This window comes from Cydia strobilella, chromosome 5, assembly GCF_947568885.1.
Source record: "Cydia strobilella chromosome 5, ilCydStro3.1, whole genome shotgun sequence".
Classification (NCBI taxonomy): domain Eukaryota; kingdom Metazoa; phylum Arthropoda; class Insecta; order Lepidoptera; family Tortricidae; genus Cydia; species Cydia strobilella.
The window spans coordinates 15,557,995-15,669,412 of NC_086045.1; the positions used below are offsets into that span (position 1 = coordinate 15,557,995).

The window sequence follows — 111,418 nt, forward strand, 5'->3', positions numbered from 1 at the left end:
TGTTTTTTTGGAAGTGATACATATTTTCCTCTGGTCTAAATTCCCATTAAAATTTTCTTTCTTCATTATATGCACAAGGTGTATGCCATAAAACGAGCGTTTAAGAATGACCCAAGCACCAATGACTGCGGCTTTGAGAGCCTCGTGAGCATTGGCGGATTTCGTTAACACTTGGACAGCATGTTATCGGGTGTATCGTCGATAAGGCGACGGAGCGCGCGCACGCGACCAGTGCCGAGGTACCCTCCGGCGCAAGAGCCGCGCTTCGCCAGCCCGTCTACTTTGCCTCGATAAATATTATACAACTGATACCATTACCGGCGATTGTTTTGTAAACTGAACTGTTGTGACAAGGATTGCTTTTACTTTGACTTGTGCGGTTGAACAGAAGCAAAGTAGGTGCTGTTTATGTAAGTAAATTATGATTAGGTATGTATATCAAATTTACAGATACATTTGTCAAAAAATTTAATCTTATTTTTTTATACAAGTAGGTAATTTATTTGTATGTTTAAAAAATTCTCTACCCAAATGTAATTATGTTATACAAATTATTAAAAAACAGAATATTAAGTAGGTAATAGGTAACTAGATTTCATATGCCAACCGCTATTGTATTAAATAAAAACAAAATTAGCTTTATCTAGTAGGGTCACAAATAGTCTCATTAACGTCTTAATGTAAGTACTTTTTTTGTTTGACAACATGAAATCGCAGCGTGACCTATTCCATGCGGCGCGCACCGACGCCTACTGCGTGCACCCGACCGAAGCAATCTCTTCGTATATTTTCTCCTGACCTTTCTAATTTCTCTTAGCCAATATATCATTATCTGCTATGAAAAAACCGGCCAAGTGCGAGTCGGACTCGCCCACCGAGGGTTCCGAACTTTTTAGTAATATTTGTTGTTATAGCGGCAACAGAAATACATCATTTGTGAAAATTTCAACTGTCTAGCTATCACAGTTCATGAGGTACAGCCTGGTGACAGACAGATAGATGGACAGCGGAGTCTTAGTAATAGGGTCCCGTTTTTATTCTTTGGGTACGGAACCCTAAAAACAACTATAAAAGAACACAAAGTTGTTTACCTATAACGCCATTGTAAAGTTGTTTATATTCCCGAGCGAACTACAGTTGATCAATTCTTATTAACAAAACAGCTGTTCAGAGTTCAGACTTCGTAAAATAAGTACTGTGCTGTGACGGTCGGTCGATTTGCAGTTCATGTTAATGCTGACATTTGACTAGAACGGCCATTAGAATCCTTTCGTCTTTAAAATTAATAGAACTGATTGGTTTTAATAAACCCCTTGATTCTTAGAATTAGATACAAAGCATATAATGCTAGCAGAGAAACGCATTGGTTTTTAAAGGGAATTACTGTTTCAAATGTTGCATTTACTTAAGTTAAGCAATATTCCCGTGTGTAGTGTTGGTATTTTTTAGAGATGTTGAGGTCTCCGGAGAGTCCAAAGTAATATTATATAATGGGTAATATTTAAGATTAAATCAGTAATCAGTAATTTATTGCTTTCATAGGTACAATAAGGTCATACATTAAAATGGTGTTCAAGCTATGAACCCTGTAAGGGCACTGCAAATTAAGCACGTAACTTACAATACTATAATATTACATAACATAAACTTAATCTCAATATAAATATGGAAATTTAACAGTATGAGAGGGGGAGGCCTTTGCCCAGCATTGGGACACAATAGGCTCACACATGAACACAACATACACGGATCTTTACATTTCTATTATATGTTATATCATATACCTAACACAAATTTAACTTTCAAAAAACTCTTGCATATTATAAAAACTATTTCTAATAAATATTTCGTAAGTTTTTTGTTAAATATGTTGTAATTTTTTTCGTTTTTTATATCTATTGGAAGTTTGTTATAAATCTTAATGCACATTATATATGGACTACAGCTATGGATACTTAAATTTGAAAATGCAACCGGAATTGTATTTCTAGGGCGTAAATTTGAGGTAGTCGGATCTTTTGGTACTGGAAAGAAGTAATTATGTTTTCTTTTGAATTTAGTTATCTCGAGTATGTATAAAGAAGTCAATGTTAATATGTTGAGTTTACGGAAATGGGGTCGACAGCTATCTGTTTGGTTTATGTTGGTTAGGATTCTTATGCATTTCTTTTGTAAGATAAACAGGTCGTGTATGTTGGTACTATTGCCCCACATAACTATACCATATCGGAGCCAGGAGTGAGCAAAAGCATAGTAAGTACTAAGTACATAAGGCGGTTTGTACATCTGTATGTTTCTTTACTTCTCTTAGAGCGTATATAAATGAAGATATTTCTGATATGATTTTTTGGATATAGAGTTTCCAGTTTATGTTTGTATCTATTTCAATGCCTAGCAAATTGGAGAAATTTACGCAATCTATGGTTTGATTAATGTATTTAAAATTGATGGATAAGCTACTTTTTTGGTGCGGTTTAAACTGCATGATTTTAGTTTTTTATATATTTAATTCAAGGTTGTGGAGATTTAACTAATCAACTACTTTAGTGAGGGTGGCGTTTAAAAGGGAATTTAGGTTATTTTCATGTGTAGAGTACGGAAAAACTATGGAGATGTCGTCTGCAAATAGGATACTAGTTTGGTCAAGTATTTTAGGGAGGTCATTGATATATATTAGGAATAGGAGGCACCCGAGTACACTGCCTTGTGGAATAGATCCTGACATAATGACGGTGTTGGATTTTACTTGCTCTATTGACTGTGTTTTATGATTGTGGTATTCTATTTGCACATATTGTTCACGTTTTGCCAAATATGATTGGAACCATGAATGCGCAATGCCCCTCACTCCTATATTGTAAAGTTTGTTTAATAAAATTTTATAATTTACTTTGTCATATGCCTTACTCAAGTCTAATAGGACTCCGATCAATCAATCAATCAATCTTTAATGTCAAAAACACATGTCAAAAATTATAATACAAATGAAATTAAAAATACACAACACCCAAAAAAAAATAACAAAATCACACATTAAAAAATATAATTTTTAAGAAAAAAAAACCGACTTCAATGGGGGATGCCGTTGAAAGGTTACTTATTGTTGATGGTGCACTCCAAACAATGAAATGAAAAAGACAGCATCTTTTGCCTAACTAAAATGAGGTAAAACCACCCACGTTTCTAGTAGCATTTCGTTTCTGTAAGGGTCATAGTTCTAACCTAACCTAACCCAATGTTCTGATAGGTAGCATTTCCTTTCTGTAAGGGTCACAGTTCTAACCTAACCTAACCCACTTTTCTGATAGCAGTTCGATTCTGTGAGGATCGCAGTTCAAAAAAAAGTCCAGGTCCAAGTTTGGGTCTGGGTCCATAAGGAAGAGAATAAATCGCCAAACGTGAACTATGTGTCGTTGAAGAGTTCCATTCTGATCATCATCAGCAGTTCCACTTCATCAAATGTCACTTTTTTATGTAAAAGCTGGATTTGTTGATGAAAATACAAAAATCACTATATGTATACCTTTCTCATTTGAGGAGTTCCCTCGATTCCTCACGGATCCCATCATCAGAACTCGAGCTTGACAAAAATGTATCTTGAAAACCTAACTTGCTTACCAATCATAACGAAGAGGACAAATCGCCAAACGTGAACTATGCGTCGTTAAAGAGTTCCATTCTGATATTTCTGATCATCATCAGCAGCTGCAATTCATCAAATGTCACTTTTTTAAATGGAAATGCTGGATTTGTTGATGAAAATACAAAAATCACTATATGTATGCCCTTCACATTTGAGGAGTTCCCTCGATTTCTCATGGATCCCATCATCAGAACTCGAGCTTGACAAAAATGTGTCTTGAAAACCTAACTTGCTTACCAATCATAACGAAGAGGACAAATCGCCAAACGTGAACCATGCGTCATTGAAGAGTTCCGTTCTGATCCTCATCAGCAGTTCCACTTCATCAAATGTCACTTTTTTAAATGTAAATGCTTGATTTGTTGATGTAAATACTAAAATCACTATATATATGCCTTTAACATTTAAGGAGTTCCCTCGATTCCTCATGGATCCCATCATCAGAACTGCGTTTTGACCAAAACGAGACCAATCTGTATGTATATACTTACAATCAAAAAAAGAATTTTCAAAATCGGTCCAGAAATGACGGAGTTATGGAGTAACAAACATTAAAAAAAAACAACCGAATTGATAACCTCCTCCTTTTGAAATCTTGAAGTCGGTTAATAATTTTTAAGAAAAAAAAACCGACTTCAATGGGGGATGCCGCTGAAAGTTTACTTATTGTTGATAGTGCACTCTTAGATTCCAGACAATGAAATGAAAAAGACAGCATCTTTTGCCTAATTATCCTAATCCATCTTTTGCCTAATTTTGCCTAATTGCCTAATTATTATAATATTGCCTAATAATGTAGAAAAGGAGGTTTAACCACCCACTTTTCTAGTAGCATTTCGTTTTTGTAAGGGTCGCAGTTCTAACCTAACCTAACCTACTTTTCTGTTAGCATTTCGTTTCTGTAAGGGTCACAGTTCTAACCTTTTTTTTTTTTTTGACCCAGGGGAAATCCGTTATGGATCCCATCCGGTCCGGGAGAAGCCCACTTTTCTAGTAGCATTTCCGGGTCCGTGTCCGGCTGTCCGGGTCCAAGTTTGGGTCAGAGTTCGGTCCGGGTCCGGATCCGAGTTGGGGTCCATGTCCAGATCCGGGTCCGGGTCCAAGTTTGGTTCTGGGTCCATAAGGAAGAGAACAAATCGCCAAACGTGAACTATGTGTCATTGAAGAGTTTCATTCTGATCATCATCAGCAGTTCCACTTCATCAAATGTCACTTTTTTAAATGTAAATGTTGGATTTGTTGATGAAAATACAAAAATCACAATATGTATGCCTTTCACATTTGAGGAGTTCCCTCGGTTCCTCATGGGTCTCATCACCAGAACTCGAGCTTGACAAAAATATGTCTTAAAAACTTAAGTTGCTTGACAAACATAAAGAAGAGGACAAATCGCCAAACGTAAACTATGTGTCATTAAAGAGTTCCATTCTGATCATCATCAGCAGTTCCACTTTATCAATTGTCACTTTTAAAAATGGAAATGCTGGATTTGTTGATAAAAATACAAAAATCACTATATGTATGCCTTTCACATTTGAGGAGTTCCCTCGATTCCTCATGGATCCCATCATCAGAACTCGAGCTTGACAAAAATGTTTCTTGAAAACCTAACTTGCTTAACAAACATAACGAAGAGGACAAATCGCCAAACGTGAACTATGCGTCATTGAAGAGTTCCGTTCTGATCATCATCAGCAGTTCCACTTCATCAAATGTCACTTTTTTAAATGTAAGTGCTTGATTTGTTGATGAAATTACTAAAATCACTATATGTATGCCTTTAACATTTGAGGAGTTCCCTCGATTCCTCATGGATCCCATCATCAGAACTGCGTTTTGACAAAAACGGGACCAATCTGTATGTATATACTTACAATAAAAATTTTTTTTTTTAAATCGGTCCAGAAATGAAGGAGTTATGGAGTAACAAACATTAAAAAAATAAATAAAACATACAATCGAATTGATAACCTCCTCCTTTTGAAATCTTGAAGTCGGTTAAAAATATAGTAAAATATACAAATGTCAAAAATAAAAAACTATTAAAAATCCAAAATACAAATGTCAATAAAATCATTTCATTCTTTTATTTCACGGCTCAGGCTGTTGTAAATTTTTATGCCAACAACCCCTAACGAGTTGGACAATTTTGCGAGCCTGACCAAGACGGATTTAATATCACGATCAGTTTGCTTCTGATCAGGTCGACGCATCACAAATTTACTCTTATGCTTATACATATATTTTGCCACCTCAAGTATATATAAACAGGGCACTGTTAGAATTTTTAATTCGCGGAAGTACTCTTTAGTCGGAGTGAATGGCGCCACCCCAGCCAACATTCTAACAGCCCTCTTCTGCAGGCGATTGCGTAGTTCTTACTATCAATGACATTATATAGGTATAGAGCTAAAGTTGTAGAACTGTTCTTGCGGAATCCGTTTTGGTTTTCATTTAAAATTTTAAATTTCTTACAGAATGAGTAGTGTTATCGTGGTTTCTAACACTTTGGCAAAAGTTGCTATTGATCGGTAGGTATTGCGCTGGATTGCTTGAATCTCCTTTTTTATAAATTGGTTTTATTACAGATATTTTTAGAAGGTCTGGCACAATACCTGTACTTATTGATTGGTTTATTTATAATGTAAGTTAGGGGGACAGTCAATTCTTGTGAATAATGTTTGATAAGGCTCAGTGGCAGTTCATCGTAATTAACCAGGGCTATTTTGCATAGTATTTTATGTTTCACTTTCGCTTACGGGGCTTAAGTAAAATGAGTTTGAAAGTAAATCTAGCAATAGGTATAATCTACGCTTTTCTTAAGTACTTTAAGGGAATAAGTTCGCCTTTGTACTTGCCTCTTCCTATTGTAAATTGTATTTATTTAAATATTTACTAGTATTTTGTACAATAAAAAGTTTAATAACATACCTTCTACCAGGGGTAAATGAAATGCACCAAAATTGCACCAAAATTGGTCTCGCAATAAAATATGGCGATCAAAATAAGTAAACACTGCATCAAAAAATTACAAAAATGCTGACCATACATAAGTAAATTCAATATGTCCAATCGGCAACGTTTAGTATACCTAAAACAGGGGTTTTGTTATAGGTACAGTGAGCTTTCTGTACGTAGTACCTACCTGTTATTTATTTTGTTCACAGCTAGGTGAGCTAGGTACTTAGATAGCGTAGCTGGGTGGATTTCAACATCCGGCGAAAAGTTATAAAAAAAACCGGCCAAGTGCGAGTCGGACTCACACACGAAGGGTTCCGTACCATTAACTATAAAAACGGTCACCCATTCAAGTACTGACCCCGCCCGACGTTGCTTAACTTCGGTCAAAAATCACGTTTGTTGTATGGGAGCCCCACTTAAATCTCTATTTTATTCTGTTTTTAGTATTTGTTGTTATAGCGGCAACCGAAATACATCATCTGTGAAAATTTCAGCTGTCTAGCTATCACAGGTCACGAGATACAGCCTCGTGACAGACAGACAGACGGACAGACGGACAGACGGTCGGACAGACGGACAGCGGAGTCTTAGTAATAGGGTCCCGTTTTTACCCTTTGTGTACGGAACCCTAAAAAAGTAGTAGGTTGTGCGTGTTGCAACTTTTTTATTTGTTTTTAAAAACTATCTTAATGTTCCATCAATAAGCATCTCCAATAACAACATTTTTTTATTATATAAAATGTTAAGTTACCTAATCATCACAGTTTACCGGAAAAATCCTTTAGTTTGCAGTGAAAATTATCGCATACATTATACGATTGCGTTTTTTCTTTCAGTTATAAGTATCTTTTCCATGTTGTTGTTTAATGTGTTAAACTTTAATACATGAAAAAATATGCAATAAATAATTCATTCACCGAGAAAGTACCTACCGTTGCGAAGCGGTTTGCAAATAGGGCCATAGTCAACCATAGGGCCGAACAGAAAAATGTAAAAAAAAGTCTTGTTTTGTCAAGTAACTACTGGTAACTAGTAACTACTAACAAAACTTCGGTTAAATACTGTTTATATTTATATGACTTTTGGCATATAGCTAATGATTGTCACAGATATGAATAATATGCTGGTGCATTACATATTTACCTACTTTGACTAATTGTTTAAATCCCATAAATAAGATTTTATTTTACATACTTTTTTTTACGTACTTATATTATACTTTGACGACTGGTCTGGCCTAGTGGGTAGTGACCCTGCCTGTGAAGCCGATGGTCCTAGGTTCGAATCCCGGTAAGGGCATTTATTTGTGTGATGAGCACAGATATTTGTTCCTGAGTCATGGGTGTTTTCTATGTATTTAAGTATAATATTATATATATATATCGTTGTCTGAGTACCCATAACACAAGCCTCCTTGGGCTTACAGTGGGACTTAGTCAATCTGTGTAAGAATGTCCTATAATATTTATTTAAGTATTTATTTATTTATACTTACCTAGTAGGAGGAACATGGCGAGAAATCGTACGGCAAGCAACATCTGTGCCTGATGTCAGCAGTTGACCAGAAGAAGAAGATGAAGTCGGAGGAGGTCAAAGTGGTCAAACGCACCAAGCTATAATGAACAAATAAGTAGGATAAACTGTAATAGATATCATACACTAAAGGAAATGTGACCAAGTCCACCGGTGGCCGAGGCGGAAGGGTGGACTTGGTCACATTTCCTTTAGTGTATGATATCTATTACAGTTTATGATTTAAACCTTTAGGTGGGCCAGGACAGATTCGTATTAAGGCAGTTGGGTTTTAGGCCAGAATCTAAGTAAGTACGACTCTGTTGAGGTCTGATTTGCTATAGGTATGTTTCTGAATAAAGCAGTTTCGACATACGATTTATGATATGGAAGTCACTTTCTCTTTAAACCAATTTCTGAGTAGGACAGATTCGAATAAAGGGGTCCCGTGACATGACAGTTAAAAACATTGAAATGCCGGGACCTGCCCCTAGCCAGCCGTGTGTTCCAAGTTGAATGTAAGAACTTACTTCGCTTCGCTCGCTCGTTCGATAAATATAACAATACATACCAAAAGTAAAATTAATGAATATTAGATACATATCTAAATATACATACAAATGGTCTATTTATTAACAAAGCATTATAATAATGTAACATCACATTAACAGTAAATTATAAATAAGCGGCACATTAAGGAAGAGACATGTAATGATTTTTCAGTAGGGTTTTAAAGCTTTGAAGTGTCGCCATCGTGGAGTTGCGTTTCAACCATCGCATGGCCATCGTCGTGTAGACGAGCCATTATATGTGCTATTCCCATCGCTGCCCGAGCGTAACCAGTCCAACGTTCAAGCGAACCAATTGTTTATTTCTATCTCCCATAATTGTGACGGATCTACAATTCTACAGTAACACTGAGCGTTTGTCTCGACTCCGCTGAACAGGCAATGGGAACACACGGTCAGAGGTCGAGCTCAATTACCGGAGGCAGCCCATTATTTAGTTTCAAGTACCAAGTTCCTTGGATCTTAAATAAAAATATGCGACATTTAGGTATTGGCGACATCAATTTTATCAACAGATATCGAGATTAGTAAGATAAGCTCGTTAGACTATATATATACCTATCAAGTACCTTAGGTACATACAAACTGAATGTCCCGTCTCCCGTCTAGTATCCTTGAGCCATATAAAGCATTACTCACGAGTCACGTTAGAACGTTCCGGGTCCGTTCGTTCCTAACTTACAACTTTAAATAGAAATATCCTCATACCGATACTCATACTATGTATACACATACCTATCACAAATATACACCATCCTCATGGTTACAATCACATTGTACATCCTCCCTGTGAGTACCTGGTTTTTAATTTACTGCACTATAAATAGTTATTTGTTATACAAGGGTGCAAAGTTGTATTTTACCCGCGAGTGTGGAATTGCAACGACGAGCAAGCGAAGGGATTCTATAGTTGAACCACGAGCGAAGCGAGTGGTCTAAAATAGAATCCTGAGCGTAGCGAGTGTTTCAACACACGAGAAGTAAAATACATTTGCACCCGTGTGTAACAGAAAACTTTTCCCCTCACTATAGCGAGGAAAGTGCAAGATCCACAGGCGTTAGATCATCTTCATCACTGGAATCACTCATTATTTTACGATAATACGATATTATAACAGAAAACTCTGGAAGTTGTGTATTTTTACGTGTCGGAGTCGGTGAGAAATTTTTTGTTGACAATGTTGACATTTCTGACGATGCGTTTTGAAATTGCATCGACTCAACTTGTGCGTTCAGAATTACATTCAACATCATTTAAAAAAACAAATGTTTCTTATGGAATTTAAGGTTTATGACTTAAAATCATTAAATAAAGCTAAATTTGGTATTCTTTATTAAATTCTCAAGCCATTTATTTAATGATAATTAATATCGAACGAACCATTATTATGAGCGTTTTACGTTTTGTTATCTGTCAAAAGCTACTTAAACACGCTCCATCCAAGGTCAAATTACTTTCCCCACTAGCGGATAAAATGCGTTTTTCCCCGCTTGTTTTAAAGGATAAAAGACGGCTTTCCGAGCTAGTGAGGGGAAAAATAACTTTGTAATGCATACAATTTGTATTGTAGACAAACTTAATTTAGCGTGCGAGTAAGTGCCATACGTTACTTTCTAGATCTTCTGGCAAGGTTAAAGACCCGACCAAATGTTCTGGCTTATTTTTTGTATGACTATTTGATACTTAACTTTAACCTATAAAAATTACAGACAGCCTCAAGAACCTTTTTTGTTTTTTTTTTAATATTTTGGACGCTTCTGGCTATGACTATTTATTTATTGCCTCAAGAAAAGGTTCTTGAGGCAATCTGTAGTGTTTACTTACACTTATTACAAAAGGAGTTCTGCTAGTAATATTAGTTGTAGTTTATTATGCAACACGGCCCTGGTGTCTGAATTAAATATTTTCATTTCATTTCATTTTCAGCGCTCCATTGTAGTTATAGCCCAGGCTAACACCAACATTGTAGGTATTGGTTTAACTGGGGGTCCCATTCAGATATATTATTATTCTTTGGTCACATCTTAAGTCGTTGGTCGATTAAAACCTTGATGTTAAGGCAAATTTATATGAAATAAAAATAACATTACAAAAATAAGCCCATAACTTGTGTAAATTTAAATAACAAGTTTTAGGATTATTTTTGGAATAGGCATCCATGGTTTAATGTATTCATAAAAACAAAGTCATTTATTAAATATGGTCTATAAAATGACGCTCATTATTGCTCCAAATCTATTTTGGTTAGCTGTCGTTTTGTTTACCAAATGTAATCCGGTACATGCAGCGACGGAATATTATTATAGTTATAGTTATTCTAGTTCGTTCGGTACATGCTTATAATGGCTCGTTACTTTTTGGTAACAATTTCTTAAAGGAAGCAGAGGCATCCAATCTATTTTAATTGTTCTGACCAGCACGACAAAACAGGGAGCGTATGACTTTGCCCAGTGGAATATTAGGTACACATACAGTACATAATTGCGTGGGGCGTAGGTATTGAATGGTAGTATAGTTATAATGGGGCAAAGTTGTTGTTCAACCGCTCGTGCTAATATTGATACCCGAGTAAGCGAAAGATTCCAAAATTGAACCACGTGCGTAGCGAACCACAACCGGTTAGAAAAGTGGAATCCTGATCATTGCGAGGGTTTCAAGGCACGTGGGTTAAACAAATTTTGCCACCGAGTGAAACACAACATTTTTTACCACACCAACCCAAGGAAAATACTAACTGCAAAACTTCTTCTTTCAAACCAAATCAAATTCAAATGAAAACTATTAAATATTTATCATTCAAAATCACCATTTAAGTCAATTCTACCAGCCAACGTAAGGAAACATCTCAAAATTTGCATCAATTTGCTTTGCCACTCTTTTGGATAAAATCTCATCAGTTTTTGAACAATCAAGAGAGCCTTTACGAGCTATGGTGGTGAAATGAAAAATATAATTATTTGTAACGCATACTAGAAATTACGCTTCATACAACGAATTATAACGTGCCCACGAGGAACCCGAAAGATTAAAACAGTGTGTCCCTGACTAATTCCTGATTCGGACTGGATTCGGCCTAGTTTCAGATTGAGCTACAGCTTATCAATATAATATAATATATTATATTAACTGGTGACCGAAGAGCTGGCGGCTTTCTCGCACAACGTATCAGCATTGCGATACAGCGGGGAAATGCCGCCAGCATCCTTGGTACAATGCCTCAAGGGCCTATTTTAGATTTAAGCTAGTTATTAATTTCGTTTACGTAGTACCACTGTACATATCTTGTATGTAAATAAATGAAATATATTATGTATCTACTTAGCCAGTCGAGATTCGCGGTAGTCGCGGTCCCACGCTGCGCCGGCGCCGCTCCCGCTTTTTATGGCAAATAACCGTTAATAGCCGTGTGCCATAACCAGACCAACTTTCGATGATAACTGGAACGTCGTGAACTATCGACAAATTTGACTTATAAGCACGCAGTAGCTTTTATAACCGGTTTGATGACGAATTGACGACGACTTTACACTGGGTTAATCGAAGATTAAACGTTAATTCAAGTACTACTTAAGTGTTTACATTACCTATGCATGCGGCATTTGCGTACATTTATTTGCACTTTCCCATGCTCTCGTATGTACTTTTCTAGCGCCACCTTACCTACAATCTACAATGTAAATGAAAACATGTTATTGTTACCTATAATAAAGACGTGAATAAATAAATTAAGTACTGAAACTACCGAAACTATTTTAACGGTGTTTGTGATTAAGTTATACAAAAGTTAAAAAGTATATTAGGACAAACATCCTAACAAACATTAGAAGAATCATCATGTATCTGTTTCATTACCTTTGTCATTTATTTTGACGTGCTACCTATAACTATTAAGAGCGTTTTCACATTGTCCGATCCGATATCGGATGTCGGAAGGAAGTAAAATGTAAGATATATGTGTTTCTCTGTATTTATTTCTGCATTTAATAAATCATTATTACTAAAAAACTATAAATAACGCAAAAAAGGCGGACTTAATGCCAACGGCACTCTCCTGCAGCTGTTTTTGTCGTAGGCGCCTTCCGACATCCGATATCGAAAAAGCGCTTCCGATAAATTCAGCCATGTCGGAGCCCCCCTTCAGCTGTTGGACCGATAATAATTGTTTGTGTGCGTATGTGTACGCATAACGCTTGTTGTAGTGTGCGTGACCGCTAAAGACGGCGCCCAGGCGCGCCTCCGCGTCCTGACACTCCTGACTACGCGGATGTCGGATCCTACATCCGATATCGGATCGGACAATGTGAAAACGCTCTAACAGTGTACCTACCAAAGCGAAGGTATGTTCATGTCAATCAAATCTGCCTGTCTGTCTGCTTGTTTATCTGTCTGTCTGTCACTTCTTCACACTTACGAGTAAACCGCTGAACCGATTAAGATGAAATTTGGTAAGAAGATAGTTTGAGATTCATTATCACCATTTCATGACGATGAAAGTTGCGAGCAGAAGCTAGTATTTGCTAGTACCTATACAATAATATCCAGGGAGGAAAATGGGGGCTGGGACTACCTTTGTATGGTGAAGCGATCGCCCACTATCCTCTTAAGCAAATAAGCAGGTCACAAAACGTTTTAGGTCATCCTCAGATGTTCCTTAGCCCCCGACGTCACTAAGGATCATCTCGGAATTCATTTCAAAGTTACATTATTGTTCTTCTTTACAGAAGAAGATTACAACTTCGCGCCTGTAAGCTGACGATGGCGATGAAAGAATGGCTACAAAGGCTGCCCCCGCCGCGCTCGCTGCTCGCGCTGCTGCTGGCCACGGCCGGCTTCAGCGGGCGGCTGTTCGCCTCGCATGTGACCAATTCGCCCACGCTCGTCGTCGACACCTGCCACGCGCTGTGCCGCCTGGTGGGGCTCATCACCACGCTCATCGCCTATAAGGTACGTTGTCTGCTGGAGTTCGGCCGGCGGCAGTTAGCCTCGCACGTCACCAATTTGCCCACGCTCGTCTTTGACACCTGCCACGCGCTGTGCCGCCTAAATCTTGGAAGCTACATTTGAACCACTTCCCGATTTCCGATTGAGCTGAAAATTTGCATACATATTTAAGTCGGGTGACAATGCAATATTATGGTACCATCGAGCTGATCTGATGATGGAGACAGGAAGTGGCCATAGGAACTCTGTGATGAAACAACGCAACCCAATTGTGTTTGGGGTTTTTAGCATTGTCTCGTAGAGTATTAGTTGCCTGTGGTAAGAAAAGTACAGTCAGCGAGAAAAGCTTGTACGCAAAATTAAATTTTTGTCAAAAACTTATTTATCAACAGAACGTAATTACAAAAAAAAATGCGCACCCTACGTAGCTGTGTTTCCCGTATAATTATTAGTAGTAGTAATTATTAATTACTTAACCCCAATGTTTACATTTGAACACTAATATTTGTTCGTGCTAGCAAGTTTTAGGAAAATTTCCATAAAACTGGAAAAAATCTCGGAAATTTTAGTGAAATTTCACAGGAAACAAATGAAACTTTAATTTTTAAAGTGGAAAACTACGATTCCTTTACAAAAATATGAGTAGTCTTCGAAATGTTTCCAAGTTGGCACTTGAAAATATTCGAGGCATTCGAGCTAAGAAGACGCAGATAATAAATATCCAATTTCCGATATTTGCGTAGCGACTAGATTTGACTTAGATTAAAACAAACTAAATGCATGCATGCCTTTTATATGCCTATCGCCATAAATAATTGTACCTAATATATTTTTCTCTTTTGACATTGACGCTTCTATTATACTCGTACGTGCAAATCTATATAGTATATAAACGTAAAAGTCATGACTAACTGACTCACTTAAATCAACGCCCAGCCCAAACCGTTGGACCTAGAGAGCTGAATTTTTCACAGTGAGTAGATTTTATAACGTTAGTATCCACTAAGAAGGAGTTTTTCAAAATTCATCCCCCAAGGGGGTGAAATGGGGGTCCAAAGTTTGTATGGGGTTCAAGTTTTATTTTAAGCTATGAATTCGAAACTTGGGTAAAAGATATATTATTAAAAAACAAGAAAACTACTTTCAGCGTTTTTGAAAATTCATCCCCTAAGGTGGTGACAAAGGGGTTGAAAGTTTGTATGGAGATCAAAATTTTTATCAAATACGGGACTTAAAACTTTGTATGTAGGCATGTTATTGGAATACAGGAAAAGTAATTTCAGCGTTTTTAAAAACTCATCCCCTAAACGGGTTAAAAAGGGGTTGAAAGTTTGTATGGAGATCAAACATTTTATTTTAAGCTAGAAATTAGAAACTTCGTAAAAAGTAGAAAAGTGATTTTAGCGTTTTTGAAAATTCATACTCCAAGGTGGTGAAAAGGGGGTTGAAAGTTTGTATGGAGATCAAACATTTCTTTGAGTACGGGACTTGAATCTTTGCTTAAAGGCATATTATTAGAATACAAGAAAAGTAATTTCAGCGTTTTTATAAATTCATCCCGTAAAGTGGTTAAAAAGGGGTTGAAAATTTGTAGGGGTCCTAATTTTATTTTAAGCTAGGTATTTGAAACTATGTAGAAAGATATTTAATTAAAAGGGAAGAAAACTTATTTCAGCATTTTTAAAAATTCATCCCCCAAGGTGGTAAAAAAGAGGTTGAAAGTTTGTATGGAGATCAAACCTTTTTTTGCGTACAGGACTTCAGTCTTTGTATAAAGGCATATTTTTAGAATACAAGAAAAGTAACTTAAGCGTTTTTAAATATTCATCCCCTAAAAGGGTTAAAAAGGGGTTTAAAGTTTGAATCCATTACAAATGCTTTGAAACTTCTTAGAAAGGCATTGTATAATATTACAAAAAAAGTTATTTCAACGTTCTTAATAATTCAACCCCTAAGGGGGTTCAAAAGAGGATGTAGTTTATATGTAGTACAAGTTTTCGTTTAAGCTAGGAACATGAAACTTGGTAAAAGGGCATTATATTATAATAGACAAAAACTGATTGCACCGTGTTTGTAGAGTTTGTATTAATAAAGTTTGCATCGGGAGCGAACATTTTATTTTAATAGTGGACTTGAAAATCTAAGTGTTGAGAAGGATTATATCGAGAACAATTTTTTTCAGTTAGGGACTTGAAACTTCGTACAGTCGCCATCAGATATATCGGAGCGGCCAAGGTGCTCACAAATATCTGAACACGCCCCTATTGTCAAGGCGCTAGGTGCGTGTTCAGATATTTTTGAGCACCTCTGCCGCTCCGGTATATCTGATGGCGACTGTACTTTGTGAAAGACAAATTTCATGCGTTGTATAATTATTAACAAATGATTAACCGTCCCTACTGATATCTTTTGCTGCATAATGTTACAAATCCACGCGCACGAAGTCGCAGGCAACAGCTAGTTTTATTATACTTGCGCTCATAATTACTCAGGTAGGTAATTTAGATAGGTACCTACTACTTAGGTACCTACTTGTTTATCATCAACGAGTTAAAAACGCACTAATTTAGCTCCTGATGTGTAATTATTTTACGATTAGTACGAGCACCAATTTAATTTTATTATGATGATGTGTCGCCGCAACGATCAAATTATGGCATAAGGGGTGTGACATAATTGCTCGCATTTAGTAACAAAGCATAAAGTATTGAATGAGCCATTGTTTCAATCCAAGCGACCGATTGGCTCTGCTCAGCGAAGTACCCACATTCACGACCGTGGCACCTATTTTACAAAATATTTTACAGAAATGCATTATTAGGCATATGCAATAGATTGATGACACAAATGATAAAACTATACTTCTCTCAGGAAAAAGACAAAATATTTACATTAAAATTAGAAATATGAAGGAAGTGTACCTATTTTTAACCGACTTCAAAAAAGGAGGTTATCAATTCGACAGTAATTTTTATTTTGTGTATGTTACCTTAGTATTCCGTCATTTCTGAACCGATTTGGTTTTTTTGACGTGATAACGTCTAATAAATCGATGAACACCGGTAGCATGCACGAAAAAGTGTCACGTTGTGGACAGATCTCCATGGTAACGTGATAAAATTTTATCTATATATAAAATAAATGTAAAAAGTAAGTAAGATTGAGTGATAATAATCCCAATAAAAACATAAATGTGAAATGGGGGCCAAGTTGTGTCGTTGTTGACTCCGGCGATAAAAGAATTGAGATCTATATGGGTGCCAAGTTCTGTGCTGTGTAGAAAATCCTGAAATTATAAAGGATTTGACTTGGCTAGTTTTTACCAACAAACCAAATTTTGGAAATGTAACAAACAAATATATAGCCTATTTATACGTAAAAACTAGCCAAGACAAATCCATTATAATTTCAGAATTTTCTACACAGCACAGTACTTGGCACCCATATAGATCTCAATTCTTTTATAGCCGGAGTCAACAACGTAACAACTTGGCTCCCATTTCACATTTATGTTTTTGTTGGGATATCATTACTTTTTGTACAGAAATTATTAGCATTTATCATGGATACATTGTAATTTGTAAAATCATCCTACCTGCTTACGCTTACTTGGGGCCGAAGGCCCGAAGCGTCCTGGATTTTAGTGCTCTAACACAGAATAATCAGTACAAGTGTCTAAACGCGAAGGCCGAGCTCCGCGTAGGGCCGAAAGTCCGAAGCGTCCAGGAGATTAGTGCTTAAATACAGAACAATAACGCAAGTGTCTAAATTAGTACAGCGGCCAGATGGCCTAAAACTCTATTCGATGTGACTGTACAGTATACTACCGACAAGTGGTATCGTTGTGTTCGGTAGACTCTACTGAGTACGAAATAAGAACTTGTCACTTTCTGAGAGTGTGGGGGGATAACTGTGACGTCACAAAATCGGCAGTACAAAGTTTTTAACTTTTTTCTTTTAAACATACCATGTAGGGTACCAAATGAAAGGGCATTGTGAGTAGATTACAAATATATAACATAGTCTAACATTTTCACTAGTTGGTCTAACAAATTATTAGAAAATGATCAAGAAGTTCACAATTCAGAGACTTTGAACTGCTCTAAACTGAATATGGCTGAATGGATTAGTCCAATTATTATACAATATGACTGTTAATTTCCTTTATATCATGTCTAAAAATAATTAACCAGATATATCCAAAAATAAGAAAAGTACATCAAGTTGAATAACACTATAATTTTCTGTTATACTATACCAAAATAAATACATTAGACCAGAAAATTATACTGCCAAAACCAAACCACCACCAAACGGACCAAACCATCGGACCACGGGACTAAAGGCCCGAAGCGTCCAGGAGATTAATGCTTAAATACAGAACAATAACACAAGTGTCTATAACCCAAGAAAATTAAACAAATCTGCGGAAATAATTCGTGTAGTTTTGAAAAGTGGTATAGTTATACCTTGTGGTGTTGAACATACTAAAAGTCCTTGGGGGTGGGGGTTGTGCTGAGGGTGTAGGAGGGGGTTGAAGGTACCTTTTTTCATATTTTTGCTCATATCTCGAATATCTGTACGAATACCATTATAATTACTTGTAACAAAAGTTTCTACATAAAATTTTCTACAAATTAGTTTATATTTATTTTTACTCTACGATCAATATTTTAGGACCTACAGGCTGTTTAAGTTAACAAAGAGATAAAAAATAGACGATATAAGAAAACGTCGTTTTTTCGTAGTTGTTCATCATAACTGAAATGTTTAGTATAGAATAAGCAAGTTGAGTCACCTGCTGACCAAAAATAAAAATAAACCGGCCAAGAGCCTGTCGGGCCATGCTCAGTGTATGGTTTCGTACTTCCGTATAGTCCGCCCGGCAAAATATACTTTTAGCAAAAACTCAAAAATGGCTTAACCGATCAGGTTTGCTATAGTTTTCCTTGAAAGTCTTTAATAAGCTTTACTGTCACAATTTTTTTCATATTTTTTGGACACATGGTTCAAAAGTTAGACCATGGTCGAGAAATGGGGATTAATTATTTTTTTTCGCTTCAACCCTATAGTGTGGGGTGTCATGAGATAGGTCTTTTAAAATCAATATCTTTTAATTTTGAAAAAAATACACAAAATAGTTCTTTACCTATAGATCACAGGAAAACCTATTAGAAATTTGTAGTCAGGCGTGAGTCGGACTTAATTACTTTTATTAATACATTTCACATAAAAATACATTGTTTAAATTATGTAATGTACGGAACCCTTGGAACGCGAGTCCGACTCGCACTTGGTCGGTTTTTTTAAGATTAGTTTTTATTCCCACGTTGTTTAAAAACAGTAAGTCTGTGCAAATATGTCCTATAATATTTATTTATTATTTTAGTAGGAAAATAATGTTTGAGTTGACATTGTCAGTTCTCGCGCGCCGACGAGAACGCCGGGCGCGAGGGCAAGCTCCGCAACACGTTCGGCTGGGCGCGCATCGAGGTGGTGGGCCGGCTGTCCGTGCACGTGCTGTTCGCATCCTTCGCCTTCGCACTCGTCGTCAACGCGCTGCAGCTCGGCGTGCACTCCTCGCACGTGCAGCCGCCGAGGTACGAACCATCCGTCTTTAGATATAATGGGTCGTACACACAAAGATCTTGTTCCCGAAAGATAAGGATAATGGAGCCTCATTTCTAATTGTTACTTTACATATGTATATGTATACACTGAGAGATAATGCACAGTCTAAACCCAAACCATTAAAAGACCTTTAAACTTGAAGCGTAAGAAAGGATTTTTGGATATTCAACCCGTATTTGGGGTGGAAATATGGTTGACATTTTTTACTTCTACAAAGTCGAAGTCACTAGCGAAGGCCAGTCTGGCTATAAACCAGAGGTAGAAAACCGAAAGGGGTGGCACCGCAACCAAATTAAAATGGGAACTAGTGAACGATAGTCATTGACATATATCTAAAGACGGGCCTTACGGCAATAAGAATGGGGCCAGTACTGTGGTGTCACGCGCACGAATTCGAGCCAATCGTGCAGTCTAACGCCACAACGCGATTGGTTGCTGAGTTCGCATCACGGGCGCGATTGGTCGCAACTAGTTGCGTTAGATTGCACGATTGGCTCGAATTCGTGAGTGACACCGCTAGACTAACACCATTCTTCTAAGGCCCGTCTTTAGATATATGTCAATGACGATAGTTCTGTCATATGCACTTTCTATTGAGCAAGAGGGCTACAAACACACACACACACACACACACACACTTGTATGTTTTAATTACAAAAATAAAATGTGTTTTATTACATAGGTTTCCGCGCGTCATTGTCGCCACAGCTGTTATAGGACTGCTGCTGCATGCGTTGAACTACATGCTACTTGCCGGTGAGTTTTTTAAGCTCTACTTTTCACTGAGCACCTTTACTTTACAGCTGCAAACTTAAAGCGTTGGTGACAGCGGTAGGACGTCCAACTTTATTTCATGACTTTCTCGGAGCTTGAACGATATCACCAGGCACTTTTTGGTGAAGAAAATTCAATATTTAATCCGCGAAAAAATACAAAGATGTGTGTGAAGTCCCCAACCGGCTTTTAGGTCAGCGGAGAAAAGGGGGGCGTAGCCCTATCTCTCTGGAGAGCTAAAAGCTAAATTAAGTTATATTGACTAATAATAATATTGACGGTTATCGGTGTTATACCAACACCGGCGGATTATTGACTTACGCTTGAGATAAGTCCAATGCTGATATCTTTCCAATTGCCAACAATCATAAGCGTTCTCTCGAGAACAGCTTAAATGTTTGTTCTTTATAGCTGAGAGCCAAAGGGATACGAGGGGTAGCTGGAAAGTAATCTACCTAAGTATGAAGTAAAAAACTGTCGTGGCTAGTTTTTTTATATTTTTCTATATAGTTTCCTGTACGAGAAATGCACTTATTGCATTTGTCATAAAGTGACATTAGACCGTTAAAATAATATTCTTTTGTTTTGCTGTCAAAATGCTCGTTTACTGCAGACTTCATGTCTTCATCGGTCAAAAATCGCCGCCCTCTTAGGTCTTTTTTTAAAAGCCTGAACAAAAAGTAGTCGCAGGGGGCTAAATCTGGGCTATAAGGTGGGTGATCCAGCTGGTCGTAGCCGTTTGCTTTCATAGCTGCCTTCACAACTTGAGCGGTGTGCACGGGGGCGTTGTCGTGCAATATAAGAATTCCTTTGGCAAGTTTGCCTCGTCGTGTCTGTTTTATTTTTTCTTGGAGCTGATATAATAAGTTTGCATAATATGTACCATTTATCGTAGTATTTTTTGGTAAATAATCTATTAATAAAATCCCCTCGGCATCCCAAAAAATTGTCGCCATCAGTTTGCCTGCTGACGGACGGACCTTAAACTTGCGAGGAGGCTTCTCACCCTTAAATATCCATTGCATGGACTCCTGTTTATTTTCAGGATCCCATTGGCGAATCCAGGTTTCGTCACAAGTCACTATTTTAGAAACAATTTCTTCCTCCATACCTTTGCTCATTTCTAAAAACGCGTTGCAGCACTCGACACGTCGCTCTTTATCAAACGGAGTCAGCATTCTGGGAACCCATCGAGCACTGACCTTGGACATTCCCAAATGTTCGTGAATAAATTGGTGCACCCGTTCTTTACTAATGCCAATATCTCGTGCAATCTCCCACTGCTTAATACGGCGGTCTTCCATAATGAGTTTTTTGACACCGGCCACATTTTCACCAGTAACCGCTGAAACAGGCCTTCCGCAGCGATGATCGTCTTCAAGGCTCTCGCGGCCATTTTTAAATTGTTTCGACCAAAACTTTACGACAAATTCGGAAGGACATGAGTCACCGAACACCGCCAACATGCGTTCTCGGATGTGCGATGGAGTATTACCCTCCCGAGTGAGGAACTTAATAACCGCACGTTGCTCAATTTTTACCATTTTACTTTTTTCTTCCGACATATTCACCAGTTAATGCTGCCAATTCAAAGCAAAACGTAATAAACAAATGAATTGCGGCAAATTTAAAAAAGGAATAAACAGACATTTGGAAAACATAGTGGCCAGTGTGACTTTCTAATTGTAATAGACAAGGGAGATTACTTTCCAGCCACCCCTCGTAGCTAGTGCTCTGGCCATAGTTTATCCGTCAAGGTATACAGAATGTTTTTTTTAATAACCTGCAATATTACTATGTAAAATATAAGTCATGCTGAGTAACTTTTATTATGGGACCAACCCAGAAATCGTGAAACAAAATTGACTCTCCCATAGAAAATCTCAATATCAAACCAATCAAAATGTATGAAACAACCAAAATAACATGTCTGCAACGACTGTAACTCCGGAGTTACACACATGTTACTATATTACACACAATGTTTTTCATCACACTTGCAAAGAAAAAAACTAAATTTTAAGCGTGCATTTCAGACATTAGGTTAGGCAATTTAGGCATAGACTTACTTATACTCTTTGGCACCGACCCGGCATTTTAAACGGCTATTAAATTAATCAAATTAAATATTTTTAAACATAAACAAAACCACAGAATAACTACCGACATACTACATACATACTACATACATACTACCGACAAAACAATTAAATTACAAACGTAAAACATGAATTTATTTTGAAAGTAAAAATCATTTTTAACATGTTTTTTTTTACATAGAAGTTATAGTTTTTTGGTTCGTATGAGTTAGTGACATAATAAAAAAAAATATAACTTCCGTGGAAGTAAAATGGACTTTACCTCCCGCTGCACTTGCGTGAAATAACACGCTTACTGCGCAAGTGTCATGAAAAAAATCTCTTACCTATCGATAAAACTTCGAACGTCTTATTCATTGGCGGATATCAAAACCAACATATATGTATTTATACTCTTTGATCAAAACACTTCAATTTTAGACTGTGAGAGTGTTATTACGGTTGTAGACAAACATATTTGTAGATTAATTAAACTGGTTTGTTTATACTTAGGTATGTTGTGACACTTGTGACCAACTTGTGACATACCTAAAAACTGACGCGAGTAATCTTCCATGGAAATAATAACAAATAGTTCGTATTTCCATAAATTATTTAAAATATTTAAATAGTTAGCTACATGACGATCGTAGTAGATATTAGGTACTCGTACTTAATTATTCTCATATTTTGTTTATACATGAATTGATCAAAATTGTTGACATAAGATTGATTATTTTTAAAATATTTTTAATTTGTGTCGATAAATTTATTAAATGATATTATGTAAATATTATTGACGATCATAATATAAATTCATGTACAGTCTAGCATAATTTATAATGTAATTTCATATTATGAAAATAAATATCTAAATCTAAATCTATAAATATATGTATTATTAGGCTTAGAACGCACTGCGGTTTTTTTTTCTTGCGGTTTCAATCTAATTTCTTGCGGTTTCAGTCTTTTAAGTGCGTGCGCTTATAAAGCATGCCGTACGTTACATTTTTTGCGGTTGCGGAACCGCTTTTGAAAAAACCGCAGTGCGTTCTAAGCCTTACTTATGGTATTACCAAAACCCACTCCTACTCAAAACAGTAGGTACGAAATTTTATTTAAAATACAATCTTGTTCTACAATCTAAGCGCGAGGAATCTGATAGTCTTTGCGACAAAGCATAATGATGACAAAATAAACCAAACAAGTGCAAGTCGGACTCGCCCACCGAGGGTTCCGTACTTTTTAGTATTAGTTGTTATAGCGACAACAGAAATACATCATCTGTAAAAATTTCAACTGTCTAGTTATCACGATTCATGAGATACAGCCTGGTGACAGACAGCCGGACAGAGGAGTCTTAGGGTCCCGTTTTTACCCTTTGGGTACGGAACCCTAAAAAAGGCCAATTCGAACATAAATTCCTATACCAACATGATGTAATTTTGTTATAATTCGCCCGTGCGTCTCTCTCGCACAAGTACAAGTACGAGTACGAGCGAAATACACGCGCGAATGATAACAAAATGATGTCATTTTTAATATCAGGCTGTAAGTTTAAATTGGCCTAGTTATAGAATATTATAAGATAGAATAAAGAGATTTAGGTGCTGCTTTTTTGCATTGGGAGCGATTCATGTCTTACGAATAATTCAGAAGCATGAATTAAATAGGTAAGGTCCATTGTAGCCTAGCTTTCCAGCTTTCGGAATCAGCGTCTTCTTTTTACCTGACAGAGACAAACCCAAAAGGAGGGTAATGTCGTGTGTGCCCTATATGTAATGTAATTCAATGAATTCGACGAAGAACCAAGTTTTCTGTATGGTTTGTCTAATATTTATGTATCAATTTATTCAGCTAAATAATTCAATGGAAACATAACAGACATAGAGAATATAGAGCGACACATATGGAAACAGCCATAGAGAATGTAGAGATACACATCACTGGTAGTGTTATGTCACACACTACCAGTGATGTGTAACACTTTATGTCTTCTGGGAAACGGTCGAAGAGATAGTTCAGAGCCGGAAACCGCTACCAACTTCTGGCTTCTATTACTTCTGTATGTAGTTGGGCATGGCATGGTATTGATGGTATTGGATTTCCAAAGCGGCAGGGAAGGGAAACAGCGAGCGGTGCGACGCCAACCATCTACTTCAGCGGAATGACGTCACATAAATGACTCCCACCTCGATTTTAATACTGCATATTTCACCCAAACTATGTATCATAAGATCAGGCATATCGTGAAACGTGAAAATCTTTGACTAGTACCCCGCACTGTACATGCACTGCTATGAACGCGTATGTGCGTTTATTTTCATACTTGTCCAGCCCAGTGCTGCATTAACATAATTGCGATTGGCACAGGTCGCGAGTTGAGCTACAGCCGGCGCCTGAGCGTGACGGAGAGCGGCGGCGTGGTGCTGAAGCAGGGCGTCGGCGAGCCGGTCCTCGCGCATGCGCCCACTGACATCGCCAGTAAATGCCCCCAGATACTTTAGATAACAATAAAAACCACCAACCAAAATCGAGCTAATGGATTCGATTCGACTATATCCAGTCCCGTTAACACGAAGGATGAGTTATGATGTGCTGTCCCCCTAAAACCTAATAATGTATGTCGTTTCGCAGGCAGTTTGTTCGTGATGGGCGCCGGTCTCACGTTGGAGTGGGAGGGACATGCGGCCGGCATCGTTGATCCCGCACTCTCTGCTATCGCCGCCATTGTGCTTGTTTGCTTCAACTATCCTTTCAGTAAGACTCATTGGTCGTACAAATCTTATAGTCTATCAAAGTCATCTATGTAATTTATATTTTGCAGTAAACACTCAAGTAAGTAATTAGTGTTTTACGCACAATCCATAGGCTTTTTATCTCGTTGTTTAAAACAACTTCGACTGGTCGACTGCCAAATCTGTACCGTGCCCAGCATTCGTTTTTTGCGGAAACAACTGCCAGCTAGAAGTTTAGGTAACTTAGCGAGGAAGCTTGTATCTACTTATATTTTTCGTCAGTTTTGCAAGTGTAGATATATTTTTTTTCTAAATTATTTTTTTATTAAGCAGAAACGCCTGCGAACGATGCTATTATTAAGCTAAGAATAAATTTAAGAATGGAAAATTTTCCTATAATATAAAATGTTCCTGGTTGTTTTAGTGCGTTCAGCGGGCATGATCCTATTACAAACCGTGCCAGAGGGGCTGGGCACGTGCGAGCTGAAAGCGGCGGCGCTGCGCGTACCTGGTGTGCTGGCCATCCACGAGCTGCACGTGTGGCAGCTGCACCGCGACCACGTCGTGGCCACCGCGCACGTCGCCTACTCCTCGACACAGGTGAGTCCCGTCCCGTCCCGGCGCAGCACCTCCTCTTTTGGTCCTTAGTCGAACTCCTTTCGCACGCAACTTCGTAAGAACTATAAATACTATAATAACAATCTGTGACGCGACGCCTGCTCCTTGTCAAAGGCTACTAAACCAGGCGCGCTTTCGTTGTATTCAGATACAGATTTGAGTTTTCCTCATGTCTTCTCGACAACAAAGTCCAATATCATAATTTGTATTTGTATATGTGGAAATTATTTGAGCCCCCTCAACCTTCAACGCTTCAATAGCGTACAAATTGTAATGCAAAACAAAAATTCCTTTATGTTTAAATTAAGCATGTCAGATCTCATTATTTCACTTGTATTCTGGAAAATTGAACAGAACTGTGAATTGACGCGCTTGAAACCAAAACGAATGCGTTTTGCATGCCTTGTGAATACCACAAACCAATCCAACCAATGTGTGAGATTATCGTAATCGTTACCATACAGACTGTAGGTCTATTATTGCTTGAATTTATTCAGATTAGGCACACTAGACGTAATCTAAATTAAATTGCGCCTAATAAGTTAAAGCCTGACAAAACTCTATTTAGCCCTGAAGATAGTGTCGCTACAAACAGATTAAAAATACAAGCTTCAAATAAAATGTGGCGTTCCAGGCCTGAAGGGTTCTTATGCTCCATGTGCATAAGGACCCTTCTCTGATGGAAAGCCACAAATGTCAGTACCGGTCATGTACGCAATCCTTCGTGCATACTTTGTCTTATTTTGATGTAAATACGTCATTGTATTCAAAATCATTTGTCTTGCATCTTTAGGATAATTTTTTTGTCATTTTTGTGCTGGTAAAATCTTCTATAATTGCGAAATCCTTCTTGTTTACATCGTAGACATTCGATGACAGCCAGTAAAATAAATGAATACCACTGAAAATCCGCAACAAGGCGAAGGCCAAATAATATAATCTTGTCAGGCTTTACCTGATTTAATACCTAATCTAGGCTAGACACGATATCAGTTTTACCTGACCACGGGGGGGGGGGGTTATAAATTTATCAGTCTCTGTGTCTAAGTATGTTTTTATCGGGACCACACCTTCCACAGTCACTTTATCATAAATGCTTATAGTAAATATTCTAGGCAGTACTTAAATTTCTTTTAATTTGTTTATTTTGTTTTGAGGAGTATTTGAAGACGTCAGCGCTCGTGTGCGATGTGTTCAAGCGCCACGGCATCGGTCTAGTCACGCTACAGCCAGAGTTCATGCTGACCCAACTCGTCGGTGAGTCAACAGATATTATGTTGACCAAGTAACGTCACCTCTTCTCCATACAAACGTATATGTCCCTGACTTACATATTGGTTTAAGGCCGTTCCATCGGTTTGCCGCTGTCACTGTCACATTTCGCAAAGAACGGGAAAGATCATGGGGCCAAGTGTCAATTTTGATCGAATTTTGACGATTTTTATTTATTTTAAAAACGTTACAATATCGAAATTCGAAAGCTATGAAATTACTATTTAAGTTACGACTGTTTTTTCTTCTTTTTTTGTTTATAGTATCACATAATAAATAATCGAGTAAAGTAGGATTAAAAGTCCGAGTTAGAGGTTGATGTAGTGTAGGGACGCCCAGCCGGAAGCAGGCGGGCTGTCGATCACGTGTCGTGTTCATTCAGCCCAAATCCGAGTTAGAGGTTACTTTGGGAATTAATTGTATCGAGCGAAGTGTCATAATTCGTGTATCGGAAGCTATGTTGTTAAAGATAATATAGTCAAGAACTACATATATTTTTTTCACGTCTACGAATATCAACGCCTCTTAGAAAAACATGATCATATAAGGAGATTTTTCGCCTTCTGGCTCAGGACATAACGATTTTAGTATAATTTTAATTCTAAACTTATTTTGTTACTACTTCCAATGGTTTTATGATATAAATGTATTTTCTGATGTTGACATGTAATATTTTAAGAATATTATCAATAAATAAGTATGAGTATAGTCCCCATTTTCCTCCATGGAAATTGACATTATGGAAATTAATTTTACACAATTTATTGTATTTTAACCATGTTACGCCCCTGCGGCTTGGATTATTATAGGTAAGTCACAGCAAAAACTAATTTCATAAAAAAAATTAAAAGCTCGTCTACTATCGTTTTATCGTTTTTTTACTTTTATAGGTGGGTGATGTACCGGTGTACATCACCCGTACCAAAGAGGATAAAATAGGATAGAGCAGTACTGTAACTTTGTAACCACAGTAAATTCAGTGCATCGACACACTTTAAGCTAAAAATAAAGATTTATAAAAATACGATAAAATGTATTTAAATATGAATAAATGATTTTTGACCCATGTTCTTTCACTGATATGCGTTAAAATTGTTAAATAACAAACGAAACCGTCAACGCCCTCTATACGAGAGTAGGCCAAAGGTAGTGGCGCCTACTGATCGAGAATCAAATTTTCGTGATTTTCGTGACACGTTTTTTCCTTAGACTGTATCCATCTATTACGGAGTTATATCTATCTTTGTCCGTTGCCCGTACCTAAAGGATAGGCCTGAAAGGTTATTTGCAAGGAATGGGAAAACGCTAATAGACCGCGAGCCAGGCGAAAATTTCGTCAATCATCGCCTTCCTCGCGAAAACTCGTATAGTGGTTAACGGCTATTTAAGATGCACCCTAGTGGAAGTCAGCTGCCGCTCCGTTGGTGGGTTGAGGAATGGCAGCCACCGAAACACGTAAAAAAAAAAAATGTTTTTAGTCATCGCCTTCCTCTTGATACTTTGTCAGATGGTAGTTTAGGTGCTATTGATAGTAAAACCAATCGTCAGCCGGTTGTATCGCGGTGGAAACATCGTCAGCTGGTCACATAAACTTGTAAAAAAAAAAAATGTTTTTAGTCATCGCCTTCCTCTTGATACTTTGTCAGATGGTAGTTTAGGTGCTATTGATAGTAAAACCAATCGTCAGCCGGTTGTATCGCGGTGGAAACACCGTCAGCTGGTCACATGAACTTGTAAAAAAAAAAAAAGTTTTCAGTCATCGCCTTCCTCTTGATACTTTGTCAGATGGTAGTTTAGGTGCTATTGATAGTAAAACCAATCGTCAGCCGGTTGTATCGCGGTGGAAACACCGTCAGCTGGTCACATGAACTTGTAAAAAAAAAAAATGTTTTCAGTCATCGCCTTCCTCTTGATACTTTGTCAGATGGTAGTTTTGGTGCTATTGTTAGTAAAAACAATCGTCAGCCGGTTGTATCGCGGTGGAAACATCGTCAGCTGGTCACATGAACTTGTAAAAAAAAAAACTGTTTTCAGTCATCGCCTTCCTCTTGATACTTTGTCAGATGGTAGTTTTGGTGCTATTGTTAGTAAAAACAATCGTCAGCCGGTTGTATCGCGGTGGAAACACCGTCAGCTGGTCACATGAACTTGTAAAAAGTGATAGCATATCAGTAGTGTGTTTGTGCCGGTTCTAGACCAAAACTTTTCTGCTAGGGGACAACACTAATCTAATGAAAAATACTGCAAAAATGGAAAGTATATCCACCTGGTGCATTAAAACATTCAATGTATTAGAGGAAAATATTTACAGATAGAACTTTATTGAATGATTTTGATATTGATATTTTATGTATTACTGAACTAATAATGAATTAATGCCTCAACTTAATAACCACCAGGTGGGAAGTTCGTTCACCAGACCTAGTTAATTCGGTCGTTAATTATATTAAATAATAAATCATTTTTATTTCGAGTAACTTTACAGACTCATATAGCTTGTGTTAGTAAGTACTTATAGCTATGTTAATGCTTACATCTATCACTATATATACAGAATAATTATTATCACAAAAATTAACATTACAATAAATAATAAAAAATAAACAATATTGAAATGAACTGACTTATGTTTCTAGAAGTACATACCCAAGTAGCTTATACATAATAAGTACTTCTAGAAACATGCATGTCCTCACAGTGCCTCATATATGGGCAGTCAAACCTCTCGGCTATCAACCGCAGGATGGGGTTGGGGCTGGCCCGCACCCGGCGCACCAGAGATGTGCATCGTTTGCGCATAGTCGTATAAAAGCAATCTATGCGTGCTTCAGCAAACATCCCTGACGCGCTGCAGAAGCGAGGCAGCCCCACCAGGACCCGGAACGCGTTGTTATATTGGACCCGGAGAGCCCCATAGGCCCGCTGCGTGTAGTATGTCCATAAGCTGCACGTATAGAGGGAAGTGCAATATGCTCTAAAGAGAGTTAATTTCACCTCCCTAGTACATCGCGCAAACTTACGCGCAATCATGTTTGCCCTCACCGACAGGGCCCTCCGTTCACGCTCGATATCCATGTTGTCTTTTAGGTCTGAGGTGACAACATGGCCTAAATATTTAAAAGCCCTCACCCTTTCCAGTGGAGTACCACTCAGGTTGATGGGAGGTACCTTGGGTATCCGATACCCAGTAGGTTCAAACACCATGTATTGCGTTTTACCCACATTATATTTTAGCCCATGATGGATGGCGTAGGTCTCGCAAATACATAAAAGTTTTCGCAAACCACAAGCCGACGCGCTCAACAAAACCATATCGTCTGCATAACTCAAATTATTCAGACAAACTGTGTCGATATGGCAGCCGACATGAGTTTTGCCGAGCGCCTCGAGAAGCTCATTTACGTAAAGGTTAAAAAGTGTGGGCGAGGTCAAACCCCCCCTGTCTCACCCCACACTCCAACCGATACGGGTCCGATAAGGTACTTGACCATCTAACGCTATTGACCTGATTTCCATACCAGTACCTCAGGATTTGTATGGTCTCATTAGGTAATTTAATGGCTTCTAGTTTTTTCCATAGGATATTGTAGGAAACCAGGTCAAAAGCCTTAGACAGGTCTAAGAAGCACGCATAAACTGGCGTCTTTCTGTTTAAATAGTAATTGACAGTGTGCTTAAGGCACAGTATTGCACTTTCCGTTGATAACCCTGGTCGAAAACCAAACTGGTTGGGGTTAAGGCTCACGTACTTATTTAATTGTACATTAAGCACACTATCAAATACCTTAGCAATAATAGTCGCAAGGGATATAGGCCTGTAGTTATTGGTGTCGGACAAATCTCCAGTTTTATTTTTGGGTACAGGAATAACTACAGTTTTCATCATATCCTCGGGCAGATAACAGTGCCTTACACACAGCGTATAAAACAAAGCTAACACTCTCGAGATATGGGGACCCGCATTTTGAAGGTGTTCGATGCTGAGGCCATCGTGTCCTGGGGATTTGCCTCGGGTGATAGATTTAATAGCCTCTGCTACATCCTTAGCAGAGTATCCCGGTCCAGGTTTCACGTTGACCTCAGCACCGTTCATCTCATCCTGCGACCGCACAAGAGGTGATTTGACAACGAAATGATCTTTAAAAGTGTTAGCTATGTCTTTGGTGTCAGTTTTGCCATTAACACTCACAAGGCACGAAGGTCGAAACTTCATGTTGTTTGTGGCGTTCCAAAATGACCGGAAGTCCTTTTTGGAGTGCTGTGAAGCTAGAATATTCATTTTTATTTGGGTTTGATGGTCCTAGCACCATTTTAAGCGAGATTTGAATATTCTTCGCGTTTCACACATCTCATTAAATAACCTGCCCACTTCCGGTCTACCACAGAGTGTCCACTCGTGAAATTTCTCTCTTGCGGCCCTGTGCGCATCGCTGACATTAAACTGATATTAAATAGTCATTTAAAATTTAAGGAACGTAAGGACATTGTATCCATGCCTGTTGAACGATGCAGTAGAATTGGAGCAATTTTGAAATATTTGAAAGCATAATGGAATCTGTCCTACTTAAAATATCACCTTCTAGTAAGAAATTACTTATATAAATGCTATTATAAAATTAATGAATATTTCACATCTGTAATTGAATAAATAATTTTATGTAATAGTAATATTGTAAAACCGTAGGTAGAAATGAAATCATGTATGATCTGTATCCCGATGATGTTATTATTGTATAACTTATTAGTTATAGTACGTAGCTAGTAAGAAAAATTTGCATGCTTCTTTAAGTGAAATGTACGCATCCAAAATTACCGTCCACCTATGTTCATCACTACATTTGTACAAATAAACACATCTTTATCTTTAACTGTAAACCTAGTTGAAACGTCGAAATAAAAGGGAAAATAATGAAATTTAATCGCGTTAGACCCGGTAATGACATTAATTATGTGTACAAAACGTGAGAGTTTAAAGTGTTACATCTTTACAGATATACAGATCTTTATTGGTAAAATAAAGTACATTCTACAAGTCACAAATTCTTAAGAATAAAATAAAGATAAAATTATTATACACAATAATAGGTTAATATAAATGTTTAGAGGAAGTTACGATATGGAATCAATGATCATTTCGCATAGACATCATGAATTCGTCGATCGAGTAGTAAGCCTTTTCTACAAGTAACGATTTTAGCTTTTTGTTAAATATTGTGTCACTTTTCGATTCTTTTATATCGGTCGGTACTGAGTTATAAAGCTTTGGTCCCATAATATTTAGTGACTTTCGTGACTTCGCGAGCCTGCATTTAGGGGCGAGAAGAATAGGCAACCTGCGGGCTGGGCCACTGCGGGTAGATCCACTGGATTTATACAAGTGCATATTTGTTCTGACATACGTACATGCGGTCAGTATATATATACACGGTAGCGTTAATATCTTGTGTTTTTTAAACAGAGATTGTGCAGGATAGTCAACGGGTTTGCCATCAATAATACGAAGGGCGCGTTTCTGCATTCTAAGCAGTCTATCTCGATCAGCAGCTGTACCCCAAAGATCGACACCTTGAGAAAGTATTGCGCGGAAATATCCATAGTAGGCGGTCTTTAAGTTCTCAATAGATAAACTGGGTGCTATTCGGGACAGCGCAAAACAGGCTGAGGCAAGTCTGTCGCAGGTGGATTGTATGTGCGGGGCCCACGTTAGTCCTGAGTCGATTTGGTATCCTAGATATTTCACAGTGTCTACTTGTGGGATTTAGGTGTCATTTACTACAATATTCAGTTTATTTGTATTTGTATTTTATAGTCGAAAATGAACAATATTTGTCTTGTCAAGATTAATTAACATGCCATTTGCAGAGAACCATTTTTCGATTAAACTTGTCACGTGACAGAGTTTGTACTTTAAATTGTTGAAATTATCCGCTTGTACAATAATACAGGTATCATCCGCTTTATCTTAAAATTGCTCCCATTCTACTGCACTTAGTTCTATAGTCCGTTCAACAGACATGGATACAATGTCCTTACGTTCCTTAAATTTAAACTGACTATTTAATATAATTAACGACCGAATTAACTAAGTCTGGTGAACGAACCCCACCTGGTGGTTATTAACTATTAAGTTGAGGCATTAATTCATTATAGACCGCGAGCCACGAACAGTTTCCGTGATCAATCACCTTCCTCGCGAAAACTCGTATAGTGGTTAACGCCTATTTAAGATGCACCCTACTGATGATAGTTTAGCTTCTGTTGTGATTAAAAATAATCGTCAGCCGGTTGTATCGCGGTGGAAACACCGTCAGCTGGTCTCATGAACTTGTAAAAAAAAAATTGTTTTTAGTCATCGCCTCCCGTTCGATACTTTGTCAGATGATAGTTTAGGTGCTGTTGTGAATAAAAACAATCGTCAGCCGGTTGTATCGCGGTGGAAACACCGTCAGCTGGTCACATGAACTTGTCAAAAAAAAAAAATTTCAGTCATCGCCTCCCGTTTGATACTTTGTCAGATTATAGCTTAGGTGCTGTTGTGAATCAAAATTGGCTCGGTCAGCCACCTATTTTCTACCAAGCCACTGTTCCCTCTTTGGGTCCAGATATTTGATCCAAGTGAGTGTTCAGAAACTTTTTATGGAAAATTGTATATAAATTTGCTATATGATGTTACGAGTTATTTACGAAAAACTAAAATACCTACCTTTAGGAACAACCGTGATCTGATTCAGTTGAAATTTAAATTACTTCTTTATGTCCGATGACAGTGTAATAATATGCTAATGCAAAAATAGACGTGATCAGCCGGGCTAGCACATGATTGGCGCGAGAGTATCTCGCCGCGACATAGACTACTCGTCCCTCTTTAATTCATACAGTTAGTAAAAGACGGGTAGTCTATTTCGCGGCGAGATACTGTCGCGTCAATCATGTGCTCGGCCTACTGATTAGATATGAGCGCCGCCGGTCAAAATTAGTCGGCGGCGGCGACGAATCGGCGGGATGGCCTTAAAAGGCTTGATGTAGGTAGGTATGCAAAATTTTGCCTTGAAAACGTTATAAAATCAGCACATTATTCATTTCAAGGACAATTTATCGAATAATGGTTATTGGGACCGTGCACGAAGACAGCGCCACACAGCGGTTGCAACTATAGGCTTGTATTTTATCAAAGTATTAAGCGAGCAGTAAGTATATCGTAATAATTTCAGTGAAAACTACTGAACGGATTTTTATGCGGTTTTCACCTATGAATAGAGTGATTCTTGAGGAAGGTTAAGTCGTATAATTTTTTGTTAAGGTTTTGTGTAAATTGGTTGTAATATGACGATATTTGGTAATCAAGTCAGAAAAAAATCACGCTGGCTAACACATTTAATCGAAAACGCTGCCCAACCCGTTTGAGATATAACAAAACAATGTATGGTGGAAAGATCTCTCTTTCATTGCTCTACAAAAAAGTCCGCGATGGTGTATGTCTATCTTTTAAGGATAACTTACTATACCCATTCTTATCTTTACTACAAAAAGATTTCATAGTATGTGGTATTTGCAAAGCTATTTACACGGATACAGTATTAATAATAATTACCAAATTAAATACGTCAGTTATATTAAGCATTTCATACAGATTACAAAGGTCCCTTACACCATACAATTTAAATTAATATCTCAGGAGTAATCGTAAATTAAACTTCCATTTCGACCCATATAACTTGTATGAAATGTTAAAGACGCTAATCCGTTAGTTCAGTTAGTTGTCAATCTTTACCACCTTATGCGCTGACAAAATATCTATTTTCTGATTCGGAAAGTAGTAGTATCTACAAGGTCACGAGGGAGTCCAAGGGACGCATTTATGCGTTAGAGCGAGAGTGAGCAAGTGATATTGATATCTCATTCCACCGCATAGCTGCGTCCCTTGGACTGGCCTACGCTGGGCCATCGTATAAGAATGTACAAATATATTGAAAAATTTATAAGAGCCATTTATAACGGTATTACGTTCTTTAAAATCGACAATCAGGATACCATGGCCATCCCAAAAGATTGTGCACATCAGCTTTTTGGTGGACTGGTGCACCTTCGCTTTAATAGGGGGCTTTTCGTTTTTAAAACGCCACTCAATCGACTCGCGTTTGCTCTCGGGATCATAATAAAGCACCATTGTTTCGTCTCCAGTTACCAGCCGTTTAATTATGCTTTTAGGGTTTTCGCCACAGAGCTCCAAAAATTTAGAGGCACATTTCACGCGTTCTTCTTTCTGAACAGCTGATAGAAGTTTAGGTACCCACCTTGCACTGACCTTACTCATGTGAAGATGATCGTGAATTATGCGGTGGACGGTGCTCTTAGAAAGCCCTAGTCTTGCTGCTATTTCTCTGATCTTTAGGCGGCGATCACTTAAAACTTCCTCTTGGACGCTGTTGATATTTTCAGAAGTGAGGACCTCCACTGGTTTTCCATCATGTCCCAGATCTTCGACAGCTTCCCGACCAAATCGAAACTCGTTTACCCAGTTTTTTACGGTGCTATAAGAAGGAGAAGACTCGCCGAATACGCCATCTAAACGATCTTTGATTTGAGCGGGAGATAATCCTTCTTTAAACAGGAATTTTATGACACTTCGGTACTCAATTTTGGACATTGCTATCCAATAGTGCATAACATGTCATGACATGTCGCGCAGAAATGGGTCAGTCCAGGTCATTATGGGACAACCTGGTACACCTGCTCTTATTAGGTACTATCTTTGTATACCAAATTAAAAAGCAATAAAAATACTTCCTTTACTATTATGGTTTTGTTATATTCATTCAACTCTTTTAAATCTTTTTTACATAATATTAGGACTACTTGGGCGGTTTACAAGTAATTTTTTTTGTTTGATATCTTGCAATCAATAAAAGTTTTTTGTTACAAACAAAAAATGGTACTTGTAAACTGGCCAAGTAGACCTAATATTATGTGGGACGAAAGTACACGTATGTATGCATATGTAGTTGTGCACGCACACATATATACTTAGTTTCAGAATAAAATCAAAGATGGCGCTTTCAAATCAGTTTCCATAAAATGCTTCAAGTGCTCTCTTTACCTATTATACTTACTTTACTCGTTGGTATAAATTATCTATTGGCATTTTTATCTGTCACCTCTCCAGTTATATAATTCTTAAACCTCCTTTATAGTTATGTTAGCCTGGTACATGTATGTATCAAACAAGTATACACAGAGAGAGAGGGAGATAAGACACCGTGCTGGTCGAGCGAAAGTTAACTTTAGTGAGTTAATAATAGAGTATAAAATTAAATTATCTATGGTAGCGATTTATTCTTGATTTATTAAGAAGAGCATCAATTACCCTACTTTCGGGAAATTACCCTATTCAACTTACTGGTCACACTCTTGTATTTGTATGTTCATAGTTATGTTCGCCTGGTATATGTATGTATATTATGTATGGTATAAATTAAATTATTATGTATGGTAGCGTTAAACGTTTAACGCTGTCAGTTGGAAGTGCCATAAGAAGTTTCACTTCAAAAAATATTTGAGATTCTCACAATGAGTTCTTTCATTTGATATATAACACGATATAGTTTGAAAAACTTTATTTTTTAATTTTCTCATTTACCAAGTGCTTAAGATCCATTCCTTCGACAAGGATTCCCATTTCCAGCAACAAGGATCTATGGAATCGATGCCACCAAGTCCCGGTCAAACAAGAAATCGCGAAACGGAAGTGGAAGTGGATAGGGCACACCCTCCGAAGACCAGATGACAACACGGCCAGGATTGCTTACAAGTGGAAGCCGCACGGGAGCAAGCGACAGGGCCGGCCGGCGCACACGTGGCCAGGGCTCGGAACCGGTATTTTTTTTAAACCCCGAAATAGCCCAATATTTTGAATTGTTTTATGCTCATTACGTAGGACTGAATCATGTATTTAGGAAATAATTTTGCATTATTAAAATGTCCCATTAAAAATGAAATTATAAACAAAAGAACGAAAAAGAACGTAATAATACCGGTATTTTTGTATGGAGCAAATACCGGTTTCCGACCCCTGCACGTGGCAGCGCACAATCGACGCTGAGCTGCGGGCAGCAGGACTGAGTTGGAGGGACGCGAAGCGCGAGGCGCAGGACAGGAGCGGATGGCGACGTCTCACGAAGGCCCTTTGTACCGATGGGGTACCATAGGACAACAACAACAAACAACAACAACAACAACATTTACCCATGAATTAAAACAACTTCATTTTTGAATTAATAGATAGACGATTTATTTTTAAAATGTGCTTCATAAATGGTCTCCAATACGAGTACCTATAATAATTCAGTTGCCAAATAAATACTTGTTACCTTTCTGAAAACAAACAAAAGCTGTAACAGCATTAAAACACTACTCATATTTATATGTATAACTTAGCTCCGTTTTAGTTGCTAATCTATTTATTTTAGTACTCATTTAAATTTATTTAAACAACCAGAATTAGATTAATTAGTTGACCGGTAAAATACGTACCCACCGTGGTCCTTTGATTCATTTCTTTCTCCGAAAATATTGGAAGGAATGGATAGAAATGAATTGGAGGGGAATGAAGTTTCAACGTTTTTTACTTTTAATTTCTTTATCGTCTTTGTGGCTAGAGGGTATCAAGCAAAAGGAATGAAAATATGTATACCCAAATGCTTATAAATAGTTAACGATCTTTTTCATGAGATTAATAAATTACTATGTATAAGGATAACAATGAGTAAATTAGCATTTTACAAATTCATGTGACCAGCTGACGGTGTTTCCACCGCGATACAGCCAGCTAACGATTATTTTTATTCACAACAGCACCTAAACTATCATCTGACAAAGTATCAAACGGGAGGCAATGACTGAAAACAATTTTTTTTTAAAGAAAGAAAGAAAGAAACAAAGAAAATACATTTATTTTAACATCAACCAACAAGTTCACAAGTTTACAAGTTCACTGACCACCTAAACACCTAAACTACCACCTGACAAAGTATCAACCGGGAGTCCTCAACCCACCAACGGAGCGGCAGCTGACTTCCACTAGGGTGCATCTTAAATACTTTGAATGTTTTGATGCACCAGGTGGATATATTTTCCATTTTTGCAGTATTTTTTATTAGATTTAGTGTCGTCCCCTAGCGGAAAAGTTTTGGTCTAGAACCGGCACTAACACACTACTGATATGCTATCACTAAATATATGAAAGTAAATTAACTAAAATTTTATTGAAACTCATGCCTGCTCTGCACCTAAAACAGTTTTTTGTGCAGCAGCAACACAGCAGCATCTGACAAAGTATCAAACAACGGGACGGGAGGCCATGACTGAAAACAATTTTTTTTATATGTTCATGTGACCAGCTGACGGTGTTTCCACCGCGATACAACCGGCTGACGATTGTTTTTACTAACAATAGCACCTAAACTACCATCTGACAAAGTATCAAGAGGAAGGCGATGACTGAAAACAGTTTTTTTTTTACAAGTTCATGTGACCAGCTGACGATGTTTCCACCGCGATACAACCGGCTGACGATTGTTTTTACTAACAATAGCACCAAAACTACCATCTGACAAAGTATCAAGAGGAAGGCGATGACTGAAAACAGTTTTTTTTTTACAAGTTCATGTGACCAGCTGACGATGTTTCCACCGCGATACAACCGGCTGACGATTGTTTTTACTAACAATAGCACCAAAACTACCATCTGACAAAGTATCAAGAGGAAGGCGATGACTGAAAACATTTTTTTTTTTTACAAGTTCATGTGACCAGCTGACGGTGTTTCCACCGCGATACAACCGGCTGACGATTGGTTTTACTATCAATAGCACCTAAACTACCATCTGACAAAGTATCAAGAGGAAGGCGATGACTAAAAACATTTTTTTTTTTTACAAGTTCATGTGACCAGCTGACGGTGTTTCCACCGCGATACAGCCGGCTGACGATTATTTTTATTCACAACAGATCCTAAACTATCATCTGACAAAGTATCAAACGGGAGGCGATGACTGAAACTTTTTTTTTAAATTTTCATGTGACCAGCTGACGGTGTTTCCACCGCGATACAACCGGCTGACGATTGTTTTTACTAACAATAGCACCAAAACTACCATCTGACAAAGTATCAAGAGGAAGGCGATGACTGAAAACATTTTTTTTTTTTACAAGTTCATGTGACCAGCTGACGGTGTTTCCACCGCGATACAACCGGCTGACGATTGGTTTTACTATCAATAGCACCTAAACTACCATCTGACAAAGTATCAAGAGGAAGGCGATGACTGAAAACATATTTTTTTTTTACAAGTTCATGTGACCAGCTGACGGTGTTTCCACCGCGATACAACCGGCTGACGATTGGTTTTACTATCAATAGCACCTAAACTACCATCTGACAAAGTATCAAGAGGAAGGCGATGACTAAAAACATTTTTTTTTTTTACAAGTTCATGTGACCAGCTGACGATGTTTCCACCGCGATACAACCGGCTGACGATTGGTTTTACTATCAATAGCACCTAAACTACCATCTGACAAAGTATCAAGAGGAAGGCGATGACTAAAAACATTTTTTTTTTTTACGTGTTTCGGTGGCTGCCATTCCTCAACCCACCAACGGAGCGGCAGCTGACTTCCACTAGGGTGCATCTTAAATAGCCGTTAACCACTATACGAGTTTTCGCGAGGAAGGCGATGATTGACGAAATTTTCGCCTGGCTCGCGGACCATAAGAGACAACTTCGCTCAATAAGATTATTAACATGTAGGTAGTTTCCTATAATGTAGTCCTCCCTTAAAATAAGCGAATTTCTATTTTTTTTTTTGTTTAATTTTCAGGCACAGAGGAGGAGCAGAAAGCACTAATACAATTGGCAAATGAAGCGTGCGCCAACCCCTGCGCGAAGGAATGCATCGGCCCGCGCTGTTGCGAACCGCCTCCCAAACCTAAAGTGGCGCGGGTGTGAGCAGCCCATTGCAGCTGAATGTTTCTTGCCATAAGGTTCACACCAAAGATCAAGCATCAGTGTCAGACGTAACATTAGCTTATCGACGAACGAAAACATCGCATGATGAAAACAAGCCGTATCCGAACAAGGCCTATAATTTCCCTTTTGAGTTGAAAGGTCGGAACGCAACAGTCGTTTTCGTAAGTACCTGCGGCAATTCTTGTGTTTGAAAAGCGAGAGCGAAAAAAGACGAGACGGCAGTTAAAGACTTTATTGTCAATATTTCATTTCTCTTAGCATCTCCTACTGTTTCGGAGTCCCGGGTCTGCTTTTCCCCAAATGAATGCGACGACAAGTCAATTAGCTTGACCATTATAAATTGCGGAATTCACTGGTACTTTGATTCATGGTAATGAATTTTGTTATACATGTACATATAGTAATTAAATTAAGTATGTTACATATTAAGTATATATATAATATAGATAAGTGAATTACTGTAAATTCAGTCAAGTGTTTATAATCCATAAAAAGATTTAAACACGACATAGGCACAACCAAAGAAAGTCCATTGAACTGCCGTTGAAAACGAAGTTTCTTTTCTACACGGGGCTTAGGTAAGGCCTGCGTTCTGCCAGTAGTACCTGCCAGTGCGGGTGAAAGTGAGTGATGAATGGAAACATAGTTCGCGCTGCGGCATTACAACTTAACGGTTTACTGCGTACACGTTACAAATTACAGTCGGGTAGGTAATTAGGTTTATTATGGCGTCATCACGATCGTTTTACCATTATTTTAAAGTTAGCAAGTTGCTAGTCATTTAACTAGCCACAAATGACTTTTTTTTTCGGCGTTTAAAGCGGATGATTATTTTTCTGTGCATATTTTTTCATTTGTCACAGAAAAGGAAACTCTTATACCTGCTCATTCTGAGAAAATTCGCGTTCGTACGGGACAACGGTAGACAATTTCGTGGAATGCTCAACACGTATGCGTGTAATGAATTTGCGTGGCTGCCGCGTTCACATTTGTCTGATGCCTAATGCATCCGAGAAATGTGAACGCAACCATATTAAATGTATGAAACCGATACCCGTCACAACACAACAGACAGACAAATGTGAATGCGGCTTTGTCATTTGTCAGTATTTTCTGATTTGTGGTTGAGGTAGGAGAAAGGTCGGTCAAGATGGAAGAGCCTCTAAGTCCTCTAACCCATTATTGAAAGTTGTTGCAGTTAGGGTAGCAGGTAGGGTTGTGCGTCTATAAGGGACAGTCGGGGACTGACCTTAATACTGATAAAACATTAATATGATGCTCAAATGAAAGTAACAACTTCCACATTTAATAACGTTCAAAGCAAGCAATTCATAGGTACTATGTAAAAATATTCAACAATAACAATGAAATGTTTGTTCGTTTCATTACTCATTCAGACAACTGTATGTTATGAATATTATGACAGACACCTGTGGGGACGTTGTTACTATGAAGTACAGTCAAGGTACTATATATATACTTATATGTATATGTACACAATACCTTAATTAATGGATGGGAATATAAAGGTCGTGTAGGTATACATAGGTAGGCACCTTGTCCGTGTCCATATTGAATACCTTGCCTATATACAGTGCAGAGAACGTATCCCAGATAGAGTACCTAGTAATACATACGAGCATGTAATGTGACTAAATAGTTATTACCAATAGGTACTATAACTATAAGGTTTATTCGCAACATTTCTTTATCTTTTCCAATTATAAATAGCCCACTTAATTAATGTTGTCCATTAGATACATTAACTAATAATATCAAGCATTGTGGAATAAAGCGAACCATTTCTGACGAGATGTTTCGCCAGGTTAAGTATTTATTCTAAGGAAACTCAAAAATGAGGTACCTAAAAGAATCGTGGTTTATGGAATCGGAAGTTAAAACATGTAAAAATCAGAATGGAAATGATAAGAGTACGACACATTCTTTTTGTAAAGAATTATTACTAAACGTAAAATATATATAGGTATATATGCATAATTTGACGACCGGTCTGGCTTAGTGGGTAGTGGCCCTGCCTATGAAGCGGAAGGTCCTGGGATCGAATCCCGGTAAGGGCATTTATTTGTGCGATGAGCACAAATATTTGATCCTGAGTCATGGGTGTTTTCTATATATTTAAGTATTAGTAAGTTGTCTGACTACCCACAACACAAGCCTTTTTGAGCTTGCTGCGGGACTTAGTCAATCTGGGTTAAATGTCTTATAATATTTATTTATTTTATTTATTAGGGTTCCGTACCTCAAAAGGAAAAACCGGAACCCTTATAGGATCACTCGTGAGTCTGTCTGTCTCTCTGTCCGTCTGTCACAGCCTATTTTCTCCGAAACTACTGGACCAATAAGTTGAAATTTGGTATACATATGTAAGTTTATAACCCAGCCGGGTTTTTTTTGTATTAATTAAAAATTAAGTTTTTCAAACTATATCGTGTTACATATCAAATGAAAGGGCTCATTGTGAGTCTCAAATAAAATAAAAAATAATTTTAGGATAAACAGTTTAGAAGTTATTCAAGAAAATAGGCAAAAAATTACCATTCCCCTCCCCCCCCCCCCTCCTTAATTTCCGAAACTACTGGGTCTAAAATTTTGAAAAAAAATGCACAAAATAGATCTTTACCTAAGATCACAGGAAAACCTATTCGAAATGTGCAGTCAAGAGTGAGTGGGACTTAATTATTTAGTTTTTGATCCGACCCCTACGGGTTTTTTTTAAAGATATTTCACTCACGTTTCACATAAAAAATACATTGTTTAAATTTATAATATTTATTTATTTTATTTATAATGTGAAAATGAAACTTAATTCCTAAGGCCAAAACGTCTCTCTCACTTTCAACCCGCTTTATAGATAATCAATAATCAATTTTCAGAGCAAAAATTACCTGAATAAATACAAATGAGCCATGGGAGGTTTACAAAATAAGCTGTGATGTTACTCGACAGTATTAGGATAACTATAGGTATAATTAGTAAAGAAGGTAAGTAACTTACCCGGCTACTAGGCTAGGATAATTAGAGTAATTACCTAACGGTAAACGGTAGAGCGTTTTCACATTGTCCGATCCAATATCGGATGTCGGAAGGAAGTAAAATGTAAGATATATTGTGTTTCTCTGTATTTTTTATGCATTTAATAAATCATTATTACTAAAAAACGATAAATAACCCAAAAAAGGCGGACTAATGCCAATGGGACTCTCCTGTAGCTGTTTTTTGTCATAGGCGCCTTCCGATAAATTTTTTATTTTTATAATTAAATTTTATTTTATTTTTATTAATAGGTATATGCACGTTGACTTGTTAAATTGTAGATGCATAGTTTAAACTTATATTTAATTTAAGGCTGTATATATTGTAAATTTTATATTGTAAGGATTTCAAACACAATGCTTGTATTGTTTCTGAATAAACTAAATCTAAATCTAAATCTAATCTAAGCCATGTCGAAACCCCCGTAGCTGTCGGACCGATAATATTTGTTTGTGTGCATATGTGTAGGCGTAATGCTTGTTGTAGTGTGGGTGACCGCTAAAGACGGCGCCCGGGCCGGATGTAGGATCCTACGTCCGATATCGGATCGGACAATGTGAAAACGCTCGTAAGTTAAATTGTAAGAATTTTGTGTACAAAATTTGTTGACAACTTGTTATAAATAAATTTAAGTGAGTTTTAATGATGTTTTATTTCAAAATATTTATGTTTTATGTATGCTCCTACTCTACTCGTAAGGCAAAAAATATCAGTAAGGAGAAAAATGTAGGTAAATACGGAAGTTTTACATGTGAAATGAAAACTAGGTATGTACATGAGCATTTTGAATTTAAGGTGTTTGTAGAGGTAAATAATAGATTAGGTAAGTACGTCTAAACACGAATAAATAAAATTATTTTTTGCGAACCATTGACAAAGAGAAACTTAGTACCCACGATCCAGTAGATGGTTTAATGCATAGTTTTAATGGCATGACATTTATTGTACAATATTGACTTATTACAAAAGGTATACTTAAGGTCCACCGATGGACAGTTAACATTGTTGCTGTTTGTACTTATTGATTGATATACATGATATTACCTATATATGAATGAAAGTTTATTCACAAGAACATATGGTTCAGTATAGTAGATGTTATAAAATTTACATTGTTGACCCTTAATATGTTCTGCCATAAGGCATATGAAAATGGTTTTTCCATGACATGACAAAGCCATGTATGTCAATATTAATAGGGGATATTACTGCAATGTTCTGCCACCAGAGTGCAGCACAAGCTTTTTTAGTAAACCATAGAGTAACTTGTACATACACTACACTATACATGCTATTGTTATACTTTAACCGGTTTTTGACAAGTTTTCAGAGATAATAAAATATGACATTGATGCATCAAGGCGGTTTGTTTACAGAAGACCTACCGGTAAACTCGAATCCGAAATTTCGCTATCTGCTTCTTAATCGCTCGAATATGCAAGAGTGACAGAGATGTTAGATAACGAAATTTCGATTTACTTGTTTCCCGATAGACCCTCAGATTGTGGTAGCGGCGCCCCCTACGCAGTTTCGCGTAATATTTCCTATTGCGTGCATGCAATATCTTAAGTACTAAGCATATTATGCTAATATAACCCTTAATACCTAATAGTAAATGTTGCAAGCTATGCATATTATTATTATTATACTTTAAATTTAAAATTATTATTGGTTCTATACCTATATACCTAGGTATAAACTTATATGGGTCATTACTAAAACTTATATACCTATACCTAACTATGATCGACATGTTTTACATGAGCATGCTTAATGACACAAAGTTTAACATTATACTTATCTTATCTAGGCGCCTACATATTTATTTATTCATTTTTGCTTTTCAATTAACTTATGGATTGGAATATAATAGGTATTTAACTAAGTATTACTTTACTTTTAGTACTTAATTGTTTGGCTTTTAACCGTATCAAATAAGTTTGGCTTTTAGCCGTATCAAATAAGTTTGGCTTTTAGCCGTATCAAATAAGTTGATCAGACATAAACTGTAATTTATATATAGTAGTGTGACTACTTATAAACACAAATCAAAATATTTAATAAAATAATTTGATTTGTTCCCAAAGTTGAGTATTGATCAGACATGTTAATGACTCACGTTATTCATTTCAGAATAAGCTTGATGAACATTCGTTTCAGAATAAGCTTAGTGAATCTGCCCCCAGCAAGTTTTGGCTTGTAATTTTTTTTAATGATGTGGCTTACTTCAAAATTTCAGCCCCTCAAACTTTATAGGTAGTTTTTGGTAAAAAAAAAGAAATAGATCATATTTCTAATTCTTCAATATTTTTATTCTAGCCAGTCGATTTTGACGTACGTCACGTATATTGTGCAAATTACTGAAATTCAAATTATATTTTATTAATGGCACATTTATATAATATATTTACCACAAATGTTTCGGAATAAACGGTTGGTTTACAGAGGACCTACCGGGAAACGAGAATCCGAAATTTTTCTATCTAGCTGCCTCTTTATCGCTCGAATATGCAAGAGTGACAGAGATGCTAGATAACGAAATTTAGATTTTCGTGTTTCGCGATAGACCCTCAGATTGTGGTAGTGGTGCCACACGCAGTTTCGCGTAATATGGTTTGAATCGTACCTGAAGGATAGAGTACAACTTACGGAGATAGAACACTATGACATAAATCACAGAAATAAATATGATACGATCACACAGCATAGTAGTCAACTCCTCAATCCCCCAAGGAAGCGTTGCGGGATGCCTTCTATTTCTGTTATACATTAACGATCTTCCAAAGATATTAGAGGAGACAAGCATACTATTTGCTGATGACATTTCATTACTCATTGAATGCGAAAATAACGACCAATTAAATGACAAACTAACGTTGGTATTACAGAATATAACAAATTGGATGTATGACCATAATCTCGAAATAAATTACACGAAAACAAAATTAATGACTTTCCACCCTCATCAAAAAGCTCCATTAAATTTAGTATTTCATTATAATAACACTCAGATAGAAGTAGTAGAAGAATTCTCTTTACTTGGACTTGTTATAGACAAAAATATAAACTGGAAGGGACACATACATCTAGTTTTACATACGCGCTGAGCGAGATAAAGAAAAACCACAAACTTACAGACAGCTCTCGCCGTGTACTACGCGTACGCCAACGCATGGCTAAGATATGGGATCATTTTATGGGGGAACAGTACTGACGTACCATCATTATTTATACAACAAAAAAAGCTGATCCGCATACTGGCCAACGTAAACTACACACACACATGCCAACCACTTTTCCGACTATTCAAAATTCTCACATTACCATCTATATACATCTTCGAAATGTGTAAATTTGCAAAACAAAATAATCATATATTTAAAAAAAGATACGAATTACCCACAACCCACCTACTGAGACATCAAAACAAATTACTACTACCGGCCTCTAAAATTAAAAAGCACTCTAATAGTACCTATGTAATGACAATAAAAATATTTAATAAACTGCCAGAGGCTATAAAAAATGAAGGAAATGATTAAAAAAAATTAAATTAATTAAATCTTTTTTAATCAAAAAATGTTATTACACATTGAACGTATATTTAAATGATAATAATATAAACGAATAACGAAATAATATAGAATGAATAATTAATATCTTAGTAATTATGTCATTTTCTATCAGAATGTACGATGTTTATCAAAATTTAAAAAAAAATTGTTTTTGTTAATTTAGTTTTTAAGACAATTTTGCTGTGCCCTAACAGGGTATCATGTACCTGTACCGACTATATTTTATTTACCACCTGTATGTAATGAACATGATTGCAATAAATAAATGAAATGAAAAAATTAAAAATAATATTTCCCATTGTTATACTAGGTACTTGTTTTTAGTAATAATATAATTCCTATAATTGATATCATATAATTGTCTTTACTATATGAACAATATACGTGACGCACGTCTAAATCGGCTGGCTAGAAAAAAATATTGAAGAAAGATCATATTTCGTTTTTTTTTTTCTTCATAATAAAGTTTGGGGGGCTGAAATTTTGCATACTTGTTAGGTACTAATAAAAAGTCACATCATCAAAAAAAATGCAAGCCAATACTCGCTGGGGGCAGATTCACTTAGCTTATCCTGGCATGACCTTTTGTTACTTTCTAACACAAATGACAAAATTACAGATAAGGGCAAACGATTATCAAGGTCATCAAGGGCTTGTTAGAATAGGGTATTTGACAACATTAAAAATATATAACGAATTGCTGTCATCATGAAAGATAATAAACTAATAAAGTATATTTCACTATATTTGAATGTAAATTATGTTTATTTTTTGGAAAATAAACGAAAGAAAATTTAATATTTTTTGAAATTTCATCAGGGACGTAAACGCTCTGTGATTGGTCAACGCTCGGATGACGTCACACGCGGGTAAAAATTCTTGATTGCCTTGAGTTTTTTAACTGTTTTATTTGTGTTTAGTTAATTTTAGTTATTGTTCCACAGTTTTCTGATATATTCCGATTTATCCGTATATCTAGTAGCACAATATTCATAAGAATCTCAAAATGGAGCCGAAATATGTGAAAGCTGAAGCTGATAGCGCAACCTACCAGACAGACGCCTTAATGGTTACACTTTTCTTTAAAGATAATCCGGATTACTATGCTGCGGAACTTAGAAATGTAAAAACATTTCGATTTCGATGATACGAATACGACGACGATATATATATATAGAATACGATGACGAGAATAATATCTCCATACTGCACTTTAGTTTGAAAGAAAAAGTATGCTAATAACTACCTACTAATGCTGAAAGAGCTATGTTATGAGGTTATGTAGTAATACATTAAATACCTAGATCTTGTTTCGTTAAATAACAAAATCCGCTGCTTTAATTACCATATTTATTTACAGTTAAATAGCTAGTTTTAACCACATTTTTCTTTTTTTGGGATTCGTTGGAACGGAAACAAACAATTTATCTGGATTTTTTATAGTCGTACTTAAACATTGCGGCACTATACACCATTTATATACCATTTTACAGTGAAATAATCCATTCAATGCACATAAACCATAAGATTTACTAAGGTCATTGACTGAGTTTACTCGCGTGTGACGTCACACGTGTCACGTGATTAGCCCCTTTGCAAAAACAGCGTTTAAGGCGCGTTCAAAATAAATAAACTTTAACATTGTTTTTTTATATTTAATATAGGAAATTTCACGGAAATATCAATGTAGTGTAATTATTAAGTCATAAACAATAAATTAAAACCATTTTCAAAAATTAGTCAAATAGCCTATAGACACGTGTTTATGAATAATGCCATTTATCCATTATTTTCACCAGGGTTACTTGATACTTCGACCCTAGGGGAGTCGGTGGCAGACAAGGAAGTAGTTTTGCGGCAGTGGGTCAACTTACAAGGGCGGCTCTTCACCAAGCTGGGGCACGGTTTGCCGGAACCAGAAGCAGCCGTCTGAAATATAGAATAGGAACATTTAGTGAAACAATCTGTGACAATAGTTAGGAGAATTCCTCAATAGATAGATAGATATAGCTCAACCAAAGCTTTTGAGGAATAACCATTCATCCATATGCATTCCTCAAAAGGTTTGGTTGAGCTCGAGCGCGTGCTCACAGTCCCCGGAGCTGCCCCAGCCGAGCCCGGTGCCACCTTGGCCCGTTCTACAACTGGCAGCTATGAGCCCGGTGTGGACTGACCTGCACTAGCTTGTAGTTGAGCTCGAGCGCGTGCTCACAGCCCCCGGAGCTGCCCCAGCCGAGCCAGGCGCCACCTCGCCCCGTAATACAACTGGCAGCTATGAGCCCGGTGTGGACTGACCTGCACTAGCTTGTAGTTGAGCTCGAGCGCGTGCTCACAGCCCCCGGAGCTGCCCCAGCCGAGCCAGGCGCCACCTCGCCCCGTAATACAACTAGCAGCTATGAGCCCGGTGTGGACTGACCTGCACTAGCCTGTAGTTGAGCTCGAGCGCGTGCTCTGAGCCCCCGGAGCTGCCCCAGCCGAGCCAGGCGCAACCTCGCCCCGTAATACAACTGGCAGCTATGAGCCCGGTGTGGACTGACCTGCACTAGCCTGTAGTTGAGCTCGAGCACGTGCTCAGAGCCCCCGGAGCTGCCCCAGCCGAGCCAGGCGCAACCTCGCCCCGTAATACAACTGGCAGCTATGAGCCCGGTGTGGACTGACCTCACTAGCCTGTAGTTGAGCTCGAGCGCGCGCTCAGAGCCCCCGGAGCTGCCCCAGACGAGCCAGGCGCAACCTCGCCCCGTAATACAACTGGCAGCTATGAGCCCGGTGTGGACTGACCTGCACTAGCCTGTAGTTGAGCTTGAGTGCGTGCTCACAGTCCCCGATGCAACTGCCCCAGCCGAGCCAGGCGCCCACTTCACAATTCACGTCCTCTAGCGACAAATATTATAGTATCAGCCAACTTTACCAATTAGATGTCTTAACTAAATTAAATGCCATTTCCTCAATCGCACCTGTCACCCACATGACAATAATTAAATAAATGAAACCCGACTTTTTTAAGTCAAAGTCGGTGTCTGTTGTAATAAACACTCTAATTGAGAACCTTTATTTTCTGTAACTCGGTTTGAAATGTGTAGGTAAATATAATAATTTAATAATGGGTCACCATAACATAGGACCCATAAACCTACTTAAATATGTTTATTCTAAAACCCCAACGAATCTACCTTGAACAGGCGCATCGTTTTGAATCACCTCGTTGTCCGCACTCGACTGAGTCGACTTCAGTCTCTTCGCACTCGTTTCAGTAGTTGCGGCCGCTGTAACTGTAACTGAGCAATTTTGAGTTTTCTGAGTATTTTTGTAACTTACCTAATACATAACACACGTAGTCTAACGGTAAGAGCGTGCGACTTTCAATCCGGAGATCGCGGGTTCAAACCCCAGCTCGTACCATTGAGTTTTTCGGAATTTATGTACGAAATATCATTTGATATTTACCAGTCGCTTTTCGGTGAAGGAAAACATTGTGAGGAAACCGGACTAATTCCAATAAGGCCTAGTTTACCCTCTGGGTTGGAAGGTCAGATGGTAGTCGATTTCGTAAAAACTTAGTGCCTACGCCAATTCTTGGGATTAGTTGCCAAGCGGACCCCAAGCTAACATTTGCCGTGGCAAAATGCCGGGACAACGCGAGGAAGATGATGATGACACGTATAGTTTTCAATTGTGATCTTATGGTATGCCGTAGTAGGTAGTGTCAATTCAACCAATTATCGTTGCTCCTAATTGCAATACTAACTATATCTTCGTTTAGGTTAGGTATCTATATTGTTTGAATTATTTCTAAGGCAAAGTGTTTTTGGAAATAAAAGAAAAAACTCGTCAGAACCAATATTAACATTGGTACCTATTATACATACATAGGTACATATTATAGTTGCACTGCCAGTAACAGTAGTGGGCTGTTTAAACCATTTTGCAAACTTCGCCAGCTTAGCTACTTGTGCTGTTGACTGCACTGCTTAAATATAGAGGTGTGGTTTTACAGTAACAGAAATAACTGACCATTTTGAGCGTGTCCACAGCGTTTGAGGCATTCGGCATGCGTAGGGAAGTTGTTGCCATTGCCGCCACAGCCGGAGTAACCGAACGGCTCGCAGCGCCCGCTCGCCGCGTCGAAGAACCAGCGCTCCTTGTAGCTGCGGCAGTGGCCCACTGACGACGGCAGCATGCACGTTTCTACATCGACAATTTATACGTTTTCGAAAAGCCGCTTGTGCCTGACTAGTTTTGATGATTTTACCTGGTGTTACCCTGATCTATGTCATTGTCTAGTGAGGTCTGAATACATGCAACTCCAGTAGTTACTTATGTACTTACAAGAAGCCCCTTCCCCCTTAAAACCCTCTAAAAACCTTGATCTTCTTCTCTCCCTCTCTCAACCCTCAACCCTCTAAAAACCACAAAAGCTTCTTAAAACTAACTAAACGAGATCAAGTTTTGTTTCCTTTTGATTTATGAGTTTACTCCTCAGATTCATATATTTACCTACAGAAGTTCAGTGCCGATAATAAAGCACATAATTTTCAAACATTGAAGATAATTTTAAAACCTTTCGTAATAGAGTCGAGACAGCTAGTATCCTCGCCATCACACAGCGCCTCCTGCTGCGACATAGTAAATTGACAGCGGTCCATCTGCTCCTGAACCTCCTTCTCCAGCTCAGGGTCATCTAAGGTAGTGTTCTCCATTGGAATATCCTGTTAACCAGAAAAAAATGCAAGTAGATTTATGAGGCTACTACACATATCAAAAACATGTAAAGATTGTAAAAGATAAAATGAAACATATCATTTTTAAAGGAAGATACTCTGTTCCAATTAAGGAATAAAAGGTGAGAAAAATATTTACCCCAAGTAGCAAAGTGACGTCAGCGACGTCACAACGACGTAACAATGACGGCGTTATGACGCCATGAAGACGTCGCTGACGTCATAATGACGTATAAATGCTACCTGGGACTGATTTATCACTGGTAACAGTAGGACATAACCCAAGTAATCTCAAGAATTAGCACAGGACCTGGTATTTTACGATGTGTTTGGCGAGAGCATCGGCTATCTGACCTTCTAACCCAGAGGGGAAATTAGACCTTATTGAGAAGTCCGTATTCCTTACGATGATTTCCTTTGCCATAGAATATTTATTGTATATAGTATATAAGTTAAAACCTACGACCTTTTGTTCGGTTTGGAAGCTACACACACACAGGCAGGCTCTAGTAAAACGCACGGTCCGAGCGTACACGCTCAACGCTGACGCCGACCGACATAGTTCGGTCAAAACAAATGAATGGCGGTCGGCGTCTGCGTCGACCGTGCGTAAAGTAACCCTCGGGTAAGTGTCACCAACCAGGTGCTGCAACTCTGCAAAGCGCTGGTTCCAGGAGGCGAGCAGCCGGCGCGAGAGCTCGCGCTGCACGCGGCTGGCGCGCGCCAGGTACAGCCGCGCGCGCAGCCGCCGCCCGCGCCCGCAGCGCGCCGAGCACGGCGACCAGTCGCCCCACGCCGTCACCGCGCACGCCTCTGTGCCGACGTCCTGCACACGACTACTTTTACTTAGGTAGGTATATTCAGGGATCAGGGATCAAAACTAACTAAAACTTCGGCATACGGACGATGTTTTGTCTTACCCATCACGAAAAACCCGTTCAATGTTACCACAACGCACCCTACGTATAAAAGGAACAAGATGGGCCCCAGAATGCTCCCTTGGGGCACACCAGATTCAATACATGAGATCAGATTTTATATTTAACATAGTACGAGTTTTATGATTCAAAGTTGATACCGAGACACATTGTTCCCTTTGCTTCAAATAGGATTCAAAACAAAGTCTTAGAGTTATACCAAGATAAGTCTGCAACGATTTTGATAGCACACGCAGTGCAAGTGTTATTTTAAACGTCAAACTTCTATGAAATTATGACGTATAACACTTGCACTTGCACTGCGTGTGCTATCAAAATCGTTGCAGACTTATCTTGGTCTTACTCTATTATAAACTACGGAGGCGGAAAGCACTGACAATTGGAATCAAATGGTAACAAATTCTTTTCTATTTTTCCTACGTCATTAAAACACAGACTGGAATACCTAATAGGTGTTATTTTAAGTTAACTTCAGAATAAATTATTTATATAGGTATACATATAGGTACCACGCCATGGGCATGGAGAAAATGAAATTAAAACAAAGACAATAAATAAATAAATGAAATTTATCAAGGTCTCAGTATCTAGATCGTTAAAATAAAAGAAATTCTTACACACCATAAAGAACCAGTCGAAATTCGAAATTGTTGATGAGTTCGAACCGTCTTTTGTAGGAGGTCTGAAAAAAAGAAATTTCAATCACCAATTCATAATTATGAAGGCGCATAAATAATTTACGTATACGTACCTACCAATAGTTAATATTATACCGCTTAACTCAATCTGATAGTGGAACAGTTATCAATGATATTATGATTGACCGGGGAGATATTAGAACTAAATACTTACTTATCAGATTTCGTCTCAAACTAAACTGCCTTCTACTGGAAAACCACATCGCTCATCTATATACCTTAAAACCGTCTTCGTAATAAAGTGGTGCGGCTGTACCTACCTACAGTCAAGGAATTTGATTTTCGTACCACTTTGTAATTGTCAGTGACATTAAATACGAAAACCACCAAGGATAAGGCACCAAGGCATGGAAAGTACTTAGGTACCAAGGTAGGTACAATCGAGTTCATAAATATATATACATTTCTTCACCTTAATTCAATGCAATAAGGTGAAAAAATGTATATATATATTTATGAACTCGACTGTACAAAAAGGGACAGAAATCAAATTACTTGACATTACATGTAGGTACATGGAGTACGAGTACCTAGATAGCACAACCATATTGCTTCCATTCCGTTTGTTCAAACTTGCAAACCTGTGACAAGGGCCAGCATCACAGGGCAGCGCCTGGCTAAGCACGGTGCGCGCCTTGAAACCAATGTGGCAGTGTTTGTGCGCGCGCGGCACGACGTAGTGGCGCGTGCGCGCGCGGACGCCGCAGCCCTCGCACGGGGACCACTCCGACCATTGAGTCACGGCGCACGGCCCGGATGACTCCGCCGGGTCCGGCTCGTAGTCGCTTATTGCTCTGTAATATTTATGTTTGCCATTTTACAGCACGTTTTAAACATTCGTACACAGTACACACCTAGAAATTTAAAAAAGTTTTTAGGGTTCCGTAAGGATAAGGGCATTAGCGATCAAGGACGACTAGGTAGGTAATCAAGATTAAAGAGTTATATACACATATAATTAATTTCATTACCGGGTCTAACGCGATTAAATACACACGCGTGTGCTATATACACATGTCAATGGTACTTTTATACTGATAAGTGCCACTTGCACCTTGCACCATCCCACTAACCCGGGGTTACCTAACCGGTTAAACCTAGTTACCATGGTTACCAGTACAATTTGACACTGGGTTAACGGTTTAACCGGTTAACCTCGGGTTAGTGGGATGGTGCAAGTGGCGCTAAGACTATTTTTGGTAAGTTTAGATGGATGTGGCCGCTAGAGTGGTGGAGCAAGGAACGGAGCATACGTCGGTATTGAAAATAGGAATCTTATTTTTTGAGGGGGATGAAAGGGTACGTTTTGGAAAGTAGGGAATGCGATTTACCTACAATATGTTCCCCAGAAAAAGTCACGGTCACGAGCAATCGCTAATGTCAATAATGTTATGTGCAGCAATTATAGTTCCAAATCTATATATATAAACTTAAAAGTCCTGACTAACTGACTGACTGACTCACTTAAATCAACGCCCAGCCCAAACCGTTGGACCTAGAGAGCTGAATTTTTCACAATAGATAGCTTTTATGACGTAAGAAGGGGTTTTTCAAAATTCATCCCCTAAGGTGGTGAAAAAGGGGTTGAAAGTTTGTATGGAGATCATAATTTTTTTGAGTGCGGGACTTGAAACTTTGTATTAAGGCATATTATTAAAATACTAGAAAAGTAATTTCAGCGTTTTTGAAAATTCATCCCTTAAGGTGGTGAAAAAGTGGTAGAAAGTTTGTATGGAGGTCAAACATTTTTTTAAGTGCGCAACTTGAATCTTTGCATAAAGGCATGTTATTAGAATACAAGAAAAGTGATTTCAGCGTGATTAAAAATTCATCCCCTAAAGTGGTTAAAAAGGGGTTGAAATTTTGTCGTGGTCCTAATTTTATTTTAAGCTAGGTACTTGAAACTTCATAGAAATATATATAATTAAAAGAGAAAAAACTTATTTCAGCATTATTGAATATTCATCCCCCAAGGTTGTAAAAATGGGGTTGAAAGTTTGTATGGAGATCAAATATTTTTTTGAGTGCGGGAATTGAATCTTTGTATAAATACAAGAAAAGTAATTTAAGTGTTTTTAAATATTCATCCCCTAAAAGGGTTAAAAAGGGGTTCAAAGTGAATCTATTACAAATGCTTTGATACTTCTTAGAAAGGCATTGTATAAGATTCCAAAAAAGGTATTTCAAAGTTCTTAAAAATTCAACCCCTAAAGGGGTTAAAAAGGGGATGTAAGTTTATATGTGGTACAAATTTTCTTTTAAGCTAGGAACTTGAAACTTGGTAAAAAGGGCATTATATTAAAATAGACGAAAATTGATTACTTACACCGTTTTTGAAAAGTTTGTATTAATAGTTTCGGGAGCGATTTTTTTTTTAAATAGTGGACTTGTAAATCTTCTAAGAGGGTCGAGAGGGATTATATCGGAAACAATTTTTTTCAGTTAGGGTCTTGAAACTTCGTAGTTTGTGAAATACAAATTTCATGCGTTGTATAATTATTAACAAATGATTAACCGTCCCTATTGATATCTTTTGCTGCATATTGTTCTATATTATGCTCATGTAGAATATATAACCACCAACATACAAATCCACGCGTACGAAGTCGCGGGCAACAGCTAGTATACAATAATTTACATACCAACTCAATAACAAATGAGCGCGACAGCCACCAATTCCCACCCAGACCGACTTACTTGTACCTAGTCGTCCTAGTCCCAGAGTAAGCAAAGCTATGGGTAATAGGTGACGATGTTTATTTAGGTATACTTACTCGCTATACGAGTTTATCTATACATAAAAAATTCACATAGGTAGGTACTGAGGTCTTACATAAAAAACATCCATAACTCAAGAACAATAATCGCGCCCATCACACAAATACTTATACTCTTGCCACTACGAAAAGTTCTACTTGTAACGTACCTGCAGTGCATCCTCGGGCCGCGGCACTTGCGGTGGTCGGTGAGCTGCGCGCGGCACGCCTCCTTGCGCGCCCGCGCTGGCCACATGTAGTAGCGCTGGCGTGACGCGCGGCCCTCCCCGCACGTCACGCTGCACGCCGACCACGCGCCCCACGTGTGCGTCGTGCACGCGCCAGACGCGCTCAGCTCCGATTTGTGCTCCGAACTTGATCCGCCTGATACACCAGTAAATAGTAGAAGTGCGTTCAAGATGACTATATTGTAGTGGCCACGTCGGTACATTGGATAAAACAAATGCATAGCGTCAGCGTCGAGCGTGAACTCTCGAAGTGTGCGTTCCATGGCCCTCGCGTAAGACCTTGGTCTTCGGTTGATGTTCTGTTCGCTGCGCAAAGCGTTACATTACTGTACCCAGCAAGGGGACAAAGGCCTGAAGCAAAATTCTGAAAGGGTGACATCAAGGTCTAGCTGAAAACTGGTGCAATAAACTGGGCCCAATATCGCCATAATCAGTATTGATCTTATTTGAGAGAAAAAAAAAACAAGAAATTGACACCTCGTTTATCAAAATTGGCTCAGTACGACGCTAAGATGGCCTACGTGAAAAAACAATACACACAAACATTCACCCGTAGTACAAAAATTATTTTATGGCTTAATATAGGATAAAAAAAGCCGCACCTCGACAAAGCGCTGTAAATCGGCAACCGTTCAGCACGCCACCGGCTAGACAAAAGCTGCTCGTAACACCAACGTCACTTACCAGTGCTATCGCAGCTCTTCTCATAGAGACGGAGTCGGTTGAGCCGCAGGCGCGCGTAGGGCCGCATCTCGCCCGTGGCGCTGAAGAAGGGCGAGCGCGCATCGCGCGGCCAGTCCGGCCGTAGCGCGCGCACCGGCGCCGCCGGCACCGACGGTTGCCGCCGGGACTGACACAAACACATATTTACCTATACTAAAATATAAACTCCACTATATACTCGTAGTAGTAAACAACCTAAATAATTAAAAAAAATTAGGTAAGAGTCTCATCAGTACTAGATAAAGGGATAGAACAAAAAGACATGAACGCGCTTCCTTTTCATTAAAAAGAATCTCGCTGGTATCTTTTTTCTATCCTTTGGTTTTATCCTCTTCCGCTTGACAACGGCGAACTTGATTGGTCAAATTCATTATAGTTCACTAAAGCGTTTCATAATGAAGTCATTATAGTTGAGTCAGGACCCCAGAGTGAAAAATATGCGATTATAGTTTGGTCTACTTAAGTAGTATTAATTCAACCATAAAATCAACGAGTAGAAAAAAAATTGCACTTTCATTCCATTCATGTTTCGTCTTTTTCAATCAACCAACAAGCGATCACAACAATTGATACCAAATTATCACATTCGGAATACATTGTTCACTCACACTCATTAGTATCATCGGTCCACTAACAATAACGTTTAGTAGAATCTCACCGTATAGGCAATGCCACTGTCTGTCCCAGCGTCATACGGATAAAGTGGCAACGTAGCAGATGTGCTCCAGGTACAGTTCGCATTACAGAGCTCCAGAGCAGACACGCCAACTATCCAATCTGGGGACGGCGCTAGTTTAGCGGCCAGAGACACGAGGTGGTGTTTGGCGTCCACTCGGAACACGGCGAAGGTGCTGGGCGATCCCGTGCCGGCCACCTGCTGCCACGATATGCCGCGGGCTTTGATTATTGTGCGGATGTGGTCACTCTGCGAACAATCACAAAATAACATAATCGCCAAGGAGTTATTGACCCGCCAAGTAAAACATAATTATGGAATAAGTTCACATCACTCATCCGTTTTTTACCTTACCTCAGCCTTTTTTTCCAAAGCCATACCTAGTGTCACAGTGTCACCGCCTTCAGCCAGTCGCCTGAGCCCAACGCAAGTTACACGTCCCTCCTGCCACACACGATGAGAGGGGCTACGATGACATAAATCTCTTACCTCAGCCTTCAGCTCTTTTTCCAAAGCCGTAGTGGCACCGTCTTCGGCCAGGCGCCTGAACCCAGCGCTGGCTACACGTCCCTCCTGCCACACGCGGTACTGAGCGGTGTGAGAGGCGCCGATGACGTCGCTGAAGTGCGCACGCGCGCCCTCCGGCGGAAACTCGCGCGAATGCGTGTTGCGGGACCATAGCCCTTCAAAGGTTACCTGTAGGTATCATCAAACGACCAGTTTACGTTAGAGTTACTTCACAATACAACTTTCAATTAAGTAAGTGAACTATAAAATAACGGAAAGAACTTAGGGTTCCGTTGCTTTGCAAATACAAATAGGTACTCGTAGGAAATTTTTCTTGCGTGAAGTAGCGAATGTCTCCGATAGACAATTGAAGTAGACAAGACAATTCTCTTTTTCTATTACCTACGTGAAAGCCTAGGGGACATTAAGATTAAGATTTCTACCTCATATTTGGCCTCATCGCATGCACAGCACGGTTCTAGTATCGGCGGGTGCCGCGTAAAACTGGCGGGCGCTGCGTAGGCCGCACAGAGCTTGCGCGTGAGAACCGACCACCCGCCCTTGTCGTTCGCCGGCTCGACGCGCGCACACAGCCGCAGGCACAGGTCTACGGCGCGCAACGGCGCGCTCCATATTACCTGGCATAAACGAAGCGTGGAAAAATATACACAAACTTCCTACTTATTGCGAGAGCGAGCGAATTGGACAACGGAATCGATGGATGTAAAAGTGTTTACCATGAGCGGTATAAATCGACTACCTATACAGCATATCCATTTATACCTCCCACTTATATGTAATTATACAAGGTACCTACAGTAGTGGAACATAATCTAAGTACTTATCATATTTTTTCAGGTACATTTGCATAATATTTTTGGTTATTTCTCAGAAACAGCTCTAGCGTAGCCATCTCGATGAAATTTACAATATAGAGTATAGGCGATATATATACGACAATTCTATCAAACTAGGGTACATTTTAAAATTATATAATTAGTTTGTCCGAGTTTTCGCTGTCCACCGGTGGGTATGTATGTAATATTAAATTGTAAAGTACTGATTTGATTTAATTTTCAAACCAGAGGCTAAGGAGGGCGAAAAATCGATCCATTTAAGGTTTTATTGTTGGTAAGATTCGCTTTTGAGTGTTTCCAAATAAGAAATTCAATAATTACAAAATACATTAATTGGTATGTGTGAAGTCCCCAATCCGCATTGTGCTAATGCTAACGTGGCTGCCTATGTTGCCACGTGCAGTGAATGGGACGTAAGTATATATGGTCGTGATAATGATACAATAATTGTTTACCTGATATAATTTCACAAATTTTCGAATGAATGCCTGCAAAAAATAGCCATTATGATAGAAATTTTTTCGCTACTGTATGAGTGAAATGTAGCCAAATTTTTATACCTATAGGAGTTATGTTTACTAACTTGTATCTCTATCTTCGGGTGCGCAGTAGCATTGTCCACCGCGGGGAAACATAATTCATGCTGTTTTGTCTGGGCATCGTACGCCTGGAAGGATCCTAGCGACTGTAAGAAAGAGGTTTATTGAGTGTCAGAACAGTAAGCTTGGAGGAAGAAATTATATGTTATGGGATAACTTTACGAAGATATAAGTAGGAAATCCCGAAGTTTTAAATTAATTGATTTGGAAATTCGATGGACATAAATAACAACAGCGAGCCAAGAAATTGCACACGCGTGAATGAATTCACGAATGAGTGTCCACGCGATCCTACAGCTGGTTGTACCTAATACTTACAAGATTTAACAAGCAGTAGGAATATTAACTACGCATGTAAACAAACACTGACGGAGTGGTTGGTGGCCGCCTGCGCCGGCGACTGCGTGGCGTCGGAGCCCTTGTCTTCATCGAGCTCCACCCACATCGTGAAGCCAATGAACGGCGACAGTCCCGTGCCGCTGTCGACGCCTAGCAGAGATACTGAAAACAGTCATATTACTCATATTACCAGAAAGAATTTACATTAATTGTAGGATACAAGTACGGTTTAACTCTTGGTTTGTCTCAAATACGAGTACCCTACTTCAAAATATGAACGACCCCCAGAAGATAAACGTTTGGAACGTTTTTTACACGCTTAAATGGATAGTGAAGTGGTCGCCGTGTTTATACTTCGTGCCAAAAACACCGTTTGAATGGAAATCTTATTAAGATGGCCGCTTCAAAATAGATAAATACATATCATATATACTAACATGATTATGCTTCATATATGGATGCTGATAAGCAATAATGTGTTAACCCACATAAAGACCATTGTGAGAAAATGGCATCTAAAGTTTTTTACGTGGTTTTTGAGTGTTTGTTCTAAAAATTAAAGATTTTGTTCGAACTGTTGTCTTTGTCAGTTTAAATACAGCTAATACTAGTGATTTATGATTATAATATTGGGAATAAATTTAAATTTATCGTAATAATCCCATTTTTGATTATTGCGAAGTTCACGATGACGTGAAACTTTCTCAAGAACGTGTCATTATACTTAACACAGTTTTGCTAATTGTGTAAATCTGACTTTGAACTTATAATCGACATGTTATAGCACATAAGTTGTTGTTGTTAAATTCTAGCTTTATATAAATTTTATTTTGCAATAATCAATCAAGCCTCATAATGCATTGATACGATTTGTTTTTCGATTTGCAAGAATGATTCAAGTCTAGCAAGTTATTTAAAATCATTATAATTATTAAAATAACATTATTTTACGAATGTGCGTATATTCAAATTGTTGAACTTGGCATTTTAAATGAATTGCTAAGAAAAACTACAGCATTTAGCGGTTTTGTTTAATTTATTTCGGCAAACTTACCTAAAAAATAAAACCCTTAAAATCTAGTGTGATTACGCTTTATAAATACCTTATTTCGATGAGCATTAGTATTTATCTCTTGAAAAGTGCAACAATTAATAGATTTGTGCACTAAATTCGTAAAATGACTTATTCCCTAACAACCATTTTCGGTCGCCGTTACGACACGGTGTAGACACATCTTGCGTCGACACCGTCTTTTCCGGTCACAAAACGGTCGCAGTGTGGTCGCCGTTACGTCGTCGTTACCAAAATGGGGAAGGCTCGACACAGACACATTTCAGTCACAAAGTGTCGTCGCCGTGTGCACACATTGTTACCAGTTTGCGACTAGTTATCCCAAAATCATTCGTTCATTTTGTTCGTTTCAAATGGGAACTGTCAGATGGAAATATACTTAAATAAAAATAAACAAGTGACAAACGCCATCGCTAAGAAGGATTTACAAGACGTAAGTATTTATTGTTTGCATTTATATTACATTATGGCTTTAAATACTATGGGAAATTAAACTGCTCGAGTGATTTGATTAACTAGGTGTAATTTTATCAACGCGCCACCTCATTATTTTAGTTTAGCCAGAAATGAAATTATTTACTTCTCAGTGCATGTGTTCATAACTACATTATTTGATGCAATTTTAGTGCTCCGATGCATATACTATACCTAAATAATAAAAATAAAGCTTTACATACTACTAAACTTGGTAATTATGATGTAAAAATATGGTTTAAGGCTGAGAAAAATTCCAGTCACAAAGTAGTCGCAATGTTACGACTCTGTGTAGACTCTGTGTCGACACTGTGTAGACATATGTCAAAAGTAGTAACAAAGTTACTGGATTTGCAAAATGGCTCCTTGTACTCATTTGTTTTCAGATCAGTGTTGCCAGATACCTTTTAGTACGATTTTACGTACTTTTTGAATAGGATACGTACTTAAAACGTACCCTGCCCATAACCGTACTAAAATCGTACTTTTTGGCTAAACCGCACATTTTAGTACGATTTTACGTACTTTTCGTATGAGCGGTTCAAAAAAATGTTATAATGGCGTAGAAATAATAGTGACAGACCAAAAAAGTACGATTTATTTGCGTCAAAATTTGTGACTTTTTTGTTTTGGTATTTCTGTACCTTACTATTTTGCATATTAATACTGTTCCTTTTGCCCCGAGAAAAACAAACTAAACATAATTTTTTGCCCAACGTGACCGCAAGTTATCTTTATTTTCAGATCTAACCAATTGCTACATTTATTTAATCGTATGGCATGCATATTTAGGCAATCAGAGTACAGCTTTGAGGTTGTTAAGCCAGGTAACCACGTCGGGTGTCAGGGCATCCAGGTCCTCAGCTGGGCCACGATAGGAGTGAAGCGGGCAGCGCCGAAATATGTGCTCAGTGGTTTGGTCTTCTTCGCCGCACTCGCAGAGGGGAGACTCCTTCCAACCCCACATATGTTGAGAATAATTACAGCGGCCATGACCTGTTCTCAACCTATTCAGACGACACCAGATCTTACGAGGTAGATGGAATCCCTTTGGTTTTCTCGTTGGGTCTGGGAGATAGGGAGCGTCTTTTTCAGCTGTGGCAGTAGACCATTCATCTTTCCACCTGTCCGAGATGTTAAAGTTGTTTAGGCTTGGCGCTATAGCACAGGGTGGGTTTCGAGAAACCAAACGTTGTGGAGGAGGGTGGCAGAATTACCAATTGCTACAGAATACAAATGACAAAGAAAAGAATCAAGAAGGAAATAAAACAAACAAAAATACAAATTATTCCTCGACGCAATCGGGTGATTCTTAAATTATGTCCAGATTTTTTGTTTTTGTCATAAAAGTTTTTATAAGAGTTTTGAATGATTCACGGCTAGTTTCACTACCTATATATAGACCGTGATTACCTTTTGTATTGTTTTTGAGCTCCCGATATTTCGACGCAGTTACATGCATCTTATTCACGGGTGACTGAAGATAGCGGGTGGGTGTCAAAGTTGTGTAGACTGCGCTCTGTCTACCCTCATTATATCATATCGGGGATATCGGGAGCTCAAAAACAATACAAAAGGTAAAGGTCACGGTCTATATCCCGGTCAATATAAGTCTAATGAAAAGTCATTTTAGATCATTTAAAGCTTTTTTTTTCATACAAAACATGGTACTATATTGGTGATTCTTAAATTGTGTCCGGAAGTTTTTTTTTTCATAAGTTTTTATTTTTCACACATTGTTACATATAAAGTACATACAAAAAGTGAGCGTTCCGTGACATTTCTTGCATTTTTTTTAAATATGTTTTCTTTATCTATGAGGATCTCACTAGAATACCTAATATAATTAAGTCGTTAATTTTTAATTATCCTGTATAATGATCTCAGCAATTCGTTTTAGTAGTTTAAGTTTTAAATAAGTATTAAATAAGTACAAACGGATGGTTGTGATATAATATATAGACTGCGAGCCACGAACCGATTTTAATGACCAATAGCCACCCGGGCGAAAACTCGTAAAGTGGAAAAACCCTGGTTTTTTTCTTGTTATTTTTTAATAGTTTAGTATCGTCAACCACTGAACAAATATTAAAATTTAAAATATTTTGAGCCTTGCCAAGATAAGGGTTAAAAAAAGTATGCTTAGAGAATGTTAATAATTAATGTTTATTTATCGAAGCGTTGATAATATTGGAAAGAATACCATTTCGGTATTGCAATCCATAGCAAAAACTTTGCATTTAATGTCGTCTAAATTATATTCTCTCAATTCTTCAGTTTCATAAATAAGCGCTGTGGCATATGTTTATGTTTGATGATTTAAATGGCAACTCAAAAAAAATATATTTGTTTTTTATATTCCCGCCGAAGACTTTTATTTTCCCTTCTACACAAGTAGCGTATTGCATTTCTGTTAAATTATTGTCAGTAGTTAGAAACCACTTGTCCTTATTGTTTTTAGATATCGAGTATTTTTTACTATTTCTGACTGTCTTAAAAACTTTTTCACCAGTTTCCAGTAAAATTTCGTTTTTGAGGACGGGATCTGATTTTTTGCAAGTAGTCTCTATATTCAATTTCGACAGTTCTTGTATGCGATTCGCTACTTGCGCCAATGGTTGGTCCCCTTTTCGTAACAGGTTTTTAATACTGTAAAGCATACCTTCAAAAGGATAGGCGCTAAGAGAAGGTAGAGACCCGAACTTCATAACGTCAATCATTGACAACATGGCATAAAATCTTTTATACTGGACGCTCGATGCCCAAAAGGGACGGTAGTTCGGAAGGGACGACAAAGGGACGGTGTGACATTAAAAAGGACGGAAAATCGTCCTATTTGGGACGATCTGGCAACACTGCTATTAATGGACAGTTTGACAAACCTTGGTTTTCAAGAGGTATTTTATATTGTCATTTGCGGTCACAATGTTTCGAAACATTTCAGTAACTGTTACGACACATTGTGTAGAGATTTGGTCACAAACTGAACGCAAAGTGTACACAATGTGTCGACACCTTGTTACCGAAAAATGTACACACGGCGACGACACTTAGTTACTGAAGCAATTCTGGTCACATTGTGTGCACACGGCGTGGTCACAAACTGAACGCAAAGTGTACACAATGTGTCGACACCTTGTTACCGAAAAATGTACACACGGCGACGACACTTAGTTACTGAAGCAATTCTGGTCACATTGTGTGCACACGGCGACTACACTAAGTTACCAAAACTGAACACAGTCGCAAAGTGTAGTAACGGTTACGACACCGTTTCGACACATCTGACATTTAGTTACTACTTTGATGATTCTGTGACCGGAATGGTTATATGGGTTATAAACACACTTTTTGCAGCACTTACCTTCAGAGCGCTTCTGGTAAAACAGAACTAATGGGATGTGATTTCCGCAATAATGAGTTAACCTCTCTTAAGACATTATTGACATTTTAGTATGCGTTCTGCCCATTACTGCGATAAGTTAAGGTACTAGACGCATTAATGCAAAACAGTCAACACGTGTTAACGGATTTGTGTTAACCTTTTTTCCTTCTTTTGGAATATTTATAAATTTCAAATCACTAAGATCATTTTTGCAAAATGAAGTAGAGCGGACCAGCTACAATATGGCATTAAAATCTCATTTTTGAAGTTTTGTGGGTTGACACATTATTGCTTATCAGCATCCGCAGCAGCAGGTAAATAAAACAAATGTTGTTATATTTACCTAAGGCCCTAAGGCTTAATTAACGTTGCAACAAGTTACATACCATTTTAGATCATTGCTATTTTTAGGACACTAGATTGAGATTTATTTTAAGGGTAAGAACAAAATAAAACCGGTTCTCCGGCAAAAATAATACCCCGGTCACATAGCAGACGAGTGGTATGGGAAGTAGTGAGGGAAGTATGCAGGGTATGTCGGCCGATGACGAGTAGCGCGGTCACACTACGTCTCAGCCTACTTCCCTCGCTATTATGCTCGTCGAGTATGTGGCCGAGGTATAAGAAAGGGACTAGTTACCAGTGTATAGTTCTCCAGGCAAGAACAAATCCGGTTCTCCAGCGACGCGCAGCGCGTAGCGCGCGTCCTGCGGCTGCGCGTCGGGCGGCGCGCGCGGGCACGGCGCGGGGGCCGCCGTGCCCGCCTCGTGCGGCATTGTGCCTAACGCGGCGCGCGCCCACCAGCCCAGCAGCAACCCGCACAGCACCAGCTGCGCCGATCGGCTCATCTTCACATCGATCACTATCGCTAACACGGCTATGAACCTACTCGGACGATTTACAGCGGCAAGATACTTACATGAAAGTCTTCGTTACGGTAACAAATAGGTAGGTATAATACCTAGTCGGCAACCTAATAATTTTATCAGGTGTAAAGGCAACATTTGAAAAATGTAAGCGCGAAGGATCAATATCCAAATCAAATTTTGAATTTTGCGTCTTTTTAACCGACTTCAAAATTTCAAAAGAAGGAGGTTCGTAATTTGTTTTTTTTAATGATATAGGAGGCAAACGAGAAGACGGATCACCTGATGGTGAGCAATCACCGCCGCCCATGAACACTCGCAACACCAGAGGGGTTGTAAGTGCGTTGCCGGCATTTAAGATGGGAGTACGCCCTTTTCTTGAAGGTTTAAAGGTCGTACCCGTACCTACGTGTTTATGTTTCTTATCTCAGAAGTCCGTCATTTCTCAAGCGATATGGATTTACATGGACTATAAAGATCAATTGCACCGATTTTCAAACTAATACCAACTGATGAAAAGGCGCAGTTAAAGGGTTAAAGAGGTATTTCCCGTTCGATATATGGATATTACGTATCATTTTATGATTAATATGTACCGTATCTGCAGTACAGTTCCATAAGTCTCGTGAAATAGGTATTGAAGTAGAACTGTGTCACTTTGTAAAATTGAAAAAAAAAATTGTTAATGATATTATTTTCAAAATTGCTTTCTTGGGGTTGGATATGAGGATATCAATTTCACGTATCATTTGTGGTATATTGTATTAAAAAAAATCAGCCATATCGTATCTGGAGGAGCCCAAACTTGATATGTTTCGAAAATTATTTTTGTTTTAATTTAAAATAAATGGCCGGAATGTAATGATATGATATATTTTTAGAATCGCCTTAAAAAGCCCTTTCGTATGATAACACGATAGGTTTTGGAAAAAAAAAAATTCCATACAAAAAAAATAATGTGTTACCACCCCGGGAAATTTTTTTAGGAACTGGGGGTCAAAATTTTTGTTTTGACCTCTAGTATGCGTGTGCCAAACGGCTAACCTGTACATCGATTTGCGGTTTTTAATTCGAACGGCTTGCACTATTATGCTCAAATTAGGCGATTGCCTTTAAACTTTATCATCAAGGCGTTATCCTCGTACTGTCTCTAAAATAAGGATGTTTGTAACTTTGTATAGGGAATCAATAAAAAGCAGATTGGATAAACGCAGACGAAGTCGCGGGCAAAAATTATTCTAGTATAAATGGGCAATGATGTGTAAGTATATATATTTTTTTGTCTGTTCTAGACTATACAAGTAGGCACCTACTGTTTGCCTATTTACTAGACTCTCGTGTTGTGGGTAATTGCCGGGGATATAGGTAATTAGTATACACAATAAATATCCGTGTTCATCACACAAATAAATGCCCTTACCGGGATTCGAACCCGGCGTAGGTAGTGTAGGTACTCCAGCTTTGATCACTACCTAGGCTACAGAGGCTCGTAAAGTAAATATAGGCTATAGTTCTATTTGCAAGGTAGGAGGAATGAATAGGCGGCCGTAGTTAGGAAGACTAAAAGTCGCGATAATTTGTTCCCACTTTGTTCCATTAGCCGCGCCGGCGCCCCGCCCGAGGTACTTAATTGCTTTAAAGTGCAAGAGGTTTACCCTCGCCCTCGCCTGCCCAACGCGGATAATTGAATTAAAGCTTAAAATAGCTTAGTGCGCAGTCGGGAAATGACTGAGCTCTGATACAGTCATATCGTGCTAGTAAAATGTGTTCTGTAATATCTTAACACTTAAATTGCAAGTATTGCAGCCATAGACGATTTCAAAATTATTGCTTCACAAAACAAGGATTCACACACGGACACCATGATGTGCCAATTGAAATAGCCAAACTCAAAATGATCTCGAACGGACCACATTCCATGTCGATGAGAGTCTAGTCTACAATAACTTACCTATTAGTCGTATACCTAGTAGCTGAAGAGAAATACACGACTTTTGTTACAATATTAAAACAATATTTGATACCTAAAGCTTTTTACACTTTCGAAGAATATATGAACGACGGATCGGAAAATCTGTATTAGTTTTAAATGTAAATTGTATAATTTATTCTCTGGGTTAAGTTATATTTTAAGATTTGCCTCGCTCTAGCAAGTTCCATGCTGTACTCTAATAATACTATTATTATATGTAAAAACATTGTAACACCATGGTTGGCTAAATGAAATGAAATGATATTTAGCTGAAGTTAGAACTAAAACAAATATTTATAGGTACCTTATTTATCAAAATATGGTCTTCGGTTACCGCGATTAAATTATTTTTTTGGAAAATTAATTGAAAATATTCATAGAAAAAAAGGGGTAAATTTCACAAAGGTGAAACCTACCTGTAATAGAAACTTATTTTTATGAGTTTTACTTTAATGTGTTGTGAATTGTTTTGCAACTAACAAATTCCCTAATACAAGTACCAACTCGCTACTTGAAACAAGAGATGGAAAAGCTAAATGCTGGTTTATGTACAATGCAGCTACATTTGATTTAAAAACTGTAAAGTATTAATAAAATATAAACAAATAGAATATCATCTGTATCAGTCTCTGGTTATGCGCTCAAAGCGAACGCAAAAATGCGACTCATTTTAAAATAGGTTTAAAATGTATTATATGTATTCCTGTTCCTGTCTTATATATGTATTCACCAATTTAATAAAACCCCCACTAGCTTACATCCGTCCACCCCCGGATCCCCCTGGCCGCCCGACTCGCCCGAGATAAACAAAGGAAAATCATTAACATACATAATTTAAATTTAAAACAATTTGACAGTTAACCAGTTCCGACAGGGATTGTTTTGTTTAAGTTGTATATGTGGATAAATGTTCATGTTTATGATGACTAATTGAATAAACAAACGTATGGAAATCGGCGAATGGCCCGGCGCGTCCGCCCGCCCTGCCACGTAGCGGGTACTGACTACTGACGCGCTAAAACGACGAGCTTTCGGAACTTCGCGGTACATTTGCGCACACAGGGGCAGTACACGTACCTACATACAGTCTAGCGCAGTTGCATTAGACAGGTACAGTCACCGGCAATAATATGTTACACAATGAAGGCCGCAAAAATATCTGACACGATCTTATTTGTAGAGCAATAAGTGTGTCACATATTTTTCGTCCTTCGAAAAGTAACATATTAAGGTGACTGTACCTAATCCATATGTTTAAGAAAGGGGCAAGTAGGTAATGAGGGGGGGGGTGGGGGGTGGGGGTGGGGAGGGGGGGGAGGGGACAAATCTGCATACATAGATAGTATTTTGAACATACCCCCGCCCTAAACATCACCATGTTTACGAGAGAAGAAAAGATATATACATATGGAATTTGTTGCATTCTGGAATGGATTAATTGACAGGTTTATCAACGGGTAAACGAATAATCCTATTGGTGGGCCTGGTCAGTACGCCGGTAGCCGTCCGGACTTGTACCACGCGCACAACGCCGTCCTTCCCAGGACGGATTGATATGATGCGACCGCGTCGCCATTCTAACGGAGGAACATTCTCTTCTCTAAGGAGTACTAAGTCCCCAACGACGGGGGGCTCTGTATGTGATGCCCATTTAGGCCTTGTCTGCAAGGTACATAGATATTCTGTTTGCCATCGTGACCAGAAATGTTGAAACATCTGTTGCACCAGCTGAAATCGGGTGAGCTTATTGGTTTTAATATCCTGTAGCGGATATTCAGGAATGGCAGTAAGGGGTTCTCCAATAATAAGGTGTCCTGGTGTCAGAATCTGAAGATCGTTAGGGTCCGGCGATAGGGGGCACAAAGGCCGAGAATTAAGGGCCCCTTCAATTTTTGTGAAAACCGTCGTAATTTCTTCATACGTGAGGGGGGTATCTCCGACTACTCGTTTTAAGTGGGCCTTTGCTGATTTTACGGCCGCTTCGAATAGGCCGCCCCAGTGAGGGGTGGTCGGGGGATCAAAAATCCAGGTAATGTTTCGTTTTGCCATCTCTGAGCCTATTGTATATTTGTTAAGGTTTAGGAAATTGTGAACTTCAATAAGATGATTGTCCGCGCCTACATAATTTCGTCCACAGTCTGAACGTATAAGGGAGGGTGAACCGCGTCGGGAGGCAAAACGTGTGAGTGCTGCGAGGAAGGCTTCGGTAGTCAGGTCCGAGACTACCTCGAGATGGACCGCTTTAGTCGCAAGACACACGAAGATACACAGATAGGTTTTTACGAGTCTCCGGTTACGTACAGCTTGTACTTTCGTATAAAACGGGCCAGCAAAATCTGTACCGACTCCCTTAAATGCACGTGCGACCGTTACACGGTCTTTTGGGAGATCACCCATGAAAGGTTGTTTCGCGATTGCATTTAAACGATAACAAGGCAAGCATTTAAATACTGTATTATTTATTAGTCGTCGAACTGACAGGATCCAAAATTCACGGGCTAATATACTATGTAACGCGCCAGGTGGGGCATGTGAGTTTTCTATGTGGTAGTGCAGGATTAGAATTTTCACGAAATTACCAGTTTTTGGGAGAAGCAAAGGATGACGTGCATCGAATGGTAAATCAGAGTGCCGTATGCGGCCACCTACTCTGATTAAACCAGTTGTATCAAGAAAGGGATTTAACTTTTGAATAGGGGAACGAACTGTTAGTCCACGTTTTAAAAGATCAATTTCTGTGGTGAAAGAGGTAGTTTGTACAAGCCTGATGAGGAAGACAAGGGCATTTTTTCTTTCAGTTGCAGTCAGGAAGGGGGAGGTATCCCGGTGGTTAGGTGATCGAGCATTTTTATTAAACCTAAGAATAAAACCGGTTACGCCAATTAGTTTCTGGAATGAGCTGAAGCGTTCTAGGAGAAAGTCAGGACTTGGAATGCAACTTGCACTGGTGACTAAGAGACAACGTAGTCCAGGAAGTTGTGCGATCGGGCACAATTTGTCAGATGGCCAACTAGATGGTGGCTCTAGCAACCACTTCGGACACCACCAGAGTGGGTGATTTAGGAGCGCACGAGGGGATAAACCCCGGGAGGCGCAGTCGGCAGGGTTAAGACTGCCGGGAACATGTCTCCATATTGATGGGATTTCAGCATTTTTAATCTGAGATACGCGATTAGCTTCGAAAGTTTGAAGTTCATGTGGTGAAGTATTAAGCCAGGCAAGAGTAATTTGACTATCCGTCCAAGTATAGATGGCGTCTAACACTATTGACTTCTGCAGACAGGAGACAACGTGTTGGACTAATTTTGAAAGGAGCGCAGCTCCCTGCAATTCCAATTTTGGAATTGTGAGACGGGTCCGAACTGGGGAGACCTTTGTCTTGGACATTAACAAATGAACGGAGGAATTATTTTGCTGATCTACGGCGCGAAGATAGATTACGGCAGCGAATCCGGCCTCTGAGGCGTCACTAAAACCATGTAAAGTATAAGTCTGAGGTTTCGGGGGGAAAATACATCTAGGTATTGAAATCTGTTGTATGGTACTCATCAGTTCCTCAGTAAATGTTAACCATTCGGTCGTTAGCTCTGGAGTAAGTGGGGCATCCCAATCAAGGCCCGAAAGCCATAGCCGCTGTATAAAAACCTTGGCTTTAAACACGATGGGTGAAATCCAACCGCTGGGGTCAAAGGTACGAGCTATCAGAGATAGCACCTTTCGTTTAGTAGGGCATTTATCACAGTCTACGCGCGTCGTATATGTGAATGCATCAGTCACGGGATTGAACTGGACTCCAAGGACCGCTACTGTTTGGGGGTTTTCAACATCTCGGATTGTATGAAGGGGTTGGAGGTAATCAGGGGGGAGGTCATTTAACAATTCTGGCTTGTTTGAAAGCCATTTCCGCAGTTCATAACCGCCGGCACGCATTACAGATTGTAATTCAATTTTAAGGTCACGAGCTTCTTCAAGAGTTGAGGCTCCTGTCAGGCAATCGTCAACATACACGTCGGATTCAATTACCGCAGCTGCGCGAGGGTACTTGGAGCGTTCTTGTTCCGCCAGTTCAAGAAGTACGCGAATCGCAATATAGGGACTTGATCGCAAGCCATAGGTATTGGTATTAAGTTCATAGGTAAGGAGAGGTTCCGAAGGGGACTCGCGCCATAAAATTAACTGAAACCGCCTGTCCTCGGGATGTATCCACGACATTCGAAACATCATACGGATATCAGTAACAAATACAATTGCATGCCTACGAAAATTTAGAAGTATGTGGGTAATATCTCGCTGTAACTTGGGACCTGTGTGTAAACACTCATTAAGAGATATTCCGTTCGAGCTTTTACTGCTGCCATCAAAAACTACGCGGAGCTTTTCACTGTCAGAAGCTTTAAATACTCCGTGGTGGGGTACATAAGAATGCTCTACTGAACGCAAATCTACGGAGGATACTGACATGTGATTTAAACTCTGATATTCGCGCATGAATTCAATATATTTTGATTTTAGCCGTGGGTTCATTTGTAACCGCTTCTCTAAGTTAAGGAATCTTTTTTCAGCTATGCCGCGGGTCTCACCGAGGGAGGGACGATCACTTAAGAAGGGCAATCTGGTTACGAAGGTACCGTCAGAGTTTCTAGTAGTGGTGGTTTTAAAAAGTGTCTCACATTCAATATCTAAAGGGTTGGGTTGAGGTGGTTCAGGGGGTTCCTCTATTTTCCAGAATCGCTCAACGACTTGAGTTAAAGAGAGGGCAGTCATAGGGGGCTTTGAGGTAGGGAAATTCGTAACTGGCCCAGATAGGATGTAACCAAAATTTGTTGATATAGCTGTTAGACCACAGGGTTGTAGTTGAATTACGTCGGATTGTAAAAGAGATCCAAAAACATCGGCTCCTAATAAAACATCTATTTGTCCGGGTTTATAAAATAAAGGATCGGCGAGGTGCAGTGATCGTGTTGCCGATCGGACAGATAGGGGCAGTTCCACATCCGGGTGGATACCGGCAATGGTATCTACAACCATAGTTGAGGTGACCGTAGTAAGTGGTGAGGAGGAGTGAACAGGCTTGAACGTGACAGGGATACAATCGCGTATTGACAAGGCGGGAATATTTCCAATGCCATAAAGTACCATTGGCGACGAGGGGGAAGGGGTTAAATGCACATTGAGCCGGGTTACGGCTAAGTTACAAGTAATCATACAACCTTGGGCACCATTATCAATCAGAGCCCGTGCTTCAACGTAATATCCGTTAGATGTTTTCATATGAATAACAGCAGTAGCGAGTACGACCAGATCCGGGTTTATAATTATTGAAGCACGAGAAGGGAGTGGGGGAGGGGGGCTGTCTAGTTAATGTTGACTCTCGCGGTGAGAGCCCTTATAAATTTCATGCCGAGAAGGGCGTGGAGACGCTGCACGCCTATCTCTACTAGTGGTAGGGGTAGGGGAACGCACATCACGACGAAAAGGTGGTGAAGAATACCGGGTAGGGGAGTGGTTTGGAGAGCGGTGCCATGTCCTAGAAGGAGATGGAGGGGGGGATGCACGGGGTGAGGTCGGTGAAGTAGGACGGGGTGAAGAACGGTTCATGACGTAATAGCGAGCACCCCCGCCCGTGCGAGGGTGGGGGGAGCTAGGTCTGGCTGGTTCAGGAGAGCGACGAAAGGCAACCGACCTATTCTGCGGGTTTCCACGAGGGTATACCGGGTTTCGCGGGTCATTAAAGCACAAAAGCGTGTGATGGGTAGGACGGCGGCAAGTACTGCAACGATAATCACGCGTACACGATGCGATTGAGTGTTTATCTAAACATCTATAACACAGGCCATTTGATTTTACGAAATTCGAGCGGTCGCGGGGATTCATATCCAGAAAGTCTCGGCACTCACGCAAGTAATGAGTTTGGCTCGAACACATAGGACACTTCGATGAACGCTCGTTAGATTCAACGACCAACGCATGACGTGAGTCACGTGACTCACGTGGGGCTCTCGGCACCGTACCGGTTTTGGAGTAGGAAGGCGCGGCATCCACCAGAGAGGTATTTCCGACGTTATCGTGGTGCCGGCATTCTTCTTCTAGAAAATCTATAAGCTTATCAAAGGTGGGTAGATCCCTTTGGCCGTCCCCGTGGCGGCGTTCAAAACGTGACCTCAAGTCCGCGGGAAGTTTTCCAAAACAAATGTGAACAAGAATATATGACCAATGTTTCACAGGTAATTCGAGTCGCTCTAAACAACGATAGGCAGTAAGTAAAGGATTGAGGAAACTGGCGCGTAGCCCAGTCAACCGAGGACTAATTTCGGGCAGGGATATTATTTGGGAAATGTAGGTATCGGCAAGGACGCGTGTATTATGGTATCTTCTTTTAAGAAGGTCACGGGCTACACAATAATTACCGGCTTCGACTTTCAAATGTTGTACCAAACGTTTTGGTTCGTCAGATAAGGCACTCATTAAATAATGCATTTTATGGGTAGGTAATAAATCACTTCGAGTGTCAACGACGCTGTCAAATTGATCAATAAAGCTAATCCAGGCGTCCGATCGCCCACTAAACCGTGGGATTGGGAGATCAGGTAGTTTTTGGGGACGCGGCGGGAGGTCATAATCAGCGGCGACAATAGTGGCCCTATCGGGCACCGAACGCATTGGAGTACTCGCGGAGATAGGGGCGACTATTTCGTTACGTTTCACTTTAATATCGACAACTTGCTCGCGCACTGTCCTAACGAGGCCTTCAACATAGGTATATTCCTCCACATCTATGGCCTGATCTAATCCGCCGAGGAGCTGGGCACTAGCTTCCCGAAACTCCTTATATTGTTCTTCAAGGTCATTTACATAAACTATAAGTCGAGCGCGGTCTGCGGTATTAAGTTGTGAGTGTGCATTCGAAATCCACTGACTAGTTAATCTTAAAGTCCCGATTGACTGTCTATAATCTGGAGTTTCCGTGAATAATGTTGATCTAACTGTATCGTTTTCTCCACCCATTTTAACTCAAGCGATAAACAGCAGTTAGCAACAGGGAAATTAAATATTAATCGTAGGACACTTTAAATTGAAACTTATTCACTTGCAGATAAGGTCGAATTGGGGAGCGCAGTGGTTTGCCTAACATAAATAATTATAATTACGTAAAAAGTGAACAATTCTATTTTGCAGTCAAAATACTAAGGGGTTTTAAAGAACACTAGTTAAACGAATTACTTTTAAGGAAAACGATCATATAGCATTGATTTAATTGAAGGTAAATTTCAATTCCACGTGGTAACTACTAAAACTTACAGGCAATATTGAGCCGTCGGCCCTTGAAATAAGGTACTAATTACCATACGGCGGTCGGGTTAATCTAAAGATGAGTGGATTGCAGGATACCGTTATAACATTCCAGAATGCAATTTTACGATATAAAACTATGGATAATTATGGTTAAACGGGGGAATACAATTAAGAAAAGGGGGTATAAATGACTTGATGAGGGGATCAAACCACGCTCTGCTACCAAAAATGTTTAAGAAAGGGGCAAGTAGGTAATTTTGGAAGATATTTGTCAGATCGTCAAGACAGCACCACTAACCTTTCCGGGAGATGGGATCCGCAGACAGGACTCGGGCAGGGCACAATTCTTCAGGTAGGTATCCGAATTCACGAGGTTCACAAGGAGCACCACACCGGCGGCCAGGTGCATGTCTATTTTACGTCTGTCATAGGTCGTGTCAACTAATTAGATGGCCGCGCGGGCGGGGTGTGTGGCGAGGGGGGGGAGGGGACAAATCTGCATACATAGATAGTATTTTGAACACATAAAAACATTTTAGCACAAATAGAAGGGAACGTGGTATTTTCTGGCTGACATACTTATTTAGATCATATTGCTCTTTGTTTTGAACATTTGTGCCTTTCCATGGAAGAAACCCTTCTTCCTAGCTAATCTTCCTATGCTCATTACATTACATTATCATTACATTAGTTACGGAGATATGAACGTTTTTTTACAATACCGTCAACCGGGGTCAATAGGGATGGCTGAGGTGAATAGGGACAAAACGTAAAATGTGATACACTTGACAATTCCTTAATAACTACTCACACAAATTGTATCATACAAAATGTACTATCATTCTCAATCGAATAATACAATTTATGTGGGTATTTTTTAAGAAATTGTCAGGTAAATCACATTTAAAGTTTTGTCTCTATTCACCCCAGCCATCCCTATTCACCCCGGTTGACGGTACTTCAAAACTTTTTTTTTTCTGCGTAATAAAATAAAGTAATAAAATGTAGGAATAGACGTGTCTTTCTAGCTTAGTTTCACTCGTATACGTTAAGTATTTCTATGTTAAAATTAGTTTCAAAGTTTAGTTAAAAAGGGTCCTTACCTTATGGTAAAGTGCGCACAAAAATCATAAATCTAATGATTAACATGTATTATTTTGGGACGTTTTTCTATATAAGGTATTTTGGGGCAAGTACGGACAATTTTTCGACAAGTTGGTGAGCTCTCAAGGTTTATTTTATTTAGCAATGATATACTTACATAACTCTTTGATGGCGTTACTTTTACATCAACACGAATTTTCCTATAAGGTTCCTTATATGTATTATACTCGTTATGGAGTTAAGCATGGATCCTAAATCTACATTATATAGGCTACCTAATACAAAACGAATCATGATCCTAAGTAAATAAGTACCATACTTAAAAAAAAAAACATCAAAACCTACACATCCTAAAACCGCGTTTTTGAGAAAAAGTTTAAAGATGTTTGAAACGCATTGTAACTAAGTATGATCCCGTTGGAAGTTACGTAGATGATGATTGATTATTAGGTATATATGTTAAGGTGTTTTTCTTTGAACTGCACCAATATTTATTTCCATGTCACTTAGGTACAGATTGTGAAAAAATTGGCTTTTTTTTTTACCACGTCGGTTGCAAACAAGCATACGGCCCGCCTGATGATAAGCAGTCACCGTAGCCTATGGACGCCTGCAACACCAGAGATGCGCGTTGCCGACCCTTTAAAAACCTGTACACTCCTTTTCTGAAGAACCCCATACTGTATTCCACAGCCGAAGCGTCCGCGGAAGGAAATTCCTCGTAAACCACACAGTACGCGACCATTTAGGTTCTAGGGTGTGAGGATGAACACCCTGCCGACGGCGAGCGGTGCGGTGATAGAAAGCGGCCGTTGGCATCATTTCAAACAATTCTTCAGAGCACAGCCCATTGTACAAGCGGTAAAACACACACAAGGAGGCAAAGTCTCTCCTAAGACTTAAAGGTACCGCTTGTGAGTTTGGGATCGTCAACGATTCGTACAGCGCGCCTTTGGACTGAGTCGAAGCACAGATTAATAAATAGTTACTACGTAACAGATACATCATTCCCATACAAAAGCGAAAATACCTACTCTATAATAGCCTACAAAATCTTAATAATAATACCTGCTGCTCAGGACGAGAAGAAATGTACCATAAGTATGCGCACAAAGAGTCGAGACTGCCTTGCTCGCCGTGCGAGCCACGTGCCAACGCGTCATCGTAAGAATGCGCTAGGGTTGTACTGTTACTTATGTTATTATTGTAATAAAACGTATGTTGCGAATCAACCATATTTTATATTAGTCAATCAAATATTTAAAAACAACACTTATAATACCTGACTCAAAAAACTCCTTAATTTACGATTTATCTACTTATGTTCAAAGAAATAAATAGTGACAAAATTCATAAAGATAGATTTAAAATACTACTCACCTTTCTTCGTCTCTCGGAAATGAAAAAACCGGCCAAGTGCGAGTCGGACTCGCCCACCGAGGGTTCCGTACTTTTTAGTATTTTTTGTTATAGCGGCAACAGAAATACATCATCTGTGAAAATTTCAACTGTCTAGCTATCACGGTTCATGAGATACAGCCTGGTGACAGACGGACAGCGGCAGCGGAGTCTTAGTTAGCATAGAGTAACTTATACTAGAGCGGTACTGTCATAGTAAATTTTGTAACCCCAGTAAATTCACTGCCATCTATCGACACACTTTAAAACTAAAAATGAAGATTTATAAAAATACGATAGAATGTATTTAAATATAGATAAATGATTTTTTTTATTTGCATGAATTATTTTTATGATTTTGACCCATGTTCTTTCACTGATATGCGTTAAAATTGTTAAATAACAAACGAAACCGTCAACGCCATCTATACGACTGTAGGCCAAAACTAGTAGCGCCCTCTGAACGAGAATCAAATTTTCTTGATTTTCGAGGCACGTTTTTTCCTTAGACTGTATCCATCTATTACGGAGTTATATCTATCTTTGGTAATAGGGTGCCGTTTTTACCCTTTGGGTAAGGAACCCTAAAAAAACGACAAATTTTCTTTTGTTTTTTGACTTTTACACCCATCTACTGCACAATAATTACGTGGTTTCGGCATTTCGAAGCGTAAGCGCGGGAAACGTGCGGTGCGAGCGCTCAGGCGGGCGTTCGGCGGCGGCCCTCTGTCGATTATATCGTCGACGATACGCCGAGCGGTAGGCATATAGCGCGTGGTTTTGAGCGAGTGAAGGAGGCCTGGTCGAAGGGTCCAAGCTGGCATCCAGGTGCTCCTGCCTAATGGCGAGAGCAGTACTCCATATGGGGTCTGACTTGCGATTTATACAGCAGCAGTCTTTGCCCCGGAGTAAAGTATCGCCTCGCTTTATTGAGCACACCGAGTTTTTTGGATGCCAGCGCATGACCGCAGCCTTCCCTTCCAGGTGGCTACGGAATTCAAAATTCGTTTATTTTATAACCAGGTTTTTCTTAGGTGTCGAATCCTCCTTTTAAGTGTGACACTTGTGTTAGGAGGTATTCGCTCTTTCATACAAAGGTGAAAAAATTAAAAAAAAACTAAACATTAAAAGTAGTGAGAGTTCTAATGGAAGTGTTTTTTTTCTGTCGGTGTACGTGCATTAAGCGTTCACGGTTGTAAATATAATTTACATATATTTTAAACATAAGCTTACTATAGGTATACATTTCAAATAAAGAGGGTAAAGTTCTTTTTATACGCCGAAACAACTCAAAACTTGCGTCAAATCATATTAAATATATTAAAAAACGGGTCACACGTAGGTATTTTAAGGCGGAAAAATAAAAACCAAGAACGCAGACTGCTCGGTCCGCTAACGCGAGCTCCCGATGATGCTCCTCAGTACGGAGATGGAGTGAAACATGTCGAGCGAATACGTAAGAAACCCGTTTTAATCTATTTAATTTGTCGGTGTCTCACGGAAGTTTAGTTATTAAAAGTTAAAAACTGCATCATATCACCATGCCACTCTTGTAAATAAAATACAACATTACTACCTGTTTTAGTCTTACTGACCTGAGGCGGTATCATGGTCGCATTTTTATCACTTGTCATGTCATGCGTCACTTTCGCACTTACATACTCGTTAGAACGTGACAGGCATAATGACAGATGATAAAAAACCGACCATCTTAACCCTACTGGATTGTCTAATATTAATTCTTAACAAGTGTTTAATCTGCAACGCGGTAATTTCAATTAATAAAGACCTCCAAACGTATAATTACTCTTTCTAATTATAAATAGCATTAGAAACCTACCTGGGTACCTGGGTAGGCATTTGGTATAGGTGTAGGTATATTTTGAAAGGCTGGATAACATTTTTCTAGCTTTTTATTTCTTAAGACCATTACAGAATGTAAAATGTAAATAAGTTAAACATAAATTGTAAATTTGTCATAAATCGGTAGTGCATACATTTAGTCATATTGATATCGTTCATTTAGGTAGTGCATGCAAATTTAATAATGAGAATTACGGTTACCCTTTAATGAATTGTTCTGTTTATTTCTATAAATAGGAGTTACCCACATCAACTTCTATTACATCTATAACTACAGAAATAGCTAGGTATATAAAAATTGAATGAAAATCTGACACCCAATAATGTATGTATACTATACTATAACATTTACTTAGAGATAAATATAAAAAAATCTGTGAACATTTTAAAATATCCAAAATATTTAACGAAGACAATGATTTAGGGCTAATGAAATAAAATTTGTAAATGTTACAAAACTTATATTTAAACTTAATTAAATTATAAATCTTTATGACTAGGATTTTAGAGTTATACTTACACCGACTCATTTCGTAGTCAATTTAGGTACCTATCACACCATTCAACTAGATGTCGCAACCACACCCAAAAGTATGAAAACCAAGCGTGTGGATCTTTCCATACCTATACCTACTCAGGAATCTCATGATGTCACGCGAGCAATTCATGAAAGGAAAAGAAACTAATATTTTTGAACTTGCCTGTATTAATGATGACGCAATGTGGTTGCAACTAAGATCTGATAACTAAAACGGCACGGAACGACAGCGAAGTTCTGTGCCGGACACATAGGTGAGGTCACGGTTAGGTTTATAGAGAAAAGATTAGCGACGAAGTACGGTGTGATGTGATACGTACCAATTCACAATTTAGATTTAGTCCATAGTCTGTTATTTTATGCACCTACGTAAGAGAATGTAAATAGTCATAACCACTTGACTTGGTCGTTCAATCGTATTAAGATTATCTATGTACCTGCATTTAGTTATGTTTGGTTACATTATCTTAAATTCCTTAAAATAACAGACTAATATGTATAGGTATACTACTTAATACTTTGGATTGTACAAAAATAGTGCATGATAAGATAACTATTATATAGGTACTTACGTGCAAGAAATTTTGCCACTTGCAAATAATGTATTCAAAATTTGGTTCCTTAAAACTCTTAATTTACAAGGCCAATAATTAGATCAACCGAATAACGACGTTGTCAATATTCTAATTTGCAAAGGTACGAAACAAGAAAATAGGGATCAACCTATAATTTTGGCACAACTTTTAATGATAATAACGTTAAAAAATTAATTACGTTATTAGGTATATTTCTAGAATCATAAATGCACATTATACTCATTATGCTTCTCAATTATATTAATCTTACTCTTCCTAATTATAGTATTTAATGATAAACATAGGTACTGCCCGAGGATAATATGGTCAGGTTAATCTTCGTGCCCTATACAAAAATAAACAAAGGATGGAGTGGAATGAATGCTCTATTTATACCAGGTCGATCACTGTCGTGTAAAGAATAGTGTGTTTGACCAGCCAAAGTGTTGGCGGTCAAGTAGTGCCCATGGAAATAGTAATAGTAATAGTACCAGTGTCTAATCAACCGGATACCTATCTGTTGTTCTTTTTGTCTCTTTATCTTATTACTTACTTTATATATATATATATATATATATATATATATATATATATATATATATTACTGCTATAATGCGATAAAACTATTCCCACATCTCAGCCGCCCACGAAAGCCAACGCAACAAAAATGACATAGATAAATAAATTTCATCATATTTTTTATAATCGGACAACTATCATGAAACTTGGTGGTTTGAGTAGCTGTAGGTAGTAGGCCGTGAAACATAAAGCGTAATGAACAGGCCAATCAATGTCAAAAAGATACAAACTATTTAAGCTGTATATAATGAATGTCTCAAAACTCACAAAGCATATCTTGACCACGACACTAATGATTACTGCCTGATACAATTTTAAATGGTTTAATGGACGGGGATGTTACATCCCCGTCCCGTGCATCTAACAGCGCCATCAAAGGATCCTGGTCGCGTCACTAAAATGTAACAGATGCCCTTACTTAATTTCGTAACTTACATAGGGGTGGTAGAATTGAGAGTGCAGTCGGTTTAGGACTGCGGACGGTTGGGCGGGTCGCGCAGCTCCAGCACGTGTTGGACTGGCTCGGGGCGGCCGTCGGCGCCAACTCGCGCCGGCACCACTACGCCCTCTGACACCAACTTGTCGAATAAGTTCACCAACTTCATCGCCTCGTACTCTTTCTGCAATAACAGATTAGGTTATAGGTACTGTAAGGGGGGTGGAGGAGTAGCTTCAGAGGTAGATTCGAAGTGCAAGGGCAGAGCTTTGATAATACGTTTTATTTCTTAGAATGCGGCGAGCACGGCCTGGGACCCGAAGCTAAGCCAAGTGCCAAGCCTTCAAGACAAGTGACACAATATGATTACAAATCCATTATATTGACTTTCCGTCACAGATTTAAACATTGAATATATTCCGAAATAACAACCTCTACTTTTTTTCTGTGCATATTTTAGACCATTTGTCATAGAAAAGGAAACTCTTATACCTGCAAATATTCAGAAAATTCGCGTTTGTACGGGACAACGGTAGACAATTTCATGGAATGCTCCATTGTTGTCACAAATTTATTTTTAGGGATCCGTAACCAAAGGGTAAAGACGGGATCCTATTACTAAGACTCCGCTGTCCGTTTGTCCGTCTGTCTGTCTGACACCAGGCTGTATCTCATGAACCGTGATAGCTAAACAGTTGAAATTTTCACAGATGATGTATTTCTGATGCCGCTATAACAACAAATACTAAAAAGTACGGAACCCTCGGTGCGCGAGTCCGACTCGCACTTGGCCGGTTTTTTGATCTTTTATCGTTGACAGTATTTTTGTTTCAACAGCCAACTAATACTTATCGAGACAATTCTAAGAAACCCAAACACAATGAGGTTGCGTTGTTTTATCACAGAGTTCCCATGGCCACATCCACTTACATAAATAAGTTACAGTTTCGGCTCAATAAAATACTGGAAAGTGGGTCTAATTTAGAGCAATTTGCAAGATTTGATTGCAATCATACAGACAAACGGGACAGGTTAAACTAAATAAAAGCTTGTAAAATACAGGCAGAATAAGACTGTTCTGTCAGACAGATCTGTTTTTTACTTACACAATGTTACAGCTACTTTCAAGAGAATCACCCGCGAAACATTATTTATTATATTATTTGTTAACCAGTTCGCGACTGGTCGGAGCAGTAATTGTGTAAGCACGAAAAGGACTACAAATTTACGTCAGGACCACAAAATGTAACGTTTGGGGTCACAATACCTGTTCATCGGTCATGCCCTCAAAAGGGTTGTGTCGGGGCGGGGGCGGGCGCGTGCAGCCGAGCACGGGGTCGATGGCGGGCGCGGCGGCGCGGTACTCCTCCGTGTCGGAGTCGTCGCTGCTGGACGAGTAGCGCGAGTAGCCCGAGGCGCCGCGCGCGCCCAGCAGGCCCTTCTGCGCGAGGTGCCCCGCGGCGTTGCCGAAACCGGTGTACTTTACCATACGACCCACTGTACAGAAAACGATACATTGCTAATTACAGGGACCGGACAACCCTTTCCGCGATAAAACCCTTTTAATGGGCGACACTTAAACACGGCTAACACATTGAAAGACTTTTCCTTTTGAACTGCAAGCCCATTCATACCCTTACCTTTGACTAACCCTTACTGAAAAGCTTACCAAAAATAAGGCTAGCTCTTAATAAGGGTTACCCTTATCTTCAAGCGCTTTTTCTTTTTATAAAGGTTTCCCTTTGCGAGAAAGAGACAGGATTAGTATATATCTACGGTAGTGTATGACAAGGAAAGAAAATACGTGCCTAGTCAAAGAACGCCGCCGTCGCCGCCGACGATCGCCCGGATTCGAAGTAATGTGTGCTTTATGAACAAGGTAGACGACTTAAATTAGCACGCTTATATGCTAAAAGTAAAGCCCTTTATAAGGCTAACCCTTATAAGCAATATGCAAGGTGTTGGTGAGCGGATGATAAGGGTTTTGTAAGGGTATTTGGGCTACCGATTACTCAAATGTGGTAGCTTTATATAAGGGTTTTTAAAAGCAAAACAAAGGGTTTCGTCTGGCAAAGGGTATGGTGAGTTAAGCCTTATGCAATACCCTTATAAAACCCCGATAAGGGATAGCGGGCCGGTCCCTGGCTAATTATACATTATTATCGCTATTTGGAAAACGCAGCAATAGATGGTCTTAATAAAGGCTAGAAAATTGCCCCTTTTAAGTCATAGTCAGTCAAAGTTAAATACAAACTGCTTAGGCCTATGGCAATAAAGGTGTGCTGCAATATATTTGGTCACTTACCATGCCATTCTTTATATGACGCTGACTGTACCTTTTTCATATTTTAATATATATTTTTTTTATTGAAAATTTAACAAGAATTATAACATTATAAGTAACTTAATCTAATGTTCGCCAAAGTGTGAAACAGTTTGTTGGCGGTGCGCTCTAAAATAATCTTAAACTAAATAACACACACTAAAATTAAGTAATCAGTCAAGTAGGTATAGCATTAGGAACATACTTATACGTAGGTATCTTAAATCTATCATGCGAGACGGTATCAACTGTCCATGCGTAGATTCTATCTCGTTGAGATAAGGTCTACGTTCAGTAACAATTATATAAAACTTTATTTACTTATTTAGCAACCGAAAATAGGTAAGAAAGTAAGTACCTAGGTTATGTTTTCATATTTGTGTAGTAAAATCTGTTTATCTACACACATATCATAAACCCTCTATGATGCCTTCAAAATCCGTAAATAATGGCCAACATTAAGATAAACTGTTTTGTTACAGCAATTTTTTTATCTGTGAAAATGTTATTATTGCTAAATAATAACATCGATTTCGATAACATTATTTAATTCAAATTTCGAACATCTCTAAAAAACAAAGAAATTTGATTTGACCTCTATTCTAATATCAGTCGAGATGACGTTTGATTTGAAATGAAATGTCAATTGCATACAAATTTGACAAATCTCGCTTGTTAGTTGGTGTCGAACGATATGGCAATCGACCCCCACTCTAGTTTGTCTCTGAATTAAAAAAAACCTACGGATGCGTGACATGCGTGAAAAAAGTTTTCTTTGCCGCCATTTGACGTGCAGTTTATCTTTTAATTAGTTTGTAAGTAAAAAATAATTTGTTTTGTTGTTTTTAAAGTAACTCTAGTGAAGTTTCGTGTAAAATGTGCGTTAAAGATATTTCGGAGGTAAGTCCGTAACAGCTGAGTCCATAGCTTAGGTAATAATGCGTCAGTAAGTGCATAGTAAACAATGCGCAAGGTGCGTTTGTTAACAATTCGATTTAGGTAGTAAAATTGTCCCAAAATAGCCCTTAGCCTATTGCATAATTGATTTATTTGAAGTTTCAGATACTTAAACTCCTCTACTACTTCTAATTTATTACAGGTGCAATTATCTTTATTTTTATGTAAACATTCATATGAATGTCCTATGACATTAATATCACATGCCATTACATTTTTTGCTATTTTGTTGTACGGAGAAAGTATATGCATACATTTAGTTTTATTTAAATTCAAAATTATTCCATTGTCGTGGGCCCATTTAGTGACATTCTCAAAATCCACCTGCACTCTGCTCACCATGCCCGTGACGACCTTATACCTATTATTTTTAATTTTATATAATATTAAACCAATGTTATACCTAGTTAAAAACGTATAATTGTTGAAATACATCGCCCAAACCTACGTTGCTTCCTAACCAAACCTCGCCTTATAGTTTAGTTTAGTTTATTTATTTCGCAATACAATGTTCGTTGTTAATGCAAGAGAATACTTTTCCTTTTTTTCATTTTCAATACAATTAAGCAATTACTTGTCCTATAGCGATCGTCGGATACAAAGAAAAATAATTCAATTACAATTTATAAGTATTCTTATGTTTAGGAGGAGTCAATATGCAATGGTATATAGATCTATCACAATATCTTAGTCATGTCAAAGTATTCAAATAACAAATCATACAATATCAAAATTAATAAATAATAAAAATAAAAACAATTATAATATAGTTACTTTCAGAGTACCAATCCATAAATAATTTGAATTATAGAAACATGTCAAATGAAAAATAAAAATAATAATTTAGGTAAACGACTTAAAAATAATAAACAATATAACAATTTACATTTGGTACATGTACTTGGTCAATGTCAGTTTAATTTGAGAGATATTCCTTTACTGAGTATAGGGATTTCTTTAGAAGAAAGGTTTTTAGTTTGCGTCTGAACGTTATATCACTTGTCTCATTTTTTATGTCATTTGGTAGGTGCTCGTAGAAAGTTGGACCTATTACACGTGGGTTTCTTGCATGCAGTGCTGTGCGACGCGGTACTGTCCGAAGCTCCGCAGGCATTTGCCCACAACTTCCACTCGCTTAAATTGAGACAGGTGTATACGCGTGAACATAATGACCTCAAAGATGTACTGCGAATAGTGGGTCATAATCTGGTGTTCAGCAAACAATGCTTTACAGGACTGCCTCTGTTTTAGTCCGAGTATAGTCCTCAACGCCCTTTTTTGCATGAGCAACACTGTCCGCGTCGGTCGAATTACCCCACAAGATCACGCCGTATACCATAAGCGAGTGGAAGTATGCATAGTATGCCTGCCTTAGCGCATACTATATAATAATGTACAGTCACCAGCAATAATAATTATGTTACTCTTCGAAGGCCGCAAAAATAACTGACACGCTCTTATGGCTCTACAAATAATACCGTGTCAGATATTATTGCGGCCTTCGTTGTGTAACATATTATTGCAGGTGACTGTACTACTAGATAAACTCAGACAAGTCTCTTATAGAACCCACAGGAGCAGTAATCAGCCCGTATAGCAGTCCCACCTTTTCTCGGGTGGTCACACATCGCGCAGTGGACGCGGCACAGATCTGCGCAACCACCTAAGCAAACCCCTTTTGCACAGAATGAAGACAAACTCGGCCAATAAGTTTGGTATAGAACCCAAAAGAGTAGTAATCAGCAGAAATAGTTGCTGGAGCAGTGCAGGCTTATCGTGTGGCCAGGACCAAGATTGCTCGTGCCGTGATTGCAGTACAAACCCGCGCAACCACCTAAGCAAACGCCTTATACCTTTGCACAGAATAAAGATAAACTCGGCCACTAAGTCCCGAACAGCATCCATGGGTGTCGTAAACAGCCGGCACAGCTGGTTGCGCAGCTTACTGGCCCGCTCGGGCGGGACACGTCGTGCAAATCCGCGCAGCCACCTCAGCAAACCTTACCTTTCTCCTTGCACATAATGAAGATAAACTCGGCAACCAAGTCCCGGATAGCAGCCACGGGTGTCGTAAGCAGGCGACACAGCTGGTTGCGCAGCTCGCTGCCCCGCTCGGGCGGGCGGGACACGTCGCGCAGCGGCGGCAGCACGCGCGCGCGGAGCCACTTGCGCGCCGCGCGCGTTCGTACCGCCTTGTTCATCACGGTTAGTATCGGGGATAGGTTTTCGCATTGGTTCTTTGTGTTCTGAAATGGAAAAGAACTCCTACAGTCTTCCTTATTCTTAAAAATATCTAGACGCTATGTAGCCGATGTAGGAGCCCACTGGCTTGAAACATTATGATTCATAAACGTAAATGTACAAGCAATGCAATGTACAAGCGTCTAAGATGAACTGAACGCTCTGATAATTGGTGGAACATGGATCCTTCATGAACTACCTAGCATTAAAGATGACAACTATTTTTACAGCTGATTGATTTAGTTTTATTTATTCCCAACATTGACAAAGTGGCAAAGGTCAATTTCAACCATAACGGTTCTTGACAGCCAGATGAACGGAAGGACAATGTAAACTTAGTAATAATGTTCCGACTGTCACCCTTCAGGTGCGGAAGCCTAAAGGTTAGAATAGGAATCTGATGAATTAAAACAACTAGAATTTACCGTGGTATTTGACAACCTATACTGCAAGAGCTGCACAAGGGACTGCAACGCGTCCATGTTCTTGCCCTCCAATGTACACTCTGCAGTCTCCCCAGAGTTCAGCTCGGGGGTTAGATATGCGTAATATGGTGGTGGCACGCTGCAAACATTTTAACTGATTGATCTTAACCATATTAGATAAATAATAAAGATTAATATGTAATCAATATAATTATTTTTAAGGCTAATAACGTGATATGGATTATAGGATGAAATATCTATAGCATTTTTTGTATTCTGAAACCTATAATGGCCAACCAGACAAAAGACAAAAACCATACTATAAAATGTGTATGACCCGTTAGCAAATATAATTGAATTTGTTTTGCTTTCAATTTCAATGACACAAAAACAAATGAAACTCTATTCCAATATAAAAATTACATCAATGAGGGCTATCGTTTTTTTTCTCACCAGTTGGCGCCTCTGTTGATGGTGGTCCAAAAGACTAAAGAACAGCTGTCAGTCATTGAAGTGACAAGTGACATTTAACATTTCGAACTATGGAAAAGACCACCATCTACACTAGCGCCCCTAGCGGCGAATTCATACGCGTTAGCCCTCATTTCATAGAGTTTATACTATAGTAGTATAAACTCCTATGAAATCCTGAAGTGGGGGGAGTAGCGGATACGAGGCATATATTCTGTTGTTGGAATGTTTAACCCTGACCGGCAAAGACGTCGAGTGACGCGCGCGGCTGCAGGCCAATATCAACCTTCATGCATCCCGACAAGGTTCACTATGATGCGCCGCGCACAATAGGCGTGGCGTTCAAAGTATGTTTATTTACAAAGCTTTTGCCCACTACTTTTTAAGTCCTTTAAACTTATTAAAGGAATGATTCATGACAGCTTTTATGACCATGATTAATCATTCTCCTGTTTTTCAGTACTAAGGAAAGCGATGTAACATGAATAACTATTATAGGTAAACATGATCAAGTGATTAGCTTATAATTTTAATATTGAAAATTTACCTGGTCAACAAATTTGCGACATTACTTCTCAACTCCATCAATTTCTCTTCATTAGTAGTCTTAGTGTACAGCAGGGAGGTTAGAACGGGCATCAACTTCAGGTACATCGCTTCATCTGCCTCAGTTTCACTGTCCTCACCACCAGGCCGAATGATGAGGTTGAACATAGATTTTAGGATCTCACAGGCTATAGCTTGCTGATCATCCTGATTCAAAAAATTGTTGTGTTAGTAGTCAATAGCCAATTTCTAGTTTTAATCTGACAGTGATAAAAATCCCAAATTTATATGAAACACTTGCATGTGACGTCACAATCAAATTACCTACTCTTTATTTATAGGATCAACAGGTTTTAAAATAGAAATTGTATCCAAAAATAACTGCTGACTATGTTTCTTTATTAATCTTCTGGTGCTTTATTTCATGCATGGTGTAAAATAATTTATTTTAAATACAGTCAAATACCCTATTGTAAATTCAATTCACACTTTGTATTATACTCAGGTCTTAAGATGTTGGTAAAACATATATAACCTAATGAGTTTACAACAAAGAGAGTTTTCATGACTAAAGTATCTTCCTATCAAACATCAGTTTATTAGAAAAAGAGTTTTTTGCAAAAGATTTAAATTAATGATGAATCAACAACTTACAGTAAAGAAAATGTGTTGATCCTGATCCATAGGACCCTCAGGACTAGGTGAGGCTTCCCTGAGCAGCTCATTAAGACAGCACACTAAATAGTCCAACCCATGGAGCTCATCTCTAATCTTAGTCTTTATATCGGACCTTAGTGCAGTCAAGATAAACAGCAACTTAATGTCAAACAGCATGATTTCATCTTTGAAGGGAATGTCTTTGTAAATCCTGAGTCTAGCCACCAGACTCTGGGCAATGCTGGTATGGGCGCAGAGTGCCCGTGCCACTTCACTGTTGTAAGCAATGTTGCACAGACACTTCAAAGCCTCAATGGCACTGTCCTTCTGTGGCAACTCCAAAGGGGCCATGTTCTCTTCATTGATACCGATGAAATTGTACAATCCCCCATGCTCTATTAAAGTTGTTATCCATTTTTCACAAATCAAATTTTCGAGTTCTGATTTGTCTCGGCTACAAAAATATGAAAAACTGATTTTTATATGCATATTAAACAAAAACTATACAGTCGATTGCTACAGTTATTTCAGTGCAGAACAGACAGCAAAAATACTTAAAAGATCTTAATTAAATATTATAGAAATGAAATTTCCTCAAAACAGTTACTGGCTTACTAAACAGGTAATAGTTCAAACCTCAGCACTCTAATGGCAGCTAAACAAAGAGTATGAATCGGCGCCGACGTCTTATTTTGAAGATGCTGGAACAACGCAGCCCACAAAATCACTCGTTTGTTACTTTCAGCTAAATTTGGGAATAAAAATGTACTCTCGTTCTGAAAAGTTAATTTTAGTTTAGTAACTGAACAACTATTAAAATGTAACAGGTAAGAAATACAAAATATTTACATTTTTGATGAAGTCCTGTAACACTTGTGCTACCTCTTGCAGCTTATCACCGCTGCTAATTAGTTCGATCTCACCATCTTCCATGATATTGTTTGTTTATATCACTGAGACAAAAACTATCTAACTTCAATCAGAATAACCGAATCCGTATACCAGTCACCGTGAAGCACTTGTGCGAAGCTAATTAAAATTGTTATTTATCGTATCATAAAATAATACAAATACGAAATTTCCTACATACAATTACACGCACAAATTAAATATAGCTAGATTTGAGCTAGATGGCCTAGATCAAGATCATAGATTATCTAGCTTGGCCAGGCTAGTGGAGTTAAGTGGTCTAAGTGGAGGTCTGGACCTGGAGGTGGGGGTTGGGACTTTTTGACAATTTGTGGACAATTTTATTTTGTTGTCTGCTGTCAGCTGTCACGACTCACGGTGTCAGTGTCTTTTTTTTTTGCTGTCACATTAGGGAAGTGGTAAAGATGTCTATTGTCTAAAGGCCCCAGTACGGCCAGTACACAGGTCACAGTGGTCAAGGATGGTCGGTTGGGGTATAGAAAAGGGGCCCGATTTTAGGACTTAGAAAATTTACGAGCAAAATTTTTTTCTTGCATTTTTGCTCCTTTTTATTTTTTTATTTTCAAGTAATCATTAAAATAAGCCTCTTTTATTGAGAGAAGTGTTTTTATAAACTTGATCATTTAGGAACTAGAGCGATCTGAAGTTGCGAGTTCGGCCATGGGATTACTAAGGAGCCAGACACTTAGAAAATTTACGATGAAAAAAAATAACAATATAACCTATATATTTTATTACTTAATCATATAGGGCATGCTAAAATAAGCATATTTTATTGATTGAAGTTTTTTTATAAACTTGACCGTTAACGAACTAGAGTAATGTTTTCACGATAGTCACACTAAGTCGATAGATAGGTAGGTTAGGTTCGTTAGGTAGCTTCAGATGCCCGAAGGGCAAACCGCCCAGAAATAGGAGCCCCGCGTAGCGGGGCTCCGTCGGCTCAGGGTAAGAAGGGCTTGTTCTCGGAAATATTACTCTTTGGGGAAAAAAGCGTCTGGGACATACGCGTGTGATTAAATTAACTACTGAAAAAATAAACGCCTGGTAAACAGAATGGGGAAAAAAGAGCGGACAAACTTGTTTGCAAACCGAAATTTTCTGTTTAAAATGACTGACTTTCGAACACAATTATCTCGGTAAATACCGATCTGAGAGAAAAACTTCAAAGAATAAAACATGCCTATCTTGACGTATTTTTTATGATAGGAAAAGAAAATTAAACAAAAATGAAAATTTAAAAAAAATATGAGAAATTTTCTGTCCAGTTGCGCCCCCTTTGGACCGCTGTAGTTCTTAAACGGGCAAGTTAATCAAAACATTGTAATCAATGAAATATGCTTATTTTAATGTGTTCTTTAAAGTTCTAATCAAAAAAGTTGCAAAAATGAGAAAAAAAATTTTTTTTATGAAAAATTTCTGTCCTAAAATGGGGCCCCTTTTGCTATACTCTGACCCAAAGATACATATAACTCCGTAATAGATGAATACAGTCTAAGGAAAAAACGTGCCTCGAAAATCAAGAAAATTTGATTCTCGTTCAGAGGGCGCTACTAGCTTTGGCCTACTGTCGTATAGATGGCGTTGACGGTTTCGTTTGTTATTTAACAATTTTAACGCATATCAGTGAAAGAAGATGGGTCAAAATCATAAAAATAATTAATACAAATAAAAAAATCATTTATCCATATTTAAATACATTTTATCGTATTTTTATAAATCTTCATTTTTAGTTTTAAAATGTGTCGACAGATGACAGTGAATGTACTGGGGTTACAAAATGTACTATGACAGTACCGCTCTAGTATAAGTTACTCTATGGTATTATATTCTTTGGGGGAATGCCCTCAGAATGCTTGTTAATGGATACTCCGTTTGGTTATATCCTCCTAGATAAATAACAAGTTAAGGCTCCACACTCATGCGCGAATCACGGCGCGAAGCCGCGAACGTAAAGCCGTAACAAACCATCGCACCGCACATGTATGGCGTCGATTTCGCATTTCGCAGATTGTTCACGCGTTATTATTCTGAAGGTCCCTCCACACTCATGCGCGAATCACGGCGCGAAGCCGCGAACGCGAGTCTGGACTTGCGAGTGTGGCTGTGGAGTCATACGTCAACGTCGCGACATGTTCTCTCCGCGAAGTCGCGCCGCGATTCACGCACATAGTCTGGAGGGCCTTTAGAAGAGAGCGAAGAGTAATTTAAAGTTCGAAAAAAAGGTTTTATATGATTAAAGCTATTCGAACTGCATTATTTCAATATGTAAATATATGTAATTTATTCGCGTGTGAATCACAATATCAAAATATTAACATTATTGATTAATAATTATAGTTTGAGGTTTGTCAAAGGACTGTCTCATTTCAAACATAGACAGAGAGAACCATACTATTATGGAATGTAGAGTTACATACTATCTTTGTCTTACACTAGTACTAGCACCCAAAAGAAAAGGATGAGTATAGTTTTTTTGTTCATATTTACTGACAATTTGGTTTGACCAATTGACCAACTATAGACGCCGTTGCGCCGTAGTTTTTTACAATCGTTTTCAAAAATTATCTATCTAATTATTAAATTATCTTCTGACGATTAAAAATTAACCTGGAACAACTTTACATCAACAGCTGTCAGCTGTCAAGCTGTGATTGAGGTTGTCAATGTCATTGTCATTTCATTTGAAGAGAGGGGCTGCTTTTTATGAAAATCGTCGATATTAGTAATTAATAAACAAATTGTGGCCTAATAATGGCTTCTGTAGCTTTGACAGGCCACTTTGCAAATAAACTCATGCGTAAGTTTATTTTATATAATTTAAAACCATCAAAACAAGCTACTTAACTCTTACATAATTCCAGCTTTTTTGATGGATGTAGTCAATTGGACGTACAACAAACAATTAATATCTGCTAGCCTTGTTTACTAACTGTCGATATTTTCAATTTTCAGCCAAAAGTGGGTCTCTGAGTATTGTTTACATCAAGTCGTCGGCATACAGCACGGACGGGAGGCCTAACCTTGCAGCGTACAAGCGCGGCACGGGCGGCCGCAGCAGCTTCAATGGCATCGTCGCCACCGTCTTCGGCGCCACGGGATTTGTGGGCCGCTATGTCGTCAATAAATTAGGAAAAATCGGCACACAGGTACTTTAAAAACTATGGAATCACAAATCATTTAAAACATCTAAAGTTTACTACCATTTTAGATCATCTTCCTCGCGTTATCCCGACATTTTTTGTCACGGCTCCTGGGAGCCTGGGGTCCGCTTGGCAACTAATTCTGAGAATTGGCGTAGGCACTAGTTTTCAGCCATCTGACCTAGACCAGAGGGTAAACTAGACCTTATTGGGATTAGTCCGGTTTCCTCACGATGTTTTCCTTTACCAAAAAGCGACTGGTAAATATCAAATAATTTTCGTACATAAGCTTCGAAAAAGTCATTAGTACGAGCCGGGGTTTGAACCCGCAACCTCCGGTTTGAAAGTCACACGCTCTTACCGCAACGCCACCAGCGCTTCTAACTACCATTAACTGCCATTTCAGATATAGTATAGTATTAGGAGTTTGGTTCTGACCGTGGCTGGGGTCCACCCCACAACAAGGTGCTTACTCAGATTGCCCTCTCAACCCCCAACCAACCAATGTACTCTCATTATATATTCTAATTTAGAGCAACATTGGGCCACTTTACTCAAGTGTGTGATTCTTCATCTACTAACTTAATATGATGTTGATGTCTATTAAAAGTTTTAATTTTGCTAATCATAGGTATACTCATTTAAAATTACGGATTAATTTAAGGATAAAAGTTCGATAGGACACTCCCTAGCTCTTCATTTTTGAAATTTCAGATGATTCTACCCTACCGGAGCGACTTCTATGATGCTCAACGTCTAAAAGTGGCTGGTGACTTGGGACAAGTGCTGTTCACCCCCTACGACCTTCGCGACGAGGAGTCCATTGCTAAGGCAGTGAGACATTCAAATGTGGTCATCAACTTGGTGGGCCGGGACTATGAAACTAAAAACTTCAAATTTAAGGATGTGCATGTAGATGGAGCTCGACGTCTGGCAAGGTAGGTTTATTTATTTATTTTTTACACCAAGATGTGTCAGCATTTTTAGGACTCCACGTTGAATAGGCGGGTCTATACAGAAATCAACAGGATGCAAGGTATCCCCCCCTATCTTAATCTGACGCGCTCGAGTAACTTTAAAAAGCTCCTCTTAGGCTACCCAACTATAATGTCTTAAAGAACCAACAGCTTAACAAATGTTTTATGAATTTTGATTGTTTGCATGGGTCGTCTGGGGCACATTTTTATAAACCAGCGCCTGGCGGTCAAAGGGAATTTTTGCTATTGTTATAATAAATAATTTTGGGACTGACATTGAAAAGATGCTTTGAAGACTGCCCAAAAAAGAGAGTGTAATGTTTTAAGCGTTTATGTTTGTATGTATATTTTATCGTATTATATGGTAAGCTTGACGATTTGCTTTTCACCAATGAGGTTAAAAGCCGACAGAATATAAGTGGATGTGAAGTGGATCCAATCCAATGATCTTGGAACTAAACAAAAGTCTGTAGTCTATGGTTTGTTTCTTTGGATATCTAGTTTCAAAAATATACTCTGGCAAACCCACTTTGGCAGTAGAAAAAGGCTCGTTATTAAAATTTTCTATAGGAGGTAAACCCTTCGAGCTAACATTCTTTACATTTGCCGCCTTTTTCTACTGGCGGAAATGTAAGCTCGTCATCCCTATTTTCTAGGATCTCCCGAGAGATGGGAGTGGAGCGTTTCATCCACCTGAACTACTTGAACGCCGAGGAGCACCCGAAGCCGCTGGTGCTCCGCAAGCCGTCCATGTACAAGGTCAGCAAGTTCCTGGGCGAGTGCGCGGTGCGCGAGGAGTTCCCTACCGCCACCATCATCCGCGCCTCCGACATCTACGGCTCCGAGGACAGGTTTATTAGGTACGATTTTTTTTCTTGATAAATAGCGCGATGTGCTCGATTTTCATTTCATCATTCAAATAATACACCTTAATGTCGGCTACTGCGACAGATATTACAGTAGTACCTAAATTAAAACTGAGGCTATTATTATACGCAAATAATTAACATCAATTTTAAACACATCCTTTCAAAGCTCGCTCCAGACTACGCGGCGCGAAGCCGCGAACGCGAGTGTGGAGTCGATTTCACTGATTAGCGAACTAGACTCCACACTCGCGTTCGCGGCTTCGCGCCGCGATTCGCGCACGAGTGTGGAGGGCCCTCAAGAATTCTGCCACGCAAATAGTCCAAATCGCGTGGACGGTTAACCGAAATAGGGATGTTGACATGAATCGCGAATATATAAAGTTTTTACCATAGCAGGGAATATTAGAATGTTGAAAATCATATTTTGTATGCGTAATAAATTAATTAAAAATAATTAAAAGTATTTAAAATAACCCAGCATCACGTGACTGCAAACGCAAATAGGAGCGCGTGACGTCACGGCGTGAGAAACACGCACAGACAAGTTGTCAAACCAGTAGGCCAAGCACATGATTGACGCGACAGTATCTCGCCGCGAGATAGACTACCCGTCTTTTACTAACTGTATGAATTAAAGGGGGACGGGTAGTCTATATCGCGGCGAGATACTCTCGCGCCAATCATGTGCTAGCCCGGCTGGTGGTCCTCTGGCACCGACAGTCGTTTGTTTATCGCGTTTATCACCTGATCGTTACGTCATCCAGATCACGTGACAGCTTGGAGCATATTTGCGCGAAATTTAAACACTAAACTAATTAACGTCGATTTTTTATTAAAAATTAATGAATAAAAACCGGCCAAGTGCGAGTCGGATACGCGCACGAAGGGTTCCGTACCATTACGGAAAAAAACAGCAAAAAAAATCACGTTTGTTGTATGGGAGCCCCATTTAAATATTTATATTATTCTGTTTTTAGTATTTGTTGTTATAGCGGCAACAGAAATACATAATCTGTGAAAATTTCAACTGTCTAGCTATCACGGTTCATGAGATACAGCCTGGTGACAGAAAGACAGACGGACAGCGGAGTCTTAGTAATAGGGTCCCGTTTTTACCCTTTGGGTACGGAACCCTAAACATTTTTTTTTTGCAGTTTACGTCTATCTATAAAATGAAAACAGTTCTAAAAAAAAAAAATAGCCACAACCGAATACAGAACCTCCTTCTATGAAATTGAAGTCGGTTAAAAATAGTCAACATCCCTATAATACACTTCCAAATACCGCTGTCGTATTAAGACTGGCAGAGAGAATATATTTCCCACCTGATTTTGAACTTTATTTCAGTGATAGGGTTTAATTTTGCATACTGACACCCTTATGCCTTATAAAGGGTTTAGGCTTGGCCACACAGGCTGCGCGACATTTATGATGGTCACGCACTCGAGGCGTTGTGTAGGCTCTTTGTCTTTGACCATGCCTTTTTTAGGTAACATATGAAACAAAGTTTATTTTGATGTAAACATTTGTGATTTATTCGAATATGCGTAATAGGCATGAAATGTACAGTCAGAAGACGGCAAAAGTGGCCAAATTTACCGGAACATCTCCTTATTTCTTAAAAAAGGTGTGTTACGATATAGTTGGCCACTTTGACCGTAACTATTCGTATGAGGCGGCTCGGTCTGTGTGGACCCGCCTATTGAACATCAGTCACACCAAAGATCCTTATTGGAATGAGTTCCCGAACTGTAACACTTGTATTGGGTTGGGCCTAACGTGAGCGGGGGTGGCACTGGCAGGTACTTCGCGGGCCCGTGGCGCATCCACGGCACGTACCTGACGCTGTACCGCGCGGGACTGGCCACGGTGAAGGCGCCCGTGTTCGTGTCGGACGTGGCGCAGGGCATCGTCAACGCGGCGCGCGACCCCGACACCCGGTGCCAGGTCTACCAGGCCGTCGGGTGAGCATTCTCATTTCTTTTATACCTAAATTATATAAAGGGTATTTGACTGACGAGTCAAATCGTCGATTGGATAAAATAAAGTTCTATACGTAAAGCATCTTGCGCGACATTACAATATATTTAGCATTGTCAAACTGCGCGCTGTACAGTCGAGTCATTTTAGAGCTCCAGCAAGCTCTGCTCTAGTCAGGCTGATGCTTATTATTATTATTTAATAAGCAGGCAGGCAGTTATGGCAACTGATATGGCCTGTATCCAGTAATCATAAAGATATATATCATGAACGAGTATTAGATGTAGTGATTATTCTAAATAGTTCGTCAATTACACCTAAATGTCAGTCGATGTATGTGTATATTTATTTATGTATGTTCCCACAGCTACTAACAATTTTAAATGCGTCGGTTGCTAATTCAAAATGAGATTACGTTTCAGACCAAAGCGCTACCTGCTAGCGGATCTCGTGGACTGGTTCTACGCGCTGATGCGCAAGGACGAGAAATGGGGCTACCGGCGCCTGGACATGAAGTTCGACCCCGTGCTCGGCGTGAAGGTGGCGCTCATCAACCTGCTGTCCCCCGGCTACCCCTACGGCAACGTCACATGGGAGGCCATTGAGAAGGTAACAACGAACACTGAGTTTCTATACAACATTCGTTTAAATCGCGTGCCTCCAATATTCAGCGCCATCTGTTGAATGGAAATTGAATTATTTTGACAAAATGGATAGAACTGAGACCTGCTGCCTTCAGGTACAAGTTGAAACCCGGCGACGTGAGGCGACTGCAGACTACACGTCGCCGCGTCACGACTGGTTTCTATGAAATGCCATTCGAATTCAGCGACACGAAGTCAGGCTCGGCGATCGTGGTCGCAGATCAGGTAGTACCGCTGACGTCTGAGCGTTTTTGCGTTTGTTTATACTATACTATGCGGCGCTGCGGTATGCAGTCGGGTTCGAAACTAACACAGCGACATGACGCGGCGACGGACACGAACTCTGCAGTTGCCGTCTGCGGTCGCAACACGTTGCCGGGCTCCAATTTGTACCTTTAGTGTCGCCGCCTGAATATGGTAGGAATGCGAATTTGTATAAATATTGTCAGTTTTCTTCGTTCATGATAGCACTCAATATTGTTCGTCCAGATCTATACATACGTCCGAAATAGATACATAATACGTTCGACAAAACTGCGCTAACGGACTAAATTTTTACCATCAATTCTGATATACATATTAGGATACATTTATGTTCAACAGGAATCCACCACCGACGTTGTCGACCCCAGCCTCCCAACGCTGTTGGACCTTGGAGTGAACCTGACCGAGATGGAAAACCAAGCCCCCTGGGAGCTCAAGCCCTTCCGCGCCTACCAGTACTACAACGACAAGCTTGGAGAGTTCGTCAAACCAGAGAACCCGAAAGTACAACAATGTTAGGTAATTAAATAGAATCAACAAATAAATCAAATCGGGACATCATATTCTTTGTAGTTATATGTTCAACTTTTAATAAATTATGATTGTTTTTATTCGGGTTTTATTACGCCAGTTCACTATATGGTAGATTAAAACTAACTAGATAATTGACCTTTTCGACGCCAATGACGGATTAATCCGTCACAGACCACAGAGCAACATCGACCTACGTGCATATACATGAAGTTCAACTTCAGTTTTGACACTTCAGCCATCCCACTAACCCGGAGTTAACCGGTTAAACCTGGAGTTACCATGGTTACCAGCACAATTTGACACTGTCAAATTATCAAAGACCTTTTATTATATAACAAAACCGTGTACTTATGCGAAAAAACGGGCCGAGTGAGAGATGTCTTAAACGGAGTTTGTCTCTTTCACATGAAAAATTACAAACTATACATATATAGGTAATCATAATCATAATAATTTATTTATAAAACCAATTTACACGTCAATAATAAATAATTAATAATAGTGATTTCCCAATAATAGTGATCTAGTTATTAGGTACAAACAGTTCTGATTAATAATAATTAACTAAATGTTTTAATAATAATTGTCAATATAATAATGTATACCGCAAATGGTGGAATTAACATATGATAATAGTAAGCATTATGCCTTACACGCAATGAATTCGTCATAGCTATAAAACGATTGCTCGATAAGCCACTGCTTTAGGTGGAATTTAAAGCTGCCCCAGCTTGGAGCATTAATTATGTTTTTAGGCAACTTATTGTAGACAGTGGGACCCATGACGTGGGTGAGTTTAGATGACTTGGTCAACGTCCGGCTTATACCTGCAATCTTATCTGCGTTCCGCGTTTCGTACGAGCTTCAACATTCTAAATGTTTTAAATGCCGCCAGATGAACTCTTACATATACAGCCACATGCAGAATGACTATTGCTGGCAGTGTTAAAATACCTAGCTTAATAAACAGAGGCTTCGCTAACTATACTAAACTATATATTTATATATATATATACTGGCCACGTTGTTAGAAAAGGACACACTCCGTTCGACTATCCTCTTGCTGGGACCGTTTGCTGTTGTATATTGCTTAGTTCAAGTCAAAAATCATCAGTACAAGGTCTTGCTATATAATAAAAGGTCTTTGCAAATTGTACTGGTAACCATAGTAACTCCAGGTTTAACCGGTTAACCCTGGGTTAATGAATGATGCGAGTGGCCCTTATAAGGTTACAATGGCGCGTTGTATACAGTGTGTAAATCCAACACGGGCGAAGCGAATATTTAAACCAAAGATAGATATAACTCCGTAATAGATGGATACAGTCTAAGGAAAAAACGTGCCTCGAAAATCAAGAAAATTTGATTCTCGTTCAGAGGGCGCTACTAGCTTTGGCCAACTGTCGTATAGATGGCGTTGACGGTTTCGTTTGTTATTTAACAATTTTAACGCATATCAGTGAAAGAACATGGGTCAAAATCATAAAAATAATTAATGCAAATAAAAAAAATCATTTATCCATATCTAATTACATTTTATCGTATTTTTAAAAATATTTATTTTTAGTTTTAAAGTGTGTCGACAGATGGCAGTGAATTTACTGGGGTTACAAAATTTACTATGACAGTACCGCTCTAGTATAGGTTACTCTATGTTTAAACGGTGGTTAGCATAGGACTTAAGAAGTATATTGAGATAAATTTTGCTTAAAATACAATGAAAATATTAACCGTACAAAATAATTCAACCCGCAATGAAATGCACCACAGAAGTTACAAGATGCAAGCTTTTGTAATAGGGATGATGACACATGTTGAATTTAATAACAAAATCTAGTAACATAAATAGCAAATGAGCAATTTATCACAATAATATATGATAGATATATATATATGGTGATATAGATATTAAAATAATATATGGAAATAATACAAGAATACAGGACTTGAAAGTTTCAAAATTTAAGTAATTTTTCAACTTCCAAAAAGGAAAAAAGTAAGGGTACCATTCGATTCCTTACATTTTACCCAAAAAAATCTTGTACAGCGACTCTATATACATAAACGCAATATTTCACCGACAAAAACGCAATTTTCTTATTTTGTCCATACATTCAAAATGGACTCTCAGTGAACTTGACGTCACGTTCACTTATCGTTTTGTTAGAAGCGTTTCGCGAGTGAAATACGACTGTCGGGGTTTGACTATCATTTCTGACTTTTGTACTGCTTTAATGCAATGGGTCCCATATAGACATTTGATCCTAAAAATAAACCTGATCGATTGACACCATTAATTAAAATTTGTCATCTAGCCTATTGTCAACGCTTGTTGGCAGTTACCATAAAAAGCTCGTATCTCGTAATGTTTGCAGTGCAGTACATTGCTGCTCGTTTCAAAAATTAATTATGGGGTCATAATTAAGTGCAACTTAAAAAAACTTCTAAATTAATGATTAGATGGATAAATTCTATACCTGGTTTAATTTATTGCCCATATTGGATTAACACACTATATAATATCATCAAAGGGTTAACGACGGAAGTCACGGGCAGAAGCTAGTTCATTAAAAACAGCTTAATATGTTGGTTTTTTTTATTTAAAATTATTTAAGGTGCGGGCCTGCCTCTGCCAAATCCTCCACGCTGTAACAAAAAGTAAAATTTATTAGAACAAAGTTATATTTGAAACTCGGAAACGTTCGTATTTGTCATGCTACATCAGTCAACCTCAGTACTTTTTGCACAGAGACTGACGGAAACAGCAAGACATGTTCGTAAGTTTCCGTGAAAATACGATGGAGAATAATTATGCACTACATCTGTACTTTGTATTCTAGGTTCTCTCTCGTCTGAAGAAAACTAAGAATAACTTATTTTATTATTATTATAAATGCTCATCCTCTTCTGAATGCTCTGGTAAGTAATGAATCTTGCAAATTCAACAGAAATAGGAATAAAACAATAATTTCTAGTTGTATATGTGAGATGAATTGTTTTATTGTCGTTTAACCATATCCTATCCATATGATAATTTGATTATTTCAGCTCAATTTAACAATAATGGCACTTGTGTGAGATTAGCATTGGAATAGTCATAAGATGTATTAAGACCACACATAGAAAACGAATACATTGTTGATCTTTACATTGCTTTACACTTCTAACCCTTTGTCCACACCCACAGACGTGCATGGGTACAGTTTAATATTGGTCTTTAGCATACCAATAAGGTTTACATTACAATGGTGCGTTATATACAGGGTGGCTAAAAAATAAGTGCATTCCCGTTGCCAGGGAGGTGTTGGGATTTTTGGATTAAACTGGATATTAGGATTACTATGGGACCAACCACAAAATCGCGAAAAATTTTTTTACCCTCCCATAGAAAATGGACTAGCCAAAATGTATGAAACTGCCAGATTTTTTTTCGCAATTTCGTGGTTGCTCCTATAGTAAAAGTTGCTCAGTATACCTAATCCCGAAACCTCCCTGGCAACGGGGAATGCACTTATTTTTTAGCCTCCGTGTATAATAGGCGTAACCTTTAAAGGGTTAGTATAGCAATCATTACTTTGTAATTTGTATATTTTACTATGATCAATCAGTTTTGTATTGATTTCATCCATTTATATTTCCGAAATGTACATATGTAAATCTTGACATGTAATTTATATTACCAATAAAGTATGAGTATGAGTATTAAGATGTAATAGGGTTACTCTGAGGTTTTTGTGCAAGTGCAAGATTGGTCTTGAAAGTCAGTTATGAATTACTTTAACCTCTAGCAGCCCACCATACAAGGAAAATTGGCAGCCGAATTTGAATCAACGGCATTAGAAAATAGGCTTGAATTTGTTTCATTTTAAAATCGAACGAAACAAAATAAAAGCAACTCTGTTCCATTTCATTGAAGGTAATTTGTACTAGTATTAGGACATTGAACTCTAAAAGGGTAAAACTGATGATACGTAAGTGAATATAGCAACTGGCCCGTGTATCACTTATTTTAATTTAAGTTTTTTTTTGTTCAATTTCACAACAACCTCATTTACATCACAACTCCAAAATGCCTTGCTGGCTGTGGCTTGTGGCTTTATAAATCTATAAGAAGGGAACTGGGGGAACTGAGAGAACCAGGACAGAAATGGTCAAAAATTGTTACAAGTTGGTACCCCAAAGATGGGAAATGGAAAAGAGGCAGGCCTTACCGCAGATGGGAAGATGACATAAGAGCTATCGCTGGACCAACATGGACAAGAAGAGCAACCAACAGAGAGGAATGGAAGGTCTTAGGGGAGGCCTATGCCGGGAGGCAAGTCGACCGATGTCAATAAAAATACCAAATAACATATACGACAAAGAACTTATTATTATTATGTTTAAATTAAGAATTTGACATGTTTTGTTTTTCTTTTCCTAAAACTTGACAAGAAATGTAAATTTTTTTTTTTAATTTGAGGTCGAAATAAATGGCTATTTTATTTTATTTTATTTTTTATTTAAGAAGGGAACTTACGAATTCGACATCGGCGGAGCCTGGGCCGACATCAGCTTTCTTGTCGTGGGAGGCGCCACTGGGGGCGGTTGGCGCGCGGCGGTACGCCGAGCGGTCCTCGGCAGCGCGCGCCGGCGCGTCAGGCCGACCCACAGCGCCGCGCCGCACTGTCTCCGTGCGCACGGAGCGCTTCAGGGTGGCAGGCACGATCTCAGGAGGCAGGTGCAGGAATATCCGCAGGTACTCAATGCCCTCATTTGTGAGGTACCTGAAAATTACATTTAAATATGTAGCCAGAGCCGGACGCCGCACTACTACATCTAGAAACTAGAATCAACGTGTCCTGTATAAACGCAATTTGGGTTGGATTTAAAGCAATTTTAGGCGCCGGAGATGTTTAAAATTTTTTTTAATTGAATATTACGTGAAACAAAACTTCATTGAATATTTTGTCGCTACCTTTGTACACCATACATACCAAAAATCGAATCTGAGCACTCCACTATCCTGAATTTGTCAACCCAGACCCCACATGGTCTTTGTTGTTCCTAACCCTAGAGTGTATACAAAAGCCCGGAGGCGAGGAGGTAGGGCAGCCCCTGCAAAGTGCAAAGCACAGAGTAAGCCAGAGCAGCTGAGGCGACGACCAAAAAGCCGAAGCTGCGGAGGAGAACGTTGGTGCCGCGCTTTCTTACGCCACAGGGCGGCGGGGCTGCGCTTCCCACAGCGCCGGAGCCACGGAGTCCACTGTTATAACCATGAATAATTCCGAAACCAAGCATCTCCGCGGGGGAAAGTTTTTATTAAAGCGACACACCCTTTTATTAAAGCGACTTAATTTAAGATTTTTACCCGCAATTTATTTTGTGTATTGTTTTTTGGAGACAACAAGAGGAAACAAGAACCCCTAAATCTTAAGAAATGTGTAGGTTGAAATTTGTGTTTGTACGGGACAACAGTGGGCAATTTCATGGAATACTCCATAAATTTCCTTATTGTGACTTAAGGATCCATCTTCCTTGTTTGTTAAAAGTTCAATTTGTACGAGATTATCACGAAGAGGAAATATATGATCACCAAACGGAAGCTTCTTCAAAACAGTAATTATGATCGAGTAGGCTTGTGTACTAACATGTACTAAAATCGAAAAGACACAATTCGCTCCACTGTACTAGACCGAACTATTCCCTAATGATTCTGCTCTTAGTATGTTTTAGTACACTACACGCGAACGAAACAGAATGGGAGCGAGGAGTGACAATGACCACAAAGCGATCTGACTGATCCGACTCATCCGACCGAGCTAAAGCTAAACGTCGACTCTCTCTGTGTAGTACTGTACTAACAGACCGAACTAGTACAGTTGTGAGATTGTACTATTTGGGAGCGATCTTTTCCGTGAACGAGCATGCACAACTCTATGATAGAGTAACAACTAGTAAAAAAAAACAATACCTAGTGTTTATAGTATCACTTTCTTACCAATAGAAGTGCCTCCACGCAAACTGTTCCTTCACATAACCTCTGGATTTGAGGGACTGCATAGCCTTGATTACTTGCAGGTTAGGGATCTTCTCCAGATCTGGGTGTTTGGGGGCATGGTAGTCTTTCTTGGCTACCATAACACCCTCTTTGAATAAGTATTCATAGATCGCTACACGGTTTGTTTTTGGCATCAACATCTTGACGGCCTACCTGTAAAACAAGGGTGAGATATGATTCAGAGGTTATAAATATAGATCACGGATATTACGGTTTTATCACGAAATCACTGAGCAGCATCACAATTAAGTGTAAAAAAATCACGTTTTACGAAACATAATTCATTACGATTAATCGATTAAATAAATAAAATCGGATTTATATTCCGGATTTGTACCTTTCGCCAACTTTGACAAACAGAAAAGAGTTCACAGATAACCAAAAAAATACAATCAGGATGACATTAGAAAATTGATTTATAAAGCATGCTACAATATAAAAATCATATGCAGTATATTTATAGTTGGTCAAACCAAATGGGCAGTAAATAAGAACCAAAGAATATAATACTTACTATGATAAGAACCAACATTTCAAACATCGACAGAGAGAATCGTACTATCTTTGTCTTACACTAGTACTAGCATTCAAAAGAAAAGGATGAGTATAGTTTTTTTTGTTCTTATTTACTGACAATTTGGTTCGACCAACTATCGTTATCCTGTGGTTATCCTAATTAGCTATACTCGTAAACACATGTGCAATATCCTCTTGTTATTTATCTATGGCACTGTTATGTTTGTCAAATGTCACTACTTATGACACGGCAGTATGGCTTAGAGCTTTAGCCTGTCCAGAAGGACGAAAAAAAAATTGTTAAGTGAGTGCTGTCCATGAAGTTATACCCTAAACAGGAGCGAGCTGTCACTTTTTTTGCCATACTAAATTGAACCTTATCACCGCACCAGAAAGGTGTTCGTACCAGACTAGAGAAAACGGACCACATGAGATAGCAAAAGTGGGTCGCGGTGTCCCACTCGCACATGTTGCATATGTTAAAAAAATACCATTTTGGTAGTATTTATATCAATAACTACTAAAATTAAATACCTTCTTATATTATTTAAGTGCTATATTCAGAGTGCGGTTCTGATATCTTTTACGTAATTTGTAAATAGTTATAATGTCAATATTATTAACTGATTTAACCAAGCATGTGCACAACAAAAAATACATTAATTTTCATATGGTAGACATTGTAGTAACTTTGAATATTAATTGGTATCCCCAACTTGATAAAGAAATTTTCAAAATACATGAATGGCGGCGCTCAAGATTTATTTGCGAAATAAAGTATAAAATGGGTAAAAGATATTGTGTGAAAGGTTCCAGAAGTGAAAGTTTTGTTGATTGTGGTATATCTTTTCACAGGTAAGCCTCAACTATTAAAGTTTACGATAAAAATACAAGAAAACATTGTCAAACTCATTAGGGTGACTATGATGTCAGCACGATGTGAATCGGCCTTACAGAGTTCTTATTACCTACGTACTTACTTAATGTAAAAAAGTTTACCTAAATAAGTATATGTTTATTTCGGCATGTTTAATTATTTGGTTGATAGATAGATAGATAAATGATTTTTTTGTGCACGTAATGAGAGCTATATAATTGCCAAAATTTAAATCCAAAATCCTTAAATATTACAGACACATTTATACATAATATTTTAATATTTTATTTTGTTATTTTTTATAACCGGAGTTTGAAGAGGCAGACCTCGGCGGACTTTCTCTGATCAGATCGGGGAAATCCTGAAGAAAGGCCAGGTCAAGAGCACCCTAAACCGGCGAGCGTGTATGAGGAATGTTATGAAAGTGAAGGAAGCGAAAGAGGTATGTCAGGATCGTAGCAAGTGGAAATCCGTGGTCTCTGCCTACCCCTCCGGGAAATAGGCGTGATTATATGTATGTATGTATGTATGTATGTATTTTATATAAGTTGAACACACATTTCCGTCAGTACACGAAGGCGGCAAATAAAAAAAAATGGTGCAATTAACTACGATGTGGTACGAAGCCGTGTGGTTGCCGGCTTAAGAATAGCCCACTCCGTGCTTATCCATGGATGTCGTAAAAGGCGACTAAAGGAGTAAAAGGACAGTCACCTAAGTCAACTAGGGATTCCCAAGGAGGGTTAACGTCAGGCAGGCGGCCGGTTGTAAAAACTCAATGCCAAATCCTTTTAGCAGCATGAGTATCGGACTATATGAGATGAGCGACAGGGCTAGGGCGTACCCCGCAGGCGACGCGCAGGGGCAGCACCCGGCTCCGGTGGGAAATGGACAAGGGTTGTCGCACCAGCCCGGGCGGGGGCGACGTAAGAAGCGAGCCCGGGAACCTAAGTATGTGAGATTGAGGTATGCCAGCTGGAATATAGGGACGATGACTGGGAAGGGGAGAGAGCTAGCAGATGTAATGAAAGGAAGAGGGATAAATGTAGCTTTTTTGCAGGAAACAAAGTGGAAGGGTGCGAGGGCTAGAGAGATTGGGGAAGGATATAAATTGTATTACTGTGGGAGTGACGGCAGGCGAAATGGTGTCGGTATAGTACTCGTGTCGCGACAGACGCGAATTTATAACACCCAAGACGAATTTCCTTGCGGCAACACCTAACAGCGCCCTCTAGGTGGAATTGTGGTAAGTTAATCCGATGTGAAGGTTAAAGCAGTAAAAGACAATATGGCGCGTGTGAATGAGCAAGGCGCGCGAGTTCTCGAAAGTGATATAAAGTGAGGAAGTCTACAGCTGTCCAGAATCATCTAAAGCTAAGTATTTTATCTGCTTAGTGGCTCGCAGTGGTGGTATGGTTTCTCTATACGATTATCTCCTTATTTGTTTCGGCTTGCCACGGTCTCCGCCGTGGAAGCAATAAGTTTGTGTGAGTACAACTTGCTACGGTCTCCGCCGTGGAAGTTGTGTGGAGCCCATCTTAGGTAAGGCGGACTAGGTAATTTATAGATTATGTAGGAGAGGGGTGGCTTCGGCTGCTGACGTCTCCTTTATCAATATGTAAGAGTGACCACAACGGTGGCCGACTCTAGGAGTTCTGTGGCCTTGGCTGCTAGGTTCTCCTTTATCCTGTGCAGGAGTGCAGAGATAACTACGGTCGCTTGGTATTCCATTATCAGCACGTATTATGCATGTACTGAGCACACACTTTGCGAAGGGCGGCTACATTGGTAGCTGATATATCCTACATCCGGCCGGGTAAGATGTGGCTCGCTAGTAAAGATGTTATATTTATGTGTGGGGTTAATTGTTAGGAGAATACCATGTTCATAGAGCAATTTCACCCACAGATCTCGGTGCGATAATACAGCCGCCATAAATTAAGCGAAGCAGAGACTGAGGCTCCTCTGGCCCTGGAGTAGAGCAGAGGTCCAGAGAGAGCGAGGATGAAGAATCCTTCATAGTATATGAAGGTATGTATGCTAAGCATTCTATAACTTTTACACCCATAGTAACATTATATTTGTTGCCGCCTTTCCCCTTTTTACGGTCTCATTTATATACCGTAGGCGGCTAGGGGAGAGGCGGCCACAATGGTGGTCAATGCTGGGATGCAGCAGATAAAGAACCAAGGCTTATATTATACATATAAAGAATGCAAAGCATACATCTTCACTATAGGCATACATTTACAATCGAAAATTATAGATGGCGCTACGAGTAGCGAAAGTTTTATATTTGATGTATACGTTTTAAGGTATTTTCTTACGATGTCTGGTTCGGCATTAATTTGGGCTCGATTAAATAAAGAGGCTGGCATTAATACTTACTAATTGAAGATAATTTGAGTAAAAAAGGTCATGTTTTTATTCGCGTAACCGGCAGAAAATAGACATTGTACGGACTGCCAACATGAAGAAATTGCATCATGGTGAACGGAAATGGCAGAAAGACGTTTCTATTAAAGATGTATTTATTTTCCAATTAGAAAGGAGAAGCTAACTAGCAAGAAGAATATACAGAGATAAAAATAAAATTTACTGAAGCATTTGTCTGTATTTATCAATTATGATACTTATTATTTTTATATTAAGTGATACTATTGAGTAATAGTACCTTAGAGTTACCAACATAATCGCAAGAATAGACTAGGCTAGACACCTAGGAAAGGCCCGAAGTCAGCGACAGGTGTTGCCACTTCAGGAAGACTACCCAAGAAGTCGGCGGAAATACATGGATCATCGGGACTATCAAGATAACTAAAGAAAAGGAAAAAATTTAGTTACTAAGTGGATTCGACTTTGAAAAGTTATGCGATAATTAATTACCAATTAGACGGTTAGGTAGTTACGTTGTAGCAAACTATACCTAGTGATAAAGAGGTAATATATTTAAGTTTATGAATTTAAGATAAATTGATTGTTTAATATTTTTAAAAGATTAGCACATTCAAAAGGAGTATGATAAGAAGGTAAAAAAGAATCATAATGACTAATTGGTATCTTATAAGAAATATACGCGTAGTAAATGAGAGTTTGTATACTCTTTATTTGCTTCGTGTATCATATTATACCTTTTATCTGGTTCCAAGAAATAGAGTCTATCATCATTTACAAGGAATTAGCTTAGAAAACGTGAGAATTTTCAACAAGAGTTCGAGATTCGTTCCGTATTTGATAAAAATTTAGGGAGAAGTTGAGTCGACTTTGGCAACATTGACTGCGGAACCTTACACTTTACTCGCTTCGCCATTTTAAATTGTTGGTGGCCGGTCCTGATACAGTCGCAAGCTTCCCCAAGAAGGCTCAAAATTTAAAGGTAATTATTGAGAATATTGTAATAAAAGGGGCTCCGACAACGGGGCAAGCGTGTATATATGTAGGATCTTCAAAAATGTGTACATTTACGTTCATAGGTACAGGGAATTCGCCGCCGCCAACCATACCGGACAAGACAACCTCGGATTTGACAAAAACCCCTGATTATACAAAGTTACTCGGACTAGACTATCTCGGTAAGTTTTTAAACATTTTCTTTGTAGTGATAGTACCTTATTCTAAAATATAGGTACAGGATCATCATTTACACCGGCGTGGTCGAGGACAACCATGCGATGGCCATGATTATTTTAAGGTTAAAACAAAGAAAAGTATTAAATTTAATGAAGTTTCTTTCGTTATTGTGTGAATTACGGGTCTATTTCATCCTTTTATTGAATTGTTTTAACTTTCTAGAAATTTACGAGATGAAATAAGCTTATACGGTATGGTAATAAAGTTCAGTCGTAGAAACTTCTAGAACATGGCGGATCTTAATATTTTCACAAGTTACAGGACCTTTTAGAACATTCTCACGGGTTCTAAGATAGATAGTTCGGTATTTTTCCATTTCATTATACTCTTATTGGAAATTCAAAATACAGTTAACTTCCCTTCTAATTGATCTTATGAGTTCATAAGTAAAGTTTTATTTGAGGTTATTTTGAATAATCACAGATATGGAAAGATTTAGTACCTGTCATTTGAACTAAAATTACTTGAGGGAATTTATACCCAATTTATTTTACATAAATTAGCTACGAAAGGCCAGGTTATGTTATATTATATCATTCATAACAATTGTGCTGTGTATAGATATAAGCTGACACTTTCTTTGCAGGTATTATAATTATAATTATGTGTTCCTGGATTTATTGAATAAGTGTTTCTTTCAAGTGTTCAAATACCAATAAATAATCAAACAAGTGAAGCAAATAAAATAATAATAATTATTTCAAGAGTTCAAGTGGTAGCTAACGTTAACGGTAGATTTTGTATTGTGGTAACAGTGTACAAACGTCATCGTCACTTACTGATTTTAACAAGGCCTCAGGCTTGGCCTGGTGGAACCTATAAATGATATAAAAGAAAGATAGGTCGCCGAGCACATTCATATGTCAGTATGTATGTTATGTTGTTAATCACTTTTATTTTGTCTTCTTTCATGGTAATTTTGAAGGAAACTTTTATTCGATTAAGTCAATGATTTTAATTAGATAAAGTAAATTGGATTCAACTTTATCTCTTTAAGTTTCAAATTTGAAAGGCTTGTAAGGGTCTTTAGTTGAACCTTGATTTCAATATTTGATTTTATTAAAATAAATAATGAATGAAATTACTAAAAAATTAATAAAACTAAATTATTATAAAATAAAATTATTGAGTTAATATCATTAAAATTTTAGATTAAAGGAATTTAGGTTATATAGGTTTGTCTCTGTACTTTACAGGCTTAGACAAGACTAAAGCTTAAACAAAACATCAAAATGGACGACATTCTTTTAAGAAGGCTTAGGCTCATTAACGATAAACTCACTACGGACTTAGAAATAATTCCTGATATAGTAAATTCAGAAAACTTAATGCAGGCTCAAATTGCGTACAGTAAATTGGAAGCGTCTCTGAAAAGGCTTGGCAGCGACCTGATAGAATATTTCAGACTAGCTTCGACTCCCGCGTCCGATGAAATCTGCTTAATAAGTGAAGTACAACTTCAAGCCGAGGAGACTTTAGCGGAGCTTAAGGTGAAGATCGACCAAGTGACTTCGACGAACAAACCTTCCGAGAAACTAACAGAACCGAACTCCTCGTGCCGACTTCCTAAACTTCAACTGCCGGTGTACAGCGGGGACGTACTAGCCTGGTGTGAATTCTGGGACGTCTTCAGAAGCAACATCGATTCAAGGAACCTGCCTGAAGTGGACAAGCTATCATATCTTAAGACTTCAGTGGCAGGAGATGCCAAGAAAGCCATTGACGGACTGTCAACTACTAATGCCAACTATGATATCGCAGTTTCGATATTGAAAGAGCGGTTTGGCAAGACGTCTCATTTAATAGATGCACACTATGCTGCACTATATAAGGTTAAGATGGCAAAAGGCTCCGCTGAAGATTGCAGGAAGACATTCAACGAAATTGAGAAGCATCTTAAAATTTTAGAGTCGTTAGGTGAAGATATTAACCACAATCATCTACGATCCATGCTATTGGAGAAATTTCCTTCGGAACTAGTATACGAAATAAAACTAAAAGTTAATGATGAATCTATACAGGAACTCAGAGGCCAGTTAGATAGAATTATCACCGCTAAGGAGGATTCAGAAAGGATCTCGGGCAGGAAACGCCCTCATGAAACGGAAGATAGTACCGTTGGAACTCTTCATATAAACGCAAAACGTGCGAAATACGCAAACCAACCCCAACCACAACACAGTAACCAGAAGAAACAAAACCAACAAGGAGGCTTTGATAGAAGATCGGTGCAGATCAAGAAGTTTATTGGTTTTAAGAAACAGAATAAAGGGAACAGACCGAACCAAACTCAAACTTCAAATAAAGGTCAATCCGAACCTCAGCCAGGCCCCTCTGGAGAGAAGAAAGAATGGGTATGCGTCTTTTGCAAAGGGAATCACTTTA

General features: G+C 38.7%; 6 protein-coding genes across 8 annotated transcripts; 2 read left to right on the forward strand and 4 right to left on the reverse strand.

Moving 5' to 3' along the window:
* The first annotated feature begins 203 nt into the window (after nucleotides 1–203).
* LOC134741455 (proton-coupled zinc antiporter SLC30A1) lies at nucleotides 204–43,463 on the forward strand. Of its 2 annotated transcripts, none has more exons than XM_063674237.1 (9): nucleotides 204–414; nucleotides 13,414–13,630; nucleotides 19,049–19,227; nucleotides 19,941–20,014; nucleotides 24,484–24,594; nucleotides 24,748–24,870; nucleotides 25,273–25,448; nucleotides 26,624–26,723; nucleotides 39,618–43,463. In XM_063674237.1, exons 2-9 carry the CDS (start codon nucleotides 13,442–13,444, stop codon nucleotides 39,743–39,745), a joined length of 1,080 nt encoding a protein of 359 aa, XP_063530307.1. In that variant the 5' UTR covers nucleotides 204–414; nucleotides 13,414–13,441; the 3' UTR covers nucleotides 39,746–43,463. The 2 variants fall into 2 exon arrangements, with proteins under 2 accessions (XP_063530307.1, XP_063530306.1); XM_063674236.1 differs by having other exon boundaries at nucleotides 205–410; nucleotides 13,408–13,630.
* Nucleotides 43,464–48,090: 4,627 nt separating this feature from the next.
* LOC134741456 (spondin-1-like) lies at nucleotides 48,091–65,292 on the reverse strand. 2 transcript variants are annotated; one of them, XM_063674239.1, is made up of 16 exons: nucleotides 65,026–65,292; nucleotides 59,486–59,616; nucleotides 59,100–59,201; nucleotides 58,103–58,297; nucleotides 57,642–57,848; nucleotides 57,135–57,401; nucleotides 56,438–56,603; nucleotides 55,676–55,889; nucleotides 53,331–53,543; nucleotides 52,673–52,733; nucleotides 51,754–51,939; nucleotides 50,954–51,101; nucleotides 50,407–50,580; nucleotides 49,566–49,664; nucleotides 49,174–49,268; nucleotides 48,091–48,324 (listed from the first exon to the last, which is right to left on the reverse strand). In XM_063674239.1, exons 1-16 carry the CDS (start codon nucleotides 65,231–65,233, stop codon nucleotides 48,175–48,177), a joined length of 2,616 nt encoding a protein of 871 aa, XP_063530309.1. In that variant the 5' UTR covers nucleotides 65,234–65,292; the 3' UTR covers nucleotides 48,091–48,174. The 2 variants fall into 2 exon arrangements, with proteins under 2 accessions (XP_063530309.1, XP_063530308.1); XM_063674238.1 differs by having other exon boundaries at nucleotides 49,566–49,670.
* A 3,319-nt stretch (nucleotides 65,293–68,611) lies between these two features.
* LOC134741861 (uncharacterized) lies at nucleotides 68,612–70,601 on the reverse strand. The gene has a single exon (XM_063674753.1). The coding sequence runs from the start codon at nucleotides 69,618–69,620 to the stop codon at nucleotides 68,658–68,660; it is 963 nt and encodes a 320-aa protein (XP_063530823.1). The 5' UTR covers nucleotides 69,621–70,601; the 3' UTR covers nucleotides 68,612–68,657.
* A 10,349-nt stretch (nucleotides 70,602–80,950) lies between these two features.
* On the reverse strand, nucleotides 80,951–89,783 carry LOC134741457 (synembryn-A). The gene is made up of 8 exons (XM_063674240.1): nucleotides 89,479–89,783; nucleotides 89,266–89,405; nucleotides 88,627–89,083; nucleotides 87,974–88,179; nucleotides 86,956–87,094; nucleotides 86,295–86,535; nucleotides 82,277–82,506; nucleotides 80,951–81,193 (listed from the first exon to the last, which is right to left on the reverse strand). Exons 1-8 carry the CDS (start codon nucleotides 89,560–89,562, stop codon nucleotides 81,041–81,043), a joined length of 1,650 nt encoding a protein of 549 aa, XP_063530310.1. The 5' UTR covers nucleotides 89,563–89,783; the 3' UTR covers nucleotides 80,951–81,040.
* A 2,420-nt stretch (nucleotides 89,784–92,203) lies between these two features.
* LOC134741459 (NADH dehydrogenase [ubiquinone] 1 alpha subcomplex subunit 9, mitochondrial) lies at nucleotides 92,204–98,045 on the forward strand. Its single transcript, XM_063674241.1, has 7 exons — nucleotides 92,204–92,359; nucleotides 92,515–92,708; nucleotides 93,417–93,640; nucleotides 94,336–94,539; nucleotides 96,351–96,512; nucleotides 96,951–97,137; nucleotides 97,776–98,045. Exons 1-7 carry the CDS (start codon nucleotides 92,314–92,316, stop codon nucleotides 97,953–97,955), a joined length of 1,197 nt encoding a protein of 398 aa, XP_063530311.1. The 5' UTR covers nucleotides 92,204–92,313; the 3' UTR covers nucleotides 97,956–98,045.
* Nucleotides 98,046–100,552: 2,507 nt separating this feature from the next.
* Nucleotides 100,553–104,461, reverse strand: LOC134741460 (small ribosomal subunit protein eS10). Its single transcript, XM_063674242.1, has 4 exons — nucleotides 104,348–104,461; nucleotides 103,951–104,163; nucleotides 102,490–102,736; nucleotides 100,553–100,616 (listed from the first exon to the last, which is right to left on the reverse strand). Exons 2-4 carry the CDS (start codon nucleotides 104,148–104,150, stop codon nucleotides 100,581–100,583), a joined length of 483 nt encoding a protein of 160 aa, XP_063530312.1. The 5' UTR covers nucleotides 104,151–104,163; nucleotides 104,348–104,461; the 3' UTR covers nucleotides 100,553–100,580.
* Between the last annotated feature and the right edge of the window lie 6,957 nt (nucleotides 104,462–111,418).

Bases quoted from the DNA above. Each gene is read 5' to 3' on its own strand.
- LOC134741455 (XM_063674237.1), top strand. From the start codon at position 13,442: ATGGCGATGAAAGAATGGCTACAAAGGCTGCCCCCGCCGCGCTCGCTG. The intron at 13,631-19,048 runs GTACGTTGTCTG...TGACATTGTCAG, and splicing joins CCACGCTCATCGCCTATAAG to TTCTCGCGCGCCGACGAGAA. The intron at 26,724-39,617 runs GTGAGTCAACAG...TTTAATTTTCAG, and splicing joins CATGCTGACCCAACTCGTCG to GCACAGAGGAGGAGCAGAAA.
- LOC134741456 (XM_063674238.1), bottom strand. From the start codon at position 65,233: ATGAGCCGATCGGCGCAGCTGGTGCTGTGCGGGTTGCTGCTGGGCTGG. The intron at 51,940-52,672 runs GTGTGTAAGAAT...AGTCGTGTGCAG, and splicing joins ATTTCGACTGGTTCTTTATG to GACGTCGGCACAGAGGCGTG. The intron at 48,325-49,173 runs GTCAGTCCACAC...TCTATATTTCAG, and splicing joins TCAACTACAGGCTAGTGCAG to ACGGCTGCTTCTGGTTCCGG.
- LOC134741861 (XM_063674753.1), bottom strand. From the start codon at position 69,620: ATGGGTGATCTCCCAAAAGACCGTGTAACGGTCGCACGTGCATTTAAG.
- LOC134741457 (XM_063674240.1), bottom strand. From the start codon at position 89,562: ATGGAAGATGGTGAGATCGAACTAATTAGCAGCGGTGATAAGCTGCAA. The intron at 89,406-89,478 runs GTAAATATTTTG...TTAACTTTTCAG, and splicing joins TACAGGACTTCATCAAAAAT to AACGAGAGTACATTTTTATT. The intron at 82,507-86,294 runs GTAAGGTTTGCT...TTTTCTGTACAG, and splicing joins CATTATGTGCAAGGAGAAAG to TGGGTCGTATGGTAAAGTAC.
- LOC134741459 (XM_063674241.1), top strand. From the start codon at position 92,314: ATGGCTTCTGTAGCTTTGACAGGCCACTTTGCAAATAAACTCATGC. The intron at 92,360-92,514 runs GTAAGTTTATTT...TTCAATTTTCAG, and splicing joins CTTTGCAAATAAACTCATGC to CCAAAAGTGGGTCTCTGAGT. The intron at 92,709-93,416 runs GTACTTTAAAAA...TTGAAATTTCAG, and splicing joins TAGGAAAAATCGGCACACAG to ATGATTCTACCCTACCGGAG.
- LOC134741460 (XM_063674242.1), bottom strand. From the start codon at position 104,150: ATGTTGATGCCAAAAACAAACCGTGTAGCGATCTATGAATACTTATTC. The intron at 102,737-103,950 runs GTAAGAAAGTGA...TGTAATTTTCAG, and splicing joins GCGTGGAGGCACTTCTATTG to GTACCTCACAAATGAGGGCA. The intron at 100,617-102,489 runs GTAAGTTCCCTT...TTTTTGTTACAG, and splicing joins GCTCCGCCGATGTCGAATTC to CGTGGAGGATTTGGCAGAGG.